Source organism: Leucoraja erinacea, chromosome 13 (assembly GCF_028641065.1).
Source record: "Leucoraja erinacea ecotype New England chromosome 13, Leri_hhj_1, whole genome shotgun sequence".
Lineage (NCBI taxonomy): Eukaryota > Metazoa > Chordata > Chondrichthyes > Rajiformes > Rajidae > Leucoraja > Leucoraja erinaceus.
In genome coordinates this window covers 17,802,653-17,930,992 of record NC_073389.1, presented here as the reverse complement: position 1 = coordinate 17,930,992, position 128,340 = coordinate 17,802,653, and the positions used below count along the sequence as shown (strand labels likewise).

Below are 128,340 nucleotides of genomic sequence, written 5' to 3'. Positions count from 1 at the left end.
ATTTTGTACCTACAAATAAAATATAACCAATTTATTTTAATTATTGTAGTCTAATGAATAAAGAGCAATATATTGAACATTGAATGAATGCAACCACCAACCAGTTAGAATCTCTATGAGTTTTACATTGTAGATTGAATATAGATGTATGAACTAAGATCTTTGATCTAGTCTCTCTAATTTATATATTTTCCTGCATCAATTGTTTGAGTAAATTTCACACATGGCACATCCTTTAACTTTTGAATTAATTTGTCAACCAAGTCAAGTCTATTGGCTTTAAGTAAGATGCTGTACAAGAACAATAAAAATCTTGTTTGCAGCAGCAACACAGGCACAAAGATTTGGACATCACACAAAAACATAAATTATACTTAAGTTACACAAACAATCCACGAAAGAGTGAAAATAAGAATTGTGGAAAACAAAACTAATGCAAAACAGTTAAACAACAAGCCCATGGTAGTTCAAGAAGTGGTCCGTAGTATTCCATTGACACAGGATTAGGGCTGTGGAGGTCAGTTGAAGAACCAAATGGTTGTTGGAAAGTAGTTGTCCCTGAACCTAATGGTGTGAGACTTAAGGCTTCTGTACATTCTGCCCGATGGTAGCAGTGGGAAGAAGGCATAGGCCAGATGGTGGGATAATTGACCATGGATACCATCGTCTTGAGTCAATGCCTCGTGTAGATTCTTTGGATGGTGGGGAGAGCTGTGCACGTGATTGATTTTGCTGTCCAACACTATCTGCAGCCTCTTGCTTACCTATGTGATCGAATTGCCATACCAGTCCATGAGGCAATCGGTCATCATACTTCCTATTATGTATCTGTAAAAACGTTCAGTGACATGCTGAATCGCTTTCAACTTTTAGGAAAGTAGAGATGCTGGTGTATCTCCTTTCCAATTGCATCTCCATGCTAGTACATGATAGGTCCATTGGCGATATTAATGCTCAAGAATTTGAACCTTTCAACCGCTGATCCACCAATGAAAACTGTCACATGATCTCTCAATTCATGATGTCAATGATTTGTTCTATGTTGACATTAAGCAAGAGGGTTTTGTTGTGGCACCACTGAACCTCATGTTCTATCTCTTGCCTGTATGCTGCCTCATCACCACCCATGATTCAACCAACAATAGTGGTGCGATCGACAAGTTTATAGATGTCATTGGAGTTGTGGTTAGCCACGCAGTCATGGGTCTAAATGGAGTAGGGAAGAGGGCTGAACACGCAGCATTGTGTTGGTGTTGAGTTTGGAGGGGATGATAGAGCTGTAGTCAATGAACAACAGCTTGATGTATGTGTTCAAAGTAGAATGGGGAAGCAGTGATATAGCATTAGATAAAGTGAAGGTAATTTCTGAGACAGGAGATGATTTGCTTCATAGCCAACCTCTCAAAGCTCTTCATTATGATAGGAAAAATAAAATGCTATGGGACAGTAATAATTTTGGAGCAGGTCACAATGCCCTGTATAATAGAGGCCCTTTTGAAGCAGGTTGGAACCACATTTTCAAAACAAACTCAATGCTAACATTTATTTCAAGAGGGCTTGTATACAAAGAAAATGTTGTGTAATGAATGTAATAATGTTGAGGCTCTATAAGAAGCTGATAAGGCCGTATTTGGAATATTGCGAGCAATTTTGGGCAACGTATATGAGGAAGGATGTGTTACTCTGGAGAAGATTACAAGAATGGAGCTCTGGAGGTTTACAAGAATGATCCCAGGAATAAGTAGGTAAACCTATGATGAGCGTTTGTCAGCACTGGGCCTGTACTCGCTGGAGTTTAGAAGAATGAGGGGGGACCTCATTGAAACATACAGAATAGTGAAAGGCTTGGATAGAGTTGATGTGGAGAGGATGTTCCCATTAGTGGGAGAGTCCAGAACCAGAGGTCATAGTATTAAAGGGTGTTCTTTTAGGAAGGAGATGAGGAGATTTTTTTTTAGTGAGAGGGTGGTGAATCTGGAATTCTTTGCCACAGAAGGTTGTAGAGGCCAAGTCAGTGGATATTTTTAAGGCATAGATAGATAGATTCTTGATTAGCACAGATGTCAGAGGTTTTGGAGAGACGGCAGGAGAATAGGAATAGGAGGGAGAGATAGATCAGCCATGATTGAATGGCGGAGTAGACTTGATGGACCGAATGGCCTTATTCTACTATTCCTTATGACATTATAAAAAGAGGCTGAAGATATCAATGAATACTTCAGCCAGTTGGATTCCCCCCACCCCCACATCCTCCACAGGTCTTTAACACTTGGCCAGTACGTCGTCTGGGACGAACATTTTGTGATTTAGTTGCTTAATATCATAGTCATAGTGGAAAAAGGCCCTATGTCTCAACTCGCCCACATTGGCCAACAATGTCCCAGCTACTCTAGTCCCGCTTGCCTGCGCTTGGTCCATAACCTGTCCTATTCATGTACCTGTCCAACTGTTTCTTAAACGATGGGATAGTCCCAGCCTCAACTACCTCCTCTGGCAATTTGTTCCATACACCCACCACCCTCTGTGTGAAAAAGTTACCCCTCGGATTCCTATGAAATCTTTTCCCCTTCACCTTGAACCGATGTCCTCTGGTATATGATTCTCCTACTCTGGGTAAAAGACTCTGTGCATCTACCTGATCTATTCCTCTCATGATTTTGTATACCTCTATAAGATCTCCCCTCATCCTCCTATGCTCCATGGAATAGAGACCCAGCCTATTCAAATTCTCCCTATAGCTCACACCCTCTAATCCTGGTAACATCCTCGTAAATCTTTTCTGAACCCATTCAAGCTTGACAATATGTTTCCTATAAGATGGTGCCCAGAACTGAACACAATATTCTAAAAGCGGTCTCACCAACATCTTATACAACTGCAATATGACCTCCCAACTTCTATACTCAAATACTCTGACTGATGATGGCCAAAGTGCCAAAAGCCTTTTTGACCATCTTACTTGACCTTCAAGGAACCATGCACTTGTACTCCTAGATACCTCTGCATTACAACACTACCCAGAGGCTTACTGTTTACAGTGTAGGTCCTGCCCTTGTTCGACGTCTCAAAATGCAACACTTCTCTGTATTAAATTCCATCAACCATTCCTCCACCCACCTGGCCATTCGATCCAGATCCTGCTGCAATTGTTCACAACCATCTTCACTATCTGCAAAACCACTCACTTTTGTATCATCAGCAAACTTGCTAATCTTGCCCTGTGTGTTCTCATCCAAATCATTGATGTAGATGACAAACAGTAACGGGACCAGCAACGAACCCTGTGGCACACCACTAGTCACAAGCCTCCAGTCTGAGAAGCAACCTTCCACCATCACCCTCTGCTTCCTTCCATGGAGCCAATTTGCTATCTATTCAGCTATCTCTCCATGGATCCCATGTGATCTAACCTTCCAGAGCAGCCTACTATGCTGAACCATGTCGAACGCCCTACTGAAATCCATGTACACAACATCTACAGCGCTGTCCTCATCAACCTTTTTGCTCACGTCTTCAAAAAAATCAATCAGATTTGTGAGACACGACCTCCCACGTACAAAACCATGCTGACTGTCCCCAATCATCCAAATGCCTGTATATCCTATCCCTCAGAATACTCTCCAGAAACTTACCAATTAAGATCACCGGCCTATAGTTCCCAGCATGTTCTCTGCACCCCTTCCTGAAAAGAGGCACAATATTTTCCACCCTCCAATCCTCTGGCACCCCTCCTGTATTTAAGGATGACTCATAAATTTAATCTAGGGCTCCTGCAATTTTTTCTCTAGTTTCTTGCAATGTCCTCGGATATATCTGATCAGGCCCCAGAAATTTGTCTACCTTCAAACACAATAGTACCTTCAGTACTTCCTCGACGGTAACGCTGACTGCTCTCTTGACACTTGCAGTGACTGCTCCAATTTCCTCCATCCTCCTGTCTTTCTCCTCGGTAATTACAGAAGAGAAATACTTAATGAGGACTTTGGCCACCTTCTGTGGCTCCACACAGAGTTGACTGCCTTTATTCCTGAGAGGTCCCACTCTGTCTCTCTAGTTACCCTTTCCCCCCTAATGTATTTATAAAATCTTTTGGGATTGTCTTTTATGCTACCCGCCAAAGCTATCTCCTGGCCCCTTTTCTGATCTTTTTTTAATTTGCTCCTTAGTTCCCCAAACTCCTCCAGCGATGCACTGGATTGCAGCTGCCTATACCTGTTCTATGCATTCTTCTTGTTTTTTTACTAACGTCTCAATTTCCCTTGTCAACCAAACTTCCTTACGTTTGTCTGCTTTGCCTTTCACTCTAACGGGGATGTACATATCCTGAGCTCTCTTCAGTACATTTTACAAACATCCTACTTGGCCAATGTTCCTTTCCCCTCAAATAAACTGCTCCAGTCAACTTGAGCGAGACGTTCTCTCATACCCTCAAACTTGGCCTTACCCCAGTTGAGCATTTTAACACGTGGACCCTCTCCATTCCGATCCATAACTATCTTAAACCTAATCGAACTGTGGTCACTTGTCCCAAAGGGCTCCTCCACACACACTTCAATAACTTGCCCTTCTCAATTTCCCAATACTAGATCCAGCGTTGCCCTCTCACATGTGGGGGCCTCTACATACTGTTTAAGAAAACTCTCCTGAACACGTTTGAGGAATTGCACCCCATCTAAACCCTTCACAATATTATATCGCCCCATAGGTTTTGTTATTTATCATTAATCACACCATTTTTTCATGCTTGATCATCACAAAGCTCAACAGCCAAAAAGTTTTAAATGGAGTTTACCTTTGTAACTGTGATCTATGACCTCAGCTCAACTTTGATGAATTGTGTTTTTTTTAATATAAAAGAAAACCAAATAATCCCTTTTTATGTATGTCAGCATTTCCTCTGCAGTTCTGGCTCTAATCTAAAAGGCAATCAGTTGGATGAATCAGTGACCAACTGTATGTAATTACTGTGTCACACTCTAATTATATTTGTAAGAAACAGAACCAAATGTGTTAGATGCATAATGGATTTCTTTTTCCCTCATTGCTCAAATTGCAGGTCGGTTTATTTAATGCAAAAGGATACTGTCTGATTAAAATTAAGTTTTTCATTAATAAAGTACACATTGCTTGACATCTAAAAGGCTATTACAGATATGCTTGAAAATTAAATTACAAATGATATACGTAGAAGATGTTAACTGTCCATGAACTGATGTGGCAAAAGCTTTAATTTAGGATGTAATTAAATCTAGTTTCATGGTTTAAATGACTGGTGATGTGATTAATGTTTGATTGCTAAATTATACCAAACATCTAAGTAGGTCAGAGATAATGATATTATATTTTAACATCATGAAATATAATAAAAAATAGTTTAGTGTCATTTTTAACTGGAACAAGAAAGAAACTCAGGAAACTATAATATACTAAGTACATTTGAAGAGGTCCATATTATATAAACAATCCTTTGTAGCATTAATTAGTCAGTCACACAAAACTGAAATAGGCCCTTCAGTCCAAACTTGTCCAGAGGACCAAGATGCCCCATCTAAGCTCTTCCCATTTGCCTACGTTTGATCCACATTTTTTTTCTTAACAATGTACCCAGTGCCTTTTAAATGTTGTTATACTAGCTTCAACTACATCCTCTGGCAGCACATTCCATCAACCCACCACCCTCTGAGTGAAAAAAGTTCCCCTCACTTTCCTATTAAATCTTTTGCTTATCACCTTAAACCTATGTCCTCTGGTTTCTGATTCCTCTAGTCTGTAAAATATTCTGTGCATTCACCCTATCTATTCCCCCTCATTGTTTTATACACCTTTATAAGATCACCCTTCAGCCTCCTGTACTTGAAGGAATAAATTCTCAGCCTGCCCAATCTCCCACAACAAAGCAAGCCCTTGAATCCTGACAACATCCTCATAAATATTCTCTCTATGCTTTTCAGTTTAATGACATCCTTCCTATAGAAGGGTGATGAAAACTGAACACAATACTCCAAATGCAGCCTCATCAAAGTTCTTTATAACTGTAACATAACATCCCAACTTCCATATTCAATACCCTGACTGATGAAGACCATTATACCAAAAGTTTTCTTTACCATCCTACCTGTAATGCCGCTTTCACAAAATTATGTACCTGTACTCCAAGATCTCTCTGTTCTGCAACACTCCCCGTGGTCCTACCATTCACTCTGAAGGTCCTGCCCTGGTTTGACTTCACAAAATGCAATGCCATGCACTATCTGCATTAAACTGGGTTAGCCATTTCTCAGCCCACTTGCCCAGCTGATCAAGATCCTGCTGTAATTTTTGATAATTATCTTCACTCTCTACTATGCCATCTAATTTAATTTAGAGATACAGCATGGGAATAGGCCCTTTGGCCCACTGTCCACGCCGACCTTCGATATCCCGTTCACACTAATTCCATGTTACCCCATCTTCTCATGCATTCCCTACAATGGGCAATTTTACAGAAACCATTCAACTTACAAATCTGCACATCATTGTGAAGTGGGAAGAAACCCACACAGACACAGAGAATGTGCAAAGTCCATATAGACAGCACCCGACATCAAGATTGAACCCGGGTCTCTAGCGCTGCGAGGCATCAGGTCCAACAGCTGTACCCTGATACTTTAGTGCCATCTGCAGACTCACTAATCATGCCTTGAAATCTGTTATCATATTGTCTGTTGAGTACATTTATTATTTTTGTCTATAAAAATGTTCAACGGTTATTGTAAAGAACCTTTAGCCTAAAAAGATGTATAGTAATTTGGGCATATGAAAGCATGCTGCTTCATACTGAATAAATGGAGCAAGGTCACACCTTAAAACATTTGTGAGGTAGTAACTTTAGAGAAGTCAGAAATATATATTGTGGAGGGGTTAAATACCAGGATTTCTAACATGGTAAAGTCAAACATATTGAGATATTTCTCACTATTTACAAGTAGGTATACAATGCAGCAATATTCGCTTTTTGTGTGTTAAGAAGGTCAGAAATGTATAATGATGCAGTAAGAAATCTAACGAAATTGAAAATACCTTATCTCATCATAATCATTACGTTTCTCTACCCTTAATTACTGCACCATATCTTCTTACAGTCTGAGTCAGCATTATTACACCTATCAATAAATTGCATACATACTACAGATATGTGTATCATTTATGGGCTGTGATGAAGAACTTCTCCTAAGGATTCATAAAAGTTTGCATGACGTGTTCCCGAACAGGAATGGACAGGATAGACCTGCACTAAAAAGCACAGCTGCACATTCTGTCCTCTCATAATGAATGTCTGCTTGCTGTCGTAAGCGGGGGGGGGGGGGGGGGGGGGGGGGGGGCGGGCGCATATATTATATTTCGGTGAACACTACCAAATACAACGCTAATGAATGTATGTATACCCATTGAGAATGTCAGAAGGCTTTTTGCACAGTTCTTATTTTGCAAATATTTTTTATTCTGAAAAAAGTTTATGAGTAAAATAATTTTTTTTTAATGAGTTCATGGCAACTTGGAGGAGGATATCACACTGGCTTTCTTAAGACGAAATCTTATTTTCTTGTCGTTATTTCTTTCACTACATCATTTGCCATGGCTAGTTGGCGATACTTTCACCCTCCCCCCTCCCTCTCTCACAAGTTGTTCTCTCTTCAGTGAGTTGACCTTTGTTCTCTGTTTATTTCAGCAACGGTGAATTCAGTAATGTTAAAGACATTTCGCCAGTGAGAAAAGAGAAGGATGATGCACTGTCTTTTGAACTGGCTTTCTAAATCATTACCTCAGATACATGTCCCATCCAAACCTTCGAAGCTAACTTAAGAAAATATATTTATATACGGTATCTTATTATGCAGGAGACAGGATTCCAGTTCACTGAAGGAGATTGTATAAAAGTTTTTCTGTGTGGGATTTGGTTGCAGGATGTTGATGCCTTTGGAATCTATCAGAAAATCTTGGGTGTACCAGGCAGCCTGTCAGAGAGTTTCACATCATGTTATGAAGCACATAAAAAGTTCAACTCCAACGTGTGAAGGCTTTGCACCGAGTTTTGAAAACATTTTGAAAGAAAAAATGAAAGTGATATTATATTTATCTGGGCAACCTTACCTTACCCAATTAGAGATATTCCCTTTGTCATATTGATTCCTTGCCCACACTCTCAGTTATCTGACACTAACTTGTTTTCTCATTTTCCTAGTTCTGAAAAAGGATCGACAACCTGAAATGTTGCCTGTGTTTCTCTTTCCACAGATGCCAACTAAGTTGCTGAATTGTTCCCACATTTCAAGCATTTGCAGTTTTTTACATTTTAATTTTGTTTCCATCACTTTCGTAATGGGGGAGTCTTATCACTTTCGTAATGGGGGAGTCTTGAACCAGAGGACACAGCCTCAGAATAAAAGGACGAATCTTCAAAACATAGATGAGGAGGAATTTCTTTAGCTAGATGGTGGTGAATCCATGGAATTTATTGCCGCAGACAGCTGTGTCATTGGGTATTAAGGTGGCGATTGATAGGTTCTTGATTAGGAAGGGCATCGAAGGTTAGGGGGAAAAGGCAGGAGAATGGGTTAGAGAGGGGACAAATAGTTCAATCATGATTGAATGGCAGAGTAGACCCTTCATAGTAGAGAAGGGGGCATGCATGGGGGAAGAAGGGGCCATGCACAGGGAGAAGGGGGGGTAGGCGGAGGTGGGGAAGGGGAAAGAGAGGGGGTTTTGAAGGAGGGTGGGAGAAAGGGGGAGGGGGGGAGAGAAGAAGGGGAGGGGGGGAGGGGGAGGGGGAGGGGGGGGGGGGGGGGGGGGGGGAGGGAAGAGGGAAAAAGGGGGGGGGCAAGGGGGAGAGAGAGGGGGAGAGAGAGGGATTTGTTAGAGAATGGAGAGAGAGAGAGGGGAGAGGGGGAGGGGAGAGAGAGAGAGAGGGGGGGAGGGGAGAGGGGAGGGGAGGAGAGGGGAAGAGGGAAGAGGAGAGAAGAGAAGAGGGGAGGAGGGGGAGGGGAGGGAGAGGGGAGGGAGAGAGGGGAGGGAGGGGAGGAGTGGGAGAGGGGGGAGAAGAGGATGGATGTGGAGAGAGAGGAAGAGAAGGAGGGTGTGAAAGGAAGGGGAGTGTTGCAGTGAGGGAGGGGAGGGATGTAGAGAGGGAGAGAGGGAGTGTGAGTTGCGGGAGGAGGGGAGAAGAGGGGAGACGAGGAGAAGAGGGGAGACGAGGCAAGGGGGAGAAGATAGGTATGTTACAATACATACCTTCAGCGGCGCTGCAGTTCTTCCACTGGCCGTGTGCGCGACTTTGGTGCCTTTGGGGAGGGGGGGGGGCGGTCAGCCAGTCTTCTCCTGCCTGGCGGAGTCGATCTTTCTCAGGCTGCTAAGCTGCTGCAGAAAAATCGCTCCGACATCCGTTCTCGGATGTTTTTAAAAAAAATCGCTGGACAATTTAATGGTTGGAATAAAATAAAAATCGATTTCTAACGCCGTCAGCACCGACAACGGGACGGATCGCACGTAGGGGACAAAACATAAGGTAAGTCGTATATTTTACATATAAACTTGCTTCTTAGGATTACTTTAATCCAAATTTCATTACCGAAAATGTGATTATGACCCCATACGAACCGGCAGTGTTTTTCCTGCCGATATGGGGTTCAAATTCACCTCAACTGCAACTTTCCAAACGATCGCATTCCACAAAAATCTCACTCGCAAGGTGATTTAAATGCCCATTAATTTACTTGAATTAAACACTAAATTCCTTTTTATTTGGCCTATAAATTCATGACAATGAGATTTAAAAATCATGTTATATTGTGAATGTTATTTGGACACTTAGGCTATTTAAAAAATGTTAACCTTTTCTTAAGAAATGGATAGATGTTTAGATCTAGTAATTGAATTTTGTAATTAGCTAAATTAGGTATTTAACTAATGATATGCTTTAAGTTCAGGTCCCCCAAGTAAGATTGTTTCATATTTGTTTCAGAATGCTTCAATCTATAATAACTGAAAATGTCATTGAGTTCTCTTAATTTTTAAGAAATTTATGGGCTTTTGACCAAAGATTATGGAGGAATCTTTGCTTTTGATTGTCCTCGATCACAGCTTTTCAGTTAAGTCAATGGAAAAGCAATAGGGAACAAGATGCTGATTTCAGAGTATGAAAATGGCCATAACTTTTTTAATACTGAAGATATGAAAGTGAATTAGGTGTCTAATTAAACTTTTTTTTTGCTTTATCTGATGGGATAAATTGCAGACTTGATTTTTTAAATCTCAAAATGTTGTAACATTGCTAGAGAAGAGGGGAGTGGAAGAAGTGGAGAGAGAAGAAGAGGGGAGACGAGGGGGAAGAGAAGAGAAGGGGGATGGGATTAGAGAAGAAAGAGAAGAGAAGAGAGGAGGGGTGAGAGGAGGAGGAGGAGGCGGGGCCGCGCGCTTGAGTCAGGAAGTCCGTTGCGTTGAGGTTCGGTCCGGGCAGCGCGAGGGGACAGCGCGAGCTCCGGGCTCAACGGTCGCGGCCGAGGCGGGCGGCGGGTGGCGAGCGGCGAGCGGCCAGCACCATGCGGCTGCTCGGCTCCCTGCTCAAAAACCCCATCCCCAAACAGATCGAGTACTACTCGCGCTTCTCCCCATCGCCTCTGTCGATCAAGCAGTTCCTAGATTTCGGTGAGTGACCGTGTCTGGGAGGGGAGTTGTTTATTGTCTGTCGCCGCTGTGTCTGCAGCGGACTGAGGCCGTCAGCGGCTGGGCTGGGCTGGGCTGGGGTGGGTGGAGAGGAGGGGATGGGATAGGATGGGAGACCAGGCAGAATGCAAACTGTCCGGTCCGGCTCCATACAGGTGCACTGTTGCCACCGGCATGGAAAGGGTGGCTGCTCCCAAAACCCCGGGCACGGAAATGGTTTGCCGCACGTACGCACAGTGCTTAAAGGAGACGCAAAGCAGAGCGGTGTTGCATTCATCAAAACAACAGCACGACCCTTGCTTTTTCCACTGTGCAAACCCTCCCCTTTCCCGACACTAGGTGCACTGGATTGCGGAACTTTTGTAATGTGAAAGAGGAAGTTCTAAATACATTATATACATCATCAAATAAAAAAAAATATTGTATCTGTATCGGGCCTTTCAATGCGAACAGAGGGTTTTTTAGCCAACTGGGCACTTGAGATGTGTGGCAACGCAAAGGAAACTTAATGTATGCCAGTGAATTAAGGCTCTGGGGCAGCAGCCTTGGAAGGAGCACTTTAAATTCCCAGGGCTATACTTGGTGGATTACGAGGAAAGATTCTTTCCGAAACCAATCTGCGTACAAAAGATAATGACTGTTGATCTCACTCAAAAGAAATAGCAGTAGATTTTACTCATTCAGAAACGTCCAATTTATAATCAGTAGTTTATTGCTGGACCTGGGTTGGACGAAAAACATGTAATGTCAAAAGAGTATTGAAGGAAGATCGATAATCTGATGTTTCCAAGACTATGGAGCTGATTTTTGACTTTGGGAAGAGAAAGCCAAGAGAGAGCATCTTTCACCAAGTTGATTACCATACAGCAGCACTCGATGTCCGTCTCTGGATGCGTCCCTGGAATGGGTGACGTTTCGGGTCGACACCTTTCTTCAGACTGGTTAGGGATAAGGGAAACGAGAGATATAAATGGTGATGTGGAGAGATAAAGATCAATGAATGAACGATATGCAAAAAAAGTGATGATAATAAAGGAAACCGGCCATTGTTAGCTGTTTGTAGGGTGAAAATGAAAAGCTAGTGCGACTTGGGTGGGGGAGGGATAGAGAGAGAGGGAATGCAGGGGCTACCACAAGTGAGAGAAATCAATATTCATGCCACTGGGCTACAAGCTGCTCAAGTGAAATATGAGATGCTGTTCCTCCAATTTGCGTTTAGCTTCACTCTGACCTTGGAGAAGACTGAGGACAAAAAGGTCTGTGTAGGAATGGGAAGGAGAATTAAAGTGTCCAGTAACCGGGAGATCAGATTGGTTCAGGCGGGCTGAGCGAAGGTGGTCTGCGAAAGGATCGCCCATTCTGTGTTTGGTCTCGCCGATGTATAAGAGTCCACATCTTGAACAACGGATACAGTAGATGAGGTTGGAGGAGGTGCAAGTGAACCTCTGCCTAACCTGAAAGGACTGTGGGGGTCCCTGGACAGAGTCGAGGGAGGATGTATAGCAACAGGTGTTGCATCTTTGCGGTTGCAGGGGAAGGTACCTGGGGAGGTTTGGGTGGGAAGGGATGAGCTAACCAGGGAGTTGCGGAGGGAACGGTCTCTGCAGAAGGCGAAAAGGGGTGGATATGTGATATGTTTGAATATTCAAGAACAAAGGAGGCTGCAGAAAGCGGTTAACATTGCCGGTCCATCGTGGGTATTGATCTTCCCGCCATTGAAGGGATTTACAGGAAGAATTGCCTCAAGAAGGCAGCTAATGTCTTAGAAGTCCCACACTATCCCAGCCACACTCTCATCTCGATGCTACCATCAGGAAGAAGGTACAAGAGCCTGAGAACTGTTCAAGAATAGTCTTCCATCGACTATCAGGCTCTAGAACCATCCTGCACAATCCTACCTAGTACCGAACTATTATGGATTTTGTATGACTCAGATTGCACTATGTATTGTGAATGCACTATTGTGGTCTGGTTTCAAGATTCAAGGGATTCAAGAGAGTTTATTGTCATGTGTTCCTGATAGGACAATGAAATTCTTGCTTTGCTTCAGCCCAGAACATAGTAGGGATTAACTACAAAACAGACCATTATATAACTATATACACACATGAATAAATAAACTGATAAAGTGCAAATAACAGATAATGGGCTATTAATGTTCAGAGTTTTGTCCAAGTCAAGATTAATAGCCTGATGGCTGTGGGGAAGTAACTATTCCTGAACCTGGTCGTTGCAGTCTTCAGGCTCCTGTACCTTCTACCTGAAGCTAGCAGGGAGATGAGTGTGTGGCCAGGATGGTGTGGGTCCTTGATGATACTGCCAGCCTTTTTGAGGCAGCGACTGCGATAGGTCCCCTCGATGGAAGGGAGGTCAGAGCCGATGATGGACTGGGCAGTGTTTACTACTTTTTGTAGTCTTTTTCTCTCCAGGGTGCTAATATATTGATAATTTATTGTATATTTGTTGTATGGTTGCATTTGGTGTGCCTATAACGGTGCAGCAAGAAAGGATTCCATTGTTCTGTTCCCAGAGCATATGACAATTAAACACGGTTTGGCATTTCAAATTGTGATTAAATAGATTGGAAATAGTCTGACTGAATAAGAGACTGGCCAAGAGCACGATGAAATTGGAGGTGAAGGTGAATTGTTTGTGGTTGGGCCCAAAATTTATGCCGAACAGGGGAAAAATATATATTTTATTTCCCAAGTGCAGAAATATTGTACATTCATAGTTTAATAGAGGAGATGAAGTCTGGGCAAAATGATGGAGGAGGCTTGAGGAACTGAGTGGCCTATTTTTGCTCCTGTTTCTGAAGCTATTAAAGAAGCATCTTTTTGAGGTAATAGTCATGTGGAAAGAGAAGCTGTTTCTTCCAGATTCTGTTATAAATTGTTCGATACGACTTGCAGAGGAGAAGGGAGATATTAACCTAAGTGTGAATTGAGTCGGGAGCAAGTTGTGGGTGTAGACAAGGTGAATTTGAGGAAATAAGGAAGAAAACATTGAGAATTATACCAGGCAGAGTGGGTATTTGGGAGAAGTAGCTGAATGGATTGTTTCAATGTTAGTGCTAAGAAACCTATCCTTCCTATTTGAGCTATTTCAGTCTGAAGAAGGGTCTCAACCCAAAACGTCACCCATTCCTTCACTCCAGCGATGCTGCCTGTCCCGCTGAGTTACTCCAGCATTTTGTGTCTACCTTTGATTTAAACCAGCATCTGCAGTTCTTTCCTACACACTTCCTATCTGAGGTGGTTGTGAAGTGAGCATAGCAGAGCATTTTAAGGAATAGGATATATTTGTATTCAAGAGTGATCATGCAGATGAATAAGTTTGGGAGAGGAGGCCATGGTCCTTGATCTGGTCTAGCCAGGTGTATTGATGGGTGTTAAAAACTATGATGTCGTGGGGCATAATTTCAATTTTCAGCCTGTGAATTTTGAAGCAGTGATAATGTGTCCATATTGGCGTTAAGGATCAACCTGTGAGAAAGAAAATGTTTTATTGGAAATTGAAGGGTGTAACGTACACATAAGATTTCTACGGCTGTTGTTTCAGCTATTTAAGAGAATCGGGCAGTAAAAGGCCATATATATGGTTGGGAGTTTGAAATGACAGTTGTTGATGATAGTTTTCCCCAAGAAAGGATGTAGAATGAAAGACAGTATACATCAAAGATCTTATAGAGGAGCAAGATGGGTTACTCTCACGCAAACGTGTAGTACGCTCATTCATAGCCATAAGGCCTAGTGTGTGTGAAGTTGCGGGAAGGTTTACAATGTTTCTTATTTAATGTCCCTTGTCTAGTCTGAAATAAAGTTCATTATTGGATCAGAAGAAATATAATTGTGTGTTTTTTATGATTATATGCATTTATATCACATTCATGTGTGTGTGTTTATAAACATTTTATTCTTTAACAAGAATTAACAGAATTATGAATCTAACCCTATATCACACACAAAAACTTCCCCCGCAATGTCAATTACCCTGCGAGTCGGGTCGGTTCCGGTTACTACAAAATCAACTCAAACACTGCTTGTGAGCCATTTAAAAAGAAATGATTTAAAAAACATTAAAAAGGACAATTACCAGTCAAATTTTATTCTTGACAAGAAGTATGAACTGACAGAATTATGAATCTAACCCTATATCACACACACAAACTGTTGCCCCGTAACATTGATTACACTGCGAGTCGGGTCGGGTCAGGTAGGCTCAGGTTACTAAAATGGGCGGGGAAAAATGCACAGGATCCCCTCCGTAGCGTACTACACGTCAGCCCATTGCATTTCGCAGGAGTAGCCTATCTTGCTCTGCTGTAAGATCTTTGGTATACATCAGTGAACTGAGATCACATGATGCATGTCGACAAGGAAGGCTTTTTGATGCCTCAGGTAAAGAAAGTGTATTCAACTCAACATCTAACTGTGCTGTAAATTAGGATTACTGCTTAAAATGTTACCAGAGTGTATCATTTGGATTTCTTGACATTGACCTTCATCTGTTTAAAGTCTTGTTACCTATCTTGGTATTCTCGTTTATCTTGTCTTTTAATGTAATTTGTGATAGATCTTGTTTTATTGATTAAGAATTTTATTGATATACTAAACCAAATGGGATCTGTTGGGCCCCGTCCCCTCAGTGCGCGGTTGCGAGGGGAGGGGACGGCCTGCGGCGTCACACACACACTAACCAACCTCTCACACACACACACACACTAACCACCACAATTGATATTATATGAATATTATTCATTCACTCCTTTTACCCCATGCCCCGCCCTATCCACTCACGCATAGCCCCCCCAACTCGCAGGCACGGCTAGAGAGGTAGGGGGATAGAGAGAGAGAGGGACACAGAGGCACATAGAAGGACACAGAGAGGGACACAGAGAGGGACACAGAGGCACAGAGAGGGACACAGAGAGGGAGACGGAGGCATAGAGAGGGACACAGGCACAGAGAGGGACACAGAGGCGCAGTGAGGGACAAAGAGACACAGTGAGGGACACAGAGGCACAGAGAGGGACACAGAGGCATAGAGAGGGGCACAGAGGCACAGAGAGGGGCACAGAGGCACACAGAGAGGGACACAGTCACACACAGAGAGGGACACAGAGGGACACAGAGAGGGGCACAGAGAGGGACACAGAGGCACAGAGAGGGACACAGAGGCAGGGGAGCTTGCTGATATTTGGAGCTGGGACCTCCGGGTGTCCGCTGCCTTTTGGAGCTGCGGGTTCCGATTTGCGGCGTCTTTTAAGCGGGTGGCCCTGCTGCTGCGAGCCGGTGGACGGTCAAAAGCAGCGGAGGGCCGGCCGATCATGGCTTCCGTGAAGGGAAATCTCATCCACCTGCATGACAGGCGATCGGGCGGGGGAGACGGGGAGGAGGTCGTCCCCCGTGATGGCCAGAGATCACCAGGTGGGATCGGGATCACCAGCGAGGAAAAAGCGTCACGATATGGAGATAATGGGTGAGAGATGGGGTGGGGGGGAGAGGAGGGGGTAGAGTGGGGGGGGGGGGGGGGGGTGGAGGGAGGGGAGGGGAGAGGGGGTTGCATGTGTTCATTATCTTTTTTCTGGATATGCAATATCTTACATTTATCAATGTATTGTATCTCCCAGTGTTGTTTTAAGCTTTTATCCAGGAACATATAAGGATCTTGGCTAACTTCGTAAGTATGGATTATTGACATGCTTGTCCCACTTTCACTGTCCACTGGACAATTAATTTTATCCTCAAACTGGTTAATGTGGTACAGTGGTACAGTTAGTAGAGTCACAGTGTGTTAAGACCTGAGTTCAGTCCTAGCGCCGGGTGATGCATGTGGAGAGTGCCTATTCTCCCAGTGATTGCGTGGGTATCCTCTGGATACTCCAATTTACTAACATGGCGTAAATTGTTAGGGGTGATCTTATAAAGGGGAATAACCAGGCTAAATACAGTCTTTTACCCAATGTACGGGGGGAACCAGAGCATAGATTAAGGTGAGAGAGGCAAGATTTAATAACCTAGCTCTCAACACCAGCAAAACCAAGGAACTGATTGTGGATTTTGGAAGGGGTAGAATGGGGACCCACATCTCGTTTATATCAAGGGTCAAGTACCTCAAATTCCTGGGCGTGCATATTTCCAAAGATCTCTCCTGGTCCAAGAACACTGATGCAATTATAAAGAAAGCACATCAGCGCCTCTACTTCCTGAGAAGATTACAGAGAGTCAGTATGTCAAGGAGGACTCGCTCGAACTTCTACAGGTGCACAGTAGAGTTGCATCGTGGCTTGGTTCGGCAACTTGAGCGTCCAGGAGCGGAAAAGTTTGCAAAAAGTTGTAAACACTGCCCAGTCTATCATCGGCTCTGACCTCCGCACCATCGAGGGGATCTATTGCAGTCGCTGCCTTAAAAAGGCTGCCAACATCATCAAGGACTTACACCAACCTGGCCACACACTCATCTCTCCGCTGCTATCAGATAGAAGGTACAGGAGCCTGAAATCTGCAACATACATTTTCAGGAACAGCTTCTTCCCCACAGCCATCAGACTATTAAACACAACTTCTGAACTATAACAGCCTATTGCATTTATCTGTTATTTATGTGTGTAATACACACACACACACACACACACACACACACACACACACACACACACACACACACACACACACACACACACAAACATATATATATATATATATATATATATATATATATATATATATATATATATATATTCTATGGTATATGGACACACTGAACTGTTCCATATTTATGCCTACAAAATTCTGTTGTGCTGCAGCAAGCAAGAATTTAATTGTCCTATCTGGGACACATGACAATAAACTCTCTTGAATTGTCTTGAATGTGAGGGGCAACTTTTTCGCTCAGAGGGTGACTGATGGAATGAACTGCTAGAGAAGTTAGTTGAAGCAGGTAGGATAACAGCATTTAAAAGACACTTGGACAGGTACATGGATAGGAAAGGTTTAGAGGGATACGAGTCAAACGTGGGCAGGTAGGACCCTTAGAAAGTACATTATGGTTGGTAAGGTTGAGTTGGGCCAAACAACATGTTTCTGTGCTGTCTGACTGATAGCATTAATCATGTTTTGCCTCTTGTGCAGGAAGATGCCATATACCTGGGAATCAATCAGCGGTTCGTGATCATTGTTCATAGGGGTTCATTTGCAAATTAACTGCTGCCCATCCAACAGTAATGACATTTCTGAATTATTGCATTGATTGTAAGGCATTTTGAGGAATCTTGTAGCTTTTAACTCCAAGAAATGCAAAAAATACAGGAAATACCATGTTGAGAAAAGGCTAATTGAGATTGCAAATTGACATAAAAGAGGGACGGTGCAATAAAAATAAATAGCAATGAAATAAGTAAAGAAACAAAAGATGGGGTCTGCAGAAGTGTAAATGGAAATAGCAGAATCATTGTCTGAGCTTGTTGCCATTAGGTTATTTCCTGAAAGAATGAAAAGTGCTAATTCTTTAGCTTGACTGGAACAGCCTTAGTGGCTGAGGACAGACAGATGAGAGTACAAATGCATTGGAGAATTAATGGCAGATGACCAGACACCAGAGAGACTCGTTAAATTTAAGCGGATGTGTTCTGCAAAGTGTTCACACATCTGTGTTTGATCCCCTTGATGAAAAGGAGTGCTAGATTGTGAAGAGTTAATGATGCAATGGGGTGAATTGAAAGTAATCGAGTTTCTAAGTGGAGATGTTTAGCGATTCAATATCCATTGTTTAAAGGTGTTGGAGACCCAGGTTCCCAGAAACTGTTAAAGAGGTGATGGCATCAGATGTGTTGCAGATGCAGATAGGAGCAGATTGGAAAGGAGGAGATAAGAATTTGAGCAGGAAATACCATACTATAAAACTTTGTTTATCCCAGGCGGGAAATTACTTTGCCAACAGTCATAAGAATTACTCTGTCAACAGTCAACATGTGCATGATTGGTAATATTTTAGTGAACCATATTATGTATGCAGATGATCTTGTGGTCTTTAGTCCATCTAGCGCTGGTCTCCAGCAGCTCCTTACTATATGTTCTGTGTATGGTGTGGAACATGATATTAAATATAATGCTAGTAAGAGTGCTGTTATGATCTGTAGAACCAAAGAGGATAAATGACTAAAATTTCCTGATTTTAAATTGACAATAATCTTAGTGTCTGTAATAAGGTAAAATATCTAGGGCATTTTATTACAGAACAAATGACAGATGATGAGGATATTTATAGGCAACGACGCATGCTGTATGTACAGGCGAATATTCTCTTGCGTAAATTTGGTGCGTGTGCAGATGTGGTGAAGATGTCGCTATTTAGAGCATACTGCACACCACTCTACACTGCGCTCCTATGGTCGAACTATGGAAAGACAAGTTTGCAGAGACTAAAGGTGGCATATAATGATGCCATGAGAACACTGCTAAGGAAACCTAGATGGTGTAGTGCTAGTAACATGTTTGTGGCTACAGGAGTCAGTACTTTAGAAGCTATCCTAAGAAATCATATGTATAAATTCATTTGCAGAATAAATGACTGTAAAAATGTAATTATTGTGGCCTTGTCAAACATAAGGGTTAGCACTACACGCTATGAATCCCAGCTGTGGACACACTGGTCTCGTTGTCTCGTTGTAGGACATTGATCATTCTTTTAATCTGGATTTTTAGTTCATGTATTGTGGGGTTTGTTTAATATATAATTTATGATGCTTTTATAAGTGATATACTAAGATTTTATATGTACTTTATGATATATTTTTTAATATGCAATGTATTTTTATGTAATGTTGCCCCTTGTCTGGACCTCAAGTCTGTAATAAAATTTATTATTATTATTATAAAACACAACAAGATACATGAAACATGAAATTAAAGCGACGAGTGGAATGCCACGGTTTTGGGACGAGTAAAGATTGGGAGAGGGCCAGTCTACCCCATGACAGAATGGGGAGGAGTTGTACAGTTTGATAGCCACAGGACAAAAGGATCTCCTGTCACGACCTGTGCTGTGGGGAATGTTCTGTGGGTAAGAGCAGGTTGAAATAATGGAACAGACAGTTTTGATGTGAATGTTATAAAACCGATAGCAGTCGCCTCTCTGAAATTGGTGTAATAGGATATTGAAAGGTACATCTCCAGGGTAAATAAGGTCACTGATATTCTGGCGTATGCGAGTCATAATACAAGGGGAGGTGGATGAGGCTATGCCAATGAATTGGCACTTGGTCTGTAATTTGGAGGTCAGTTTTGTACTTTTTAATCCGTGCTTTTCACCTGGTTTGCCGACCATAAAATAAAAGCAGAGTATGTTGGAAAGGCCTAGCAGATCAGAGATAATCCATGGAAGAGAATCAATGCCAATACCTTGGATTCAAGACCCTTCATCGGAACTCGTAAATCTGCAGAATGTTTCCAGCATTTTCTGTTTTTGACAGTTTTACGGTTTATGACCAAATACGACTTGGGGAAATCTGGAAAAGTCATGCAACCTCTTAAGCCTCTGCCATTGAAAAGACGAAAGTTAATTGATTGAACTTAGCTTTCCTACCTGTCGAAAAATCTGTGTACCTTCACTTCATCCTTGAAAATATTGACTTACTCATTTTTTGGCATATAGAAATTCCATTTAATCTCTGTGTTAATTAGGTGTCCTTTATGCTGGAACTATGCTCTCTAGTTCAGGATTCACCCACCGGGGTTGACGTAATTCAAGCTTTCTCAAGATCAGAGATGTTGACTGGGCGATCGTTTCGCTGAACACCTTCACTTAGTCCGCCTGAACCTAGCTGATCTCCCAGTTGCTAAACACTTTATAATTCTTCCCATTCCCACACTGACCTTTGTGTCCTAAGTCTCTTCCATTGTCAGAGTGAGGCTAAATGCGAATTGGAGGAATGTCTTTACTGGGACTGCGGACACAATTTTCGGAGGAATCGGAAGCAGCCCGGCGGAGATGTCGCCAAGCGGAAAGCGGAGAATCTGATCCTGGCGGAGGAGAGCATCCAACGGAAGCGCCCGCTATGAGTCTCAAACGTACCACTGTGTCAACACCCCACAGCTCCAGCCCCTTCCCCTCTGGTCTCCCTCGCTGGCTCCTGCCCCCCTCCCCCATGATACCCCCCTCTTCCTCATGGCTCTTCCCCCGTCTTTTCTCCGAGCTCTTCCCCTGCCCACACGCCGGCGCTGCGGTGCTTCCGGGCCAAGACGAGGATCCGCGCCGACGGCTGATGCTCCTCCGGGGCACGCAAGAAGGAAGAGGAGTGGTAACCTCGAGATCCTGGGGAGGGAGAGTGGGAGGGAGAGGAGGGGAGTAAGGGAGAGGAGGGGAGTAGGGAGGGGAGGGGAGTAGAATTATGGAGGGAGGGTGAGAGTTACTGAGGGTAGGGGAGAGGTGAGGGAGGAGTTGGGGGAGGGTAGGAGGAGAGGGGGAGGAGGGGGAATAGAGGGAGAAGGGGATTGGGGGAGGTTAGGAATAGAGGGAGAGGAAGGCAGTGGGGCAGGTGAGGAGGGATAGTGGGGGGGATAGGGGGAGGTGAGGGATAGAGGGATAGGAGGGGGTAGGGAGGGGAGAGGAGTTATGGAGGGAGGGAGGGAGTGACTGAGGGTTGAGGAGAGGGAGGGATTGGGGGAGGGGGGCAGGAGAGGAAGGGGGAGTGCTAGTGCCTTTCCTCATAGGACAACTATTTCTGAGCAAGAATGACTAGTGAAGAATTAGAAATAAAGAACTGCAGATGCTGGTTAATACACAAAAGAACACAAAATACTGGATTAACTCAGCAGGACAGGCAGCATCTATGGAGAATATGGATGGGATATGACTTGGGTCGCAACCTTTCTTGAGACTGAATGTAGAGAGGGGAGAAAAAAAGGCTGGAAGGGGGGAGAGGCAGAACAAAGTCTGACAGGTAATATGTAGATACAGGCAAGAGGGATTTGTAGTGAACCTTCTCTGCAGTGACTTCAAGCCAATTGCATTCTCACTTTGAGATCACAAGTGTTTAGTGCCCTTGCAGTTGACCACCAAAGCCCTGCGCAATTGTAATAAAACTTCTGAACTTTTCTACCACATTGATATTACAATAAAGATCACCATTGTTCATTCCTAATTATTATCTGATGGGTTTTCGGGAGTTTTGGGTGATATTCTCTTTACTATTCCAACAAAATTTTAATTCACTTTTTTTAAGATACTGCTGCATAGTAATACGATAAACCCATGTTATTTTGGACCTCTTTATAACTGATTTCGGTTATGGTGGACGGTCATACATACTCACTGCCATGCCAGGCTGTTGATGCCACCCATGGTTCGAACCACCTCCCTGGCCGCTTCCAGGCCAAGCTGCCACGCCATAATTTACATAGACAATAGGTGCAGGAGTAGGCCACTCAGCCCTTCGAACCAGCATCGCCATTCAATTTGATCATGGCTGATCATCCCCAATCAGTACCCCGTTCCTGCCTTCTCCCCATATCCCCTGACTCCGCTATTTTTAAGAGCCCTATCTAGCTCTCTCTTGAAAGCATCCAGAGAACCTGCCTCCACCGCCTTCTGAGGCAGAGAATTCCACAGACTCGCCACTCTCTGTGAGAAAAAGTGTTTCCTCGTCTCCGTTCTAAATAGCTTACTCCTTTCAGTCTGAAGAATGGTTTCAGCCCGAAACGTTACCTATTTCCTTTGCTCCATAGATGCTGCTGCACCCACTGCTGCACCAGCACTTATAGTAACCTTTCAATCGAATTCGATGTTAATTTACTCAAAACCAAAATTTGCCCGAAACCAAAAGCATCTGTGTAGACAGGAGCATACTTTCAATGAGACATGGCTGGGTCCAGATCACTTTCAATTCGCTTTGCTACAGTGCACACACTTTAAGGGTTGTCCCACTTAGGTGACTTCTTTGGCAAATGCAGGAGACTCTGCCCTCGCCACATGGTCGCAGGTCGTCTCCTTCATGGTCGGGCGGAGTTCCCGCATTCTGGGAACTAGTCGTGGCCTCAGTAAGGTCGCCGAAAATTTTTCAACATGTTGATCGCCATGGAAAAAAATCAATACTTTTGTAGTCATAGGTCCAGTCGTAGTGGGGTCGTAGGTAGTCTTAGTTAATCGCCTTTGCTGACCGGTCATTTTCATTGGCTCATTGAGGGAAAAAAAGGTATGTAAACAACAGCACGTGATGCGGTGTCATTCCAGTTTAAGTTTATTTAAAAGTGTTTTATGAACCTCATTGTGGTATGGTAGTTGAAATGTTAAAGTTCAATTTATTCTGATTATATAAAAGTTTTAGATTTTTAAAAGATTTGTTATTGAAAATGTAACATTTTATCTAGTCTTAAAATTTTATTGTGCTCCATGGTATGTTATCAATATTTGTTTGTTTATAAGACTTTGTATTACCAATAAAGGAAATCCCTGACTTTTTAACCTCAAATTAATGTATGAATATCATTATTTTTCATAGTAGTCCCTCATGTCATCACTTGTATCTCATATTTAATTGCTCATATATTTAGATCATTGAAACACACATAAACGCAAGGAAGGAATGCACTGTATTTAAAGTTTGACCTTTCACATTTATTTTGATGAAGAAAACAGACACAAGCACTTCAAATGCTCTGCATTTAAAAGCAACAAGCAATGAAAGTGTAAAGGAATTTAAACATTTCTATAGTAAACTAGAAGCAACATTTACGAGAAAAGAATGAAAAAGTACAAAAAGATTTTTACTAACCAATGATTCCAAGCAAAAAAAAAGTGAACACAGCATTCTTCAGAGCTCAGATTGCTCACAATGTGACCATGTGGATATTGTCTCTTATAATAATTTCTAAGCTCCCTTGCAAAATGTCAACACGTAACCCACCACGAGACCCGTAGTTCAGTTCAGGGTCATTACAATCATGTTCGAATTTTTTAAAAGATCGTGACGAGTGCAGAAAAAACACTATAACATTGACGAGGTCAGAAAACGGGAGGGACAACAGAATTAGACATCGATAAAATAGGTGAGCAAACTAGATTTTTATTTCATGATTTTAATTTCTATTCATTATAAAGTATTTCAATGGAAAGTTTAAACACAAAATATAAACAATTAAAAAGAAACAAACCATTTAAAAACAGTTACATTGCTTTTAAATCACACATGCCCAAAGGGGCACTACTACTCATGTTTTGCTGCAAAAACTTTAGGCATCAGAAAACCATCAAATCAGGTGATAAATGATAAAAATCATAAACAGAATCAGAATTTGGCTGATCTAGAGTTATTTAATTGTGAAATTAATGTGATCTTTCTGGTATAAATTAGCCTAAGGATTTGATGAAATCCTGCTTGAAAAATGTCACAAAAAAAGGCAAGAAAACACAGGGACATATCTGATATTTTTCTTTGTAAAAACATATTTATTTATTTTGCTTCATCTCATTATTTTTCCTATGCACCATGGTCTATCTCTAGATAACTAAAAGTTGTCGTCTTATTTCTGCTCTGTGTCAATCTGGATAATCCTTATCTTCTTCCAAACGCTAGGCCGCAACCTTCCCATTTTCACACATCCTACTCACATTTTCCCCGTGATGGAGATAAACATCTTCCCGTTGTATTTCCACCTATATTTCCAAAGTTATTAATCGTTGAAATTTAAAAAACAGCACATTTCTTCAAACTCACCCATTTCAGGAAAGAAAATCTGAGTGACGTCACAATGCACTCGCAAGGCAGGACGGGCTACTCCGGGGGGGAGAGGCACTCCAGCACTCTAACTCCCTCCCCCTCTCACCCCCCCCCCCCCTCTCCCCCTTGCAGTATATGTCTTGTATAGTATTCATGTAAATAAAAACTTTATTTCTGTCTTCTAATGTTTACCATGGATTATAACAATTGGCTTTGTATGCTGCTTCCTAATTATCTTCACCACTGTGTCCTCTTAGCCTGTAAATGCAATGCTCTCTGATCTCTGCTATTCTTATGCACTCCCATTCTTTGCCCATTTTCATTATCTAGGTTTTTCCCAACAACTGATTTTATTTATCTGAGCGAAATGGTCTTCTCTACGTGCATATTATATCACTGTACAACCCCTCTCCAGATCTCAGGCTCATTCTTGCACCTTTTCCTTTCTGATTCTTAGTAACTCCTGCTTAAATGACAAATTCTAAGACCAGAACAAGGCCAAATTACGCTACTCTCCTTAACGGATCAGTAACTTGTTGATTTAGAATGCTGTCTTGAAAACACTGCTAAGTGTAAGGTCATAAATGCCCGAGTAACTAAATGGGTCTGGCAGCATGACCCAAAATGTCCCCAACATGTTCTCCAGGGATGCCACCTGACTCGCTGATTACTTCATCACTTAGTGTCATTTTGTGTATTAATCAGTATCTGCAGTTCTTTGTTTCTACAAAGAAAAGGTTTTTCAGCATTAACACTTCTCTCATCCCTGCTAGTTTTGGTTAAATTAATTATTTTGCAATTGCTGTTATACCTACAGCAACATTTGTACTCGATAAGGAGGAATTAAGATTCACATTACACCTTGTATATCTTTTGTGCTGTACTGCTAATCAAATACTTTAAAAGTATATTCAAGTTAAAAATAATTTTCTATATTTTGCTATCAGTTTATTATTGACACCTGTTCCGAGATAAGTGAAAACCTTTGATTTTGTGTGCTATCCCAGTAAATCATACCCTGTGTATATGTGGGGTATATACAGGGTATGCACAGGGTATGATTTGCCTGGATGGCACACAACTAAAGATAAAGTAAATTTAAAGTGAGATTAATGATCATTATTTTTCTCAATGTTGTAATTAGAAACATAGAGAAACATAGAAATTAGGTGCAGGAGGAGGCCATTTGGCCCTTCGATCCAGCACTCATCATTCATTGTGATCATGGCTGATCGTCCCCAATCAATAACCCATGCCTGCCTTCTCCCCATATCCCTTGATTCCACTAGCCCCTAGAGTATCTATCTCTCTCTTAAATCCATCCAGTGATTGGCCTCCATTGTACTCTGTGGCAGGGAATTCCACAAATTCACAACTGGGGAAAAAGTGTTTTCTCACCTCTGTCTTAAATGGCCTCCCCTTTGTTCTAAGACTGTGGCCCCTGGTTCTGGACTCACCCAACATTGGGAACATTTTTCCTGCATCTAGCTTGTCCAGTCCTTTTATAATTTTATATGTTTCTATAAGATCCCCCCCCCCCCCCCCATCCTTCTAAACTCAAGTGAATACAAGCCTAGTCTTTTCAATCTTTCCTCGTTTGACAGCCCCGCCATCCAAGGGATCAATCTCGTGAACCTACGCTGCGCTGCCTCAATCACAAGGATGTCCTTCCTCAAATTAGGAGACTAAAACTGTACACAATACTCCAGATGTGGTCTTACCAGAGCCCTATACAACTGCAGAAGAACCTCTTTATTCCTGTACTGAAATCCTCTTGTTTTGAAGGCCAACATTCCATTAGCTTTCTGCACTGCTTGCTGTACCTGCACGCCAACTTTCAGTGACTGGTGTACAAGGACACCCAGGTCTCGCTGTACCCCCCCCTTACCTAACCTAATCCCATTGAGATAATAATATGCCCCCTTGTTTTTGCCGCCAAAGTGGATAACCTCACATTTATCTATTATACTGCATCTTCCACGCATCTGCCCACTCACTCCCAAACTGTCCAGGCCACCCAGCTTTGTGGCATCCGCAAACTTGATAGTGTTGCTCCTAATTCCCTCTTCCAAATCATTAATATATATGGTAAACAGTTGCGGCCCCAACACTGAGCCTAGCGGCACTCCACTCTCCACTGCCTGTCATTCTTAAAAGGACCCGTTCATTCCTACTGTCTGCCAACCAATTTTATATCCACGTCAACACCCTACCCCCAATACCATGTGCTCTAATTTTAGTCACCAGTCTCCCTTGCGGGACCTTATCAAAGGTTTTCTGAAAAGTCTAGATACACTCCATAATTGCAGAAAGAATATTGGATAAGGCACTAAGAAAATATTCATGGTACAAAGCAATCTCTTTATACCTTCTTTGTAGAGCACTCGTGATTTATCAAACGCACAAGATTGCTATTAGCTATGTCAAACTCACCCGTACTGTCATAACACCATCTGTCATTGAATGTTTGGCAGTAAAGCGAGATAGATTTGTATTCCTGATTTGTTTCCTGGTTCCTGAGAACAGTTTTACTTGACGAGAAAGGCTGTGCCTGCAGCAAGAAATCTAAAGTTATATTAGGACATACTGAAAAATAAGGAAGCTTAATTTGATGAACGCTCTACACTTGAATTAGAGCTGCATATTCGCTTTAACTAAAAGGTAATGTACTTACAATTCTATATCATATTATTCAGAATACTCAGTACATGTTATTTTTTACAGCCATTTATAAAGGAAGGAAATAGTTTACTGGAAGATTATAATCATTACTTACAGTACAAATGTCCAATCTGTTGGATAATATATTTTGTTTTGCAAATATGTTTGGCAAATCCAATGGAAAAACGTCCACAAAACTCGCTGGATATGATATCAGTTTGCAACAAACACTGTGCTTTAGTGGATGTAAACAAATTTGCTGTGAAGCATTGACCTTCAGTGCAGCGTGGAATTTATAGTCTGATCATATTGCAAATGTCATCTTACCCTTGAGGAATGTGTGCTGTGTGCATTCTAAACTACTGACGAATGAGGGTTATACCTACATTAGTTGACATATATCAGGATAAATTGTAAATTAATTTATTGTAGTATGACCCCTAACTGCTCAAATGCTTCAATAACTGATACTGATTAGTCATCCCCTTGAAAGCAGTCGACTAGACAACCTTGGCTCTTCCCTACACAAAATTTGAAGATGGAATATTTTTTCTATCAATGACTGAAACTGAAATCCAAGCATTCCATGACTTACATAATAGGTGAGCTCCATAGACAATTCACAATAGCGAGTCCCATTACCTATGTTATTGCAATGGGAGGATGCTGAGGACTTTCCGTCCGCTTCATAGATATGAAAGCGTCGTCAGGGCTCGCTGCTCTTCTAGGTTCGGCGTGATCATCAGCGTGATACTGGGAAGTCGAACAAGAACGAGAGAGGTGCTGGAAGTAACTCCCGGCTGAGTTGCCCAGCGATGGGAGGAAGAGGCGGCAATGGAGGTGGGAGTGAACAAAATGACGGCCGACAGAAAGAAGAGGCAGGTGGTGAGGGGAGGGAGCCTCACAGTGGCCAAGCGCATCTTGTGGTGGCCTAAAGAAAGTGCTGTCGGTCGGAGGCTACAACGTGAACCGCAACAATAGCTGCATCAACCGGGCAATGCAGCAACGATGACGAATGGCGAAGTGTTGGAGTAACTCAGAGTACTGAATAAGTCCAAACCCAGAATGGTATCTATCCATATTATTCAGATATGCTGCCTGACTTGCTGAGTAAAGGGCCTGTCCCAATTGAGCAACATTTTCGGCGACAGCCTGAAAAGAGGTTGTCGCGTTGTGGTCGGGTCGTGACGCATGTAGTGACGCGCGTGATCCCTGCCGCCCCAGGATTTTGGAACGTTCAAAATCCTCGCGCGACACCTGCGTGCCTTATCTTGTCGTGTGCCCTTTCGCACTATGATGTACGAGTGACGCGTGGTGTCGCAATGTCATTGCCTGTGCTAATTTATTGTGCGTCACCATGTGTCACTATACGACAACGATGCATCATGATGCATCGTGATATTGCCCCAGATGACGCAACCTGTCGTGTCTTGCCATATCGTGTCGCGGGTGGACATACATTGATGCCTCTTGATGGATGTGACGTCACAGGTGCTGTTCTATGCTCTCGTATGCTGTTGCATGCCGTCCTATGGCGACGCATGGGGACGCGTGCCTGTCCTATGGTGACGCGTGGAAATTGTTGATGCATGGTGACGCATGGTGATGCCGAGTATCGTACCTTGACGCGGCTGTGATGTGGCTGTGTCATACTACTTGACGGTTTTTGAGCCCTTTACTCCAGCACTTCGTGTTTTGTGTATTAACCAACATCTGCAGTTCTTTGTTTCTACCTGTTTTTTAGGTGATTGTGACGCGTAAAATTTGACTTGCATAAGGGTTTACAGAATGTAACTCTTAACGTGTCAGGGAGTGTCTGTAGGTGCAGCTTAACTAGGGAGTTGTACAAATTAAAGTGACATCTTCCAAGTTAACAATATAATTTTGCTTTATGTTAAATATTCTTTATTGATCAGCCAAATGCTGAAAATTCTTATACCTGTACATCTTTTTTCCTCGACTGATATTTATATTTAACAATCCTAAAATGAATTGTTCTAAATCCACATTGAAAAATAAATACTGTGCTAGTTTGTTTACAGTGAATAAATGGATTTACATTTTGATGAAAACATTAACTTCCGAATGAAATTTGTAAAGAATCTTATTTTGTACATTAAAAAACAATAAAATGTGCCTCCTAAATAAAGCATGCTATGCTATGACTTTTTAATATTTAGTTTAGAGTTTCAACATTGTAACAGATCCTTTGGCTCAGCAAGTCCATACTGACCATTGATCATCCATTCACAGTAGTTCTATGTTATCCCACTTTCTCAACAATTTCCTACACATTAGGGGCAACTTACAGAGACCAATTAACCTACAAACCCGTACGTCATTGGGATGTGGGAGGACACCTGAGCACTCGGAGGAAACTCATGCAGTCACGGGGAGGACATGCAAACCCCACGCATACAGCGTCTAAGGTCAAGATTAATCCCGGGTCTTTGGCGCTGTGAGGCAGCAGCTCTACCAGTTGCGCCACGGTGCTTCCTTGGTGGAGGAAAAGACAATAAATATATGTATATACTTTTAGCCATTTAGTACACTGCATGTAGCCAGCATCTGCTATGTAGAATATTTAATAACTTTTTTTTTTGCTGTCATTAGGTCGTGAAAATGCATGCGAGAAGACCTCTTTTATGTTCTTGCGAAAGGAACTACCAGTACGATTGGCTAATACAATGAGGGAAGTGAACTTGCTTCCTGATAACCTGCTGAGCAGACCTTCAGTGCAGCTTGTTCAGACGTGGTAAGTAAACAGTATTTGTAAAAGAAAAACCTTTTATGTCAGCTTGTAATGTGTGACAATATAGCAAGATTACTGGCATGCAAACTAATGGAAACTTAAGTGTGCTGAATGGAAAATATTGTGGTCATAGTGAAGATGTGTTCTTGTACTAGTTTTAGTACAAATTAAACATTTGGAAGCAATTGAGTGTACTTATTATCTTTAGATGACAGAAATTCCACTTTGTTACCTTAAACAAATACTTTAATGAAGGTTCCTCTTTACCTTCCTTCTATGCGATTCTAGCATGATATTGTTCCAGAATGATCAATATTAACCGTATACATTGGTCATCTTTCTGTCCCTCAAGAGTAAAAATATGGCAAGCGATTAATACCTAGGTTTGTAAGCATGATTTTTAGCGATGGTACCTCTAGCAAACAAACAAAACTGGAACAGTTATATTTTTGTTGTTGGGATCTGGCACATACTACACCGGAAACATTAGGGGTGTTCAAAATTATTGTTTTTCCAGTGGTGGAAGTGTTGGTAACAAAAGAACACTGATTTTGAAAGGTAGACACAAAATGCTGGAGTAACTCAGTCTGAAGAAAGGTCTCGATCCGAGATGTCACCCATTTCCTCTCTCCAGAGATGCTGCCTGTCCCGCTGAGTTACTCCAGCATTTTGTGTATACCTTCGATTTAAACTAACATCTGCAGTTCTTTCCTACTGATTTTGAAAGGTTGTGAAAGGAGATTTAGTAACAATTTAAAGAAAATGGATAAATAATAAAAGTGTAAAATTGCTAGAATCATCTACCAATGTTTCAATGGTAGGTGAAGCATTTCTATTCACGTATTCAGCCCATGCCATTAGGTTGGTCATAATGACATCTGGGTTCACTGAACCTTTGTCGCAAATATAGCAAAAGAACCTTAACTGAGCTTTTTATAATGATTACCCACTCCACCCATATCACTGCCATTGCATTTTTCCCTTCGTTATCTAGTCACAATGTGGCCACTTTCTCCATATCACATCCTCTTGTTTATTTTGGTAACATTGTGCCTGCCTCGAGCTGTTTGGTTATCTCATCTGTGTTAACTTTGGAGATGAGATAAGCTAGAGTCAAGTGAGAGTTAAGAGTTTTCGTCATATGTACCGCAAACTGAACAATGTACTTCTTGCAGCAGTACAGCAGGTTTGTAAACACAATACTTAATGGATAAAATAATAAACAAACAAAAAAGGTTTAATAAATTAAAAAAAACACAATATAGTGCAAAACAAAACAAAAGCCTGAGGTTCCTAGTGCAAACAAGGTCTATGTTTCTGTTTGGTGTTTGTCATGTTCAATAGCCCTCCTGTTATATATCTCGTTTCCCTTTCCCCTGACTCTCAGTCTGAAGGAGAATCTCGACCCGAAACAACACCTATTCCTTCTCTCCAGAGATGCCATCTGACCCGCTGACTTACTCCAGGTTTTTGTGTCTATGGTTGTTGGGAAGTAGCTGTGGCTGAACCTGGAGGTCACGATTTTAAGACTTCCTGATGGCAGGGGTGAAATTAGAGTGTGGCTAACGTGATGTGGGTCCTTGATGCTGGCAGCCTTTGTGGCACCATCTCTTATAGATCCGTTTGATGGTGTGGAGGTTGGTACCTGTAATGCACCGTCGCGTCCACTACCTTTTGTATTCTCCTTCATTCCCGGGCTTTTGAGTTGCTAAACCAGACTGTGATTCATCCAGCCAATGTGCTCTCGACCATACTCCTGTGGTAATTTTAGAAAGCATTCATCAACATACTGAACCTCCTCAGGAAGTAGAGGCTTTGATGGGCTTTATGATTGCATCAATGCACTGGGTCAAAGACCGGTCTTGAGAGAAATGCACGCCCGAGAACAAAGTTGTTGATTCTTTCCACCACCGACCATCGATGAAGACCTATTTGAGGATCCTTGGACTTCCTCTTTTAAAGTCTCCAATTGTAGTTCTGGCAACATTCAATCGGATCTCCCTCCTATATTCTGACTCATCATTACCCATAATTCGTACAACAATGGTGATGTTGTCAGCAAATTTTAAGATGGGGGTGGAACTGTGTCCGGCTACAAAGGCATGGGTATGAGTGAGTAGAATAGTGGACAGAGCACACAACCTTGAGGTATCTCTGTGGTGATCAAAGATCCTATAGCGAACAAGATAGTCCACTCCTGCTAAATCCAATGGGCTGACGTGTGGTACGCAACAGAGCTGAACGTGGGCCATTTCTTCGTCCATTTCAGTAACCCGACCCGACTTTGTATATCCCTCTCACAGTGTAATCAGCGTTGCGGGGGAACAGGAATGAGATCTGTCTGTAGTGGTGGGGTTATCTAAATGAAGTATTTAACAAAATAAAATTTGTTTTGAGCTAGATTAAAAAACGATGTATAACTTAAGGATGGTTTTATTCAGCGACCATACAACTGATTAGATTCTTTAGGAACAAACACACATACACACATATATGAATGTGATATAGATGTATATAATCATATAACACACACATATATATTTCTCCAGATTTGTATATATAATGATAAACTTTATTTCGGACACAAGGCCCAGACAAGGGACAACATTACATAAAAATACATTGCAAACCTCCCCGCAACTTTACCCTGGCGTCCCAGCCATGCTGATCCGGGCCAGACTTCCCACTCGCTGTGGAAGGAACATAGGCATATTTTTGCTTTTTATTGTGGCAGAGAGGCAGAAAGAAAATGAGGAGAAGATTTTTGCCAAAGATGTTTGATTTTTCGAGGATGTTTCCGTAACCGGCTTCTGTCTCCGCACTAGTATCTTTGCTATGGTGGACAAAGATGGTGGAGACGGAAGCCAGTTACGGAAATGGGGCCGAAATGTACCCATGAATTTGCCCATGACCGTACTACGTCTTTTTCGTCGAGTGGACTATCTTGCTCGCTATAGGATCTTTGGTGGTGATGGTTATCGAGGAGGAAATGTTTTTGCCAATTCGTATCGATTGTGTTTTGTTAGTAAGGAAGTCAAGCATCCAATTGCAAAGAGATGCATGAAGACCCAGTTCCCTGAGCTTGGTAACAAGTTTGGAGGGGATGATGACCGGCATGCTGTAGTCGAGCAATAGCCTGACGTATGTGTTTTTATGGTCTAAGTGGTCTGGTGCAGAGTGAAGAACTAATGAGATCGCATCCACAGTTGATCTAGTGTGGCAGTAGGCAAATTGTAGTGGGTTCACGTTCTTGCTAAGGTCAGAGTTGATATGCACTAATCAACCTCTCAAAGCACTTCGTCATGACAAATATTAGAGCCCCTGGTCGCTATTCATTGAGGTAGTGAAACCACATAGATGTGACCAAGAAGAACTCCCCCCCCCTCTCCACACCTCTATTTCTTTAGGAGACAGAACATTTGGCGTGTCTCCAATGACTCTTTGATATTTCTATGGATGTACCATAGAAAACATAATGCTGAGTTAATCACAGCCAGGTTTGGGACCAGCTCTGCCCAAGACAGCAAGAAGTTGCACCGAGTCGTCGATGTAGCACACACATCAGACTTCCCACATTAACTCCATTAACACTTCACGCTGTATCAGAAAAACAGCCAATGCAATCAAACACTAAGAAGTGGCCATTTATACAATTTAATTTGCATTTGATGACTGGTGTGACTCAAAGACAATGGCTGAAAATAACTAGCAAGTATCGTGTCTAATAGGCTCACCACGGTCATTCCTCCTCCTCCTCTCTACTCCTTTCTGGCAAAAGGTACAGACGGTTGAAACCACGCACCACCAGACTCAGGAACAGCTTCTTCCCCTCTGTTATCAGGCTTCTGAATGATCCTACCATAATGCACTTTGCTCTATCTATTGTACTTTGACATGATTGTTTGTATGTATTTATCTGATTGGATAGCATTCAAAACAAAGCTTTTCACTGGATCTTGGTACACATAACAATAATAAACCTAAACCTATTTAGTATACCTTCTTGTATTCCTATACGGGATATATTTAGTCTTTTTTTCACTTGCCCCTGCTGAGAAATGTTTTAATAACCCTGTGCTTTACTTTACTTCTTAGTTTACAGACAGAAAATGTTGAAGATATTTACAGTGCATTCAGAAAGTATTCAGACCCCTTCACTTATTCCACATTTTGTTACATTACAGCCTTATTCTAAAATGGATTAAATTAATTTTTTTTATTATCAATCTACAGACAATACCCCATAATAAAAAAGTGAAAACAGGTCACGAATTAATTTTTGCAAAGTAATTAAAAAAAAAAAACTGAAATATCACATTTACATAAGTATTCAGACCCTTTACTCAGTACTTTGTTGATGCACCTTTGGCAATGATTACAGCCTCCAGTCTTCTTGGGTATGACGCTACAAGTTGGCACACATGTATTTGGGTGACTTTTTCCCATTATTCTCTGCAGATCCTCTCAAGCTTTGTCAGGTTGGACGGGGAGCGTCAATGCACAGCTATTTTCCGGTCCCTACAGAGTTGTTCGATCGGGTTCAAGTCCGGGCTCTGGTTGGGCCACTCAAGGACATTCACAGAGATGTCATGAAGCCACTCCTGCGTTGTGCTTAGGGTCGTTGTCCAGTTGGAAGGTGAACTTCCGCCCCAGTCTGAGGTCTAGAACGCTCTGGAGCAGGTTTTCATCAAGGATCTCTCTGTACTTTGCTCCGTTCATCTTTCCCTCGATCCTGACAAGTCTCCCAGTTCCTGCCGCTGAAAAACATCCCACAGCATGATGCTGCCACCACCATGCTTCACCGTAGGTATGGTATTGGCCAGGTGGTGAGCCTGGTTTCCTCCAGACGTGACGCTTGGCATTCAGGCCAAAGAGTTCAATCTTGGTTTAATCAGACCAGAGAATCTTGTTTCTCATGCCTTTTGGCAAACTCCAAGCGGGCCTTTAACTGAGGAGTGGCTTCTGTCTGGCCACTCTACCATAAAGGCCTGATTAGTGGAGTGCTGCAGATATAGTTGTCCTTCTGGAAGGTTCTCCTATCTCCAAAGAGGAATTCTGGAGCTCTGTCAGAGTGACCATCGGGTTCTTGGTCACCTCCCTGACCAAGGCCTTTCTCCCCTGATTGCTCAGTTTGGCTGGACGGCCAGCTCTATGAAGAGTCCTGGTTCCTCCATTTAAGAATGACGGGGTCACTGCTCTTTGGGACCTGAAATGCTGCAGACATTGTTTTATACCCTTCCCCAGATCTGTGTCTCGACAAAGATTGTCCTGTCGCTGAGGTCTACGGACAATGTTACTCAATTTTGAGTGTCATAGCAAAGGGTCTGAATACTTATGTAAATGTGATATTTCAGTTATTTCTTTTTAATTAAGTTGCAAACATTTATAAACACCTGTTTTCGCTTCTTCATTCTGGGGTATTGTGTGTAGATTGATGATTAAAAAAAAGAATTTTATCAATTTTAAAATGTTGTAACGTAACAAAATGTGGAAAAAGTGAAGGGGTCTGAATACTTTCTGAATACACTGTAAATGGTGTTTGATTTTCACTTTTGAGATTAGTTAAATCTGCAGCAAATGTTAATTAATTCACCCAATCACCCTAATTCACCCAGTTACTTTTTGTTTTAAGTAAAGCATATCATATACTTCATTACTTCATTAAACATTAATTTTTATTTTTTTGCCACATTTGCAGGTACATGCAGAGTTTTTTAGAACTGCTAGAGTTTCAAAGCAAAGGCCCTGAAGATGCTCGAGTTTTAAATGAGTAAGAATCACCAATTGTTTTCTGAATACTCTTTGTAGACACTTTAAGAAGTGGCCATTAAAACAATTTAATTTGCATTTGGTGACTGGTGTGACTCAAAGATAATGGCTGAAAATAACTAGCAAGTATTGTGTCTAATTGTTTTAATACATTCTTGGTAAATTCTTGAAGTATTTTTAACTTGCAGTTGCATATATTGGTGTGCTTTTTATAAATGATCCTGTGCTTTTTATAAATGATCTTCACTCTTTGATTTATTCACATTTTAACTCTTGTATGACAAATGTATTTTCTACACTAGTTTTCTGGAATCACTGGTTCATATCCGAAATCGACATAATGATGTTGTACCAACCATGGCTCAGGGGGTTATCGAATATAAGGAGAAGTATGGTTTTGACCCGTTTATAAGTAGTAATATTCAATACTTTCTGGACCGTTTCTACACCAACCGAATCTCATTTAGGATGCTTATCAATCAGCATAGTAAGTACTGTGTGCTAAATGTGAAAATATGAATTGATGCATAAACTATGAAAATACAAAGGGACAGCTAGATCTTGGGGCGGTTGGGGATAATATTATGTAAAAATAATCATTGAGATAAATCTGACATTTAGTTGTAGCTTATTTGCTTAATAGCACAAATTGCTTTGTCATGCCTTTGAGTTCAGGCCTTTATTAGTACCCACAAACTGGTCATGGTGATCCAGAACAAAATCATCACCAGACATTATGAAGCCCTCTAAGGATGAATAAAATATTTATTTGATTAAAAACAAGTAATTTCCTTGTTTTTGAATTCCAGCACATTTTAGACTTCTAGCTGAGCAGGACAAATTCTCAGACTGGCCTTAAAGCCCTGTCCCACTGTATGAGTTCATTCAAAGAGTTCTCCCAAGTTTGCCTTTTATGATTCTAACTCGGAGATTTACGGTAATGGCCGCTCGTCGGTACTCGGGGCTCTCATGGACATTTTTCAAAATCTTCACGAGTCTTCCCGAGCTTACCGCGTTTCCTGAGTACCTGTTGTTAGCGTTATGAGCCGCTAAGATACGTCCCCCAGCTCCGAGGTACCCGCTGCGTTCATTCTACGTGCTTACCATGAGTTTGATTTTTTTTTTCAACTCGGGAGAGCACTTGAATGAACTCGTACAGTGGGACAGGGCCATAAAACAGAACAGAATTAGATTTCCAATGGCAGCAAGGAATTTACTCTCCAGAAAATGAATGTTTCTTGGGAATTTGTTCCAATGTAATTTAATTAGATATAGTTGAAGCCTAATGCAAGTCTAAGAAAATATTAAATAATATTGGTGTTGTTTCACAACAATGTTAATTACCAGAATAAATTGCATTCATTTTTAATCTCAGTTTTACACAGTACTAAACATTTTAATGATTTGTTTTAACAAAATATATTGTAAAACATTCAGCCTAATTTATATGCGATGTGACTTATTCCAATCAACCTTACCTACAAAATAATTAAAGACGTCTTGAGATGTCATGGATGTTTCCTTCTCTTCATTTTTGGCAGCTCTCCTCTTTGGAGGTAACACAAACCCAGCACACCCTAAGCACATTGGAAGTATTGATCCAAACTGCAATGTTGCAGATGTTGTTAAAGGTAAGAAATCTTACAATGAGGAAAATGTGTCTGTCATACTTGATAACAAAAATGTGTCAAATCAAGAAGCATTTAATGAGAATTGGAGTAAAACAGCAGTAGGCTTTAAAGCCTATCAAGCCTTATCCGCTACTGCATAACATCTAGGCTGATATGATTTTGACTTGCTCCACTTTTGAGCTCAATATCCCTAATTTCTCTATTGCCCAAAAATCAATCTATCTTCGTCTGGAATATGTTTAATAACTCTCAGCTTACAAACACCAAAACTTTCTGAGAATCAAGCTCTCATCTTGGTTTTGAATGGAGCACCCCCTTATTCTAAAATAATAGTCACAAGTTGGTCTCCTAATCTGAGGAAAGACATTCTTGCCATAGAGGGAGTACAGAGAAGGTTCACCAGACTGATTCCTGGGATGTCAGGACTTTCATATGAAGAAAGACTGGATAGACTTGGTTTGTACTCGCTAGAATTTAGAAGATTGATGGGGGATCTTATTGAAATTTACAAAATTCTTAAGGGGTTGGACAGGCTAGATGCAGGAAGATTGTTCCCGATGTTGGGGAAGTCCAGAACAAGGGGTCACAGTTTAAGGATAAGGGGGAAATCTTTTAGGACCGAGATGAGGAAAACATTTTTCACACAATGAGTGGTGAATCTCTGGAATTCTCTGCCACAGAAGGTAGTTGAGGCCAGTTCATTGGCTATATTTAAGAGGGAGTTAGATGTGGCCCTTGTGGCTAAAGTGATCAGGGGGTATGGAGAGAAGGCAGGTACAGGATACTGAGTTGGATGATCAGCCATGATCATATTGAATGGCGGTGCAGGCTCAAAGGGCCGAATGGCCTACTCCTGCACCTATTTTCTATGTTTCTAAGTTCTAGATTCCCTAATTAGGAGAAACATCCTTACAGTTTGTACTCTTAAAACCCCTCAAAATTATTGGCTTCAATAAGATCACCTCTCATTCTGCCGAGCTGCATATAGCAAAGACCAATCTGATATCTGAATATCTGAATTTTGTTATATTTGTGGTGATGGTCAGACATGGAAGAATTTTCACTTAGCACGATTCTATGTGGAACAAGAGGGTGGAACTGTCCAAAGCTTTGAGGGTATGATCAAGAACTCACTGGCTGAATCAGCCACGTGTGGAATATCGACCTTCCGCTGATGTGCATAGCTTGGTTTGATAAAACTATACTTTGAAATCAAAAGATATTCAAACTAGTGTGTTGCCAACATAGAAGGTGGAGCTAGATTTTGAACAATCGTGTCCATCCCTTCTTTGCTAATAAGGAATCACCGAAAGCCATCCATATCAACAAGAGATAGTCAAAGACCTGGTAGATAGAATACATTCATATTTGTGTTGTAATGAATATTTAACATGTTCCCTGTTAAATATAAACTTGTACCATAGCATAACAAAGCTGAATATTTTCTGCTAAATTGATCAGATATTTTCGACTTGGATTTTACTCATATCGTGTAAAATATGTGGTTTAATATATTATTTTAATTTTCTTTTTGTAGATGCATTTGAGACTGCAAAGATGCTGTGTGAACAATATTACACAGGGTCACCAGATGTGGAGATTAATGAATTTAATGGTAAATGGAATCTTCCAGGATTTTTACATTAGAATTAATTAATTAAAAGACAGTTGTGAGAATCAGACGTTATGATATTGATCATTTAATACATAACACAAAGACAACAAGTTTGGCAATGTATCAAATAGAACACAGAAAGAGACAGCACCGGAACAGTCCCTTCCACCCACAATATTTGTGCTAAAGATGATGCCAAAATAAACTAAACTCATCTGCCTGTAAATGAAATATCTATCCGTTCCCCTTAATTCATGTGCCTATCTAAAAGCCTCTTAAATACCGCATTCATATTTACCTCCATCGCTCCTGGTAGCATATTCCAGGCACCCAGCACTCTCTGTGTTACACAATCTTGCCCCCACATCTCCATTAAACATTGTCGCTTTTATTTTAAAGCTATATCCTCTAGTTTTTGACAATTCCACCCTAGAGTAAAAAGGTTCCGACTGTCCATGTATCTCATATTGTTATATACTTCCATCAGGTCTTCCTTCAACCTCTAGCATTCCATGTTTGTCCACCTCATCTTGAAGCTAATACCTTCTAATCCAGGCAGCATTCGGATAAACCTCGTCTGCATGCTCTCCAAAGCCTCACCCTCCGGCCTACAATGGAACAACCAGAAATTGCTGCCAAACATGAATACTTAGTTGGTCATATGAGCTGGATTCAACACACTGTCCACCCTTTCCACTTGCTTGCACTTGCCTCGTACAGAAGTGGAAAGCTTATCAAATGGATTATCTACATCCAGGAGGCATTATGTGACATACTGTTAAAGCCCTTGCCCAGAAGCTCGAGATAGGTTTTGCCAGGCGCTGTCTCTGATGCTAAGAAATAATTAAAATAAAAAATAGGGAAAAAGCATGCAGATCATTGAGAAATCTAAAACAATTATTCAAATACTGCAGCTTATCTGTAGGGTATGTGACAATCACACACCAAATAGATGTTCAGAATTCATTGCAGCTTTATTGACCATGTGGAATTAATTGACCGCCTGAATATCCAGGTAATCTTTATCTTGCATGGTGTTTTTTTTGTTATTTCTAGATTTGTTTTTTAAAGGCATTTAAAATTGCTGTAGAGCTCTTCTATAGACATATTTTTAATGACTTGAATAGTCATCCTTCCACATCAATCAAATAATACTTCTAAACTAACTTATGAAAGATGATTAGTGTCTGTTAATTCTGTTTCTCCCTCTACATTAGCTGCCTGACCTGCTGAATATCTCTAGCACTGGCAATGTTCTATCTAATTTGCTTAAGTTAGCTCTTTGGATAGCAAAAGAAAACTGTTGCTGTTCATTCAGAAGATGACATTTGTGAACTGAAAAGATCTATTTGCTCTAAGAATTATAATACTTAATGTTTATTGCACAGGTATTAATAATTGTGTAAATAAATCTACATAACTAATGAATTTGGGCATATTTCAGCTAAAGCACCTACAAAGCCTATCCAAGTGGTGTACATACCCTCGCATCTCTTCCACATGTTGTTTGAATTGTTTAAAGTAAGTGGACTGTATCTGTTTCATGATTGCTGAAGAAAGTTGCAAAATATAGTTTAATGCTTGCATCTGTTGAAGTCTGGGGGATTACCACTTTGAGACAGTTATAACTTCCTGGATAATTGTTTTTGAGCATTAACATGACAAGAATTTTAAATCCTATATTGGAACTTAGAATTTATAAGTAGGCACGCGAAACATAAAATTTAGTTTTAGCTTATTTTGAGCTTAGTTTTACATGTGATCAACTTACTTTTGCCAAATACGCCTAATCTTTTGCATCATGTATGGGTATAAGAAGAGAACAAATTGACCCTTCAATCTTATTCTACTATTCATTATTCATTTGTGGCTGATCTGCATCTATATTCACCTACTTTGACTCAATATTGCTGCATGCTCTTGCTTAGCAGATATCTACTTTTAATAATAATTAATAATTTAAATAGCATCTGCTGTTTATGAGGGGAGCTCTGGTCTTCCATCCCGGTTTTTTCTGAAGAAGTACCTCCTGATTGGCTGGATTGGTCTGAGGTTAAAATTATATTATTTTTACCCCTTAAGCTTCTATCCATGATCTTCTACCTCTCATTAGTTAATCGTTACATTTTGTTAATATTCTTTTTAAACTATCATGTAGACCTTCTAAGATCAACACAACCTTTTGATGCAAAACAACCTCATCCTAATATTCTATGTCCCTTTTTAAAAAAGGGTATCATTTCATTGTCTGCTTGATTTTTTTTTATAAACCATTGCCAGTGTTTTCCTTACTGGTTGCTCCAAATCCCTTTGGACTCTCTTTCCTCAGTAGTCATCATTGCAAAAAGTAATGGAATCTCCTCTTTGAGACTCATAATAAATAATCTAGCTTTACTTGCATTGATGTCTGTTTGCTGCAATTTTGTCCATTCATGTAATTTATCAAGGTCTAGATAACTTTATATTTTTATTTATGCTACTTATTGGGTCAGCAGTGAATTTTATCATTGGGAAACTTTGGTATATGGTTCTCAGTTATAATTAAATGTAGTTAATAGTTGAAGGCTCACCAATGATATTTTTGAGATGCTACTATTCATGTATTTGCTGTTCATTATCTTTGCCACACGCGTGAATTGGTGTAAATATACCAATTATTCCACAAAATGAAGATCATCTTTGAGCATAAGATGACATTTCACTGGATTAATATTTCTCTTTGTTGACTGCCCAGTTTGACAAGGTTTATTGTGTTGATGCCTTTTTTTAATCTGTTTTCATTTCTATTTACCATTTGCTGCCAAATTGGTTAAATTATTTCAGGTGGTTTTCGTGGGCTAAAAAACTAATTCATACACCTATTAATAACCTTGTAAATTAATCTACCTTTCCATTTTTTATCCTAAAGTTGTCCAATACAAACTATTAAAATCTTCTGTTAGTTACTTCCATGAACAATAAGCACACGCATAAGTAGATCCTAATTCCCGAGGATTGCAATTCATCGCATACTTTAATTTGGACTAAAATAATTGTATCCTAAAACAAAGTTTCAAAACTTTTCTCAAAAGCCCATGAAGTACACAGTGAATTACTTTTTGAATGCTGAGATAGGCTAATGAAATACTTCTTATTTAGAGTTTGTGGGAAAACAGCCACTACTTCTGGCATTTTAGCAATATTCTAGATTGGTGCCTTCTAATAAAAAACATCATGTGCCTTAAATGTATCATGTATCTTGTGTCTTAAAACAGGTGTCTTAAATGTAACAGCTGTTTTCAAAAGACATTTCTGTGTAAAATGTATTGAAAACATTTCATAAAACATAACATCCTCATTGACTCACCATCATGTAAATATGACTTCCTGCTTAAGGATTGGATCAAGTAAGGTATCCGTAATTTTAATTATTTTGATGCATGGGACTTTTGTTTCTAACAGAATTCTATGAGAGCAACCGTTGAACTTCATGAAGAGAGAATGGAAGGTTACCCTCCTATTAAAGCGTTGGTTACATTAGGAAAGGAGGATTTATCTATTAAGGTAAGCAGGGCAATCTTATTATTTTATTACTATTAATCACTATTAAATACTATATAACAAAATAATTTCAAATTTGAAACTTGTTTGATTACTTTATTTTTAATAGCTTTTGAATAAGAAACCTGGGATTGTAGTATAACCAGATGTCTGCATTTGTTCTGGCGATTCATTGAGTGAGATCCTGCTGACACTTGACAGTAAATGTACCACAAACTAGCCCTGTTGATGTCATGCGGAAGCAAATATTGACAAATGCTTTTATATATATAATCTTGATGTATATTTTGAATTAATCTCAAAATCAAACTTTATCCTTGCAAGACTAGTTTTAAGTTTGCATCTGTCGAAACAGAATAAGAATTATCTTTCAAGTCAAAAACCCTGTCAAGTCAGAACTGGGTAAGAGAATGCTGCCTGACCAGTATTTCCAGCATTTTCTATCTTTATTTCAGATTTCCAGCAGTTTGATTTTTAATTTTTAGACTAGACTGAGTGGGACCCGTTGGGTCCCAGTCACACGGGAGGCCTGGTCTTCCAACGCAATCCATTCCCCAATGCATTATTCCACCACTCACCCGTTCCCCCAACGCAAACCGTTCTAACGCAAAAATCCACCATTCACCCATAGCCCCTAACTGCACAGGCCCTCATCCCTGAGCACTCCCTCCTCTTCATGGGTGGGGGGGGGGGAAGTTGGTTGCGTGGCAGGGGGGGGGGGGGGGGGGGGTGGGGGGGGTGGGAGGGAGGGGGGGGGGGGGGGGGGGGGGGGGGGGGGGGGGGGGGGGGGGGGGGGGGGGGGGGGGGGTGGGGGGGGGGGGGGGGGGGGGGGGGGGGGGGGGGGGAGGGGGGGGGAGGGGGGGGGGGGGGGGGGGGGTGGGTGGGGGGGTTTGTGGGGGAGAGAGGGGTGTGTGGGAGGGGGAGTCAGCTTGGAGAAAAGACGGGGAAGAGCTATGGGGAGAGGGGGGTATCTCGGAGGAGCCAGGGAAGGGGACCAGAGGGGTAGTGGCTGGAATTGGCTGTGCGATGGGGACTCATAGCGGGCACTGGTCGCTGGTCGTTCTCCTCCGCCGGGATCAGCGGCTCCATTTGGCGACATCTCCGACTCTGGGCTGGGCTGGGTTTCCAACTCTGGGTTGGGCTGGGCTGGGTCTTCCACGCTGGACCAGACTGGGTCTCCCAAGCTGGACTGGGCTGGGCAAGGTCTCCCAAGCTGGGCTGGGTCTCCGACGCTGTGCTGCTTGGGGCTAGGGCTGCTTTGTGTCCCTCCGAAAATTGTGTCTGGTTGGAAACCTCTGCTGGCCATCCTCAGCTCCAATAAAGACGCAATGGCGCAGGAAGGGGCGGACCGTCCCAGTGAGTGACAGGGGAAGCGACTAATCCGCACGGCGCTGAACGGCAGGAGAAGAGGTCGATCTGCGCGCACGCGCGGTTTTAAGATTTTTTAAGCTTCGCTAACTTTACAACATTCAACCGATCGGAACGAAACTTGGTGCACTCGCAGCACAGGAGAACGGTGAGCGAACTGGTGAAAAATCGTAGCGTTATCGCGAACCATTTTTGAGTAAATAGAAAGACAGCACAAACCGGAAGGTAACAAGATCAGAGTTTTAGTTATGTATAGATGCAATATGCATAGTTAAAGTATAATACACCTAGATTGCACAAAGATGGGATGTTATTCATTCTTCAGTATTTTTTTCATGATAGCCATGCAGTATGTTGGGTGAGATAGCTAAGTACTATTGGATTGAATGTTAATTGTATTCCTATTTTTGCAGATTTCTGACAAAGGGGGCGGTGTTCCACTACGGAAGATCGAGCGTCTGTTTAATTATATGTATTCAACAGCACCCAGTCCCAGTTTGGAGCCATCACGGGCAGCTCCACTAGTAGGTGTTCTGCTTGCAAGGGACTGCGGCAATTTTTGTCATTGAAATAAAGTATTTTCAGATGAATTTTATTATAATTATTCTTTGATTCTGTATCCAGGTTTCCATTGCTTTCCATTTCTAAATGCTCTTGGAGAGACACAAAATGCTAGAGCAACTCACCGAGACAGGCAGCATCTCTGGTGATAAGGAATGGGTGACATTTTGAGTGGCGACCCTTCTTCAATCTTCTTTCCAGACATACTGCCTGCCTCGCCGAGGCACTCCAGCATTTTGTGTCTATCTTAAATATAAACCAGCATCTGCAGTTCTTTCCTACACCTAAATGCCCTTGGGTTGAGTGGCTATGAGGCATGGAATTTGTTAAAAATTCCTTTCCTATTGTTATTGGAGTTGATGCATTCACACTAAATTCCAAAAGATCTCCATCTTTATCTGATACTGAATATTTAGATTGTATACTGAATCCATTTGACAATGTTTAAATGACTCAATACAACTCTTTAAAGTTTGTAATACTATAGAGGTTGCTCTGTTTTTATTGTTTTTATGTGGTAATTATCTAAGTGCCAGTTCAGGGTTTTATTAAATTTGACATTATTTGAAATATTGAACTTTGACGATTAAATGATTATTGGTGGATTTAATTGCACCCTGTTATTTCTATTAACGAGTATGCAAATTTAAATCAAACTATCCCTACTTTTCAAGCTCTCAAAATTCTGGAAAACGACCTTCCTTTCTTCCTCAATTTGCCTGTTCCAATGGAGTATTTTATGGACATAACCCTATAATTTATCTGCCTTGAACCAGTTTAAAACAGATTTCAAATTAGAGATTTTACTTAATCAGACATGATTTATCTGTTTGTTTTTTTATTCTTTCGAGAAACCTTACCCAAATTGTCAATTTTCTTCAATTTTAAATTATTTTTGCCACCATTTATTGAACTCATCATCTCTGATTGAGGCACTGTCCAGTTTCCTTGTTCATAATGTAAAGTTATTTTCCCCGTGACTAGTTACAGAGTGTAAACCAGTTTATGGCATCTTAAACATGTGCAACAGTTTATACCAGAGGAATTAATAATAATTGCCAAACCAGGAGAGCAGTCACTGGATAGTCAGTTTGAATTGATCTCATTTAACCAAAGATTTAACCAAATGAAATTTGATCTTTGTTGCTTTGGCAGTTAAACAATGTAATTCTGTATGTTATTGATCGTTGCAGCCGTTTTCTGGTTAAATGTGAAGTTCATTTCAGTATCCAATTTCATAAAAACAGCATTTATTCAAAATGGTTCCCTGAAACATTCTGGTCCATCTTATGTACAAAATCTGTGTTTCCAATTTTAATGCCTTTTGCATAACAAAGGCCAACTTAAAAATGTACAATATTGCTGATCAATAAAGTACTCTATAATTTTCCTGATCAGTAAAAGTCCAAGACTCGTATTACAACTTGGAAAAGAGTGCCAATTTAAATGTCACTTTTCAGATCACACAGACAAATATATCTTTGAATTTAAATTTTTTGTATCATTAAACACACATCAGCTAAACTAATTAATGCCATTTCAGATAAAGAAGACAGCATTTTAGTATTTAATTCATTTTTAGTACATTCAACATCTACTTTCATTTGGCTAACATTAATTTGTAAAATTTTGATCCTCCCCCTTGACCAACATGTCCATTGTTAATTTAAGGACCCCCTTTTAAAGGGTTGCAGAAGAAACCATTCTTCTTCCAAATTGTCCTACCTGTTATTGATTGTTGTCTCATATAAGTTTGACATTATTATGGTACTCTTCATGCTAAAATATGGTTTGGTTGATCTTTTGTAGGCTGGTTTTGGATATGGCTTGCCAATCTCCCGCCTGTATGCTCGATATTTTCAAGGGGACCTCAAACTGTATTCCATGGAGGGTATGGGCACAGATGCAGTCATCTATCTAAAGGTATCTTTCAGTAGCAATGGAGGAGAATTCAAGATTGGGAAAGTAAAGGCTGTGTTCAGAATACTACATTGAGCTATTTATTTCTGCCTGTAGTTTTAAATCATATTTTTTTGTAAAAATAAAATTGATTGAATTTGCACGCTGGCAATCCATGGAATAAGACTTTTCATTCAGAACATAAAGGAGCAAAGTTGATGTGAGAAAATAAATTTCTTCCTTGATTATTGTATAATACCACATTCAAGTCTCACACAACTGCACTGCAATTTGCCTGTTTCTATGACCAACATGATTTGCAATCAAGTGTCAAAATTTATTCATCATAGGGAATTTGTCGACAGATGTTGGCATCAAAAGTTAAGTTCTCTATCTTGCCAATTTTGCTGCATAATGTTGAATTGTACAGATTCTGATTTTAATTATCGTTTAGAGAAATTCCGACTAAAACAATATCGTTGATAGTAGATTGTAGGAATTTCCAATGCAATCTTCTTGTACTTAAAAAAACCCCAGAATAGTGCATTTTGTTTGTGGGATGATCAGGTGACATTTCTAACATAATATTTAAATATTATTGAATGTAAAAAAGAAGCCCGCTTAAAATAACCATGAACTAATCACAAGCTAACATATGAAAAGGGAAAGAAATTGTGCATTTATATAGCAAATTTCAGATGATGAAAAAGTCCCAGAGTGCTTCTTTACGAGTCTAAAATGATTAAATGATAATCACAGTTGTAATTTAGGGAAATACAGAAGCCATTTTTTGCAGGCTATAAGTCTGTACATACAGCAGTGTGATAATTGATTGAGAAATCTACTTTTTCTTTAAGTGATGTTGGTTATTGTGTTAATATGAAGCAAAATATTATTCCCCCTCCCCCATCCTCAGTCTCGAGCAACAGTTGACATCTGCCATATATAAATTTGCTCTTTCTAACGCTGAAGATTTGTAATTAATTTTTAAATTGTCGGGTTTTTTTCTAGGCCCTGTCAAGTGAATCTTTTGAACGACTTCCTGTTTTCAACAAATCAGCCTGGCGACATTACCAAACCAGTCCAGAAGCAGATGACTGGAGTAATCCCAGCAGTGAACCTAGAGATGCCTCTAAGTATAAGGCCAACCGGTAATCCTGTTCCACCTGCAACCTGGTGACCAGTATTCTGATTTTGGTTCCACTATAGAAACCCAAGTTTTTGCGTGTTTCACCTTTGTTCCATCAACAGCAGATGACCAGGACATGGTTCCTCTAGTTACTGCTGACGTCTCATTCTGGAGCGCCAACCGGCACACAGTCAGTAGAAAGGACGACTAATTCAAATGCGGTTTTGCACTTAAGACTGTATTAGTCTTTTAAAATAATTTGTAATGTGGGTATTCTTGTTGCCATTCTGTGGTATCATTCTGTGGTAAATGTATTTTGTAGAGACTTACTCTGGAGTATTGGGAAATGGAAAAGGAATCTCAAAAGCTACATAATGATATATGGAGTAATTCTCCAAATGAATCTTTTTAAAATGGTAAATATTATTTCAGTAAATAACATAGACTAAGATAAAGTATGTAGGTAATTTGATTTTATTAATTATAGCAAATTAAATTAATGATTGGCTCTTAAGCTGTTTCATTGTCAGCTGATCATTTTGCTTTATTTTACCTGTTAAATCCCACAGATTTTAATCTGTAATACTTGTTTAAAGAAATTGGTGGGTCTCTGAACAATTATGACTATTATGGCCATCTTTCACTACCAAGATGTTGAGCACTGGATGGATCTTTCAGCTTTGAACACATGTTGGTCACCCTGGGCTGGATAGTTGTGGTGGAGGTCTTCTTGCTGAAAGTTCTAAGAATTCTTTTGTGCCATTATCATGGAGGGTTTAAATGAAGTCACATGGAGGTACAATTAATTGTTACTGATACAATTTTCCTCAAGTAAAAAAGTAACTGAGGTAAACATTCAGTTTAGGGATAGAGAAATTGTGATATTGGCTGCTTGTCAACTTTGGTTCTCTTCTCTTCCAAAAGCAAAATTCATATAGGTGTACAAGAGTTGGTCATTTCAAAGCTGCCAGTTTCAAGCTTCTGCCTTAATTGCCTATTACTCCAGGAAGTATTTTCTGAAAGACCAAGACAGTCTTTTAAAAAAATATATAGTTTGGTTATTCTGAAGAAATCCTGTAGTATGAGCATTCTGCCGTAGTTTATTAGCTCAACATGAATTATGAAAAATTAGACTGTCAACAATGTGCTCACAAGTGCATTGTTTTGATTATTTTTCTGTGCGCGTGTGTGTGGGTCTGTTTGTGTGGCCGTGTGTATATGTATTATTTACCAATGAAAAGAACCAGGGAAAAGAACATCTACATATGCAATTGGGTCTCTTTTGTAGTTAGTTGAAATATTTATTTTTCATTGTATTCAAATCTTTGATGTCCAGATACCTTCTAGATTGTAAAAATGATCAAATAGCCATGCAAAATTCTATTTCCAAGTTTGTGTTCTTTTATAATCCACATGAATTATCTTTGCACTTTTTAAAAGAAGTAAGTTATTAAAAAATGTATGGAATTGTCATATAGTTGTTTTTTTGTCTCAATATGTTATTATAATAGTTAAAGCTTGGTCTGCGCTGAGTATTCGCCTCAAACAGCTGGGCAAAAAATGTTATGATGGTAAAATTGACAGCAAGCCTAACCTTATATATTTGGCGAAAAATTGTTCGAACCCTTCAGATTTCTAAAAAGACGATTTATTTTTTCTTTCCCTCTTGTTATAAAGAAATGGTCGGACTTTGTTTAAGTTACTGGACTAGCATTCCAGAGGACTGAACTGATGTTCAAAATACTCGAGTTGAAAACCCTCTGTGGTCCTCAGAGAATTTAAGTTCAATAACTAAATGCATCTGGTATGGGAGAAAAGGCTAGAATTAGGAGTGGTTAATATTGGATTATTACACAAACATGTCTGCTTCAGAAGGAGCACAGGATAATTCCCTTTATTGTCTTAGGCCAAGAATACAAGAGCAGTGAAATGTTGATGAGGTACACAGCCCTGTGCAAATACACATGGCCTAGGTTTAGATAAACTGATCCATGAACGAAGAATGCTTGAAGGGCAGCTGGTGATCATTGTATCAGACCTTAGCTCATCAGTAGAATGAACAAAAATATAGTAAATGAGAAAATGCATGACATTCTGCACTGTTTATCAATTGGTCATCATGTAAAATTTGAAGTGGAAATGCATCAACATAGTGAATACTGCTTAAATGTAAAAGGATTGTGCAATTATGAAGCCATTGATTTGTGATTTTTCACAGAAATTTGGATGGAATAACAAAATATAATTCATAAGCATTGACAAAGTATTGAAATCTTAACATGAATACTGAATTTGATTTTCCTCAGTTACTATAAAAAGTAGCTTTGAATGGTTTATTGCTCAAATATGGTTTAGAATGATATTTGATGTGCTGTCGCTTTCCCTGCCACCCTTTTTCTATATCATGTCAGTTACCTGAAACCCTCTTATAATTTAACTGTTGCAACAAAAGTTAATAGATATTGGTGGAAAGGGGATTCTCCAAAGGAAAAAAACGTTTTTTTTAATTGTTTATTTCGTGCAAAACCTCCAAAGATGAATGTTGTCAGGATAAAGTGTATGGCATTGACACAATTTTATTTCAGTTTTTGCTCTTGATTGGCGAGCTATATATATATTGGCAAGATACATGAGCATCATACCTTAAGGTAACAATTCTTAATTGCCAGCACTGGTAGAATTTATAATTCCTCAACTAAGAACAAGCTTTATATTCAAAGAGTGTAATTGAAAAAGGCAAAAAATGTTAGTGGTTGTTAGAAATTATATTTTCAAACTTGCATAAACCCGTACTCAGTTTGAGGCTCCAAAATAATGATAAAATAATAATTGGGCTCTTCGTTACTTCATTCACAATATATACTTCATTGATTGTACTCACGTATAGTCTTTTTGACGAGGTAGCATGCAAAGAAAAGGTTTTCACTGTACCTTGGTACATGCGACAATAATAAATTAAAGTCACATTGAGTGAGCTGGGAACCACTGAACCCAGTAAACTTAAGCAATTTCCTCAAAATAGTTTTGTTTTCAAAGAAAACAGCAGTTGTTCTGGGAAGCATCTGTAGCATGCTACTTTCATTTAAGATGGGAATGCTGCGACAAAAATATACCCAGTTAATTTTTTGTTAATTTTCCATTCCATGATCATGCGTGCATTTTAAAATTAGACAGTATTTCATACTTCAACTTTGCAATGTTAAGGAGCGTTAAGGAAATTTGAATGCTCAAGAGTATCTATCCCTATTTATTATGTATCTGTTGCTGACCTTGGCGAGATTGAGAATGTTGAAATACTTTTTTAATTTGTTTCACAACATAAGAGGTTGTGAATGTGTCATCACAAAGCATTAAAACTGATTAAGATTGCAACTTGAGCACACAGTATAAGTGGAACACATTAAACTGAAATGCCAGGTGTATTCCTCGGTCCCATCTGTATTTTACCCAACAGTTTTATGATCTGAATTTCAGGAAGATCTATTGCTGTTAAATGGTACTATAATTTGCTGAACAGATGTTATCTTTGCACTTTTATTTAGAATATTTAGAGAAGTTGCTTTCTTTGGCTTGCAAAGATTTTTGATGTTTTGGAAGAGATGTTAATTGTTATCAATTGAGCAAATTCAGTCTGACCTGCACATGCAGAATGCAGATTAATAGATATTTTTAAAGTTGTGTTGGAAAGCAAAACTTCACACTCAGCTCATGGTGTTGTCATCGGATCATTGCTTAATTTTTTTTTAGTTGTGGACCTTCGGGAGATTGATTATTATTTCTGCTGTTAGGTAAGATTCCTCCACGAAAAAATATTGAAGTTCTAATCCTGTGTAATAATAGCAATAATTTACATTGGTATGACAATCAGAGCAGAGCCATTTCCAACTATGGCAATAGTGATGAATATAAGTTTATACTTTAAATTGAGCAGAAAACATTCGGAATTCTGGTCATCATTCTCGTAATAATTTACCTTTTCTGTTGAAATATCCTCAGTATCCCAAAAGAACATGTTGCCACAGTGCCTGACCTCTAATGATCCTATCCCGTTCCGAATATTTTAATTATTTATAAACTCGTATGCCTGATGAGTCAGTTGCATTTAAGTATTAAGAAATTTGTGGCTTATAAAATGCAGCATGTAATTTTGTACTATATTGTGTGATCCAAGAATATTTAAATAGGAAACAGCTGATTTTATTAATGCAAGATTTTTCTTATGTCAAAGTTCCCAATCTGCTCTGTAAGACACAGAATTACATTTGGACTTGCTAAATTAATCTGTCAGAATTTGTAGAAGAAAGAGGTAAAACAAAAAAATATATAATTTGATTAAGTTGAATATCCACAACAAGAAAGTGATTGTGGTTTTAAATTTTGGGGCATCAGGAATAAAGACGGTGTTTGCAGTGCCCTTCATAATGTTTGGGACAAAGACCCATCATTTATTTATTTGCCTCTGTACTCCACAATTTGAGATTTGTAATAGAAAAAAAATCACGTGTTTAAAGTGCACATTGTCAGATTTTACTAAAGGGTATTTTTTATACATTTTGGTTTCATCAAGTAGAAATTACAGCAGTGTTTAAACATATGTATACACAAAGCTGTAATTTCTACTTGATGAAACCAAAGTGTATTTAAAAAAATCCTTTAATAAAATCTGACAATGTGCACTTTAACCACATGTGATTTTGTTTCTATTACAAATCTCAAATTGTGGAGTACAGAGGCAAATAAATAAATGATGGGTCTTTGTGCCAAACATGGGGGGCACTGTATTTTTATAATCCAATTCTTCTGACTATATTGCATTCATGGTAGTTTTTGATAAAACATGCTGTGCTTTTCAGGTTGGGTAGAATGACTAATTGCACATGTTTGTGTGTTTGGGCCTGTGTTATTTTATATATTAATTGTTGAAGAAGATAAGATAATTTTTCATCTTTAAAGGATTGTTTGAATATGAAAAAAAAATGATTTTGAGTCTTGATGTGGAACATTAAATGATTATCTTCCATATATTATACATTTTGTGTACATTTTTGATTTTGTACGTATGTGAACGTAAATATTTCACAACAATGTTTTTGGTTTTCTCAAATTATTTCCATCCATCTTTCATGGCTAATATCCAAGAACAAATTGCAAATGTTTCCAAATTAGATAATGTTAAAATGTTTAGATTGTTTTATTGCTTGGTATCGTTTTTTCAAGGAAGTTTCCATGTATCTATGGTTTGTACACATAAGTGCGTTGATGAACAATCCAGCACTTGTAGCATGATGGGACGAAGTTTAAGAGACAGGTAGACACTTGGGTTGCAAGGCATGGAAGTTTGCAGACAAAGGGGATTTGTGTAGGTGGGCAAAATGTTCAATAGACAATGTGTGCAGAAGTGTCCTTCGAGCCAGCACCGCCATTCAATGTGATCATGACTGATCATACCCAATCAGTACCCCGTTCCTGCCTTCTCCCCATATCCCTATCTTTAAGAGCCCTATCTAACTCTCTCTTGAAAGTAACCAGATCAAGATCAAGATCTAGAGATCAAGAGAGTTTATTGTCATGTGTCCCTGATAGGACAATGAAATTCTTGCTTTGCTTCAGCACAACAGAACATAGTGGGCATTGACTACAAGAACCAGAGAACTGGCCTCCCAGGCCCTCTGAGGCAGAGAATTCCACAGACTCACAACTCTCTGTGAGACAAAGTGTTTCCTCATCTCTGTTCTAAATGGCTAAATTACCTCTTAAGCCCCTGTCCCACTTACGTGTCCTTGGCACGCGAATTACGCAACCTCGTGGTCGTGTTGAGACGCGACGGTCCCGCGAAGGTCACGCTTGACTTCATGCGCCCGCACAGCCGTCTGGAACACGTGACGTCATTTGAAGATGGACACAAAATGCAGGAGTAACTCAGCGGGATCGGCAGCATCTTAGGAGAGAAGCAATTGGTGATGTTTCGGGTTGAGAGACTTCTTCAGTCTGAAAGAAGGGTCTTGACACAAAACATCATCCATTCCTTCTCTCCAGAGATGCTGCCGATCCTGCTGAGTTACTCCTGTATTTTGTGTCTATCTTCAACCGTCTTGGCCTCGCTGTGGGAGTAGAAGTGGGGGTGGATCCGGATCCGCAACGGCCGTGAGCTCCAGGCCGAGCTCGGCGATCGTTTGCCTGCTTCTGCTGCTGTTGGAGGTGAGACGTTGCGTCGCGCCAGGGTCTTGGGCCTGTCCCACTTTGGCCGTCAGTTACGCGACAGACCGGTGGCGCGCAAAGATTTTGTTCGCTACAAAATTTCGGAGCGCCGCGCGATACCACGTCCAACTCCATACCCCTCCGCGTTTCTCAGTGGGACCGACCCCGCACGGCCACACGATGCCCGTGCGCCTCAACGCGACGACGAGGTCACGTAATTTGCGTGCCAAGGACACGTAAGTGGGACGGCCTTAATTCTTAAACCATAGGCCCCTGGTTCTGGACTCCCCCAACATCGGGAACATGTTTCCTGTCTCTAGCGTGTCCAAACCCTTAATAATCCTATATGTATCAATAAGATTGCCTCTCATCCTTCTAAATTCCAGAGTATACAAGCTCAGCTGCTCCATTCATTCAGCATCTGACAGTTCAGCCATCATTGGAATTAACGTTGTAAACCTACGCTGCAGTCCCTCAATAGTAAGAATAACCTTCCTCAAATTATGGGACCAAAACTGCACACAATACTCCAGGTGTGGTCTCACTAGGGCCCTGTAAAACTGCAGAAGGACCTCTTTGCTCCTACACTCAACTACTCTTGTTATGAAGGCCAAAATGCCATTCGCTTTCTTCACTGCCTGCTTTACCTGCATGCTTACTTTCATTGACTGATGAACAAGGACCCTCAGATCCCGTTGTACTTCCCCTTTTCCCAATTTGACACCATTTAGATAATAATCTGCCTTAATGTTTTTGCTACCAAAGTGGATAATCTTACATTTATCCACATTAAACTGCATCTGCCCACTCACCCAGCCTGTTCAATTCACCCTGCATTCTCATAGCATGCTCCTCACAGTTCACACTGCCACCCAGCTTTGTGTCATCTGCAAATTTGCTAATATTACTTGTAATCCATTCATCTAAATCATTGATGTATATTGTAAATAGCTGCGGTCCCAGCACCGAGCCTTGCGGTACCCCACTAGTCACTGCCTGCCATTCTGAAAGGGACCCGTTAATCCCTAATCTTTGTTTCCTGTCTGCCAACCAATTTCTATCCATGTCAGCACTCTACCCCAATACCATGTGTCCTAATTTTGCCCACTAATCTCCTATTTGGGACCTTATCAAATGCTTTCTGAAAGTCCAGGTACACCACATACACTGGCTCTCCCTTGTCCATTTTCCTAGTTACATCCTCAAACAAATTCCAGAAGTCAAGCATGATTTCGCCTTCGTAAATCCATGCTGACTCGGACCGATCGTGTTACTGCTATCCAAATGTGCCGCTATTTCATCTTTTATGATTGACTCCGGCATCTTCGCCATCACCGATGTCAGGCTAACTGGTCTATAATTCCATGGTTTCTGCCGCCTTTCTTAAAAAGTGGGATAACATTAGCTACCCTCCAATCCACAGGAACTGATCCTGAATCTATAGAACATTGGAAAATGATCACCAATGCGTCCACGATTTCTAGAGCCACTTCTTTAAGTACCCTGGGATGCAGACCATCAGGCCCTGGGGATTTATCAGCCTTCAGTCCCATCAGTCTACCCAACACCATTTCCTGACTAATGTAGATTTCCTTCAGTTCCTCCGTCACCCCAGATCCTCTGGCCACTAGTACATCAGGAAGATTGTTTGTGGCCTCCTTAGTGAAGACGGATCCAAAGTACCTGTTCAACTCATCTGCCATTTCCTCATTCCCCATAATAAATTCACCTTTATCAGTCTTCAAGGGTCCAACTTTGGTCTTAACTATTTTTTTTCTCTTCACATACCTAAAGAAGCTTTTACTATCCTCCTTTATATTCTTGGCTAGCTTACCTTCGTACCTCATCTTTTCTCCCCGTTTGTTTTTTTAGTTACTTTCTGTTGTTCTTTAAACATTACCCAATCCTCTTGCTTCCCATTCATCTTTGCTATATTGTACTTCTCTTTTATTTTTATACTGTCCCTGACTTCTCTTGTCAGCCACTGTCGCCCCTTACTCCCCATGGAATCTTTCTTCCTCTTTGGAATTAACTGATCCTGCACCTTCTGTATTATTCCCAAAATACTTGCCATTGCTGTTCCAATGTCATCCCTGCTAGGGTATCTTTCCAGTCAACTTTGGCCAGCTCCTCCCTCATGACTCCATAGTCCGGCATGGATGTAGTGGTCCGAAGGACCTGTTTGTCAACTCCCCGTGGAGGAGGGCTTTGCAGAGCATATTAAATTATCAATAAGGCAGGAGAAGAGGATATTTATCCAAAGATTTATCCAGACTTCAGGTTGTATATGTCCAATAATTGCCTGTCTGGAGAGCTTATGCTTGAAGAGCTTAAACACTAAGAAGTATCACTGGAGGTTATGGGGAGACTTGATAGAAGCATATCAAATTATGAGCGGTATAGCTAGGGTAGACAGTCAGAACCTTTTTCCAAGGGTGGAAATGTCTAACACTAGAGGGCATAGATATACGATGAGAGGGGGGAAAGTTCAATGGAATTGTGGAGGGCAATTTTTTACACATGGGGTGGTGGGTGCCTGGAAATCATTGCCATAGGTGGTGGTGGAGTCCAGGGGCGGAAATCCCGGGGGGGGGGGGGGGGGGGTACAGGTGGGACACGTCCCCCGCTGTTTTGAGAGGTGGGGCTACAGACCCACCCCCCATTTTTTGTAATCCGGGTTTCCGCGAGACAGTGGGGGTGGGACTGCTGATCGAGGGCGCCGATTGGACAAGAGGGACGTCGGTCAGCAGGCAATGGGGGCGGCACAGATCTGCGCCTCATCCACAGCCAGGATCGATCCCGGCTCTCCAGCGCTGTCCCGTCCCCACCCTGAGACAGGAGATCAACTCACTTCACTGAGGCGAGTAGGAAGCATAGCAGAAGTAGCACAATGCACAGCAAAATATCATATGCGACACAGGCCTACATTTGTGTTCAATAACAAAACAGCATACAGCAGAGCAATCCACAGCCAACATCTTAGATCAGAGATCCAGTTGTGTAAATGATGATGGACAATTAAACAACAGACAAAGGAAGAGATACCAAGAACAGTCCCAACCACAGCCTCAATGGTGGTGGGGCCCGGCATGTGTGTATTAAAGGTAAGAGTGAAATACTTGCAAGTATGTTCGAACAGAAGGGCAAACTGGATGACGCACCTTGGTTTCCTCCCGACTTTCACAGAAATTAGTTTTCAGTCAATTGATACCATCCATGTGATATCAAGAATAGAAATTGCTGAAAACATTGAATACAGGTTAAAATGTGGGATCAATTGTACTAATGAAGTCTTGTGCTCCAGAATTAATTGCACCTGAAGCCAACCTATTCCAACAGAGTCAAACAAACCCGGCACAGTAAGAGATTGACCAGTTGTATCCTGTTCCCTGAAAGAGGATTTGAACACAAAAGTAAAATCTTAGAAAGATTATATGGAGCCTGGTGAGATTTTATGTGAAGTATATATGCAGAATTGGTCGTGCTATCAAAGGAGTGATATACTTCTATAAAAGGGAATATAATGAGAATGATTCCAACAATGGGGTGACGGGTTGGTGGCTTTCAGTAGAAATAAAGAAGATTGGATATATACTCCAGAGTATCGAAAAAAGCGAAATAATCTAATTGGAGCAGACAAATTTCTCATGGGACACTACAGGTATGATTTCCTTAACTGGGATGTCCAGCTCCAGGAGTAACTGAAATTAAGGAACTGGTCATTCAGGATTCAGATAGAAGATGTTTCTTTATCCAGATGGAAGTGAATCTTTGGAATTCTCCACACACAAAGCTTGATTGCTGAGCATAATCAATAATGTTTTAATATTCAAAGAAAATTGATTGATATTGTGTTAGTATGGAAAAAGTTGCGTTAAAGAAAAGGATCAGCGATGATTGGATGATTACATGGTGGAGCAGACATGAAGAGCTCGATGGTTTACTCTTGGTTCTATTCCTTTCCTCCTGATTATTTGCTTATGTTATCAAGGGGGAAATGGCCTAGTTGTTGGAATCATCCTTGGACAGAAAATAATGGTTGCGGTAGTTGGAAATCATCATCTAAGCACCAGGTCATCACTGCAGTAGTCCCAAACATCATCAGCTGCATCATCATCATCCATCATGAGATCATCAGTTGTGGGAGGCACTCTAATTGCAAAATGTTCAATTCCATGCACAACCCCACAGAAAATTAAGCAGTCCATCCCTGATTGCAGCAAAATCTGGGCAATGTTCACCCATGGCCTGATAAGTTGCAATATATATTTGACAAATGTGCTGGTCAATAATAATCTCACGTCAGTAAATGTATAATCGTCCACTCTTGTATGTTTAATGGCATTACCATGTCCACCCATCAACATCCTTGAGGATCATCAGGGATCAGGACCACAGCAAGACCAGCCACCTAAATCAATATGAAAAAGATAAAAACGTGGAATGCACTGAAATCCCAAAGCCTATCCACCGTACATGCGGCAAAGCGTAAGAGAAAATTGTTGTCTGGGTGGTAGAGCTGGCACAAGTTTAAAGATCAAAATTGTCCGGGCTATTATCGTCCACTTGGTACCCGCCCACCAACTTAAACATTAATTCCCAGCATTACCAGCAATAAAATGCACGGCAATGCCTTGGCTATTCTGATACCACCTCACAAACTTGCAACCTCTACCATCCAGAAGGAAAAGGGTTTTAGGTGCACAGGAACACCATCACATGCAGGTTTCCCTCCAAATGCACGCCCTTGAGACTTTAAAATATGTTATAATTTCTATATTATTGTCACAAGGCCTAAATTCAGGAACTCGCTACCCAATGGTTCAATGGTGCTTTATTGTCACGTGCGCACTACATAGGGAAATTCTTTTTACATAGATCAGACATGCACAAGTCGCCATATTTTGGCACCATTTACCAAGAGTTCAGTTCCATCCATGTGCTCGATATATTGGAGTGGCTCCCGATACAGGGAAGCCCCAGGCTGCTGTAGTGTCTCTGTCGCCCTCGACTGGTTCGGGCTGCGAGCTGACGCCCCTCTCCTCGTCTGACCGCCTCTGTGTCCCGGGGGCAATATTTAAAGGTGCTGGAGGCAATACTCCGGTCCCGCTCCTACCAGCCCGCTCCTTGCGCTCATCAGAGCCAGCAACTCCCTTCTCGGCTTTCGGTTCTTCGGGGCTGAGCTTGGCGTCTTCCGATCTTACCTCCTCTGCAGGACGTGGCTGCTGGGTCTTTGCAATAGGGGAATTCCCACAATAGCAATGTGGGAGTACCTTCATTGGAAGGATGGCAGTGGTTAAAGAAGCTCTCATCACCTGCTTCTCATGTGAAGGTAAAGAAGGTCGAAGTTCAATGAAAAAAAAGAATGCCGTGTGTTCGGGCACACTTGGAAAATTGTGTGCAATTCTGGTCATCGATTAGGAAGGATGTGATTGCACTTGAGAGAGTGCAGAGGAGATTCACCAGGATATTGCCTGGGTTGGAGGATTGTAGTTATGGGGACAGACTGGCTTTTATTTCCTTGAAGTAAAGGAGGCGAGTAGAGACCTGATAAATATATACAAGATTATGAGAGGCATAGATGGAGTAAATACTCAAAATATTTTTTCCCATTGTAGAGGCATCAAAATAAGTGAACATAGGTGAGAGGAACCAGTTTTGAAGGGTACCTGAGTGGCATGTTATTTTATACAATTATTGATATCTGGAATGCATTGCCAGAGTAGGTAGTGGAATCGGATAATATCACAATATTTAAGAAGCATTTACACATACTTAAATAGGGGTTCTCATTGGGAACAGGGTTCCATTCCTATGCACTGTTTGCAATCCAGTTTTGCTTTGGAAATGTGGTTGTGAACTATTCCCACACGGCAGAAGATACCTGCAGCCCCACAGTGGCGGTCATGCCTATGCCACTGGTCTCCCAAACGCTCATTCATATGTACATACTAAGCCCAAGCCAGGCTTTTGCAAGCTGGGGGTAGACGTAGGCAAGGCACAGTCCTAATGCCTTAAAATGGGATTAGTTGTTCAAAGTTTTCTTTCTTACCACCTGAACCAAGGTACAGCAAAATACTTTTGCAGCTGAGCAAAATGGTCAGCGTATTAGGCCAAAATTCCAGCTACTGTGCTGGACTTTTCAGACAAAGCATGCTGTGAATAAGGCTGATTGTTGGACTGGGAGGAAGTTAACACAATTTAAAACAGTTGGGCTCTCTCCTCACATTGAACAAAAGTAAGTACTGTAGTCACAACTTTTGATTATTTTGTGCGTCAGTTTTGATTTTGGAGGAAGCACACGGATAGTATTTATGCCATGGGGACAATGTGGAAAGTGGTTGGATGTTGCATAATTTATCTGAAGTAATGATGTAATTTGAGATTCTGCCTTATTGATTCTGCCAGGGCAAAGTCACTTTAGCATTCCAAATATTTTTTAAAGGATTGTAAGTGCTTGTGTAGCTAAGGCATAGACTTGTTTAACTTGAGGAGCCTCAGTAAACTGCCACAAATTGGTACTGTTGCTAGAAATTCAGCCATCTTATAATTTCAAAACGGTGAACAGGGCGAATTTTGGATAACCTAAAAACATGGGAGCAATCACACACTTTATGCTTATTGTTGAAAGTATCTGATGTTTTGTGCTGGCTCAATAATATGATAATAATAATAATAATAATAAGATATAATAATATCTTGCAAATAATATGAACACAAATTAAGTTGATTTCATAATACTACAAATGTGGTCAATTATATTGGTATATCTATTATCTGTCCAATACTGCAGAGGACCACACTTTGATTGAAATTGTTTTTATTTCACTGCTTCACCATGTTTAAGTGATCAAGTTGAACATGTTGCATATAATAACTTACTAATTTTGAACTTGAAGAATACTGATTGCAAGGATTTGGTAGATGTATCAGTCATCTGGAGCTTACCTGTTTTAAACTTGGTCTTTATTGTCATTTATTCGCAATTTACAATCAGTATATCAATAAATAAAAATTACATTTAGTGACCAGTACAATAACTGTAACTCAAAAAGTCATTAATCATGTAAAGATTGATGTGTTCATAAACTACAGTGTAGATCAACATTTCAGCAAACAAAATACATGTCATGAATATAGTGCAAATGCCTCAAATAAAATATGTCATGATGTTAAATTGGACAAAATAGCTTAAAGGAAATCAGAATGGATGACAGATCTTGGTCAACTTGCGAGGAGAAAAGAACCAAATCTCTACCAGAATAGGCAAATTACATTTAACAGTTTTTAACTGATCTGAAAATTATAAAAAGTTGCAGTTTTGGTCTTGACATTCACAAAACATTTTCATTTTGATACAAAACTTGAACATAACTCTTTCCGCCATTTTCCCAGCTACTTTTCTAACCAGTGATACAGTTAATCTTTGTTATGGTTATGTTTTTACTGGTTTTGCTTGGATAACTATTTCAGAGAATAAAATGTGAGTAAAGTTATGTTTTTTAAATCAAATTTTCTTGATAAGGAATTTGAATTGCATGTAATGTCTTTAGTATTTATATTTAATAGTTATGCATAAAAATTAACTTGAAAATTGGAAGGAGTACAGTACAGATTTACCAGATAATAACGACTGAGGATTAAGTTCTGAAGAAAACTTAGAAGGTTAAAGGTTGATTTGTTTTTGTCTACTAAATTCCTTTTAGTATTCCAGTGAATAAAAATAACTTGCAGGGTGGATAGAAAGCAACTATCTCTTCTATTTAAAAAAAATGCTAGAAATACTCAGCAGCTCGGGCAGCATCTGTGGAGACAGAAAAAGAATTAATATCAGGCCGATACTTTCCATCAGACCTATTTCTGCTTTTGGAGAGTTCATGATCATGAAAATTGAAACCTATGGTTTTATGGATGAAATTAGGGAATTACAAATGTAGTCATTCCTAGATCAGTTCATTTTAAGTCTGGGATTGATAGATATTTGCTAACCAAAGCAATTAAAAGACATGAGACGATACAAGTGTGTGGAGATAGGGCACGTCAAATATAGATCTCACTGACTGGCAGAATATACACAAAATGCTTCATGGCATCCTCTTTCAACATTTCCTCCAGCTGCACCATAGCTGTCTACATCTTGTGTAGAACATTCTTTTAATTATAATTTTTATTGTTTTTCACCTTAAATGGAATACATGTGAAAATTTCATTCTGCCAAATATGTACAGTTCTGAGCTAAAGTCAAAGGTGATGTTCTTTGACTTTTTAAAATAAAATTAAAGACATCCAATCTAGAAAAAGAAAGAAAAATTGAGATAAAAATATAGATTATATATTCCAATATAGATGGAATATTTGGATTTATTTGTTTTAAGCCATTTTATTGTCAGCCGAGACTTGAATAAAATATGCTAGGTTGTCAGTGGAGTGCTCGAAGGATTAGTGATGTTTTTAGATTAGTCATTGATTAATGAAGTGTATTGGCTTAGTAGACTACATCATAATTTACTAAAATCTTACATAATGTTCCAACAGGACACATTCTGATCAGTTTGCGTTAAAGCAAACATGAATGTAGAAAATTTAAAATCTGTTTGAAATGAGCAATTTTTGACTTTAAAACCATTACAGACTTTAATGGAGTAACTTAGTGGGTTAGAAAGCATCTCTGGAGGAAATGGATAGACACAATTTATGGTTGGGACCCTTCTTCAGGCTGATTGTAATGGATGGAGAAAGCTGGAAGAGAGGCAGGGGCAAGATAAAGTCAGGCAAGCGATAGGTGGGTACAGGTGCAGATACAGATACATAGATGATAGTTCCAATCTTTTAGGAAAGTCACTGCAGACTTCCAGAGTTTTTTGAACCTATAAAACTCTTCATTGCCGGCAAACAATCAGTGTCAGTGATAATTCAGATAAAATGTTTGCATATGTTATACGAGAATATGTATGGTCTGATCATGGTACATCCCCGTAAATATGTATGATCTGATCATGGTACATTCCAAAAGCAGGCTGCTTCAGTACCCAGAAACCAGTGGATAATAGCACTTAAGTACATGTGTTTATATTACTGTTCCCCATTTTAATGCCTGTGGCTGTTGTACGTATTCAGCTTTCTTTTTCATGCAGAATGCTGAGGAGGTGTTTAGCACCAGTAATCTCAGAGATCAATACAACAGTCTAATAAGGAGTATCTCCATGGAATGGGACTAGTCATCTTATTTTGGGATTTTCCCTCCTTGTAATAATAGTGCATTCTATCATGTGGTCGAAATAAAATCTAACAGCCTATAAATTTGATAAAATCTCACCATTACCAACGAAAGCTACCAAATGCAAGTGGTAGCGTCAGACACCAATTTACTGAACCACCACAAACATGTTAAACCATTTTGAAACTGAACATTTATATTTTTAACATCCATATATTGAGTCTTAGCCTTCCTATCAATTTTTTTCCAAACTCCTGTGTTCACACTGATAACGGAGACAACATATGTTCCAGATTTACTGTATCAAATACCTGTAAAATATTTCAATCAACAATAAAATAGAGTGACCACATTATTTGAAGTATAGACCATTGGGATGAATTACATCTCCACTTGTTCGTCACCCTCTAACTCTAGTTGACTGAAGCTTACACCCGACTTGCCAGTGGCCAACATCACAGTGACGCAACAAAAATGGAAAGGGTAAGTCAAATCATACATTTATATCGATTCTTCTTCATCACTGAGAAATAGTTCGTACTTTACAGACATGCCAAAGTGAAAGTTTGATTGGAACTGTGTCCTGCTCAAAAACTTGAATCAGTCAATGACATCTGATAAAGGCTGTTTCTGGTCAATGGAGGCTGGATATCACATATATGATAGCACCTCTGTGTTCTTGGACCTGAAATTTCACTAACAGCAGAGGGTTTAAAAAAAAAAGTGTTTTGGGAAAGTGGACTTTCTTGTCATTGCTCTTGAAGCATTCAAAACGTAAATATATTTCAAAAAGCTACAGTACCAATTGAATGCAGTCAGTGATAAGTCACACACTGCAGCTTCTGATCTCTGACTGGCGGCTCAGTTTACATCAACTTTGCATGCAAACAGATATGGGTACAATAACATCACTGGAACCTCTATAATCTTGATAAAGGAGGGAGTGAACATTCTATCTCAAGTAATGTGCTATTCCATTAAACTAGACAGTGAGTGGTAGCAGCGAGAGAAGAGGAGGATCAGAGAGAAATCAGCGCATAACAAGACGATATCCACCTGAGGGAGATCAGAGGCAGCAGAGTGGAAATTTATACTTTTCTGCGTTTCATTTACTGAAATAAAAGTAGGGTAGGGACTTTAAATTGTAGTTGGTAGTGTTTAGATGGGAATAAGCATAAGTACACTAAAATGAGTGTTTCCCCCCAGCTGGGACAGTTTCTTCCTAGCTGTTATCAGGCAAGTGAACCTACCTTCCAACAACTAGAGAGCAGTCCTGAGCTACTATCTACCACATTGGATCTTTGATCAGGCTTTACTGAACTTTATCTTGCACTAAACATTATTACCATCATCATGTACCTGTATACTGGATGGCTTGATTTTAATCATGTATTATCTTTCTGCCGACTGGTTAGCATGAAACAAAAGCTTTTCACTGTACCTCGGTGCATGTAACATTAAACTACTCAAAGGGGTCACTTCAGTTCAGGGCAGGAGGGTTTGGTGCTGTAGAATGTCCCTCTTGACATATGTGGGGAAATCAGGGATTCCCTTTGTCCCTGCTGACCTTGTGTTCTGAGAATGTGTCAGTCTGCAGCTCCTGACTGATCTTATTGCCCAGCTGGGACTGTGGATGGACTCAGAATGGGGCTAAAGACATTGTGTTGAGTGCAGGGAGGAACTGCAGTTGCTGGTTTATACCGCTACAATGATTGCAAGGAGATGCCATTTCTGTGACTGCAAGCAAGCTTTTTGAATGGTATGTTGCCTCCCTGATACCAGGATCAAGAATGCCTAAGAGCAGCAGCAGGACATTCTGAAGGTGGAGGGTGAGCAGCCCGTGGTTGCGCTATATTTTGGTACCAATGATATAGGTAAAGGAAGGAGGTCTTGCAACATAAATTTAGGAAATTGGGAAGCAGATTAACCTCTAAGGTTGTAATCTCTGAATTAGTTCTGGTACCATATGCCTGCGCTATTATGAATAGGAGGACAAGTCCAATAAATGCATGGCCAAAGGTATGTAGGATAGAGGGCTTTAGATTTTTGGATCATTGCGACCATTTCTGGGGAATGTTGAACCTATACAAGCTGAATGGATTCCACCTGAAACCAAACAGGACTAACATACCTGCAGGGAGGTGGGGTGAAAAAGTGTTAAAAAAAAGGCAAATCCAAGGATGTCAAGTAAAACGGAGGGTTTGATAAATGGAAGCATACAGCAGATATGGAGATCTGAAAATAGGGGAGTACAGTGAGTGTAGGGGTAATAAGGAGGGCAAAGAAGGGCCACAAAATTCCCCTGGTAAGCAACAAATGTTTTTTTTGGTACTCATTAAAAAGAAAGACATTGTAGTTAATTTCAGGGAAGGGGAGAGCAGGTTAACATTAGAAAGGTGGTTGTATCAGATGTTTTAGTGAGCATCAATGTGGATAAATCCCCAGAAAATGAGGGGATGTAGTCATCTGCTATGAGAGGCAAATAAAGAGTTTGTTGGGGCCCCAGATATTTTTTAATGGACACAAGGAACTGCAAATGCATGAATCTTACGAAGCACACAAAACCACAGGAGTAACTCAGCATGTCAGGCAGCATCTCTCAGGTCATTTTGGAATGACATTTCAGGTTGGGACCCTTCTTCAGATTGATTGAGGTGGGGGGGGGGGGTGATGATGGGACAAAGCTTGGCAAGTGGATGCAAGTGGGGTGTATTTTGATTGGTAGATTGGTGAACAAAGGTTACAGATGAAAAGGAGCCAAAAGCTAACAAAAAGAGACATTAGGATGTTAAATACAGAAAGAAGAGTGAAATGCAAAGCCACAAGTATGTTGTAAGTGGAAGAGGATGGGAGGGGAGCGACGGGGTAAACAAGATGTTTTAATCTTCACGGGATTGGTAGGGTGCAAATGTGGTACCTTTATTCAAGAATTGCAGCCTGTGGCAAGAGGTGTTGATGGGTGAGGCAGGACTTCAGCAGATGGAATCCAATCTCGATGAGTATGAGGTGATGTATTTTGGGTGGTCCAAAAAAGATAGGACCCACATTATGGATTGTAAAACCCATGGGAGTATTAAGGAGGAAATGTGTTCAGTTCTTTGATCCCTAAAGGAAGCAGTATGAATAGGTAATGTGGTGAACAAAACGCAAGAGATGCTTGCTGCCCAAAGCCAAGGTATTCAATAATAGAGTAATACAGTATAGAAACAGGCCCTTCAGCCCAATTTGCCTACGCCGACCAACATGCCCCGTGCACACTAGTCCCACCTGCCTCTGTTTGGCTCATATTCTGCCAAACCTATCTCATCCATGTACCTGTCCAAATGTTTTTTTAACATTGTGATAGTACGTGCTTCAACTACCTCCTTCGGCTGTTTGTTCCATATACCTACTACCCTTTGTGCTAAAAAACTGTTGCCCCTCAGGTTCCTATTAAATCTTTCCCCTCTCACCTTAAATCTGTTCTTGATTCCCCTACTCTGGGTAAAAGCTTTTTCCCTACCTAATCCTCTCATGATCTTAAACACTTCAAAGATCACCCATCTTCCTGCATTACAAGGAATAGTGTCCAAGCCTGCTCAACCTATCCCAATCGCTCAGGCCCTTGAGTCCTGGCAATATCCTTGTATATCTTGATACAATGATCCAATTTATTTGTTGTCATTTGAACCTCACTTCCCTGCACCCTTTCCAGCTCAACAACATCTTTCCTATAAACAGAGTGACCAAAACTGAACACAATACACCAAATGTGGCCTTACCAATGATCTGTACAATTGTAGCATGACCTTTCAACTTCTATACTCAATATTCTGACTGATGAAAGCCAATGTGCTGAAAGCCTTCGAGACCACCCTATCTACCACTGACGCCACTTTCAATAAAAGTGGCATGATAGCATGGAAGTCATGGTACAACTTTATAAAACTTTGCACTGGAGAGAGGGCAGAAAAGATTAATGAGGATATGCAAGAGATTGCAGATGCTGGAATCTTAAAACACAAACTGCAAGAGGAACTTGGCAGGTCAGGCAGCATCTGTGGAGGAAAATGGATTTGTTTCCGGTTGGAACCCTTCGGGGGGGGGGGGGGGGGTTGGTTAGATGGGTAGGTTTACCTGGAATGAGAGAATTCAATGTTCACTGGGTTGCAGGCTACTCACTTGGAATATGTGGTGCCGTTCTTCTGGTTTGTGCATGACCTCAGACTGGCATTGGAGGTGGCCAAGACTGGCAGCCCATTTAAATGCCAGCAACCAGGATCTACAGCAGGCCTTAGCTGACAGAAGGCATGTATTTGGCTAAGTTGTGCCAGACAATGCTCAGTCTCACCGACATAGATGCGGCCGTATTGGGTACAGGGAACGCAAGTTGAGGTTGGAGAAGGCGCAAGTAAACCTCTCAAACATCTGGAAGGGCAATTGGGGTCTGAATGGAGTTGAGGGAGGAGGGGATGGGGGGGGGGGGGGGGGGGGGGGGGGGGGGGGGGGGGGGGGGGGGGGGGGGGGGGGGGGGGGGGGGGGGTTGGCTAGGCTTACATTGGGATAAAATACTTAAAGGGATCTAAGGGTTTTTTCTCTTGAGGCTGGTTGGAATTTGGAGTGTACATCCCTAGTGAGTGATGGAGGAAGACACTCTCCGACACTTAAGATGTATCTGGTTGAGCTCCTGAATCACCTAGTCATAGAAGGCTATGGACCATTTGCTGGCAAATGGAATTGGATTCAGGTAGGTACCATAGACATGATGGCCTGGAGGACCGTGCTGGATGACTCTACAAACCGATGAAATTTCAGGACAGAGAGACGGCAAATGAACTGGGTGAATTGGGGCTAAATTTAGTACAGAATTAAAATAGGGAGGGAAAGGGATTGGATTAAAAATGGAAAAGTAAAGGGGAAAGGAAAAGTGAGATTAAAAAAAATCTGTGCAATCTCCTTCCTATCTTCGGGAATAAGATTAATTTGAATTGTTTTCTTTTTGGAAAGTTGGAGGGAAATTTTTGGAAAGTAAATCTCTGCAGATAATAACTTGTGGATCAATAGGTTCCAGCCCTACATTAGTGTGATAAGTCTGATTAATTTTAATTAAATGTTTCTTTAAGCATTTCTTGGGGAGGTTAATAGCAAGCCCTTGTTTTCATGAAGGTAACAGCTAAGTAAAGGTGATTTGTAACTCATAAAACATCTTCACCATAAACTGACGAGAGTTTAGAGGTTAATAACTGAGTGTACGTTTTAAACAATATATTAATTCACAACAGATTCTGGGCCAATGTTTCCACAGATTTAAATGTTGATTTTACCTTTCACTTTGTGATGGCAATGGTAAAAATTGCTGAAACTGTGAAACATTGAAAGTTGAAGTAAACGCTATATCTGAGACGTATTCAAGGATCTTTTGGTAGACACAAAATGCTGAAGTAACTCAGTGGGACAGGCAGCATCTCTGGAGAGAAGGAATGGGTGATGTTTCGGGTCGAGACCCTTCTTCAGACTGGTCATTAAGGTATCTGCTCATTAAGGTAGAAGACAGCTCAGAAGTCAACACATTTTGCAAGGTAGGATATTACGATTATCCTTTTTTTGTTATTTTATATTATATTTTGAAGAAGGTTTAAGCTCCTTAAAGATCATGTAGTTAAGTCGTTTGATCAAGAAATCTTAGAATTTGTTTTGTGTATTATGTTGGGTCACCTCATTTAGGAAATGATGCTTGATTTGGCAATTATTCAAGCAATTTTCATAATACCAGCCGAAACTTTTATCTACCATCTCCTATTACTGTTGCTCTCTGAGATTGCTTTGGTTTCATATTGAGGGATGGTGTCAGATTCTCCAGCAACTAGGGAGCCATTTACATTGCTGTATCCACTATTAAGCATAGAGCTAATTCTTGAAATTGGGGAGTTTGGTACAATCTAGTATCTACTATTTGTGATGTATGCACAAATAAATTGTAGTACTCATAGTAATGATCAGATTCTATTAAGTGCCTGAGAATGATGGAGAGCAAAAGGTCGAGGTTGGCCTGAGATTGTATCAGTGCTGATCCTGTTCATCTGCCCACGTGCTGCTGGTCCTTATTCATTCAGTTTTCATCGTCCTCTCCATCACTGTTGCTACTGCCAGAGGCAGACGCAGCCTTTGGGGACGATGGGGGTGAGGTTTTACTAAAGGGCCACTGGAAGGTCGGAGATTGCGACCGTTCTCTTGTTGGGCTGCTTGAGGGACTCTGTCTTGGAGACAAAGCTTGAAGCATCCGACTGCCTCGCTCCTGGAAAACCTGTTTCTGTAGAACATGAAGATACAGTACAACCAAAACTAAATGTGTGGAACTTGTTAAAACAAGATATAATAATATAGTTAAAACTCCCTGCAGAAACAGGTGACAAGCAGGATATGGCGGACCAATTGAATAACTACTTTGGTTGATAATCTATAGCAGGGGACCGCGGGTAATAGACAGTGCACTCAGGTTAGTCGGGAAGTGGTGTTGGGTAAATTTACGATAAATCCCCATACTGTATGCAGTACGTAACCAACATTTGAAGTCTAACATCAAATTTTTTATATGTGTGGAACTTTTTCATCTGCCAAAGTTTGCAGCCACAAGCAAAATTGAGACATAACTAATGTCTTGATAGTAAAAATAATGTACAAAATTGACCAACAAACTATTGGGATTAATTCCCACATATGTCAATTTGACTCACCTTACCAGATACAAAAGTTAACCCAATAACGGACCTTATCGAATAAGGACCTTGCCGAATTGCCTGTCCTTCCTCTAAATGACAGTTATCACAATGTTCCAGATAAATTAATGCTTGTTTTCTTTTAATTTTTTTTTCAAAATAATATTTCTTTCTTTATTTCACCAATGAAAATGCCACATTTGACTTGTTTGTTATAACAAATCTTGTATTTGGAAATGAAGATGATTTTTAAAAAGTGCAATATTTATTCCCTTATTGAATTAGTTGACTTTCCTATCTCATTTGTTCCGAAAGGCACTCCTGCACCTAATTTCTATGTTTCTATAATCTGCCAAAGTTTGCAGCCACAAGCAAAATTGAGACATAACTAATGTCTTGATAGTAAAAATAATGTACAAAATTGACCAACAAACTATTGGGATTAATTCCCACATATGTCAATTTGACTCACCTAACCAGATACAAAAGTTAACCCAATAACGGACCTTATCGAATAAGGACCTTGCCGAATTGCCTCCCATAGGTGACAGCCTCTCACTTTTCAAATCTCAGGCAAAGCAGCGTGTTTCAGCAAACTGTTGAAAGGGTTATGTCCGATAATATCCACACCCACCATGATCACACCCTTACTCAGGAGGCATCATTGTAGAGTGATCAAAAGTGAACAAATTTCTCCTCTGTCTGTGATCGATAGATTCAATGTTGTCCCAGGTTCAGTTCCTGGTTATTCATGGTTTATGTGACTCAATGACTCGAAGCTAACTTAATCTGAAAGAAGCCCGTGACACTATGGACCTTTCCAAATTCCCAATGCACAGATAGTATGAACCTAAGGTAAAGACTTTGCAAATCCTTCTTGAAGTTGAGAAGCCATTCTTCAGAAAATGATACAAATTTAATAATATAAATAATTGTTAAAAAATCTCATTTTGTCTTTTAGAAAACAGGAATGCAATTTCATTTTTATGGATGTCACTTACTTAAAATTTATTCTCTTTTTGTCTAAAATGGCCACTCCCAATTGATCTTGCAGAGGAATTGATGAACTTAGTTTAGGACAGCAACTAAAACAAAATGACTACAGGTGATGTGTGTACAAAGTTTGCACATTCTCCCTGTGACCATGTGGATTTCCTCCGGTTGCTCCGGTTTCCTCCCACATACTAAAGATGTGTAGGTTTGTAAAAATTGTGATAAATTGTATATAGTGCGAGTATTCGAGGGTGATCGCTGGTCGGTGCGGACTCAATGAGCTGAAGGGCCTGATTCACGCTATATCTCTAATGACAAAAGTCTAAATTGCTATTAATAACATATTTGTGGGGTATTTTTGGAAAATATTCATGACAAACATACCCAGGCTCCATCTGGTCCAAATAGTTCTAAAAAGTTTCCAATAAATTCTCTTGATTTTTCCTCCCATTTTTGTATAAGATCATGGCTTTTTTCCTCCACTTTGTAAACAAATTCTTTTGACTTTTCTTCTACGTTTTTCACTTTTTCTTTCATTTTGTCAACCTGGTTTTGGAAACGATACTTCTTTTCCTGGTAGAAAAAACACATGTTCAGCTCAGTGACTGAAAGCAAGATCAGTGGAAATAAAATACACTGCAATCTAATTTCTTTCAACAAAAGCTACTTTCCCTCTTTGCTGGTTCCGCAACCAATGCCATGGAAGAATGGTGGTGAATTATTTCTGATCCCAACCAATGATAATGCCCAGCTGATTGGGTATCCCCCGCGCTCCATCTAATAAGAGCTTTGGTTTTATTGAACTTCTTCCAAGAGTGTGATTCAAAATGAGACCCACTTTGTTCTGTTAGGAGTGAAGCAAAACAGCTCACTGCCAGTCCCATCAAATGCCTATGAGTCTTTATGCATAAAGTACCTCTTCCCTGACCTCTGCTACTTTTAGGTGTCACCGTAGATGGACACTAAATGCTGGAGTAACTCAGCGGGACAGGCAGCATCTCTGCAGTCAAAAGGAGACTTCTTCTGAAGATGGGCCTTGACCTGAAACGTCATCCATTCCTTCTATCCCGAGATGCTGCTGTTACTCCAGCATTTTGTGACTATCTTCGGTGTAAACCAGCATCTTCAGTTCCTTCCGTACTTTTAGGTGACCGTTCTGTGGAATCTGTGCCATATAATAATAATTAAATCATCAAACAGGTTGAACTGTAAACCACATTGTGTTCTGACAGCAAACCAGGAAGTCAAAAACATTCATGTTTAACATTTTTAATGAGTGAAATAAAGATTCTGACTGTGACATTTCAATTTGAGATAAATCATCATTTTAAAAAATAGAATTTAATGAATCCATGGAATGTTTTAAAAATATTTTTCTTGGGTCAGAAACGTTATTAGGCAAAGCTTAATTTACTTTTGTAAATTCAGCTCCCCCTCATTCAATAAGGCAGAACATTTTCAGAAGTTTTTCTTTACAGTCATAATAGTTCGGCAATGTTTGAAGTTGTCCTTAACTCAATGGTTCTATTATTCTGCAGAGAAGCCTGCAACAGCGCTGTGGAGAAGCATAGAATTGCAGCAGCGACCCGGATTTCTGGGTTTGTACATTTATACTGCAGTGGTTCCTCTCAGTTATCCTCCGTTGTGATGGAGATGGGAAGATGTGGCTTATGGTGGGATCCCGTTGAAGGTAGCATGTTGGAGCATTATGTGCTGTATGCGATGAGTGAGGGGTGAAAGGTGAGGACTAGAGAGACTCTGTCCCTGTTGCGACTGGGGGAAGGGGGGAGCATGAGCTGAGCTACAGGATACCAACGAGACCCATGTGAGGGCCTCATCCACGATAAAATAGAGGACATCTCGGATGACCTGGTATGAAACACTTCTTGGGCGCAGATGTGGCCTATATGGAGGAATTGGGAATAGGGGATAGAGCCTTGCAGGAGGCAGGGTGGGAAAAATAAACACGAAATGCTGGTGTAACTCAGCGGGACAGTCAACATCTCTGGAGAGAAGGAATGGCATTTCAGGTCGAGTCCCTTCAGACTGACAGTCGGGGGAGAGGGAGCCTAGACACATGGAAGGGCAAGGTGTGAAAACAACAGATCAAAGCAGATGGTCACAAGATGATTTCACAAACCGAGGCATTGATTTTGGAATGTGCATGGTCTTTCAGTTTTTAGGCAGATTAATTTAACTTTTGATGATGCACCAATTTGGCAATAATGCCACTGCACACACTAGCGAGCCATCCACAACTTGCAACAGTGACGGAATATTCCAAAGTAATTTATCATATGTGCAGAATGAGTATCAATTAACTATTTAAAAAAATACTAGATTTGAAGAGAATAAATTGTCACATACATTAATTGTTGGTCATGCCTGAAAGTATTTCTTAGCATAGTCATAGAACACGGAAACATCTCTGCCCATACTGACCAAGGTGCCCCATAGTTACCAGTGTTACTCACTTTGTGAAGGAGTAAACATGTTTCAAGTGTTGGTCGTCGGTTGTCTTCTTGCCAACCCCCAGCCCAGCAGACATTTACAAGAGTAAATAGTTGTTACTGACATCTTGGATTTCTGCAGTTAATGCCATTTTAACTACTGCCTGTTAATTGGACTGGTGCTTGCTTGGAACAAACAATTGAAGAGACAGGAGGGAGGGGGGGAGAGGGGGGGGGGGGGGGGGGGGAGGGGGGATTAAACTGGCTGAACATCCTCCTTAGTCTGGGAATTGTGTGGACAGCTGCACAAGTAAAGCAATGACTCAGCAATGACGGAGGGGGGGGGGAAAGGAAGCGGCAGCAACATCGTCAAAGAAAACGGGCATTAATTAAAATGAAGTATCAACAAACTGGAAGAATATTGAATGAGAACTCGCACTGTGTTACCTGAATCAAATATTCATTTGCAACAAAGTTATTTTACTTTCTTTCGGGTGAGAATATGAAGACATGGAAACTATTCATCAGACCGTGTGTGGGCAGGACAGCTCTTTATTATTGCTAACTCATAGGGAGTCTGTTGCCCAGCACCACTGAATCCTTGCAGTGGAACTATTTGCATTGTAAGCAATCCCTTCAAGTCTGAGCTCGACAAAGCCAGCATTTAGTTAGAACTTTGTACAATGCCATTCTCATGGTAGGAAAGGTCACAAGATAATAGGAGACTCACATTTATGAAACTAACGTTAAGCTCTTTGGCTGTGTAACCCCTTTGGAGGTTACGTCTGGCATAAACATCATAATCTCGTACAATTCTGGTGATTAGGTCAGAGGTGGAAATGCCCTCTGTTCTTTGTGTGGGAACAAACATACCTAAAAAATGAAAGAATAGATTGCAATGTCAATAAAAATTACTACAACACATTATCAGTTGCAACATATTGGTGTCCTAACATATTTTCACAAGTGTGACTGCACTTAGCGTACTTAAATACAATAAAGTATATTGAGATTCTGAGATGTGTAACATTCTATGTAGGTGATGATTTTCCTTTATATAAATGTAAAGGATCACCACCTTCAAACTACCTGGCAAATTGAATGCATCAATATTATGTATGAGCACCTCTCCATTAGGCTTGTCACACCTGGTTTTGATTTGGTGGTACCAGGCTGTTTAGTTTAGTTTAGTTTAGAGATACAGCATGGAAACAGGCCCTTCAGCCCACCGAGTCCACACTGACCAGCGATCCCCGCACACTGGTCCTATCTATCCTGCATACACGAGGGACAATTCACATTTTTTTCCGAAGCCAATTAACCTACAAATGTGTACGTCTTTGGAGTGTGGGAGGAAACTGGAGCACCCGGGGAAAGCCCATGTGATCACAGGTAAAACGTATGAACTCAGCACCCATAGTCAGGATCGAACCCGGGTCTCTGGAGCTGTAAGGCAGCAACTCTACCGCTGCTCCTGAATGTGTTTTCAAATGTACAACTCCCTTGGGCGGTATTAAAAGTGAATGAAACAGGCAGCATCTCTGGAGAGAAGGTATGGGTGACGTTTCGGGTCGAGACCCTGTCCTCAGACTGAGTGTCTTGGCATCCAATGCAGTGTAAATGTGCCCTCTGCTGGTTGAACACAAAGCTACACTGACTGACACTGACATCAGCAAACGGCTTTAATTCTCCTGACCAGTCATCTGCAAAATGTAGGTGGGAATGTAGGAACATGTGTGTGGGGAAATAGATTTAACATGAATGAAAAATCCAAAAGTGGAATAATATGTAAAATGCAATGAGCTCACACTGTGCCATGTTTCAATTCCTCCACAGTGTCATGACAGCTGTAATTAAAGACTTGAATCATATTCTCTATGAATGTGAACATGTTCAATTATCCCTGTTTATGCTCCTCGATCTCTCAGGAGCTTTCAGTAATATCAGACACCCACTTCCTTTGACTTTACTTTAGATTCTAGAGATGCTGTGCGGAATCAGGCCCTTCGGCCCACCGAGTCCACGCCGACCAGCGATCATCCTGTACGCTAGCACTATCCTACACACTCAGGACAATTTACAATTTTACCAAAGCCAATTAACTTACCAACCTGTACATCTTTGGAGTGTGGGAGGAAACCCACGCAGTCACAGTGAGAACATACAAACTCCGTACAGACAGCACCCGTAGCCAGGATCGAACCTGGGTCTCTGACGCTGTAAGGCAGCAACTCTACCGCTGTGACACTCAGCTGCCCTCAAAGGTTCCTCCTTCATGGTCGACGAGAGGGGATGCTCTTGCTCAGTTACAAATCCAATTCTTCTTCATTACTTTTCTTCCATACCTAACACATCCACCTAAAAAGTCCCCAACCCCCTTCACACATTTTTCTCCCTACCCCCTCCTATTTACACAGTTGCTTCATATTCCAATTATGGGGCCAGTTTCCATAGCAATACAATTGGCACTGGATCAATCTCCTGCCTCTGTGGTGAACTCTTCAGTTTGTCAGTGTTGAACAACAGCCTGGTTGAACAAAATGATCTCTCTGAACCTATATCCTGTCCACCACCAGGATATTGTGGCTTTTCGAGCATTTTTTTGCTGAATCATTCCAGTTCCAGAAGATCTGGTTTCCCGACTTCCATATAGCTCAGTCTACAAGTTTGATACAACCCAGAAAAAAGTCTAGTGCCTGAATCTTGTTATCTCACTCATCATCATACCCATCTTTGATGAGTTGCATCTGTTCCCAGCCTTTTACCTTATACATGCGATTTCCACCATCGGGTTGAATTTCAACCATCATCTTACCTATCTTGACAATCCCCTTAACCTCTACCAATTTTCCTACTCTTTATTCATCTGACTCTTGCCTCCTTGATATTCCTCAATGGCAGCCAAGTAATCAATGGAATCCTCCAAACCACTCCCTCATTCTCTGCTTCCTCTACGATATTTGGTTCACCTCCCGTGCCCTCTTACCATTTCATCTCCCTCCCAAATCTGTCTTAATTCCCATTTCTGTAAAGTGCTTTGGACCGTCTGTCTATGTTGAAGGTGCATATAATGCAAGTTGTTGTGGCACTGTACATTGTGAACAATTGCAGCAAGTATTTCAACAGATTACCCAACAAGTACAAATTCGACACACTGCTTTTATCCATTATCAGAAAGTAACCTTAATCGTAACGTATGGCGGGCTTATCTTCAACATACCAGCTTCCTTAATGTGTTTATAGACATCATCTGATCCAGCAGAGGAGTATGGAATGTCATCGTGTGCCACAAAATCAATCTAAAAGAGAGGTTGGACAAATTGGAATATTAATAATTTCAGATTATCTACTCGTGTCTGAGAGATTCAGGGGCTTAGGTTTTGGGGATGGTATTGAGTCCTTTTCCACCCACATGAATGATCTGCCTTGTACTGTATACATAATCTCCACTCTCAAGAATCAGTGTGGTCCAGCAGTGCAATCTTTCAGCCCACGGCATCCAGCCAACCATTGTGCTTATCTATACTAATCCTTCCATGTTTTGCTTCATCCAGATGCCTCATAAATGTTGTTACTGTCCCTGCACCCCTCCTCGCAGCTCAATCCAGATACCAACTAATTTCTATGAGAAAAATCTATCCATCAGATCCCCTTTAAACCTCCTCTTAAGTCGATGTACTATTTTTTAGACACCCCACCCTCGACTCTCTCTCCTATCTACACCTCTCATCATTTTAGTTACCTCTGGCATGTTACCTCCTGGCCTCCTTTGTTCGAGTGAAACCAGACCTAGCCTATACAATCTCTCCTTACAACTCAATCCCTCCAATCCAGACAGCAATCCTTGTGAATCCTTTCCTCACCCTTCCTGGCTTAATTACATCTTTCTTGTTGGTTGGCAACCAGAATTGCCACCATATTCCAAGTGTGGCCAGACCACTATTTCGTACAACTGTTACACACGCCCAAACATTTTACTTGCTGATTTGACCAATGAAGGCAAGCATGTCATATGACTTCTTTCCCCCCCCATTTACCTGTCTTTCCACTTTTGGGGAACCATGTACTTGTACCACAAGGTCTTTGACCAATAGCACCACCCAGGGTCTTTACATTCACTGTATGTCCTGCCTTCTGTCAACTTCCCAACATTTATCATTTCACACTTGTCCACATTAAATGCCATCTGACTTTCCTTTCGGCACTTCCCCAAATGATCAACATTTGTTGTAATTTTAGATGGCCTTCTTCACTGTCCACTGTACCAACCAACGTTGGTGGTATCTGCCAATTTACGAATTATGCCACCTATATTCTCATCCAATTAATTTATACATACAACAATCAAAATGATCATCTCCTCATAGTGGAACTCTCCTCATTTTCATTCAGGGAATCAACTCACCTCAACTATTGTCTAGATACCAAAGGTGAAAATGACCCTGGTTTACTTGAGAAGGTTTCCATATTTACAATGCTGAGACAGATTACAGTGCTTGTTGCTTCCACATTAGGAGGGAGAATAATTGAAAACCTAGTTAGCCTGGGCTACTCGTATACAGAGCTAGTTATGCAGGAAATCTAAAATACAATCAATCCAGGTCAGTCAGTACCCACAAAACACAGAAGGTTCACTGAAGCTTAAGACCAGGACACAGATATTTTGTGAGGTAAAGCTGTATGTGATCTGAGGATAAGGGGATAAATAGAGTTCAGGTACAAGCCTTTAAGATCCAATTAAATAGCAACGCGGGTATGAGTGCTGAATAGTTTTTAGTTTACTTTATTGTCACGTGTACCGAAGGACAGTGAAAAGCTTTTATTGCGTGCTAACCAGCCTGCGGAAAGACCATACAGTGTTACAATCAGGCCATCCATAGTGTACAGATACATGATAAAGAGAATAATATTTAGTGCAAGATAAAGTTCAGTGAAGATAATCATAGAGATTCCAGTGAGGTAGATAGAAAGGTAGACAAAAATGCTGGAGAAACTCAGCGGGTGCAGCAGCATCTATGGAGCGAAGGAAATAGGCAACGTTTTGAGCCAAAACCCTTCTTCAGATGATGATGTAGGGTGGGGGGGGGGGGGGGGGGGGGGGGGGGGGCGGGAGGAGAAGAAAGGAGAAGGAGAAAGGAGCCCTCGGGACAATTTACAGAGGCCAATTAACCTACAAACACGCACGTATTTGAGATGTGGAATGAAACCGGAGTACCCGAAGGAAACCCAAGCAGTCACTTGGAAATTTTTCAAACTCCACACAGAGCACCCAAGGTCAGGATCGAACAGGGTGTCTGGCACTGTGAGGCAGCAGCCCTATCAGCTGTGCCATCTTTATTTTGGTCACATTTTGGTTTTCTCTTTCTGCAGATTTTTGATTTCCCTCAACAAATTCCATGTTTGTAACATGCCTAAGAGAGAATGGTGCCAACTTGTACATGTTGCTAAGCATATCATTGTATCTACCCAACCATGCCCAGCATATAACAATATATACTAATGGTTTCCATAAGCGGAAGCAGTGTCGTTGATAAATAAAAGAAGAAATATGTTTATCGTTGATTAGGAGGAAGCTTGTTGACATCTGGAAGGCAGTGTGCAAGTTATTTAGACCACAGGCAAAATGGTTGAGGACGGTGCAGAGTGTGAATTGTGGAAGGGAAGCTTTGAAGACAGGACGAGCTAGTACACTAAACTTGGTGGATAGAGAGATAACAAGTAATGAGAGACGAGTGTGCAGGAAGAATATGGGTGCGTAATATTGGCACTGGAAGAAAGACCCTGATCAATTTGTTGTGTTGGTAAATGCACAGAATTCTGCTCATTATGGTGACAATGACCAGACACAAACCTAATAGTGTGGTAGTGAAACAGCGTGGAAACAGGCCCTTCGGCTCAACTTGCCCACGCCGACCAACATGCATCTACACTAATCCCACCCACCTACATTTACTCCATATCCTTCAAGACCTATCCTAATGATCAATTAACTGGTGGTGGACACAAACTGCTGGAGTAATTTAGTGTATCAGGCAGCATCTCTGGAGAAAAGGAATAGGTGACGTTTCGGGTCGAGACCCTTCATCAGTCTCAATCTGAAATGTCACATATTCCTTTTCTCCAGAGATGCTTCCTGGCCCGCTGAGTTACTCCAGCATTTATTGTGTCTATCTTCAGTGTAAACCAGCATCTGCAGTTACTTCTCGCCAGAGATGGTGCCTGCCTGCGGCGCCATCTCTGCCGCGGCGACTTTTGCAGAGCACCAGAACATAAAAGGTTTAAATACAACTTCCATCAACTCACCTGGATCAGGGAAACGGCAGAAATCAGTGCCGTTTCGGACAAGCTGCTTGAGCACCTCAAGGCTCTTGCGATTTCACGATCTCCCACAGCTGCGGGAGCCCCGGACTTTAAAATTCACGATTCGCTGGCTATAAAACTCACGACCCAACGGAGGAACGCGGTACGGTACTTGGAAACTCCGGGATGACCTCCAGAGCCGACGAGCTGGATCTTCCAGGAACAACGGAGCTGGAGCTGCCGACTTTGAGGGAACCCCTGTTCGTTACGGAGCTGGAGCTGCCGTCTGTGAAGGAATCCCCGTTCCAGCGCAGGTTCGCAGAAACAGCAGGTACAGTAAGTACAGTACCTGGAAACAAAGGGGTGGCCTCCATTGTGTCTGGAAATGTGGCTGACGGGCAGGACTTCAGGTCAGACTGAAGCGCAGGGGACTTCGGCCCCCTCTCCCTACTATCCTACTGGCCAACGTACAGTCCCTTGAAAATAAAGTGGAGGACTTAAGGGCAAGGCTGCTTTATCAAAGGGAGCTGAGGGAATGCTCTGTGTTCACAGAGACATGGCTCACCCCCAGCTCCACAGATTCAGCGGTCAAGCATGAAGGGTTCTCCACCCACCGTACACTGGCATCTGGGAAAGGGAGAGGAGGGGGCGTCTGCCTCATGGTCAACTCTGCGTGGTGCTCAGACGTGGCAGTCCTGTCCAACTCCTGCTCTCCACACCTCGAACATCTGGTAGTGAAGTGCCGTCCCTTCTACCTCCCAAGGGAATTCACCTCCATCATCCTGACCACAGTCTACATCCCACCCCAGGCAGACGCCCGTCTGGCACTGGAGGAGCTGCACGCTGTGGTCACCGTACACCAGACGTCTTACCCCGAGGTATTTACCACCATTGCTGGGGACTTCAATAAGGCAAACCTGAAGAAATCACTCCCTAACTTCCACCAACATGTCTCCTGCTGCACCAGAGGACCAAACACCCTCGACCACTGCTACACCACCATCAAGAATGCCTATCGCTCTATCCCTCGCCCTCACTTCGGTAAATCTGACCATACCGCGGTGCTGCTTCTTCCTGCCTACAGGCAGCAATTAAAGAGCGCACCTCCAGAGGTGAGGACAGTATAGAACTGGTCGGGGGGGGGGAAAGAGGGGCAGAGGAACAACTCCAGGACTGTTTGAAGTCTGTAGACTGGGCAATGTTCAAGGACTCGGCAACGGAATTGAACGAACACGCCACAGTCGTTACAGACTTCATATGTGTGGAGGACTGCATCCCTACAAAAACTTTCAGAGTGTTTCCCAATCAGAAACCTTGGATGAACTTTGAGATCCGCACTCTTCTGAAGACCAGACACCGGGCATTCATGTCTGATGATACAGTGGTCTACAAGAAGTCCAGATACGACCTTGGTAAGGCCATCAAAAAGACCAAAAGGGACCTGCTCCAAACTGGAGGGATGAGACAGTTTTTCGGCAGCTGTGGCGGGGCCTGAATGCAATCACCTCCTACAAGGCGAAATCAGGAGGCATCTCGAATGTCGGCGAAACATCACTCCCTGACGAGCTCAATGCGTTTTACGCACGCTTTGATAGGGAGAACACTGATGTGCCTTCCCGAGCCCCCATTCCCTGTGATGGTATTTCAATCTCAGTCACAGAGGCCAACGTCAGGAAATCCTTCAGAGGGGTGAACCCTCGGAAAAGCACCTGGATCTGATGGTATACCCGGTCGTGTTCTAAAAACCTGTGCGGACCAACTGGCTGGAGTTTTTACGGACATTTTTAACCTCTCACTTCTGAGGCAAACTCCTGATGTCTGAGGTTCCCACCTGCTTTAAAAGGCCATCAATTATACCAGTACCCAAGAAGAGTAAGGTGACGTGCCTCAATGACTATCGACCAATGGCACTAACGCCTGTGGTGATGGAGTGCTTTGAGAGGTTGATCATGGCGCAAATCAACTCCTACCTCGACAAAAACCTGGACCCGCTGCAGTTCGCTTACCGCCACAACAGATCAATGGTGGATGCGATCTCGCTGGCCCTCTACTCCACTCAGGACCACTGTTATTCATTGATTACAGCTTGGCATTTAATACAATCGTCCCCTCCAAGCTGGTTATCAAACTCGCAGAATTGGGTCTCTTCGCATCCCTCTGCAATTGGATCCTCAACTTCCTCATTCACAGACCACATATTGGTGGAAATGTGTCAGCCTCGATAACAATCAGCACAGGAGCACCTCAAGGCTGCATGTTCAGCCCCCTGCTGTACTCACTCTATACTCATGACTGCATAGCCGGTCATAGTGCGAACTCCATCATCAAGTTCGCTGACGACACCACTGTTGTGGGACGTATCACTGATGGGGATGAGTCAGAGTATAGAAGAGAGATCGAGCAACTGGCCATATGGTGCCAGCACAATAACCTGGCCCTCAACACCAGCAAAACCAAGGAACTGATTGTGGACTTTGGGAGGAGTAGGATGGGGACCCACAGTCCCGTTTATATCAATGGGTCGGTCGATGGTTAAAAGGGTCAAGAGCTTCAAATTCCTGGGTGTGTACATCTCTGAAGATCTTTCCTGGTCCGAGAACACTGATGCAATTATTAAGAAAGCACATCAGCTCCTCTACTTCCTGAGAAGATTACGGAGAGTCGGTTTGTCAAGGAGGACTCTCTCTAACTTTTACAGGTGCACAGTAGAGAGCATGCTGACCAGTTGCATCATGGCTTGGTTCGGCAACTTGAGCACCCTGGAGAGGAAAAGACTACAAAAAGTAGTAAACACTGCTCAGTCCATCATCGTCTCTGACCTTCCTTCCATCGAGGGGATCTATCGCAGTCGCTGCCTCAAAAAGGCTGGCAGTATCATCAAGGACCCACACCATCCTGGCCACACACTCATCTCCCCTAACTTGGGTAGAAGGTACAGGAACCTGAAGACTGCAACGACCAGGTTCAGGAATAGCTACTTCCCCACAGCCATCAGCTTATTAAACTTGGCTCGGACAAAACTCTTGAATTGTTTTGTAGTCAATGCCTACTATGTTCTGTTGTGCCGAAGCAAAGCAAGAATTTCATTGTCCTATCAGGGACACATGACAATAAACTCCCTTGAATCTTGAATCTTGAACTTGCATAATTGGTGGTGTTGGTTGGGTGGGTCTGGGTGGAGAAGGCGGAGGTGGAGGGGTAGAGGGGGTAGGAAGCTGGAAGAATGTTTGGTTGGTGTTGGCAAGTTGGGCCAGAGGGCTTGTTTCCACAATATTGTATATAACTCTACAACTCTAATGACAAGGAATGGAGAGTGTAGGGGCGGAGTGATGGCTGAGGAAAAACAAAGAAGAGACTGGGCCTCGGTGTTGTCAGATCTTTCAAGGAGCTGAAAATGTTCTTTCTTGGGATTAATTAAGAGCTAATTAATTACAAAAGAGGCATTTTCCCAAATCAATTAATTAAGCAAAATTAACCTTTAGCAGTTCAGCTTGAACCTCCAATGTAAAAGGAATAAAGAAGTACTATTTGTAATGGTGTTGAATGCTGAGCTGGCATGAATTTTCAGGGTTAATTGCATAAACAATAGTGGAGCTTCCTAGTCTGGGTGATTTAAAACACTTGCTGTTCAGTGGAGAGATCAAGAGATTTGAGTCAATTGTGAATTTATTAATGTTGCATTTATTTGATGAGCACTATTAGTGAACAAAAAATTAGATAGTTCCTAACACTTAAACATTTACTTGACGAATCCATCCTCAATCTACTAAAACCCCATAATGAATGGAAAGACAGAGAACAAATGAATGACTCGCCAACACCTAGCCCACAGCTAACACTAGCCTGTTTCCTTGATCATTGTTACTTTTTTGCATACCTTTGATTCATTTGTTCTATATCTCTCCATATCACCGTTTGTTTCCTGTTTTCCTTTACGCTGACTAAGTCTGAAAAAAGAGTCTCGACCCGAAACGTCACCTGTTCCTTTTCTCCAGAGATGCTCCTGAGTTACTTCAGCTTTTTGTGTCTATCTTATCCAAGCAAAAGTCTGTTTAGTTTAGAGAGACACAAAACGTTGTAAGTCTTTGGCATGTGGGAGGAAACTGGAGCACCCGGAGAAAACCCACGCGGTCACAGGGAGAATGTACAAACTCCGTACAGATCGCACACGTGTTCATGATCAAACGCAGATCTCTGGCACGATAAGCCTGCATCTCTACCACTGCGCCACTATGCTGCCCTTGAACCGGCTTCAAAGCACACAGACACTTGGTAGGAACCAGAAGGACAACAGAGAACCATACCTTGTGTTTTTCCAGAAACTCCGGGGACAGTGTCCATGGTGCATCCCTGATAACCTCATCGACATAGCGGCAATGTCTCAAGGCATCATACCGCTCAATCTCATTCATGACAGTGAAACCTTTGTATTGGTGTGTTAGATCATCACTGCACACTGAAACCAAACACATACAAGCAATCCTTGTGAAATATCCATTACACACATATCCCACGTAATTGTCAACATTGTTTCTGCCACTATTTTCATTACTGGCAACATTTCACTTTTATGCTTGTGTATATATGACTACAAGAAAAATGTTTTTGAAGTAAAATAAATATGTAAATAATTTCCCATTATAATAACATCCTTCCTGTTTAATAACAACAGTAACACATGGTGCTGGTGGGGTATAATAACATCTTATACTCATTATCTCTCACTTCCATTTCCATGAGAACATACAGTGGCAAACAAAGATCTATTGCATGTATTTGGGAAGAGAATGCAGAAAGTGATGGTGTTGGGGCTCAGTTACAGGCAGCTTTCAGTTGTCCCTTTCCAGGAGTGGGTGAATTAATGCTATATATGGGAGAAAGAGTCTGCATGGTCAGTGGGATCAAAGAGGGGAACCGCACAACATAAAGAGTTTGACTATTCAGAAGTAGTAATCTGATTTCATCGGCATTCAATGCAATCGTGCTTGTCTGTGTGAATCTAAAAGACCAGTTACATTGCAAATAATCTTTATGTCTGCTTCTACATGACTCTTCCTTTGCTTTCATGTCAGATGTTTTGGATACAAGATTGATTGTGTGTGCTGTTATTTAACCATCACTTGCAATGAAAGATCTATAACTTTCTCTTAGCATCAAACTATTAATATACCCCGGTGGTACTTTATCTTGTCATTAACAATAATGTATTCCTTAATACTTGCATCAAAGAAAAAATTGCTTGTTGCAAGAACATTTTGATTACTAAGCAATGGATCTGTAGGAGGATATGAACGGAACTGTCAACACTGAGGGAATAATAGAAGTGACATTTGCGGAAAGCAAGAATGACACAGATTGCAGATCCATTTAAGAATTCAAAGCTATGCTCGTGTTTCAGAGTGGCATCACCATGAGTAGCTATATTTTTAAACCCAAAACTGAGTGACACTCAGAAAATGTGAGTTGTTGTGTCAGGAGAACATCAAGAGCGCAAGATTAAAGATGTAGGGGGATTAATATGCAAAGCGGGCACATTTGCTCACAGTTTTAAACTAATGCACTGGTCACATTTGGAACATTGTCAGCACATAATGACTGAGGGACATGGGGGAAATGGAAGCTGTGCTGGAATTTGCACTGTTTCATTCAGGGAAAGCTAAAGCCTTAGGCCAAGGCTAGCAGAAACCAAGGAAGGGTTTGTGGAGCAGACCGTTGCCCTGCCATCAAAAGTTGCCAGCGAATGAAGGTGCTACAGATCCCAGCTGAAGAGTAATCATACCCGAGGAAAACAACCTCCAGTTTCTAAAGCCCACCTTGAGTACCTATGGACGGCACATTCTTCAAATGGCTTTTCTCAATTAGTTTGATGGATTTCCCCTCTTGCCCCTCAGTTCTTACCTCCCACGAGTAGGTAGGTATTTGGGAAGAGATTTTTAGCCTGCATGAGAGCCCGAGCATGACCTGAGTGAAAGAGATCGAATATTCCATCTGCATAAACTCTCACTGGTCTGTCAACTGTAAAAGGTTAAAGCAGCACAGAATTAGAAAGCGGTGTAGAACAACCGGCCATTATACAAATTGCACTTTACAAAGTTACAAATACAATGCAGCAATATTTCAGGTGAAAGTATCTTTTTTATCCCCAATATCAATCCTTGTCTATTCAAATGGCTTTATGAGCACAAATAAAACCGTCTCTCAAAATCGGTTCCAAAAACCTTCCCACCACCGATGTAAGGCTTGTTGTTGAAACCCTTCTTAAATAAAGGCTCAATCAAATAATTCTCCAGTCTTCAGCTACCTCACTTGTGCCTAACAAAAATACAAAAATCTCTTCCAGGACCCTTGCAATCTCCTTTACTTCCCATAACATTTAGGTCTTGCCCCGGGGATTGATCCACTATTGTGTGTTTCAAGACCTCCAGTGCCACTTCTTTCATAATGTTGATCTGCTCCACTGATGATAGACATAAACTTCTGGAATAACTCAAAGAGTCAAGCAGCATCTCTGTAGGAGGCAGTCTGAAGAAGGGTTCCAACCCGAAACATCACACATCTGTTTTCTCCAGAGATGCTGGCGGACCCGCTGAGTTACTCCAGCACAAACACTATCTTTTTTTCGGTATAAACCAGCATCTGCAGTTTCTTCCTACACATCCAAGATGTCACTGTTCTTTTCCTAATGCTCGCTCATGTATTTATCCTTTTCCATGGTAAATACAAGTGAGAAGTATTCATTTAAGACCATACCTATTCACCGTGGCTCCACACATCAATTACCATGTTAATCCTTAAGGAGACTTACTCTTTCCCTAGGTACCCATTCACTCTTCATATACTATCGGAATCTTTTGGCATTCTCCTTTATCTTATCTGTCAGGAATATCTCATGACCCTTTTATGCCTTCCTAATTTCCTTCTTGAATGCATTATATCCTTTCAAGGAGGCATGTTCCAGGCACATTCTTGCAACAACATCGGAAACAAATGGTGCATCCCTGATAACCTCATCGACATAGCGGCAATGTCTCAAGGCATCATACCGCCCAATCTCATTCATGACAGTGAAACCTTTGTATTGGTGTGTTCGATCAACACTGCACACTGAAACCAAACACATACAAGCAATCCTTGTGAAATATCCATTACACACACATCCCATGTAAATGTCAAAATTGCTTCTGCCACTACTTTCAATGACTGGCATCATTTCATTTTTATGCCTGTAAATATGACTGCAAGATAAATGTTTTCAAAGTATAAATGTGTTAAGAATTCCCCATTATAATTCCTTCCTTTTTAATAATGACAGTTATTAGGAGTTTTGAGATTATTTGGAGTATTCTGAGCAGTTTTTGGGTCCCATATCTAAGGAAGGATGAGATTCCATTGGAGAGGGTCCAGAGGAGGTTTATGAAAATTATCCCAGGGATGAATTATTTGAAATATGATAAGTACTGGGCCTGTATTCACTAACGTTTAGAAGGATGAGGGGAGACCTCATTGAAAATCACTGAATAGTGAACAGCCTGAATAGAGTGGATGTGGAGAGGGTGTTTCCACTTGTGGGAGAGTCTGGCCTCAGAATAAAAGGACGTACCTTTAAAAGGAGATGGACATTTCTTTAGTCAGAGGGTGGTGAATCTGTGAAATTTATTGCCACAGATGGCTGTGGAGGCCAAGTTATTGGATATTTTTAAGGCAGAGATTGACAGATTCTTGATTAGTAAGGGTGTCATGGATTATGGGGAGATGGCAGGAGAATGGGGTTTGGAGGGAAAGATATATCAGCCATGATTGAATGATGGACCGAATGGCTTAATTCTGCTCCTATCACTTATGAACTTATGACAGTAACACACGGTAACAAACCATATTAGTACAATACCAGGTAGCCGGATCAGAATTCCAACACCTATCTGTGATTTCTTGACATATATGATCCTTTAATTCCTGTCGGCTATTGGGGGATTATAGCATAAACCAATCAAAGTGATCACCCTCTTTCTCTGGATAGTTCCCTGTGAGATCTCCTTTTTATGTCCTGCCAATATGTTCTTCCTAATCAATAATGCAACTCCCCTTCCTCTCTACCTCCACCTCTATGACGCCAGAAACATTGGTACCTCAGAACACTGAGCTGCCAGTCCCTGCTCATCCCTCAACAGTGTTCCCACAATAGCTATCATATCACAATCCCATGTGCTAATCCATGCTCTGAGTGCATCTGCCTTACCTATGCTGCTTCTTGCACTGGAAGACCAGGATATCATCTGGTGATTACAGGAAGAACTAAGGGAGTGTTTACTGAAAGTAACTGCAGTAGACATTACATGAATGAGAATGAGATGTGGTTTGGAAAATGGAGAGGGGATTTTGAAGGATGATGACCTGGTCAGAATGCAAATGGTGAAAATACATCATGGTTACAGTCATAGAAATTCTCAGTCGAGACTTCGATTAGGATCCTTTCAGGAATTTTAAGAATCCTCACTGGATATTGTAAAGATTCAAACGTGGAATTGACATTAACCAGCTAAGTGTGTAGGAAGGAGTTGCAGAGGCTGGTTTACACCGGAGATAAACATAAAATGCTGGAGTAACTCAGTGGGTCTGGAGAAAAGGAATGGGTGATGTTTTGTGTCGAAACCCTTGTTTTGACCCGAAGCGTCACCTATTTATTTTCTCTTGGGATGCTGCCACACCTGCTGAGTTACTCCAGCATTTTGTGTCTATTAACAGCTAAGTGATGTTGCTGTTAGAAGACCATGGCTGAAGCCTGCTGCTCTAAGACAAACATTTGCATTCTCCGAGGCAAGAAAGAAAGTGGCATCTTTGTACCATTGCACCAAGTCGGGGTGAAGGGTTTAAAGAGATGGTGAGGAGTTGCGATAAGAGAGCTATGTGAGGAGGTCATCATGAGGTTGGATGGAGTATTGAGGGCATAGTTGGCAAGAGACAGTCCCCAATATTGTCTCTGGGACCGTCTCATGGAAGGTGTGTAGAGATTTCCCCCTCTACTCTTAGTGATATGTCAAAAAAAAATCTTTCTGGTCTTATTCTTCTAGCCCAGTTTGCATCAGCCCACCTCCCACACAAAACATTGTATATGCTGTTTACAATATTAACTGTTAGGAAATTTAAGATTAACCTGGTGTTCCATAGCGGGCCTGAGCAATGGTCAGTCTCTCGTGAGGAGCTTTGCACTGACAGCTTATTTCATCTGCAAATGCAGCAGGTTCATTTAATGTCTGCAGAGAAAAAGAAAAAAATAATAAAGATTAGGACATCCTCGAGTGCTTTAGTATGAATTAGATCTGACAGCTGCATAAAAGCCGTACAATGCTGAGTGATTTGTTCAATACATTTGAGGCCGTTTTGCATTTAGTAGAAGATCTTTGGTTAAAGTCACTTAATATACAGAAAAATCATTTCCTTTACAAATCCAAGAGGGATTTGAGAACTATTTAAATTCAGCATATTTTACAAAAATACTGAGATAAATTGCTGTAATGGCCATAAAGAATCGCTGGTAAATTGGCATTATTTTCAATAATTTACGAATGTGCATTTTTGAGAACCATATTGTACTAGCATTTCAAATGAAGTAATTTATTCTGGGTGCTCCTGCTGTGAGCCAAGGGCCTTGAGCTCTTCAAAGTCATACAGTGGATCTGACAAGAGACCTTTGAACAAGAATGGCTACTCAACCTATCAAGCCTCGCCAGATTTCACTGAGAGCATGACTCAGCTCCATGCTCTTATCCTTGCTCCATCTGTGCTAATGCACAGTGTCATAGATAGTTACAGCTCAGAAGGAGGGAATTTGTACCTTGCAGGCTCCAGACATGAGCAATCCAGTTAATCCCTCACCTACACCCTCCTCTCAGAGCCCTATACTTATTCTCAGAATTTATCTACTCTCTTTTTAAAACACCACAACTGAATCTGCCTCTAGTACCTCGTCCCCATCCCCACCCCCACTGCAGTGCATTCCACCCTCTTCGTAACAAAAAGTCCTCACGTGCTGCTTTGAGTCCTTTTGCCAAATGCCCTCAATCTATGTTCCCTGGTTCTTGAATCTTCTGATAGTGAATACTAGACTCTCGATCTCCATGACTTTAAGTATGTCTAACAGATCCTCTCTCAACCTAATAAGTTTCAAAATAAATAACCCCTGCTCCAATTACCAAATAAGATTCTATCCATTCTGACCTAGAGATCAGCATTCATGGTCACCCTGGAGAGAAAGCTTCAAATCTCTATCAGCATTGGTGTAAAATTGTAATTCCTGATTTCAATTGTGGACGTGGCTCTCATTGTAATTCTGCATTTCCTGGCTCTTAATTCTCCATGGGGAAAATTATTTCTTGATATCTCGTCTGTCAAATCATTTGAACATTTGAAGCATCTACAATTTAATGCTCAATCTCTAGCAATCAAGGAAATACAAACTATTTGTCTTACAAATTTAACCTTCTCCGATCATCATGTATTGGGCATCAGACATATGAGTACAACAAAGTGCTGGAGAAATCAGACCCGGATCCACCACCAATTTTATAGCACCCTTGGTTCCAGAGCGTTGTTGGATTATCTGTTTTGCCGAACCAATACAGGTCACGGCCTCGGGGGTGGGTGGGGGTATCATCATACCGGCCTGCAAAGTTGGCCTCAAAAGTCGGCCATGGGAACTAATCTGTAGGCTCTGGCCGGGTTGCAGTTCCAGAGCCCCAGTCACAGGGAGCATATTCAATCCGCCGATCGGTTGCGTCAGTTGTGATGAGGTCGAGAACGGCCACCTCACCTGGCTTAGGAACCACATTTTCGGGGGGGGCGGGGTTTCAAGTGCGCTCTCATATTTTAGTCTGGATGAAAGGAGATGTTAGACCACCAGTTGCCGGAAATTGGTGGTGGACCTGTAATCGGTTATCATTCTTCTAAGGACTTCAACAATGCAAGAAAAAGTCCCATTACCTGAATCCTATGGAAAACAATCAATATTAAGTACTTTGCTAACTTCATCACATTGCACCTGAGTGATTGAAGCCACAAACACGTGCTGCACTGGTACCTTACATCAATATCAACCACTATGCACCTTGCACCTCGGCCCCATGAGGAATGACATTTCGTTCAAATGTATACATATGTTCGAATAACAAATATATTATTATTAATGAAGACATTGTCTTTATACCTGTTTAATAGTAATCATATATTTACATTTGTTTTCAATTATATGTTTTTTTAAATTGTTTAACGCCAAACAAGTGCATGAACATTGACCTCCATTCCTGTCTTGGTTCCTTTGATCTTAATTAATGTTTCCCATAAGAACAAACACATGGGATAGCATCAAGCCATTCAGCGCCTCAAGCCATTCAACATGATCATGGGTGATTCATGTTTCCTCCTCCACTTCCTCACCCTTTATCCACTGTCTATTTGCTATTTAGAAATCTAACCTAGCCTTAAATGTACAGAATAACTGCCCCACAGCTATCTGCGACAGTCCTACAGATTCACAACTCCCCAGAGAATAAATTCTTTCTCGACTCAGTCATTATAAAGTGCCTCCTTATTCAAAGACCAGACCCCCTGGTTCTGGGATCTTCCAAAGACGAAATATCCTCTCAGCATTTAATCTATCTTGCCTCTGAAGAATCATATATATTTCAATGAGACCGTGGGAGAGTGATTAGTCAGCCCACTGAGTCTGTACCAAACATCAACCACCTATTTGCACTAATCTTATATTAATCCTCCCTCATACTTATAAACTCTACAAGGTAGACTGCTCAGGTAGTCCTGCCCTATCCAGGATTACCTGAACTGCCTTCAGCGAAATAAGATATTTCCTTTAATAGGGAGATCAAAGTTGTTTACCATGAGCTGGATTCACACCTCCAGATTCAGGGACAGGTTCATCCCAGCTGCTATCAGGCAACTGAATCATCCTACCAACAACTAGAGAGCAGTCCTGAGCTACTATCTATCTCATAGGAGAACCTGGGACTATCTTAAATTGGACTTTAGTAGACTTTACCTTGCACTAAATGTTATTACTTTATCATGTATCTGTACACTCTGGATGAATCCATTGTAATCATGCATTGGCTTTCTGCTGACTGGATAGCACACAACAAAAGCTTTTCACTGTACCTCGGTACACGTGACAATAAATGAAACTAAACTAAACTAGATGTGGTCTCAGGAGTGCCTTGCAAAGGTGCAATAAGCTTTTCCCCACATTTATACTGCAACCCCCTTCAAATAAGGGCCAACATAAAGTCCCCCTATTAATTGCTGTTCTTGTTTGATAGCTTTGTATGTTTCATGCACAATAATCCCCAAATCCCATTGTCCTGCAGCCTTCCCCATTTAAATAGTGCTGCTCTTTTGTCCTTCCTCCCACATTATATTCCATTTGCCAACATTTTGCCTGCTCACTTGATCCATAAATCTCTCTCTCTCTGAACTTTCTGTATCCTCTTTGCAAATAGCTTTGCCCATCTATTTTTAATGTGTCACAGTGGCAGTTTTCCAATCGTCTAGCATTTCTTCAGAATTCAAGGCTTTTGTTCCCTTCCTCCAAGTCATTGACATGTATTGCAACAGTTGTGGTCCCCTTACCAACCCATGCTGTTCCCCACCAGCTACAGGTTGCCAGTCTGATAACTGCCTTCATCTGCAGACTTTATCCTTGGTGAGGCAAATTGTTGAAGTCCAACAATTTGTCTCATTAGAAGTCCAAATCAAACACATCCACAGGTTCCCCCCACCCCCACTAGTTGAGACTTTCCTCTTCAAAACAATTCTAGTAAATTTGCCGAAAACAATTTCCTCTTCATGATTGATCATGAATTTCCAACGTTGCGGCTCCTACTTCCTTTATAACTTTTCATTTTATATTTCATTTTTATTTTTTTCATCCAGCTAACCAGTCTATAGTTACCCTTTTTTGAATAGGCGCATCAGTTTTCTAATCCTCTGGCACTTGTCCAGAATTCAAGGATTTTTCCAAGGTTGTAATGAATGCATCCATGATCTCAATAGTCATGTTGTTTAGGATCCTTCACTTATCAGCCTTTGGCCCTGTTCAAGTCAAGTCAAGTCAAGTCAAGTTTATTTGTCACATACACATGCGAGATGTGCAGTGAAATGAAAGTGGCAATGCTCGCGGACTTTTGTGCAAAAGACAAACAACCAAACAAACTATAAACACAATCATAACACACATATTCTTTTATATAATAAATAATGGAAGGAAAAACGTTCAGTAGAGTTAGTCCCTGGTGAGATAGGCTTTTACAGTCCGAATGGCCTCTGGGAAGAAACTCCTTCTCAACCTCTCCGTTCTCACCGCATGGCAACGGAGGCATTTGCCTGACCGTAGCAGCTGGAACAGTCCGTTGCAGGGGTGGAAGGGGTCTCTCATGATATTGTTGGCTCTGGAGTTGCACCTCCTGATGTATAGTTCCTGCAGGGGGGCAAGTGAAATTCCCATAGTGCGTTCGGCCGAACGCACTACTCTATGCAGAGCCTTCTTGTCCTTGGCAGAGCAATTCCCAAACCAGATGGTAATGTTCCCGGACAACATGCTTTCCACCGCCGCTACGTAGAAGCACTGGAGGATCCTCCGAGACACTCTGAATTTCCTCAATTGCCTGAGGTGGTAAAGGTGCTGACTTGCCTTACTCACGAGTGCTGAGGCGTGTGATGCCCATGTCATATCCTCGGAGATGTGGACTCCCAGATATTTAAAACAGTTCACCCTATCCACAGAATCCCCATTTATCCTCAATGGAGTGTACGTCCTCGGATGATGTGCCCATCTAAAGTCCATGATCAGCTCCTTCGTTTTTTTGATGTTCAAGAGGAGGCTGTTATCCTGACACCGGAATGCTAGACCAGCCACCTCCTCTCGGTAGCTTGGTTTGCTTACTACTATTTCTCTATGGTGATGGTATTTAATTTTCTCCACCATGATATAATATTAATGAGATGTTTATGGTTCTCTTCTACTCTAAAGATCGAAGCAGGATATCTATTTAACTCCTGCACCAATTTTCTATGTTTCTATGTTTTTTTACCAATTAGATAAAACCAGCCAATATGAAGATTAAAGAATTATTGCACTGTACTTTTTGCAAGCCCTGTTTTTACATTGCTTTATTCACTTTCCCTTCTGAGTTTACACTATTTTTGGGGGGGCTTCACACTACCCCTACCAATGTCTTTAGTCCACCCAATGAATCTATGAATGATAATGTATTATCATACAGTACATGACATGTCACAGTGAGATATCTTTGTTTTGCATACACAAGGCATGCAAAGAGTGGCCACATATAGAGTGCCGACAAACTTACAAAGTATTCCATTTACTCCCCAATGGTCCCAACTGAATTTGGTATCTCAGCCTGGATCATCTCTCAAAACTGTATTTATTTCATCGCTCATTAACAGTGCTAACCCACAACATTTTCCTCTCGCTTGTCCTTCCTGTGTGTCAAATACCTCTTAATAATGTTCCCAGCATTGATCTGCTTGGAAACATGTTGCTTCAAAGACCATCAGATCTTACGCTCCACCACTATATGCACATTAGTTGACTAACTTTATGATGAATACTTACATTGAAATACACAGCTTTTATACCAGCTATTTTCAATCATCTTACGACTTTTTACACTGTGGCTGTTTGCCTCTCATCCTTGAAACCCTTGCCTTCTGTTTTTTTCATTCTACTTTTCTTTCTTTTATTCACATCCTTGTTTCTCTCTCCATCCTTGTGCTGATAAGGTTCCCACTCCTTGTTGTAAAGCCTCCATACAAGCACGAACAAACTCCCCAGCAGTGTAAGCTGTCCTACTTGGGCAGACCTCACCTCCTGCAGAGCCAGTAACAAATGTCCAAGGAATCTAAGTACCTCCCTCCTGCACCATCACTACAACCACACCTTTACCTGATCCACTCTCCTGTTCCCTCACACGTACCTCTGGAAATAATCATATGATTACTATGAATGAGGTTCTACCTTATAATTTATAAGGTAGTACCTTATGCTAAGAACTTGGGCGGCATGGAAAAGTTGGGATGAGCGGCTTTTTTAATATATTTATCTGCCAACTCTAAATTCATGGTATTTATAAAAGCACAGTGGAATAAACATGCTGACCATCAATAAATATAAGGTGCATCTGCTCCATCTCACAGAGAGTGGGCTGTTGAGTGCTCAAGCACATTTGATGATGATAAAAGCAACAGCAACAATTAGAGAACTTGACATTATAAATTAAAGAGTTCTTCAACCACAATTGCAGCATACAACTTGGTGGCTCATCCACTGCACTCCCAGAGAGTGAATCACAGCCTGCAATCTAGTTGAGGGACTCAAATGACATAAACTGCAGAAATTCATAAATAGAAAATTATGCTTGAAGGATGAGATACAGCTTTTAAATGTTTAACTTACACCATCACATACCTCGTAAAACATGATCTGGAGATATTTCTAGCATTAAAAATTGATTACAAATCTAAGTTGTTGTCATCTAATTTATGATTTATACACAATAAGGAGTTTTCTTTTCTGATTCTTCCTAAAGTTTGTACAAAACTTTCCCCTCCCTAAGTATTTTAGGAGGTTGTGCACTGTGTAAATGGAGATCTGCATGAACGTGGGCTCCAGTCTGTTCAGCTTATAGTTGTAGACTGAACTTTACATTCAATCCCAGTGGAACAAACAGATTCTCATTTTACCTGTAAACGGATTCACAAAACTGCTTTAGAATCATACAGCTATACTGCAAAGAAAAAAGCCGCTCATCCCAACTTTTCCATGCCGCCCAAGTTCTTTGTCAGAGGTAGTCCTATTGTCCCTGTAGTTGTCCCATTTTTGTCCAAAACTTTCCTATCCATGTTAGACACAAAATGCTGGAGTAATTCAGCGAAGCAGGCAGCATCTTTGGAGAGAAGGAATGGGGGACGTTTCGGGTCAAGACCCTTCTTCAAGGGTCTTCAGTCTGTTTCCTTCACATCTCCACATCTTGAATTGGCAGCTTCAATTAGCAAATGCACCACCCTTTATGTGAAAAAGCTGCCCCTCAGGTTTCTTCAACATCTTTCCCTTCCAACATCTTTCCCTTTCCCTTGAAACTTATGCACTCTAGCTTTCGACTCCCTTCCACTCGAAAAAAAGATTATGACCACCCACTTTATGTGCTTCATGATTTTATATACCTCTCAGGTCATCTCGTAGCCTCCAACTCTATAGGCAAAAACAATTACAGACGATCCAACCTCTCCTTACAACTCAAGCTCTCCAGTAACATCCTTATGAATCTTTTCAGCACATTTTCCAGCATAATGACATCCTCCAACAGCTGACTGATGCCAGTGTGGTTTCACCAATGATGTACAGTATAAAACAAGCATGCCAAATGTCTTCTTCACCACACTGTCTAACTGTGCATACACGTTCAGGGAACTATATACTAGGACCCACAGGTCTCTCTGTTCTACAACACTCACCTGTGCAAGTCCTGCCCTGGTTTAACTTACCAAAATGCAACACCCCACACTTGTCCAAACTAAATTTCTTCTAACCTTCTTCAACCCACTTCACCAATTAACCGTGACCCAATTTTAATCTTAGATAACCCTCTTCACTGTCCACCACACCAGTTGACATCTGTAAATGTTGGTGACATCCGCTAACTTACGAACCAAATGTGAAACAAATTGAAGCAAATATTTAAAAATCTTCACACTTCCCTTAAATGATTGAAATTATTAATACCGATTGGATAATGGAGAAAAAGAAACAAATCTCCTTCTCATTCTCTACATTACCCTCTATCTATCTCCTCCGATAGTCACCTACACTTCTCTTAGACACTTCAAGTTGCTTTGAATAAAATAAAATCTTCTCACCCTACTGCCAGCCACAATTTAATTTGTTAGCATTTCCATCAGTGACTCACCAATGAGCCAAAATACATTTTCCCGCTCAAAATCTTTTGCAGGTACACAACTCTTAATTAGATCTCCATTTGCGCTACATTGTAGCGGTAGAAATAAACTTGAATCTCCCTTCACGATTATATCCGCGCATATTTGCCATTTTCCAAAATTATACTCTGTGGTAATCTTGGCTTCATTCTTCTTTTTTTTTTACCACAAGGCCCTAACAACAGTACAACAACCCACTAAATGTAACTAATTAATCCTCATTACTGCATGAAGCCTTTAGTTAAGCTGCATACTTTGGGTTGTTTACGTTCTGTTTTTCTCTTTAACTTACGGTTGTAATTCCTAGGCCTTATGGGCTTTAATAGGAGAACATTTTTGAACAGCTTGTGCCCACCATTGAAATACCCAACCTCTTATTTCCAAGCTCTTCCACTTTTGCACAACAAATCAAGATCTAGGACCAGACATGATGTTTCTAAGGCAGGAGGTAGATTTATGGATAACAGTGTATTTTATTCAAAGGTTTCCAATAATATGTAGAATCATAGTTGTTATAATAATATATAATACAGTTTTGTGTTCAGTAGTATAATATACATATCATTATAAACTCTTCATTACAATGCAGTTTGTAATGAACTATCTTCCCTATTCATAACATTCATTGCAGTCATGCAATTTAGTTTTAAAACGATACAGGGCAAACTGTTAAACTGTACAACAAAAGCTTTTCACTTAAACTGAACTGAACTAAACTAAACTCAAATGAAACTTTAATACACCCACAAAATCAGTTCTTTTCTAAGGGCATGTTTTGACTCCAATTCCCTTTGACTGGAAAACGGTAATTAGGGAAACATTAACTGAAAGTAGTTTACTTACTTTGATAACGATAACATGTTCTATTTATACAAATTAAGCAATTTAAATGACTAAAATTCTTTTAGCTGTAAAATAGTTATGGATAAGGGTAGAGATGATCCACAAGTTAAAGTTCTAAATTGGGGCAAGGCCAACTCTGTTGGTGTTAGGCAGGACCTTGCAAAAGTTGACTGCAATAGGTTGTTCGTGGGCAGAGACGTCCAAAAAGTGGGATGCTTTTAAAAGTGTGTTAGTGATTGTTCAAGGTATGCATGTTCCTGTTAGAGTGAAGGGCAAGGCAGGTAAAAGTAATGACCCCTGGATGACGAGAGAAATTGAGGCTCTGGTCAGGCAACAAGAGACCTGGGTCAAGTATAGACAGCTGGGATCAAGTGTATATCTGGAAGAGTATTGGGGATTGAGAAGCAGAGTTAAGAAGGAAATAGGGGGCACGAGATAGCTCTGGCAGGTAAGATCAAGGATAAGCCAAAGAGATGTTGTATATTAAGGGAAAAGGGTAACTAGAGAGACAATAGGGCCTCAGAAACCAAAGTGGTCATTAATGTGTGGAGCTGCAGCAGATGGCCAAGGTGATCCAGGAATATTTCTCCTTGTTTTTAACAGGAAGAAAGTCATGAAGATCAGGGAACTTGGGAAAGTTAAAGACAATGTCTTGAGGACAGTCCGTATTATAGTTGAGGAGGTGCTTGATGTCTGAAGATGTATGAAAGTAGGTAAATCTCCCAGGCCTGATCAGATGTCAGGGAACAGTAGAGGCCTGGTGTACAGCTGAAGGATCAAGGAGTACAAGTACATAGTTCCCTGAAAATGGCATTGCAGTTACAGTGGTGTGTTCAGTAGTCATGGAATTTAGTATAGCAAGCTAAGACACTATTCCTTGGAGCGATGGAAACTGAGGGGTAATCTTTTCAAAGTATATAAAATCATGAGAGGAATAGATAGGGTGAATACAAATTATTTTTTCCCAGAGTAGGGTAATCAAGAACTAAAAAGCATAAGTTTTAAGTGTGAAGGGAAAGATTCTATAAAAACCTGAGGGCATTTTTGTTTTTGTACAAAGGGTGGTGGGTACATGGTAGTGCTGCCAGAGGAGGTAGTTGAGGCAAGTACAATAACACAATTTAAAAGACATTTGGACAGGCATATAGACAGGAAAGGTTTAGAGAGATATGGGAAGGCACAGGCAAATTGGTGCATTTTGGTTAGCATGGATGATTTTAGGTGAAGGGCGTGTTTGTGATCTGTGTGACTCTATCGCCTGCATATAAAGCAATGCAGAAAATATTAACATTTGCTCTAAAACATCACAACAACCATCAAATGCATGTGATTAAAACTGGAACACATTACCTGTATATTACTAAATTCCATCATTTCTTGGAATGTGTTGAAATTGTTGTTTGCTGTTTACTGGTGATACAGTAGAAACCCCCTTGGGATATCCGTTTTCAATGTCAACCATTTACAAAGTAATCACGCCGGGCTTGATGTGACTGCGTTGAGCGATAGCCTCCAGTTTATCCATTGCATCCGTCTGTAATACCTTCCTCACATTCCTGCCCCACCCCCAACAGTTCACAGTTTGTTCAATCTGCCTCTGTCAATCTGCACATTATGTCTCGTTACCAACAGCAGCAAGAAACTCAAATCCACGGGCTATCCCAATTTAGTGCTGATGTGATCATAGAGATTCTCTGACAATAAAACACTCTTGACGTGACTTGAAGAATGTGCCATCAGCATCCAAACGGGGCCTTTGTGTTGGATACAACTCCCTCCACAGCAACAAGTCATGGATAGTCAGGAAACTTAAACCATGTTGCAAACCACTGATTATAGTCATTGAGCCTGACCGTGTGGCTTTCTGGCAAAACTCCAATGGAAAGTCCCAAAGAGAACCTCTTGCCATTTGTTCTCCCTTTGTTTCTTCAACGGAAACAAACCATGATGAATATTCTCTATTGGCATTTAATAATCTAAACTATTCCCATTGATGAAAACCACAATTTTTCTTTGGCGTTACTAGTTAAAAAAAGACCCAGTTTAACTGGAATTAAGGCGTCTGTGGCATCATAACAAAATATGTTATCCAAAATGCCATCATGTGCATGAACCTCGCTTGCTTCTTCAAATGTGAACCGAGATTTTATTGACTTTAGGCTTTAGAGATACAGCGTGGAAACAGGCACTTTGGCCCACCGAGTCTATGCTGACCAGCAATCACTCCGTACACGACCAGCAATCGAAAAACTCCGTACACTAACACTGTCCTACACGCTAGGGACAATTTACAATTTTATCAAAGCCAATCAACCTACAAACCTTTGGATATACCTTTGTATATCTTTGGAGCGTGGGAGGAAACCAGAGCACCTGGAGAAAACCCACACGGTCGCAGGGAGAATGTACAAACTCCATACAGACAGCGCCCGTAGTCAGCTAGAAACCAGGTCCGTGGCACTGCTGCTGCACCATTGTGGGCCGCCCATTGTGCAGTGGTCTTTGAAGAATCTAATCCCTTGTGAATATCTAATATCATCCCTGCCCTGAGACAAATTATTGCAAGGTTTTGTTTTAAACTTCTTCCTGGAAAAGCTAACTAATAATTGCAAAGCAACAACCGAAGGGCCTCTGGGAATATGGTGAATAACAAAAGCAGCATTACACCTTAACTAATGAGGTTAAGCATTCAGGAATAAACAGGGGAAGTACTAAAAAGGATGTCAAATCAATAGACAATAGACAATAGGTGCAGGAGTAGACCATTTGGCCCTTCAAGCCAGCACCGCCATTCAATATGATCATGGCTGATCATCCACAATCAGTACCCCGTTCCTGCCTTCTCGCCATATCCCATGACTCCGCTATCTTTAAGAACTCTATGTAACTCTCTCTTGAAAGCATCCAGAGAATTGGCCTCCACTGCGTTCTGAGACAGATAATTCCACAGATCCACAACTCTCTGGGTGAAAATGTTTTTCCTCTTCTCCGTTCCAAATGGCCTACCCCTTATTCTTAAACTGTGGTCCCTGGTTCTGGATTTCCCTAACATCAGAAATATGTTTCCTGCCTCTAGCGTGTCCAATCCTTTGATAATCATATGTTTCAATATTCCCTCTCATCCTTCTAAATTCCAGAGTATACAAGCCCAGCCGCTCCATTCTATCAACATATGACAATCCCGCCATCCCAGGAATTAACCTTGTGAACCAACGCTGCACTCCCTCAATAGCAAGAATGTCATTCCTCAAATTTGGAGACCAAATCCTCACATTTATCCACATTAAACTGCATCTGCCATGCATCTGCCCACTCACCTTACCTGTCCAAGTCACCCTCCATCCTCATAGCATCCTCCTCACAGTTCACACTGCCACCCAGCTTTGTGTCATCTGCAAATTTGCTCATGTTGCTTTTAATCATTTCATCTAAATTATTAATGTATATTGTAAATAGCTGCAGTCCCAGCAACAAGCATTGCGGTACCCCACGAGTCGCTGCCTGCCATTCTGAAAGGGACCCGTTAATCCCTATTCTTTGTTTCCTGTGTGCCAACCAATTTTCTATCCATGTCAGCACTCTACCCCCAATACAATGTGCTCTAATTTTGCCCACTAATCTCCTATGTGGGACCTTATCAACTGCTTTCTGAAATTCCAGGTACTCCCCATCCACTGGCTTTCCCTTGTCCATTTTCCTAGTTACATCCTCAAAAAATTCCAGAAGATTAGTCAAGCATGATTTCTCCTTCGTAAATCCATGCTGACTCGGACCGATCCCGTTATTGACATACAACAAAAGATAGAAATTATGACCAGACATAATTGGGGAAAAAGGACAAAAAGTTATTGACTATTTTTCATCTGCTAAAATAATTCACAATCTGAAGAAATAAGACTCTAAAATTATAATTTACTTTCGGAAGAAGAGAATTTAATAGACCAACATGAGTAGCTATCAAACCATCAAAGGCTTACCTACACATTGATCATTGCTAGATCGCTTTTAATTAATTTGTATAGCCAACAATTTGGTGAAAGGCCTGGAAAGATTGAAGGGGAAATGCTGTTTTTTTGCGGAGCAAAAGATGGAGCAGAGCAAATTGATCATTAATTTGTGGCAATTTACAATTCCGTGATGTTTCTTTCCCTCCTGAACTAGCTGGCTAAACTGGTCATTAGTCACAGTGTGTGACACACAGGCAGCTTTCACCTCCCAGTAAACTCAGCCTCAAACGCCAGTTAATGCACTTGCCGAGGCCTACAAGCCAAGATAAGGATGGATAAGAGAGAATCTTTAGCCAATTACCCCATCTTCTTTGACCCAGAGCAGTCAATCTCACTGGCAGAGCTCAACTTTTGGTGGAAATTTATATTTACCAGTAATTCAAATAAAGATAATCAAATCAAGCGTAAATTTTTAATGAATGTTACTTGCATATTTTTGATTAAAAAAGAATAGATAGTTTAAAATAAGCAACTTTGATGCAGAATCAGTTGTAGAACATATCTACCAGAGTATAGCTTCATCTTAATCAACCTGTGCATACTTTGGAAAAAAACAATTTAAATGAAAATTATGTTCAATGCAAATAATTCTGCAATGTCTTTCACCTGTTTAAAACATGTTGCCAGAGGCAGGGCCTACTCACAAAACAGAATCATATAATCATAGAGCATGGAAATAGGCCATTCAACCCAATTATATATGCTAACTAGTAGGTTCCCTCCTGTATTAATAACATCTCTAAGTTTGGTCCATAGCCTACAATGCCAAAGTGACCCAACTGCGCAGGTCCACCTTCCCCAGAAATGGTCCCAGTGATTCATGAACTTGAAGCTCATCCTCCTGCATCATCCTTTCAGCCACACATATACCTGGCTTCTCTGTCTATTACTATATTCTTTAGCTCATGGCATCAGAAGCAATGTAGACGTTTTTGAGGCACTGCTCTGTGAACAGTTACATAGCTCCCTAGACTCATGTTGCAGGACCTCATTCTTTCTCGTTCCTATATCATTGGTACCTGAATGTACCACAACCTCTGGTTATTCACCCTTCCCTGTCAGAATGTCCTTCAGACATTCCAAGACATCCATGACCCTCATGCTAGGGAGGCAACATACCAAACTGGAGTCTCTTTTGTGGCCACAGAAACATCTCTTTATCCTTCTTACGATTGAATTCCCAAATACCATCACTCTCCTGTTCGCTGCCTCCATACAGCAGCATCCACAGTAATGCCAAGAACTGGGCTGTTCTCCTCTGGGAGGCCATCGCCACCAACAGTAGCCAATACAGTGTACAATACTTGTGAACATATTTGCCAATATTCATAGAACAAAGAACAGTACAACAGGAACGGGCCCTTCGGCCCACAATGTTTGTGCCTAAAATGTTGTCGTTGCACTCATCTCACCTGCCTATACATGATCGATTTCCCTCTATTCCCTGCACTTCCATGTGCCTATTCAAAAGCCTCTTAAATGCCACTATCATATCTGCTTCCACCACCACCACTCTTGGCAATGCGTTCCATGCCTACACCATTCTCTGCATTAAAAACTTGATCCACACATCTCCATTGAACTTGCCCCCTCTTGCTTTATCGCTATGCCCTCTAGTGTTGGACATTTCCATCCTGGGAAAAAGGTTATGACTGTCTACCACATCTATGTCTTTCATAATTTTATATACATACATTTATATAATTTTATATACATATATATTCTATCACCATTCCTTCACCCAAACGTCACCCATTTCTTCTATCCTGAGATGCTGCCTGTCCCACTGAGTTACTCCAGCATTTTGTGTCTATATTCTATCAAGGTTGTATCCGGAAATCAAGAGAACACAATGGAAATTCCAAATATTTTGTATTTGGACTCAGTGTCCAAGAACTGGAGTCGGTTTATAGTTTTGTGTGGGATTTACATTTCAATGCAACTGTAATCTGGCTGCTCAGTGTTGTGTTTAGTGTATTTGCCCTCAGCTCCAAAATGTTGAACATCCCAGCTGTCAAGGACAAAATTCCAGCCTCCGTTTAGCTAGCGAGAAAAGAAATGAAGAGAATGACCACTTACCTATGTGTTTTTACGTGATACAACCCTGCTCCAGTCCCAAACAAATGATCCTTTATCAAATCTGGTCAGGATATACATTACGGGGCAAAAGTCCATGAAGGTTATAAATGTTAGGATGTGACTGCTGGCATCATTTGTTATTGAGCTCAGAGGCTTTTGTCATAAGGGTCCCCTCCTATATATATTGAAGGCAAAAGACCCTCCCAATAGGTTCTTTCTTTCCAAATAAGCCTGCAAAATATAGCCCTTGTATGTAGATCTGAGACTGTCGTTGGGTCAAAAACATATACAGTGCTTTCTCTACCACCTCCCCCCCCCCCCCCCCCAAATAATAAAAACAAAAGTCCTCTTTATTTCCATAAGACATTGGAGCAAAATTAGGCATTTGGCTCATCAGGTCCGCTCCACCATTCAATCATGGTAGATCTATTTTTTTCTTCTCAACCTCATTCTCCTGCCTTCTCCCAGTAACCTTTGATGCCCTTACTAATCAAGGAGCTATCAATCTCTAGATTTAAAAATACCCAATGACTTGGCCCCCACAGCCTTCTGTGGAAGTGAATTCCACAGAATCATCACCTTCTAGCTAAATAAACTCCTCCTTATCTCCTTTCTAAAGATACATTCTTATATTCTGAGGCTCCAGCCTTTGGTCCGAGACTCTCCCACTAGTGGAAATATCCTTCTCCACATCCACTCTATCCAGGACTTTCATTATTCGTATGTTTCAATGAGAGCTCCCCCTCATCCTTCTTTCAACACTATTTCAACAATATTTTTACAGTTCCACGGTCTTTTAACTCTCCTTTTTGTTATTGTAATTGGATTACAACTATTTCTAATGGTCTTCCTTTACATCACTAATTTAGCCTTTACATCACTAATTTAGCCACGTGCTCCACTTTCACTTTTATCTTCAGTATCATCTGTTCATTGGAAACAGAACCCTAAACTTGCCCTGAGTTTACAGACCGTAATGACTCTGACCTAATTAGAAATGTTGCTTCCGTGTCACGTAACCTTTCCCTTTAATTATGAAGACAAACTCCCTACTTTACTCTTCAAACTGTTTTTTCTCCATTGAATCCACATTGTTTTCAAATCTCTCTAATATTACCTTAAAGTTTAAGGTTATGCGTGCACATTGCATGAACAGAGTTGGGTCTCGGGTTATGGTAGAACTGGGAACTTCCTCATCTCCCCACCCCATCATGACTTTCCTCCCTCTGGCTTCACATTCCGCAACTCTACAAACCTCTCACACCTTCTGATCTTATCTTTGGCCTTTGCTCAATTATCTGCCGATTAACCTCACCCCGCCCCACCTATTTTGACCTATTACCTGCCACGCAGGTCCTGCCTCTCCCCTTTTTCAGCTTTCACTCTCCCCCCAACAATCAGTCTGAAGAAGGGTGTCGATCCGAAACGTCACCTAGCCATGTATTCCAGAGATGTTGTCTGGCCTGCTGAGTGTCCTTTTGTACATTAACCAGCATCTGCAGTCATCTTGATTCTACTGGGAACTGTATTTTACCAGTTATAAAACATCCAATAGAGCAAGAATGCAAAGGATAGGTGAAGAATAAAAGCATTACTGAAACGTACAGACCGGGCACAGGTTTGGTGAAAAACAAGGGTAAAGGTAAGAAATAAGACCAACTGGTGTCTGATCATGTACGACATCAAATCTAACCAATGTCGGTGATCATTTTCTGGACACTTTCCCACCACCCACAAATTATTTAACCACAGAATCTAGAGCTATCAAGCACAGCATACCATCCTGCATTATTCTTAATGCAATCAGTCTAAAATGCTCCTATATTATCCCAGAGACAACACAGGGTTAGAATGAGCTGCAACGTATAAACTTTGCATGAATCATAAATGACTGTATCTACTACAGCCGGACTAAGGTGTAAGCAGGAACTGCTGGTTTAAACCAAAGATAGACACAAAATGCATCTCTGGAGAAAAGGAATAGGTGACATTTTGGGTCGGAAACCTTCCTCAGACTGAAAGAAGGGTTCCGATCTGAAACATCACCTATTCCTTCTCTCCAGAGATGCTGCCTGATCCGCTGAGTTACTCCAGCATTTTGTGTCTATCTTCTAATGATTGGGAAACATGTGCAGAAGTGCTAGTAAAGTGGCAGGGAATTTTAAATCAGCCAATTAAGTAATCTGGAGTAAAAAGAAAATATTAGAAATAACAACTGAATAGTTATAAAAACCCACACGTTTCACAATTTCATCAAGTAAAAAATCTACCAGTCTTACCTGTGACTTCTGAACTGTGGCTGGGTCTATAGGTACCACAGCACTATATACATCAGTAATGGCATAACTGATAGATTGGATGGCATTGACTTGGACTTCAAACATGTGTGTATCTAGCCCAATTACATTTACAGACTAAGATCTGGAGACATGCCTGAAGTTAGAAGGTCGTTGGTCAGACAACATTTGACCTTATCACTATTCCAGAAGATTCCTTTTTAGACATTGTCTCAGTGAAGTTGGGTTTGCCCATGTCACTGACACTGGTGGCACTGTGACATAATGTCAGGAAAGAATGGCTCTGGGAGTCTTCATAATTGATTCTGGTCAACAGGATGTCTCATGAGATGAGGTCATACATTGTCGAAGAGACGAGATGCTAATTCACATTCGCCACTGTTTGTATCCCTGTATCCCTTCATTATCATCTTTTCCCCAGCCAACTGTGGGCCATTATGGGCTCCATCCCTCTTTGGTCATCTGTTGCTGGCCCTGATTTATTCTGGCCTTTTCATACCTGCAGTTCTCCCCCCTTAATGTTCAAGTCTGAAGAAGGGTTTCGACCCAAAACATCACCTATTCCTTTTCTCCAGCGATGCCGCCGTACCCGCTGAGTTACTTCAGCACTTCATGACCATCTTCAGCAAAGATGTGAATGCCCTTTGACACTGGTGGCGCAGTGATATAATGTCTTCATTATTGATTCTGGTTCCTTGGATGTCTCATGAGATGAGTTAATATATTGTTGTGGAGAACCGGTGCTAATTCCTGTCTGACGCCTCTACTGTACATCTCTATCTTTAAGAGCACATGTAAGAAACATTGACAGTAGTAAGGACACAGAAGGTACTCCTGTGTGGTAATTATTTATCCCATTGTTAAATTGGCAGACTGATAATCCAACAGGCCAATTCCTGTAAGATATGTCAGTCCGACTGGATCTGTGGCAGGTTCTGTTAGAAGCAACATGAAGATAAATGTTCCTGAGCTCGTCCTCATCAACTTAATTGTTATGATGCATGACCCATCAAAACAATGGGCTGAGTGAACGTTTGTCCAGTTCTTGTGAACTCTTCCACATGTTGGAAATCCTGCATTGTTCAGTGGCATTATTACAGTGCTGCATATAACAGGTCCAAACATACCTAACAGCTTGAATCTATACATTAATGACCAATTAAAGGCAGTAAAACTGTACGTCACCAAAATTCATACCTTGTGCCATATTTCCTCACTCTAACATTACAGTCAAACTATGGAACCAAGAGCCTGTCAGGATCTGTATCCGATTTACTCAGGGATGAGGTGGAAACTTGAAGAAGCTGCAGTATATGTATGCCAAGCATCAAAAGTAGCATACTGGAAGTCAGAGCCAAGTGATTCCAAAACCAAACAGAACAGGTCACAACTGAAATCCTGCTAAATCCAGGTTCAGTGCAATTAATAACAAATAGGGGCAAACTTCATGAAGATCCTCAGACACCAGGGTGGAGAAGTTGCAAGTTGAAGAGATGTAATCCACATCCACTGATCAGGAGAACCTCCAGACAAATTCCACAAAGATATCTCATTGCTGTAGGTAAGGAACGATGACTGCCCTTGATGACAAGGTAGCATTTGACTGTGTGATACCAAGGAGCCCTGCTAAAACGTGCATCAAGAAGAACTCATTCTTGTGGTTATTGGAAGTCAATCATCACAGCTTTAGGGCTGTGCTGGAGGGGTCTGGTGGGACAGTATCCATCTTTCACTGCTTCATCACCCCTCCATCACACAAGAAGAGGAGTGGATGTGTGCTAACAATTGTGCACCAGTTCCATTCACAAAGACCCAGATAATGTAGCAGCCTATTCCCAGATGTGACAAGGTGCACAACGTTCAGAATTGGGGTGATAAATGAATAGAACAGTACAGTATAGGAACGGGTCCTTCAGCCCACAATATAAATCTCACATAAAGTGTCAGGCACGGGCTATCTCAAGGGTGCTTAACCACCTGCCATTAATATTCAGTAGTATTACCATTGCCAATTTTTGTCAGTCACCTTGAACTTTTCAAGGAACTTAAAACTTTTGGACCTACACTTTTCAGCGATCAACCGTACACTAGGTCTATCCGACACATATCACTCTAGGGACAACATACAGAAGCCAATTAACTTACAAACCTGCACGTCTTTGGGATGTGGGACGAAATCAGAGCACCCGGAGAAAACCCATGCGGTCACAGAGAGAAAGTACAAACAGCACCTGTCAGGATCGCACCTGGGTCTTTGGAGCTGCAGGCAGCAGCACTACCACTGCGCCACAGTGCCGCCCATCTGTGTCACGCTAAAGATCGTTTGTCAATGGAGCGGATAGATAACAGACTTCAACTGAAATGTCAATAATGAAGTTCAAACTTTTGTTTGCGAATAGACCTCAATGACTTGAGCAGGCGTAATTTCTGCTGAGATACCTTTCTCCCTTCTCTTCCCTTTTTCACTAGCTTCTATTCTTCATATTCTCCACTACTTGCCCAGTCACTCTTCCTACCCCTGTACCCATGCAAGGAAGTTTGGGAGCTAGGAATTGAACATAGAACAGTACAGCAGAGGAATGGGCCCTTTAGCCCACGATGTTTGTGCTAAACATGAAGCAAAGTTAAACTGACCTCATCTGCCTGTACATGATCCATAACCCTCCATTCCCTGCATTTCCATGTGCCTTTCTAAAAGCATGATAAATGCCACTATTATATCTGCCTCCACTAACTCCACTAGCAAGACGTTCCAGGCCCCCACCACTCTCTGTGTAAAAAACCTGACCCGCACACCTCCATTAAACTTCTCCCCTCTCTCTTTATAGCTATGCTCTCTGGTATTGGACATTTCCATCCTGCGATAAAAAGGTTCTGGCTGTCTACCCTATCTATGCCTCTCATAATTTTATATACTTTTATCAAGTCTCCCCACAACCTTCGACGTTCCAGATAAAAAAATCCAAGTCTATCCAACTTCTCCCTGTAGCTGAAACCCTCTAATGCAGGCAATTAATGAATTAATGAATCAAATCCAGAAAGGTGTGTAAGCAATTGAGCACATTTTTGAAGGAGGTGGGACGTGGCACATTTTATTGAAGATGTACTAACATCAGCTGGATGTACACAGAATAAACATATGGGTGCAAAAGTCAGGACAATATATTTCAGTACCAATCACACCACTTCGCGTGGACTTTAGCAACTCTAAACAACTTTTTATACGGACAGTTAGAAAATCATAGCAATGGTTTTTAGAAATCAATCATCCACTAACTGTTATAAGCCAATAGTCCCTTGAAACAATCAGTGTGGTTGGTGGGGAGGGGATGGGTTGCTTCTGTTGCTGGCCATGTGTTCAACTCTTATTGCAATTATTAGTGCATCCTCAATAAAATGGTGTGACATGCCACTTCCTTCAAAAACGTTTCCGATTGTTTGGGCACCTTTCTGGTTTTGAATCATTCATCGTTTGGGGAAGGCATTAGTGTTAGGCTCCAAAATGGCAGTGCTGACACCAGATGACAGTCGCACAATGATTAATGATATAAAACGTCTGTCCTGCGGAATTCCAGCAATTATTAGTGCATCCTCAATAAAATGGTGTGACATGCCACTTCCTTCAAAAATGTTTCCGATTGTTTGGGCACCTTTCTGGTTTTGAATCATTCATCGTAGCACCCAAACTAGACCCTGCTAAGGAGCGACATTATGTAATCGCTGTTGTAATTGATTGGTTGTTGTTAGTGGGTGATTTCATCACTTTGATTTATTAACAGATCAACAGATACTTCTATTCTTTCTTCAGCTAACAACCAGCACCTTGATTATTCATCAGGATTCAAAACACACACGGACTAAAAATGTAAAACGATGCTGCCATTGTTATGGCTTGTATTCTTTTGTACAAATTACGATTTGCAATGTCTGTGTAGAATCAGCTGAGTAACAGGCTTCTCTTGTATGATTCATGCTGCCCTATTTGAACGCTTCTCCTCCGATTGCAACATTTTAATCCCTGCTGAAATGATAGTGTTGATTTTGCACGAAAAATTTGATATATTAGGTAATGTTTCATATATGTCACACTTTGCACCATTGGAGATATAAATCGAAAGCGATGTTTAATGTTATTGATGTCAAGCTTTACTCTGCAGGGTGCAGAGAATCAGTTGCTAAAGCTCTTCGTTACATTACGGACATTTGGGTTTTGAAGCCACACAGCGTCACCTTGTACATCATGTTTTCTCCCTTCCCAGACAGAGCCTGATGTAGGAACGGCTGGGAAGGCAGACAGTCTCCCGGAGCAGTTGAGACATGCTGAAAATTGAAGCGGGTTAATTTAACAGCCACATTAAATGCACAGGAAAGGTCACGGCCTTGGATGATCATGCAGTGGCCAGTCCGTTTCCCTCATCAATGCTGAATGCAAACAAGCTCTGAACCATCAGATTAACATCATCACACACACACACATAACGGTTATTTGACTCACCGTGTGTGGCTGAGGGCAGGTGTGTTCTATTTCCTCCATAGTCTTTGATGGAAGCTTATTACAGGAGGATTTTGGGATACCTTCTTGTGACTCAGCATCGGATTTAAGAACTGGCATGACTGAGGAAAAGCTGCTGCCTTCACGACCTAACTCGACCGAACCCTTTGATTTCCCATCAATTTATCTTCCTCATGCTACCGAAATGTTAGTTCTCAACACTGAGGCTATCGGCAAACCTTTCCCATCCCCTCCATCACCATCCCGGGAAACCGCGAACATAATTCTCTCATGTCAGCTGAAAGGCAGGACCTTCGGCTGTTGCCATGACGACCATTCAGCTGCAGGTTTGTTACTACCTCGCCAAGCACATTAATTTACATAACGTGCACTGGTTGGCTGTGTCCGCGGCGAAGAGGAGAGGAGAGATAGGCACATAATATCTTGTGACGTGCTGCAGACAGGAATGGCTTCCACATACTCCACAGAAGGAGACAGGCAGGGAGGGGGGAGTCAGAACACAATTCCAGAGAAGCGGAATCCAGTTTTCCCCCATAATTATTTAACTTGATCAGTCAATTTGGCTCAAGGAGAAATTTGGACAGAAACAAATGCCACTACTGCTAAAATATTGTACAATAGAAGCACTACACTTAAGAAACATTAATAGTGGTCTTAATGATAAATGCTGGAGATTGCATTGACTCATTTGTCCACAAAATATGAGCTGTTCCTGCTGAATAAAACGATCCTAATCTATGAACAATGCAATAGCTTGTTTTTCTTAATTATCATATGCTTAAATTACGAAATATTTGTCATTCCTTCTCTCTCACGTACCACAGGGATTAAATGTTTCCATCTTGTGGGAGTTGCTGCAAGGCCTTGTTTATTGTCTGGCCCGAGTCAAACTGAGATGCTGCTGATGAAACAACTACTGGAGCCTGTGCTGTTCTGATGCCGATGGTGATGGTAACCTACCCATTGTCCTCACAGCCCCTTTGCCACTTCACGGCCTCCTCCAAGGGAATATTAATTTTTAAGCGTGTTCATTCTCAGCAAAGGGTGGAAGGTAATAACCAGCAACAGCTTGTTTGACCTGATGCCTGTGACTTTATGATGTTTAGATTCACTCTCACGTACCCTGACCCTCACAATACATTGCCATTCCTCTCTCGTACGACCATGTTCTGTGGCTTTTAGTTTTGTTTAAAGATACAGCACGGAAACAGGCCCTCAGGCCCACTGAGTCCTTGCAGACCAACAATCACCCCAGACACTAGCACTATCCTACACACAAGGAACAATTAACAATTTTTACCAAGCCAATCAACCTACAAACCTGTATGTCTTTGGATTGTGGGAGGAAGTCGGAGCACCCGGAGAAAACCCACGCAGTCACAGGGAGAAAGTACAAACTCCATACAGACAGCACCTGTAGTCAGGATCGAACCCGGGTCTCTGGTGCGGTAGCCAGCAACTCTACCGCTGTGCCACCATGCCGCCCCTATCTATTGTCCGGCAACAATATCTAATCAGGGATAGTAGTAGGGGAAATCAGAGACTTAGTCTGACATGATTCTGTCGGACTATTTCCCTCATTTGTCCCAGCTTTCACACCATTTGCTAGGTTTTAGTGAAGATTACTTCTCTGCTGGGCAGGATGTGTCTTCCTCCTTAACCAATTCAATGCCTGGACTGCAGCAAAGAGAGCTGTCTTTAGGTTCTTAGGGTGATTAGCCATAGAGTGATACTGCAAGGAAACAGGCCCTTCAGTCCAACTTATCAATGACAACCAAGATACCCCATCCACACAAGTCCCACCTGCTCACGTTTGACCCATATCCCTGTAAACCTTTCTTATCCATGTTTAGTTTAATTTAGTTTTGTCTTGTTTAGAGATACAGCAGGGAAACAGGCCCTTCGGTCCACTGAGTCCACACCGACCAGCATTCCTCGTACACCAGCACTATCCTACACACTAGGGACAATTTACAATTTATAGAAATCAATAAACTTACAAACCTGTACGTCTTTGGAGTGTGGGAGGGATCTGGAACACCCAGAGAAAACCAAGGCAGTCACAGGTACAACGTACAAACTCCGTACTGACAGCACCCATAATCAGGATCGAACCCTGATCTCTGGCGCTGTAAGGCTTCCTCCCACATCCCACAGATGTGCGTGTGAATTGGTTAATTGGCCTGTAAATTGTCCCTAGTGTGTAAAGAGTGGATGAGAAAGTGGGATAACATAGAACTAGAGTATCATTAAATTGAAATATTGAAAACTGGTGTGAAGGGGTGATTGAAGGTTGGCGTGGACTCGGTAGGCCGAGGTGGCGCAGCGGTAGAGTTGCCGCCTTACAGCGAATGCAGCGCCGGAGACCCGGGTTCGATCCCGACTACGTGTGCTCTCTGTACGGAGTTTGTACGGTCTCACCGTGACCTGCGTGGGTTTTCACCAAGATCTTCGGTTTCCTCCAACACACCAAAGACGTACAGGTATGTAGGTAAATTGGCTTGGTGAATGTAAAAACTGTTCCTAGTGTGTGTAGGATAGTGTTAATATGCGGGGATCGCTGGTCGACGCGGACCCGGTGGGCCGAAGGGCCTGTTTCCGCGCTGTATCTCTAAACTAAACTTAACTAAACTAAAGGGCCTGTTTCCATGCCATATCTCAAAAATAACACCAAACAAATCAACAATTCGATTGCAGTTTTCCATGAGTATCAACTTTACTTAACTCTCTTTGAGAGACTCAATCAGATGCCTTCTGCAATCCATACTAACCCATATCCACATTTCCACAGTATCATATAGTTATAAATGTACCCTGTACTTCTTTAAAAAATTATAATCAGATTGAACCTTTTCAAATCTACGTTGATTTTCTCTGATCAGCCAAAAATTTCCTCTCAATACGTATGAGATGAACGTCTCAGAGTCTCTGGTTATTCTTTCTCTTATCTTCCATAAGTTAACTAAGAGGGTAGTTTCCTGGAATGTGCACTCCAGGAACATTGCGAAAAAGGGAGATATATTTTTTCAACAAGGTTCAATTGACAGTGGCAGCGTTGTTCAAATTGTGAAAAGAAATGTAACAATTTGTAACATTTTGTAAATTGTAAATTGTAAGTGTTTGTAAATTGAATACATTAGTGAAAATGTTGATATCTATTCTCCATGGCCTTTGTAGACCAGTGAGGTGTTGAATTGTTTATTAACTTTATTTGCTTGGTTTTGCTGCGTTGTTCGTACTCGTGTTTTATGTTTTTTAATTTATTGTTTGGATTTTTGTATGTAATTTATGCGCCTCGTGTTAGTTGTATGTTCTGTTGTTCTGCCTGTTTTATGATGTCTTGCTTGTTTTCTTTTTTCTGTACAGCACTTTGGTCAGCTTTGGTTGTTTTTAAGGTGCTTAACAAATAAAGTTATTATTATTATTATTATTATTATGTTAGATAACTAAACTGGGCAACAGTAATTATTTGTACAAATTGGATCGTGCTTCGTCTGTGGGTGGAGTTGAGTGGATTGTTTTTACTACCTGCAAGTTAATTACCCCCACTATCAGCTGACATTAAAATAAGCAGCCTTCCGTCAAAACCAAGATAGAGCCACACAGAAACACATAAATTATTCTATTATAATCAATTGAACAAAGCCTGACTCAGTGGTCAAATTTTAGTTTAGTTTACCGATACAGCATGGAAACAGGCCCTGAGTCCCACCGAGTCCATGCCGACCATCACATTAGTTCTATGTTATTCCACTTTTGCATCCTACACACTGGGGACAATTTACAGAAGCCTATTAATCTACAAACTTGCACTCCTTTGTAATGTGGGAGGAAACTGGAGTACCCGGAGAAAACCACGTGGTCAAAACTCTGCCGCTGCCCCATTTTGTTCTTCTGTTTCAGGCCATATGACAATAAAGCACTCTTCATTCTTGACCACCACACGGGGGCCTCACCAATGTCTCAACCTGCAACTTTGGAAAAATGAAGAAGGGTTCCGACCCGAAACATCACCCATCCTTTTTTTTCCGAAGATGCTGCCTGACCCACTAAGTTACTCCAGCACTTTGTGTCCATCTTTGGCGTAAATTTGCATCTGCAGTTCCTTGTTTCTACATTGGCAAAATGGTTCTGCAACTGGGCAGTACAGGAAGATGAGGAACGGATGTGGCAAGTGGGCTCTCTCAGCAGCACCTGGAGATTAGTTCTGCTTAGACTACAGCTGACATTAGACTAATTCACTCATTCCCTTTCCCACCTAAAGCCTGGAAGGGGTTAAAGCCGAATTTGTTTGCATAAAAGGATACTGCTTGATGCCTGGGTTTTGGCATTCAACAGCAATTCAATGTAAATGAGAGAACTCTCATTCTCTGTCCTTTCTTGGTACCTCTGCCCATTTAACTTCCATCCAGTTTCTTTTGGAAATTTTTATTAAATCTATTTCCACCATTACTTCTCACGAGCATTTTAGATCTTTGTAACTCACTGTGTGAATTTTTTTAAATTCTCTCCCCTGTGTTTCTTTTGCTACATATTTTAAATCTGCCTCATCTGAACACAGTCTCACCAATAGAAAGCAATTTCCCTACATAATTGAAATTCATAGTTTTTAATACATTTTTTAACCTTCTCTGTTCTGGGTAAAACAATCCAAGCTACTCCCCTCTCTCCAGTCTTAATCGCTGTGAGATGGAGCTGCTTCTTTCCCTTAACGCCACTAATTGTTCCCCTTTCTCATTATCCACGGTCGTTTTCCACCCAGAACAGAATTCACAACTCATGCAAGTCTGCTCACTCAGCCCTTTTACAGCACAAAAGCCTTTTGTGAGTTTTTGTTGTTGTTACAGATGCAGTTGATTGAGGCCGGTTACACAATCACATCAAATGGATTCATGGACCGGATGTAAGAACGGGATAAAATTATAAAAATAAGCTAAGTTGGGAAGGCAGAATTGAAAACAAAAATCAGGCTTCAAATAGATTCTATTGAAGCTCGTGTGAAACAACATTTTAGGAAGACTATATTTTGCAAGGAGGTTGTTGAGGCAGATACAGGATGAATGTATAACATTTAGTGCAAAATAAAATCCAATAAAGTTCAAATAAATTCCGATTAAAGATAATTTGAAGGTCCCCATGATCTAAATGGGAGATCGGGGCCGATCTCTATCTGGTGAGAGGATGATTCATTTGCCCAATAACTGCTGGGAAGAAAATGTCCCTGAATCTGGAGGCATGTGCTTTCAAACTTCTGCATCTCTTGCCTGATGGGAGAGGAGAGAAGAGGACAATGATAAACTAAATTAAACTAAAGTAACTCAGTGAAATAGATAGATAGATAGATAGATAGATAGATAGATAGATAGATAGATAGATAGATAGATAGATAGATAGATAGATAGATAGATAGATAGATAGATAGGTAGATAGATAGATAGATAGCTTAGATAGATAGATAGATAGAATCTTTATTTGTCACGCAACCAGGGTTGGTGGTATTTGGGTTCGGTACATGTGGTACACTGCTTTAGTCACATTAACACATATAACAACACAGATCATAGTGATAAAGTGCATCCAGGCCACATCACAAATCACACCAAAAGAACATAGTGCAAAAGAACAGACAAAGACCATAGACAAGACACTATATACATCAAGAGTCCTTAGTGTTGTCTGTCATTGGAGGGAATTGAGTGTTCTTATTGCTGAGGGGAAGAAGCTGTTTTTAAAACGGGTGGATTTTGTGGCAAGTGACCTGAGGCACCTCCCTGAAGGGAGAGACTGGAAAAGGTGGTTTGCTGGATGGGAGGGGTCCGAGATGATCTTTATTGCCCGTTTTGAGGTAAATGGAATGGATTGAGGGGAAGGGGGAGTTGATGGTCCTGGAGGCCTTGGAGACAATGCGCTGTATTCTGTGTAGTGAGTGACTGTCAGTGTTTCCATACCAGACTGTGATTGAGGAGGTGATGATGCTTTTGATAATGGATTGATAGAAATGGACCAGGAGGTGTTTGTGGACTCTGAACATTTTGAGCTGTCTGAGGAAGTATAGGCGTTGTTGGCCTTTCTTAATGATGTGGTCAGGCAGTATCTCTGGAGAACATGGATAGGTGATGTTTTGGGCCAGGAACCCTTCTTTGACTGATTGTAGTAGGAGGAGAGAAAGGTGAAGAGAGGTGGGGGTGGGACAAAGCCTGGAGATGCTGCCTAACTTGCTGAGTTACTTCAGCACGTTGTCTTTTTTTGTAAACCAGCATCTGCAGTTCCTTGTGTCTAGTAGTTTAGTATTGTGTCTAGTATGGTCTTGTGTCTAGTAGTTTTAATCTTGTATATACACGTCTCAGTGGGCCAGGCAGCATCTATGGAAGGAATAGATAGACAACGTCTCAGATTGGGACTCTCCTTCAGACTGATAATAGTGGGGGGGAAGGTGGGGAAGAGAAGTGGGAGTGGGACAAAGTCTTGCAAGTGATAGTTGGATTAGGTGAGAAGGGTTTGAAGCTTGGATGATTCTGGGCTGAGCTTCCGCTCCAGAGACTTGAACAGAAACGTTTAGTTTGTCACATCACTGACCTGCAAGCAATCAATCAACTGTCCAAGGGCTGAGCTTTGGTTGAGATGTTAATCTGAGAATTTATGTTTTCTTAGATGGACCTAAAATAACCATAAAATTATTCTGAAAAATATATATTTGCAGTCCAGACCGTTTTTTTTAAATTTTTTATGCTCAATCAACAAAATAATCCACATTCAAGATAGATACAAAGTGCTGAAGTAACTCTATGGGTCAGGCAGCATTTCTGGAGGAAAGGATAGATGACATTTCCGGTCATGACCGTTCTTCAGACTGGAGGAGTCAAAGAAATCTGAAGTAGGGTCTCGACCCGAAACATCACCCATCCTTTTCCTCCAGAGATGCTGCCTGACCCACTGAGTTACTCCAGCACTTTGTGTTTATCTTTGGTATAAACCAGCATCTGCAGTTCTTTGTTTCAACAAAGAATCCACATTGTTTGGCCATTATCATATTGCTGCTTCTGAAAATTGGCTGACATGTTGCAACAGTGAACAAGCTTCAAAAGGTTTCATGGGTTTGAATAGACTACAGGATATCACGAACACAAGCCCAACTTTCTTTCACTGATCAATCCAGTATGCACCATCCCTGCTCATGGTACATCTCACAGTATATCACCCCATGCAATCTATTGCCCTCTTCCATTCTCCCAACTTCATATTTCCTCCAGAAAAATTCTTCTTGCTTTCAAATATTACATTTTAAAAAATCGTATTTGAATGAGGATTAGAAACATTAAAGATTATCTTTGTGCAGGTGCTAAATGCACACCATAGTTTGGGCTGCTGATTACACTCACTTAATATTTGATTTAATGTATGAAAGACAAGTATAAGACATATTACAATGTGTAACAGCATCGTTGAGTCATACAGTGTGGAAACAGGCCCTTTGGCCCAACTTGCCTACACTGACCAACAATGTTCTATCCACATGAGTCCCGCCTGCCTGCGTTTGACCCATATCCCTCTAATCCTATTCTATCCGTGCAACTGTCTAAAATGTTTCTCCAACGTTGCCATAATACCCGCCTCAACTACCTCCTCCAGCAGCTCGTTCCACACACCCGCAACCCTTTGAGTAAAAAAGTTACCTCTCAGGTTTTAATGAATTTTTTTCCCCCTCTCCCTTTAAACCTATGTTCTCTGGTTCTCGATTCTCCGACTCTGGGCAAGAGATTCTGTATGTTTATCCAATCTATGCCTCATAATGTACATAACATTGCAGGTACTTAGCACAAGCAACCAAGGATAATTTCCACCAAACACAGTCTCCACTTTTCTCCATATCAGTCTCTATCCATTTCAACCAAGTTTCATCCCTTCAAAGTGTTGCTTTAGAAAGTAGTGTTTAAAGCTGTTAGCAACTGATTAGATAGAAAAAGATAAGAATGGGATAAGATAAGATAAACATTTATTGAGATTGGATCTTTGATGTGCAACTCCTCTCTCCACTGAACGCATCTGACTGCTTCTCTGATGTCCCAAGTAACCCTTTCCTATTTGCTCTTACCTTTTGACCAAAAGGTGCCTTCAGTTCGACCGCTGACTTTCTAAATTCAACAAGATCACGAGTAAACATGTATGGGGGATCCATACCTCAATCTACACCTGTCAAATCTGCCAAGATAGACACAAAATGCTGGAGTAGCTCAGCGGGACAGGCAGCATCTCTGGAGAAAAGGAATGGGTGATGTTTTGGGCCAAGACCCTTCTTCAGCCTAGTCAGGGGAAAGGGCAACGAGGGTTATAGGATGCTTGTCAAATCTTCCATCTCCTGCTCCATTTCCAACTTTGCATTGCCCTTGGAAGCAAGTTACATTTACGAACCAGTCAAATAAACTTGCCTAGAGTAGAACACATGTCTTCCAGCTTTCCCTTCAAATGATTATGAGAAGAAACTAGTATAAACTGTTTAGAGCTGAAAGAAAAATGTCATCAGCACAAATTAATGATGATTGATTGATTGTAGAAAATAAGATACACTTCACTTATACACTAGGCACAATCCAAATTCAGCTCAGAGCAACAGAAATCTGGGCCAAAATTATCAAGCACGGGCACAGTTTTGAATAAAAGACCAAGGCATTCAAATAAAATTGTTTAGGATGGTTTCAAATGATGCTGTACATTATGTAAAGGAAACATCTATAGTGTATTGCGACAAACGTAATAATTTTTTTTCCTTAAACCCTTGTTTAAATCCATGTTTTTTTTCTTAATCCCTTGTTTCTAAATAAATGGTATTCTCGGTGCAAGAAAACAAGTCAGTGTTTGCTAGTCTGGGGAGGATGCGGCGTGGGGCAGAGGCAGGGAAGAAGGGGCATAGGACAGGAAGAGGAGGGGAGGAAGGGGTGAGGTATTGGACAAAGAGAGGTGGGGAGGAAGGGTTGTAGGACAAGGGAATGCAAGGATGGAGGGTGCAGGACAAGGAGAGATAGGGAAGGAGGGGTGTGGAACAGGGTGTGTGGGTAGGGGAGGTGTGGAGGTAGGGGGGTTGGGGAAGGGAGGTGGGGGAATGGGGGGGGGGGGGGAAGGGAGGGTGGAAGAAGGTGGTGTATGGATTGGGGGAAGTCGGGGTGTGACCACAGCAGACGCACCTCGCACTCTGCTCACCCTGCACCTTCAGCTTTCGGCCTCATGCAGTAGCTCCCGGTCCCACTCTGACTTCACTCAGAGGCTTCCGGTTCAACTTAACACGCTGCTCATGGACTCAGCCCCGCCTCCAGGACTTTATTCTCTGCGGGTGCCGGAAGGGGCATTACCTTCATGGTGACTGACAGGCGAGAAGACCAATCTGCTGATCTCACGATTTTTTCAAGAACGGTGAGTAAGGTGGCGAAAAAATCCTAGCGATATATGTTGCCATTTTTGCGCAGTTAAATATTAACTTAGCAGAGTTAAATATTAATCTGCAGGGTAAATATGAAGGTTCTTCTTGAACTATCCCAACCCCTGGAGCAGCATATGGCAGGTGCACGGTGACGTCAAGGATGTGGATTGTCCATGACCATTCAGTAGATCAAATTTAATCAACATATGAACTAGCAAGACCTTGCCAGAAACTGAGAAATTATCAGTTATCTTTTTTTTTTTCTATTCTTTTTAATTTTAGCAATAAATAATATCACATGAAATTAGTATATAAACATAATACAGAATGACTACTTTAAAATGTCAGCAAATACAAGTGCTGGAGTAACTTAGCAAGTCAGGCAGCATCTCTGGAGAGCAAGGATAGGTGATGTTTCAGATCCGACCCCTTCTTCAGACTCCCAACCTGAAGTACAATCTATCCATGTTCTCCAGCGATGCTGCCTGTCCTGCTGAGTTTGTGCCTTTTTTTGTAAACCAGCAAATGCAATTCTGTGTATCCACTTTAAAATGTCAGCACACCAGTCTACTCAGCTCCCTATCCCTAAACCTGCTTCATCTGAAAATTATATTTATTTTTGAAAATGCAGTAAAATGTTGATTAGATGTCTCTGTACCATTAAAAATAAAAATAAAACACGAGAACGATCCCAGGAATGATTGGGTTAACATATGATGATTGTTTGATGACACTGGGCCTGTAGTCGTTGGAGTTTAGAAGGATGAGGGGGAACCTCATGGCAGAGTAGACTTGATGGGCCAAATGGCCTAATTCTGTTCCTATAACTTGTGCATTTATGAACATTAAATCATTGTGAATTATTGACTAAAATGTACTAGCCTAAAAGAAACTGCTCATAATACCCTCAGGTTTAATCACTGATAAATTAATCAACAGATATGTCTAAATTGTAAGTCTAAAGTTGCAGATTGCAACATGATGTCTTCATCAAAAACCAAGAGCACTTCAAGAACGCTCTGGATCTGCACAGATAAAACACAAGCAGCATTCTAATGACTTAACACCTAATAAATTATACAAATGAAATATTGCTGCTGAGTCAGCAGGGTGCAGAGATCCCAAACTCGTTGAGCTTTGCACTTGTAATTCATGACATAATCTAGACCTTTGGATTGTGTGACGTGTTAAAAAAAAACACTTCTTGAGAAATTTGGTTTCATTTTAGAGGACACAGCAATTTGTGAAACATTCCTTTTGACAAAACTTGGATTCCCAGACAATGAGAAATTGAATATGACTATTGACAACAACGGATAAAAAGCAACCTCGAGTTTTAGAAAGCAAAGGTTGAGAGTAGAAAGCAGCACAGGGGCCAAAACATTAGAAAGTGTTTGATGACAAATGAGTTCAAATGAACATGAGACTTTTCAGTCTGAAGAAAGGTCTCGACCCTCTCCATAGAGATGCTGCCTGTCCCGCTGCCCAGCATTTTGTGCCTATTTTCAGTGTATAACCAGCATCTGCAGTTCCTTCCTACACATGAGACTTTTACCAATGTTTATGTTAAATCCTATTGTGTATTGTGTTCTTTTATTTGTATGGCTGTATGGTAATTCAAATCTCACTGTACCAATTGGTGCATGTGACAATAAATATAACTTGAACTTGAACTTGAGTTGCTCGTTCCGGCACTTTGCCAGAATGTAATGTAGTTTAAAGCATCGTTATGGTTTGTACATTTTCACTCTTCTTATCTCTAGCATTTTTAAATAGATGTTTACAAAAGAAATGCAATTATAACAATTGTCTTTAATAGTTTGGCCAGAGTTCAATTACTCTTACACCGACCACACCCGCCCGCTGCAATACAGTAAATCCTTTCCTACCTGCCGTAGAATCTTGACTGCAAACATATCCCGTCCACCTTTCCCATCCTGCTGCTTGCGCTTTCTATCAGACATTTCTTCTGAAGGCCTTTCCTCTATCAGGCTGTTCGGAGAAGTGCACTCTCTGCAGAAAGCTATGTGCCTCTAGTACCAGTCATGAGACAAAGTTCATGCCAACTAATTCCCTCAATCCATGTAATCTGTATCGAGTTGCACAAGGGATTCCTCCTCCTTGATTTGAGGTGATGAGATTAAGGTGTCTATTCTCCTGCAGTTACTTTCCATGCAACAGTCACCTCAGAGCCATGTCTTGGTCTGTTGTGGCAGTGGGAATGGCAGCTAAAAGACTGGATGTAAGCCATAGGAATTAGCCTGGATGAATGGATGCGAAAGGAGAAAATAGGAATCAAATTCCTGTTGTCTAACACGATTATACTGCATAGAAGCAACTGGCACAGTGCGAAGAGAGCAGAAATAAATAATTTCTGAACATTTATTAAAACAAATAAATCGATTAAATTATAAAGGTAGATCAGACTATGCATTTTCTTTTAGATTAGGAAAAAGAAAGGAAGCGGGAATTAAATCCTTTGTTTTAGGAACAGTTGTTTGTGTATGTCATTACTGGTTTTAAATTAAGATTAATTTTAATTGTTACAATGTTTATTTTTGACAGGTGCTAACTGTTTTATAGTTTCTGTGAAGGTTGAAAAGATTCACCAACAATCAGATTCAGCAGCAGCTCTATGGAGCGAAGGAAATAAGCAACGTTTCGGGCCGAAACCCTTCTTCAGACCTTCGATTCTCCAGCATCTGCAGTTCCCTCTTAAACAAAGGATGAGAGGGCACTGAAGAGGTTTTCCAGAATGCTGCCCGGATTAAAGGGTATTTTCTATAAGGTTGGACAAAGTTGGGTTATTTTTTCTCGAGCGGCTGAGGTTGTGGGAAAGTATAGAGAGGTATATAAAATGATGGAGGTACAGATATGGTAGACAGTCAGGATTTCTTTACCGCAGGGTAAAAAATGTTAATGACTAGAGGGGCAAAGTTTAAAGGAAATGTGTGAGGCACGTTTTTTTTACACGGAGACTGGTGGGTGCCTAGAACCCGCTTCTAGGGTAGTGGTGGAGATGGATACGATAGTGGGATATGATAGACTTTTAGATAGACACATGAACATGCAAGGAAAGGGAGGATATGGAATACATGCAGGCAGAGGAGAATGTTCATAAGTTTCAGGAACAGAATTAGGCCATTCGGCCCATCACTCCTACTCTGTCATTCAGTCATGGCTGATCTATTCTCCTGCCTCCTCCCCATAACCCCTGACACCCATGCTATTCAAGAATCTGTCAATCTCCACCTTAAAAATATCCATTGACTTGGCCTCCACAGTTGTCTGTGGCAATGAAGTCCACAGATTCACCATCCTCTGACTCAAGAAATATATCTTAGCATTATGTTTGGACATTGTTGACATGTGCTGTACTGTTCCATGTTCTAAGTTGCGGATAGGGTCTCACTGGCTGGCAAGCAGTTCTGTCAGACCTACTGGAGGTCTGCTCTGACACACCACTTATGTTGTACTCAGACACTCTGAATTGTTGAGAGCTAGACTCCCAGGGAGGAAGGAAGGGGTCGTAGGAAGGTCGGGTGGGCTGCGGACTGTAGAAGGAAAACGGCGAGCCCCCCGTGGCCACACGTGGCAGCAGGCCTGGCTTGCCGCCGCGAAGAAGGAAGAAAGACACGGCGGGCCCCGGCCTGCAAGGGAAGCTATGAAGCTGCTGAGCTCGGACCCTTAGACCAGAGAGTCGAGCAGGAGGCAGCCACTGGTGACGATGGACATGAGGTTCGGGCTGGTAGGAGAGGAAGCGGGGTATTGCCTTCAGCGCCTTCAAGGTTGGCCAGTACATCGAGCGCATGAACCGGACTTTGGACTTCTGTAAATGTCGCCAAAATATGGTGAATTGTGCATGTGTGATCTATACAAAAAGCATTTCACTGTTCAATGCACACGTGACAATAATGTAACAATGAACCATGTTGGGACAGTCTAGCACAAGGACACTTATTCTGCTGAGGAAGAACTAAAGTTTAAATAATTTTGGCCATTTTGAGTTGTGTCTGGGAGAGACCGAGATTTGAAATCAGCTGAGAAGTGTTTACTTCCTTACGGGTCTGTCCCACTTACGGGCCAGTCCCACTGATATTTTAGGGACTGCCAGCGACTAGGCTGCTGCCACACGTTTGCCGGGGTGTCGCCTTTATGGTCGTGAGTAGGCTCCTCAGTCGCCCAAAGAGTCGTAGCGTTTTCTGGTCACTGCTGGGTTTTGAAATGTTCAAAACGTTTCGGTGACAGTCCGCGACCGTGGGCTTGTGGTAGCTTGTCTTTTCCTGACGTATGTGCTGTTGTAGGTTGTCGCCAGGGTGACGTAGGTTGTCGCCAGTGCTGACTTCGGTGAATTCCATTGTCGTAGTCGCCGACAGTTGCCCAAAAAGTCACCTAAGTGGGACAGGCCCATTAGTCCAGTCCCCGGTTTTTCGGTGACCTGCTACGACTATGACAGTCGCCTAAAAATCGTCTAGTGGGACAGGCCCTTTAAATAGTTTAGAAAGTTTGGTATTTCCCCAACAACTCTCACCGACCAACAAACGTGGGTCATTGGGAGAGGGCAAGGAAGCTGGTTTTGCTGGACTGCTCTGACAACTAGAAAGTATTTTATGAGGGCGCATCGCTGCATGATTTGGGAACAGCTTTGTCCAAGACTGTAATGAATTGTGGACGCAGCCCAGTCCATCACACACACACACGACAGATCAAAGCAGATAAAGTTTAGGAAATGTCGAAAATGTAGGTCATTGAAAGCTGAGGGGAAGGTGGCAGCGAGGCATACAAATAGTAAAATTAATCAGAAGGACAGTGAAACTAGTACGGCGACTAGGATGGGGGAGGGATGGAGAGAGAGGGAAAGCAAGGGTTACTTGAGGTTAGACAAGTCAATGTTCATACTGCTGGGGTGGAAGCTCAAAGCTGCCCTGTACGGGGTGCTGTTCCTCCAATTTGCGTTTGGCCCCACTCTACCAGTGGAGGAGGCCCAGGCCAGACAGGTCAGTGTGACAGTGTGTGTGTGTCCCACTCACTCAGTGACTGACTCTGGCAGTGTGATCACCGGGCACTGGCCGGCGGAGAGCGGCCGCTGCCTGTAGCAAAGATGGCGGCGCCCGGCGCTGGAATCGCCCGCACCAAAGATGGCGGCGCCCACAGCCCTCTGCCCGCATCAATGATGGTGGGGCGCTGGCTTTCGATTGGACCGTTGATGCGTGACGCGTACCCGGCCCGGAAGCCGCGCCGACATCACTTCCGGCCGATTTGGCGCCACTTTTCGGTGCGAGTCGCGATGGGTCCGGAGGAGGAGGCGGGAGCATCGCAGCAGCAGCGTCTGGTAATGGGCCGGGGAGAGGGGAGAGGGTAGAGGGTAGAGGGCACAGGGCACAGTCCACAGTCCTGGGTAGAGGGCAGATAGAGAGATAGAGACATAGTCATAGTCCTGGGGAGAGGGTACAGTCATGAGTGGAGGGCACAGTCATGAGTAGAGGGCACAGTCATGGGTAGAGGGCACAGTCATGGGTAGAGGGCACAGTCCTGAGAAGAGGGCACAGTCATGGGAGGAGGCACAGTGACAGTGACAGAGACAGAGGGAGAGAGAGAGGGGGAGCGATAGAGACATAGACATGGAGTCATAGTCCTGGGGACAGGGTACAGTCCTGGGTAGAGGGCACAGTCCTGAGTGGAGGGCACAGTCCTGAGAAGAGGGCACAGTCATGGGTAGAGGGCACAGTCATGGGTAGAGGGCACAGTCATGGGCAGAGGGCAGATAATTGGCATTTAGGGTGGAGGGAGAGGGCAACCCTGGGTAAAGTGGGAGGACAGGACCCACTGTAAAGTGACAAAGAGGGTCTGATTTGTGGTGTGAGTGGGAAGACCCTTTTGGACCGGGGAGGATCCTCGTTACTGGAGTTTAATTGTACACTGATTTACCTAGCACTACCCGTTGCCATACTCTTGGACAATGCCTTTAAATTTGATTCAACATTGAGAAGTCGGTGAATATCAGGAAGTTTGTGTTATCATGTAATTTCACCTGTGTCAATTGCAAAGCAATGTAACTGACAAAGCCAAGCAATGTAACTGACATTGATTACACAATGAAATCCTGGTGTTACTGCAGAGGTGAAAAGTGTTTATAATGGATGACTTAAATATTTACTTTTCTCCTTTCTTAATTGATTCCCTTCTGTTTTGAAGGCTGATTTGTGCAATGAACTCAAGTCGTATGCAGTCTGATCTAATGAAAACAGCAATCAATAGTTCAACAATCCTTTATTTGTCACATATACAACTGCATAGTGGAATTCTTTTTTGCATATATTACACATGCGGGCGTTCGCTGCCATTTTTGACGGTATTATTCGAAGTTCAAAATAGTCCAAAATCCTACCTTTCCAATGACAATGCCGCATGGTGGGCTGCTCTGGAAGGATCGATCTCATGGGATCCAAGGAGAGATAGCTGAATGGATAGTAAATTGGCTCCAGGGAAGAAAGCAAAGGGTGATGGTGGATGGTTGCTTCTCAGAATGGAGGCCTGTGACTAGTGGTGTGCCACAGGGTTCGGTGCTGGGCCCGTTACTGTTTGTCATCTATATCAATGATTTGGATGAGAACATACAGGACAAGATCAGCACGTTTGCTGATGATACAAAAGTTAGTGGTTTTGCAGCTAGCGAAGAAGGTTGTGAACGATTGCAGCAGGATCTGGTTCGATTGGCCAGGTGGGCGGAGGAATGGCCGATGGAATTTAATACAGAGATATGTGAGGTCTTGCATTTTGGGATGTCGAACAAGGGCAGGGCCTACACAGTAAATGGTAGGCCTCTGGGTAGTGTTGTAGAGCAGAGGGATCTAGGAGTACAGGTTCCTTGAAGGTCGAGTCGCAAGTAGATAAGGTGGTCAAAAAGGCTTTTGGCACTTTGGCCTTCATCAGTCAGAGTATTGAGTATAGCAGTTGGGAGGTAATGTTGCAGTTGTATAAGACGTTGGTTAGACCGCGTTTAGAATATTGTGTTCAGTTCTGGGCACCATGTTATAGGAAAGATATTGTCAAGCTTGAAAGGGTTCAGTAAAGATTCACGAGGATGTTGCCAGGGTGTGAGCAAATGGAAGAGGTTAAGTAGGCTGGGTCTCTATTCCATGGAGCCTAGGAGGATACTAGAGAGGTATACAAAATCATAAGAGGAATAGATCGGGTGGATGCACAGTCTGTTATCCAGAGTAGGGGAATCGAGGACATAGTTTCAAGGGCACAGGACATAATAGCTATTTCCTGAGGTTGCAATGTTACGTGACAGAACAGTTAAATTCTTGTAGGGCAGTTCGTGGGTTAACAGCTTAAGGATAAGGGGGAAATCCTTTAAAACCGAGATGAGAAGAACGTTTTTCACACAGAGAGTGGTGAATCTCTGGAACTCTCTGCCACAGAGGGTAGTTGAGGCCAGTTCATTGGCTATATTTAAGAGGGAGTTAGATGTGGCCCTTGTGGCTAAGGGGATCGGGGGTATGGAGAGAAGGCAGGTACGGGATACTGAGTTGGATGATCAGCCATGATCATATTGAATGGCGGTGCAGTTCATGGGTTAAATTTCTATGTTTCTATTTCACCAGGAATGAATTCAGCAGAGTCTTATTACTTGAAGCTTTATGTACCTTCTCCCTCCCTTGCAGTGAGTGTGTCTGTAACAGTAAACATTATGTGCCATGGTTATTGAAAGTATGGCTTGAAATTTCCTGTCTTAACCCATTATAGTTTTATATTTATATTGGAAGTTTTATAAACCTGTGCAGCTACAAAGCCTCTCTCACTCCTCCCATCCCAGTCATGTTGGTGAGATTGCAAACTTGCTTGGGTCGTTTCTTTTTATCGCTCAGCTTGTCCTGTGCCCAAGTACAACAGAGAACAGTACAACACAAGAATAGTTCCTTCAGCCCACAATGTCTGTGCTGTACCATAAGTTGAACTGTTCTTCAAGATCCAGGTGAACTGCTTGTTTTTTTGTTCTATTGCATTTGTTCTATTGCATCTATTCTATTGAACTGACATTTTTTTGTTCTATTGCATTTGGGATGGTATTGCACTTTATGCCAAATGTGCACCTGAAATCTGTGCTTGTACATTGATTGACGGAAGTTGTTTACTGTTTTAGGTGATGCTAAATCTTGTGGCCTAGCCACGACACGCGCGAAGCGTGACCGCAAAGAGAAAGGAGGGCGATTAGCGGCTTTGGAACGCTTGAAGAAGGCCAAGGCCGGCGAGAAGCAAAAATATGAGGTAAAGCAGCCAAGTTCAGGTTTCTGTAAAGGATGAGACATTTTGGCCATGGTCAGATGTGAACCCAAAATTTGCTCTTTATACCTCGGCAGCAGCAAGTGGAAATTAATGACACGTTGATAAAGTAACCAAATTCATTGCATTTATGGCAACTGCGTGATTAGACATTGGCAAAACAGCAATAGTAATACAGGTGTGGAAATAGTTGTTGTGGAAGGATGTGTGTGCGAGGTAGTCCATGATAATTTTTGTGTGGTCCAGAGTCATTCATGGTCATAGAATGGTGCAGTCAGGAATCGCTGAGTGAAGATTTCCGAATGGGAAATGAGTTGCTGTGTTCCCGTATATAATGGAAGCAGTTGCTTTCATAGGAGAGCTTTGACATCCACGTCAAGGAGCTGAAATGTAGATCAAGCTCTGGAGAACATGGATATGTGACGATGCTGGCTGGCCTGCTGAGTTATTCCAGCATTTTGTGTCTTTATTTGGTATAAACCAGCATCTGAGGTTCCTTGTTATTGTATAGAAGAGAATAGGGTGGCACAGTGATCCAACTGGTACAGCTGCTGCGTCACAGCGCCAGAGACCTAAGATCGGTCCTGTCCTCCGGTGCTATCTATGCTGAGTTTGCACGTTCTCCCTTTTTTACACAGGCAACACCCGAGGTCGGGATTGAACCTGAGTCTCTGGTGCTGTGAGGCAG

General features: G+C 41.4%; 3 protein-coding genes across 5 annotated transcripts in view; 2 read left to right on the top strand and 1 right to left on the bottom strand.

Moving 5' to 3' along the window:
- The first annotated feature begins 10,469 nt into the window (after nucleotides 1-10,469).
- On the top strand, nucleotides 10,470-48,813 carry pdk3a (pyruvate dehydrogenase kinase, isozyme 3a). The gene is made up of 11 exons (XM_055644545.1): nucleotides 10,470-10,680; nucleotides 29,690-29,831; nucleotides 35,527-35,598; nucleotides 35,900-36,084; nucleotides 37,139-37,228; nucleotides 38,766-38,843; nucleotides 40,288-40,364; nucleotides 42,285-42,386; nucleotides 44,165-44,275; nucleotides 46,122-46,235; nucleotides 47,223-48,813. Exons 1-11 carry the CDS (start codon nucleotides 10,575-10,577, stop codon nucleotides 47,364-47,366), a joined length of 1,221 nt encoding a protein of 406 aa, XP_055500520.1. The 5' UTR covers nucleotides 10,470-10,574; the 3' UTR covers nucleotides 47,367-48,813.
- Nucleotides 48,814-67,672: 18,859 nt separating this feature from the next.
- On the bottom strand, nucleotides 67,673-121,601 carry LOC129702658 (choline-phosphate cytidylyltransferase B). Of its 3 annotated transcripts, none has more exons than XM_055644542.1 (8): nucleotides 121,253-121,601; nucleotides 88,345-88,444; nucleotides 85,092-85,208; nucleotides 83,498-83,649; nucleotides 76,114-76,192; nucleotides 73,624-73,766; nucleotides 70,828-71,016; nucleotides 67,673-69,044 (listed from the first exon to the last, which is right to left on the bottom strand). In XM_055644542.1, the coding sequence occupies exons 1-8, from the start codon at nucleotides 121,325-121,327 to the stop codon at nucleotides 68,844-68,846; spliced, it is 1,056 nt and encodes a 351-aa protein (XP_055500517.1). In that variant the 5' UTR covers nucleotides 121,328-121,601; the 3' UTR covers nucleotides 67,673-68,843. The 3 variants fall into 3 exon arrangements, with proteins under 3 accessions (XP_055500517.1, XP_055500516.1, XP_055500518.1); XM_055644541.1 differs by lacking the exon at nucleotides 121,253-121,601 and adding an exon at nucleotides 109,934-110,325; XM_055644543.1 differs by lacking the exon at nucleotides 121,253-121,601 and having other exon boundaries at nucleotides 85,007-85,208; nucleotides 88,345-88,369.
- A 5,889-nt stretch (nucleotides 121,602-127,490) lies between these two features.
- pola1 (polymerase (DNA directed), alpha 1) overlaps nucleotides 127,491-128,340 on the top strand; it is a gene marked incomplete at its 5' end in the record, with an annotated part of 231,094 nt that continues 230,244 nt past the window's right edge. The window contains 1 exon segment of the mRNA XM_055645304.1: nucleotides 127,491-127,637. Coding sequence (XP_055501279.1) covers nucleotides 127,491-127,637 — 147 coding nt within the window.

What these genes read in the sequence shown, in the direction of transcription:
- pdk3a (XM_055644545.1), top strand. Translation starts at nt 10,575, where the DNA reads ATGCGGCTGCTCGGCTCCCTGCTCAAAAACCCCATCCCCAAACAGATC. An exon ending in GTGCAGCTTGTTCAGACGTG is followed by an intron (nt 29,832 to 35,526) that starts GTAAGTAAACAG and finishes CCACATTTGCAG; the next exon opens with GTACATGCAGAGTTTTTTAG. An exon ending in ATGCAGTCATCTATCTAAAG is followed by an intron (nt 46,236 to 47,222) that starts GTATCTTTCAGT and finishes GTTTTTTTCTAG; the next exon opens with GCCCTGTCAAGTGAATCTTT.
- LOC129702658 (XM_055644541.1), bottom strand. Translation starts at nt 110,050, where the DNA reads ATGCCAGTTCTTAAATCCGATGCTGAGTCACAAGAAGGTATCCCAAAA. An exon ending in AGTTTCTGGAAAAACACAAG is followed by an intron (nt 76,193 to 83,497) that starts GTATGGTTCTCT and finishes CCTCTCTTTTAG; the next exon opens with ATTGATTTTGTGGCACACGA. An exon ending in TTAACGTTAGTTTCATAAAT is followed by an intron (nt 71,017 to 73,623) that starts GTGAGTCTCCTA and finishes TTTTTCTACCAG; the next exon opens with GAAAAGAAGTATCGTTTCCA.